The sequence below is a fragment of the Elgaria multicarinata genome, chromosome 3 (genome assembly GCF_023053635.1).
Source record: "Elgaria multicarinata webbii isolate HBS135686 ecotype San Diego chromosome 3, rElgMul1.1.pri, whole genome shotgun sequence".
NCBI classification, from domain to species: Eukaryota; Metazoa; Chordata; class Lepidosauria; order Squamata; family Anguidae; genus Elgaria; species Elgaria multicarinata.
Genome location: NC_086173.1, coordinates 1583999 through 1693918, shown reverse-complemented (window position 1 = coordinate 1693918; position 109920 = coordinate 1583999). Strand labels below are relative to the sequence as shown.

Here is a 109920-nt window from a genome sequence, read left to right as displayed (position 1 = left end):
TATTACAGTAGTGACGATTGCTTGGGGACGGGGCACACTCTGTGTACAGTTTTCAAACTGTTTTGAAAGTGCCATATCCTGCTTGGTGTAGATGTGGCCAAGGTCGTCTTCCACTCCTGGCCCTCCTCTGGTTCCCCACTGCTTCCTCCATTGAGCTTTTCGAGAGTACAGTGCTGTTCATCTCCCCTATCTACGTGGGTTTGGTCTCAGAATTGAGATCAGGTCTCTGCATGGAGCTTTTCCTTCATTCCATATTTTCCACTACAAAAACCTCTAGGTCAGCCTTCCTCAACCTTGGGCGCTCCAGATGCGTTGGACTACAACTCCCAGAATGCCCCAGCCAGCTGGCTGGGGCATTCTGGGAGATGCAGTCCAACACATCTGGAGCGCCCCAGGTTGAGGAAGGCTGCTCTAGGTGGAACTGTGGTACAGCAGAATAGCACATTTACGCTAGTAGAAACTTGGGCTTTTTTTCGGGGATTAAAAAAAGAACACCTGGATTTCCCCTGCTCCAACCCCCCCCCCCTGAAGGAGCTCTTAAAAACAGAAGAGAAACTGGAGGACTGTGACATCATCTTAAGCACCAGTAAACAATAGTGAGTGAGGAATGAAGAGGGCACAATAAAACCCTCATGTAGAAAAGCCCTTTCCCCTCCCCCCCCCTTACACCAGAAAATTGTTATGGAGAAAAAGTCAGATCAGTGGTACAATATCGCCTAACTGGTAGCAGCAGAAACTCTCCACCGGAAACACCCCCCTTCTAGTCACTAGGAGCTATCTTGAGATGTTCCTACCATCCCACGTTACTGTGGCATTGGCCCAAGAACTGCCTTTCCCCACTAGCTCCTAAGGTCATAGAATAGCAGAGTTGGAAGGGGCCTACAAGGCCAACCCCCTGCTCAGTGCAGGAATCCACCCTAAAGCATCCCTGACAGATGGTTGTCCAGCTGCCTCTTGAAGGCCTCTAGTGTGGGAGAGCCCACAACCTCCCTAGGTCACTGATTCCATCCAGCAGGACATCCTGGATTTGCTTGCAAGAGTGTCCAGTAGCTTCTAGGAAACCTTATGGGTCCCATCACACTCATAGCAAAACCTCTTCACTCTTTGCTTTGTTTATTTTAAGGATTTCCGTGCCACATTCCGGAACTAAAAAGTTCTCCAAAAGTGGCTTAAAAGCCACAAAAACTAATATAATGCCATAAAATGCCACAATAAAATGTCATAAGACAACCAAACAATACATCAGCCTAAACCAATCACCGGTGGGGTGGGGGGAATCTATCAATGAGCAATAACAACAGCACACACACACCCAAGCCCAACGTGTGCGGCCAGGCCACAGGGAAGTGAGACCTCCCATGCTGCTCTAGTATTGCATGAAGCCCCCACCCCTGAGTTTAACTGAAAATGTCCCTCATTGTGTGCATAATTTTCACCCCTTCCCCGGTCCTTGTTTTCCTTGTTTAGATGATGTCTGTCCAGAGGGCGAGAGGTAAGATGTCAGTGACGCAGTCAACAAACGGACAAGGGTTTTGCATCCATTTTTCTGTATACAATGGAAACCATTCTGTATGAACAGGGCTCTGGACGCTGCACAGAGTTGCTCTTATATTCCTTGGCAAGGCTGACATGATACAGTGGGATGGGACAGTAACCTGCCTCCTGCCTCGCTCCCCGCAGCCTTGGCTTCCGCCTTCTCCTGAGTAGCCTGAAAACTTTGGCAGGCAGCTGCCTGAGGTTCAATGAGCTGCATCAGCCTGCCCAGGCTCTGGCCAATGTTGGCAAGCTCCGAGCGGACCCGCCGCACAGCTGGGACAAGCTCCTGCAGCCACAGGGTTTGCTGCTCCTGCACGGCTTTCAGCCGAGCCTCCATGCTGGACAGCTGCTGCTCAATGTCTCCCTTCTTGTCCTCCAGAACCTGCCTTTCTCCCACACGGAGACCCCGAGGGCCGGAGACTGTCAACTGCTGGGGCCTGGAGGCAGTCTTTCCAAACTGGATAAGCAAGCTGGGCCTGGTGCAGCCAGCCTCTGGAGCGGCACGAACAGGGCTTCTTGGCCAAGATTGCTTGGGTGGTGGAAGGAAGTCCTGAGGAAAACGGGAGAGGAGGCAGCCCCCACTCGCGCTTTTCGAAGGAGGGAGCTGAGAGGAAGACTCTAAGGGTTGGGGCTTCTGGCCTGAATGTACTGTTTCCACGCTGCTGACTGTCTCCAAGCTAATGGCATCATCAGTGAGGATGAAGCTTGGCTTGGAGGTATCCATTTGTACAGGAGATGTACTCTCACTCTTGGGAGTCAGGAGGGTGGGTGTGTTGGAAGAAGGAGAGGAGAGGTCCTCTTCAGAGCAGGACATGGGCAGAACAGGGGTGTCATTGGCAAGGCTGTTGTCGGATGTTTGTGCTGAGGGGAGGGGAGTCTTGGGCTGTTCCCTTGAAGCTGGAACTCTAGCAGCTCGGCAGAGGTCTGGGGGTGGAGCTACCATTTTCTGTATCCACTGTGGTGGTGCAAGTTGAGTTTGGCCTGCATACCCGGGTGGCCTGCAGTGGACACCTTCATTCAGCCTTGAATGAAACTTGTGGCAGGACAGCAAGGAGGATCGGGTTTTATGCAAACACCCGTCAGTTGACACACCCTACTCCAGGGTCTCTGCAGTCTTAGCCCCACTATCCCTAGGACACAAGAAGAACTATATTAATCTCTGAATGGCAAACCAGGCCAAGAGACATCACAAATTCAAAGGATCTGGTGTAAGTGGAGGAGAGCAAGTTCTATAAACACATTATGTCCAGCAGAGCCCACCCCCACTCAATCAATACTATACACTGCAAAGTTTAAGTAAACATGTAGTTTTTGATTATGCAATATTGTTCTGGTAAGCAACAAACGATTGGTTGGTTTTATTTGTAATGTTGTTTTACCGATTATATGTTGTGTAACTGAATAACAATCAATTCCCATTACCCAGTGCCTTTTCTCCCCACTCTCCTTTCTTCAAATTGTCAATTGTAAGTGTCTTGGGGCAGGGACTTTATTTTTTGTTACTCTCTCTGTAAAGGGTCAGAATGATTCCATATAGAGACTAGTAGTACAATTTCAGCAGGACGAAATGATCTGTGAAAATCATCCCAGCTCCAAAATTTTACATTTTGGTTCTTGTACAAAATGATACCAACCGTTCCAGATGTGGTGAAATCAAGCCAAGGGGAACATAATGGGAACAGTAGATAATTAAATTGTCATAGGTTAAAACCATTAAATCATCAATGTCATTAAAATAGCAACATGTACATACATCCCACCATAGAATAAAATAAATCCCAGACCTGATGTATTTTGAATCACACATATGTTGGAGGATTCACAAGACCAGTTCAAACTGGGCTGATGTCACTAAAGGTGCAAATTATACTAGATTAGATGAGACAGCTCCATAGAAAATAAAAATTGCCAATAGCAGCAGGACAGGGACACACATACACCAGTGTGGCACACACTCTTCCAGGGGCAAGCGCTGGCTGGAGAAGTGGCAGAATGACTTTGCTTGCCACTTGCCACTGCCCAGGAGTTCAAGCACTCTGCCAGCTCCTCTTTCCTGGCTGGAGAAATTCTTTGAAGAGACGAAGAAGTTGTTTTGCCATAGGCCAAGAACCAAGAAAGAGAATGGATACAAGCTTCACCTTGCATTCTCTTCTGTCAGCGTAGGATTATGTAAAGCTTTGGCATTAAGCACGAAAGTTCAAGGCATTGCGCAAAGAGTGCTCCAATGGTTAGAAACAAGTGCCAGCGAATACTCTTATCTTGTTTGAGGCTGGAAAGTTGACTGGACAGACATGGAAAGAGTTCCCTACCTCTTGATTAAAGGTTCCACATGATGTCCATGTGGCTGCCCTCTCCCTTCGCACCAACAGGCAAAACAACTCCCAATCCTAGGTGTGCTCCTGGCCGCTCTCAACGGAATGGAGTGCGCCTCCACTCAAACATCCATGCACTTTACCTGGGCCAGATCTGCACCAAGCAGGATACGACACTTTGAAAACGGTTTGAAATCTGTCTAGGGAGTGTGCCCTGGGCCCCAACAGTTGTCACTACTGTTATAAACCGTTTTAAAGCAGTAGTGTAGATACTGCCTTGGGGTAGGAATGACATCCTAGCTAAGGCTATGCTAGCCTTCCCCAACCTGGTACCCTTCAGATGTTTTGGACCACAACTCCCAACATTCCTGACTATTGGCCACAGTGAAGGGGGCTGATGAGAGCAGAAGCTTAAAACATCTGGAGGGCACCAGTTTCAGGAAGGCTGGACTAATAAATCCTAGTACCTAGTGTTCGACCTGCAGATGCCTTTCGAAAGCAAGCTTGAACATCAGCGTCCACCTTTTAGGAACACTGGCTCTTCGGTTGGTTTTGGCCTTCAGCTATACTTATCGGGATGTCTCTGTACCATTGAGAAGGAGCCCCAGTGTAGACCAGCTTCAGGAACTGTATGGTGTTCACTCTGGACTTCCACGCACTTAACAGCCAATGAAAGACCACAAAATAGTCAGAGTCCTTGCCTTGTTCCTGTGCCATTACCTACTACCAGAGCTGTCCTCTCTGCCCTGCACCCTGACACCCAGATTGCCTCCTAAATCTGGATGCTCAGGTAACCCCACTTCATTTTCTCTTACCTGGGTGTTGCCATGACCAACAGCCATGAGACCTCTTAGTTGCAAGTAGCTAAATTTCAAGGCAAATGAGTGATTGGCAGATCGGCCAATAGGAGTAGGAGTTTGTGAGTGGAGAAACAATTGGACAAAAAGGTATAGCTACCAGCCCAACTGAGGCCACACCCCTCACTGTGAGGTCCTCAATGGTGCGCTCTCTCTCTCTCTCTCTCTCTCTCTCTCTCTCTCTCTCTCTCTCCCCCTGTGTGTGTGTGTTTGTGTGTGTGTGTGTGAATTATTCTGTACATGTCTAGGAGCTCTCTTATCACTTTATTTTCTTCATTTCCTAATATGTTCCAGAGTAAGCCCAGGCAATGAAAACCAATTCTGGGTTGATAAAGCCACAAAAGCCTTGAGCAGAGCACAAGGAGAGGTATATTCCTGGGCTCCTTCCTGCAACCTTCTGAGAACAGGGCTAGATCTACACTGCTGCTTCCTAGCGGTATTGAAGTGCGCTACTGTTGGGGCACGTTACCCGTTCGATATTCCACTTTCATGGTGTTATTTCCTCCCCGCCCCCCACATACACATTATGCAAAATAGTGCAACAAACGTTATTGTGTGTCCCACAATAGGGATATAGGGTCACTATGATGGGATCGTAACGATTTGGCATAAGGGCCGTTTCTACACCAGCCGTTTGTTCCAGGATCATATCGAAGTCGCCCCTACCGGGCCACATGACACACAGCTGATCCCACAGTGATCTCGGGTCCACCCCTCAGTTTTCCCGGAATATCGCTGACTTCTTTTGTCACGGCGCGAGTTCGCGGATTGGCAAACAGCCAACCCGCTGTCAGGGGCATGTCCAGCAGTTTCGGAGGGGTGAGGGTGGCATTTTCAGCAGTTTTGGTTGGTTATCAGCATGCTATTGCAGCGACTGTTATTATTATTATTATTTACACAAACACATCTCTGTACAGCATCGCATAATCCCGGGAGGGATGTGCGGGTTTGTGCACATCCCTCCCGATTAATTCCACCACCCCTGTCCCCACTCGCTTCTCCCGATCCACTTGCAGAAGCGCCATCAGGGGACACACGTCCTCCCACGACACTCCTGTCATTGTGGGAAACTTCTCTCGCGTGCCCCAGGAGCGACGATCGCAGAAGTGGAAAAACTCACAACCACCCCATCTCCCTTGCGAAAGGTCAGTAGGTGTAGATTAGGCCAAGGTATAGATCTGGCCTGATGCAGCCTTCTTGTTAAATCAAGTATAGCCTCTGATTCCAAAGTGAAGCAGCTGAAGCATTTTAAATAAAGATTTCTACTTGATACATTCAAAGGCCTTTTCAGTGCCAGCAAAAAAATCCATTTCTTTTTAATCCTGATATTAATTAATATTCCTGCAAAATGTATTTCCACGTTCTTTCAAGATGCCTGCAACAGAATAGTTACAAATATTTTATTATAGTCCTGATTAAACAACAATTTGGAATCTAATCTAGTTGTTGAATCAGGATTATTCAATCTTGTTATCTGTAGATGTATTGGATTCAATAAATGTGGGATTTCCCCTTTCCTACATATTAATTAAATGTTGCTTCGTTCCAAGTATTTGGAAACTGATGTCATGCAGATATTTATTAAATAGACTGATTCAGGGGAGCAAGCAAAGTATCTTTAACACTTATAATATTCAGGTGATTTTTATTTTTTTTTACTTTCAGAGTCTTTATCAAGTCCATCAGGCACCCACTTTGATGACTTCCTGAGAACAACTCAAAATGCTGCTCTTTTCTTTGAGTTTTAATTGGGTTTAATTCAATCGCTGACCTGAGTTTGATTTTTTATGTTTGGTTCTATTTTTTTCTGTGTTTTGTGATATTTTGCCACCTTAGGAATCTTTGAAACTGAGAGTTGGGATACAATTTACTTTTAAAATGAGTAAATAAAGGTTAACTCTTGCATAGTTAAATGACTTTCCTGTCTTTGGAACTGCTACTTTTTAAAAGATCCCATCACAAGTTTTATCTTGTGGCCATTCTGAACTACTGTCAGTTCTTCTAGAATTCCATGAATTGTGCAAAAAGCACTTCTGAAGTAGCTGCATGATCTTAATTTCCTTTTTATTTATACTTCCCTACTTTGAAATAAGAGAATATTTAATTTCCAGCTTTTTGAAACAAGCTTGAGAAGGTTGAGTCAGTAAAGGGGAAAGCCGTAAGTATTCAGCGGAGGAGGAGGAGGAGAAATATTCTTGCATTCAGTGCCTCTCCCCCTTTTTGGTTCACCTATAAATGTAATAGCAGCATGGCCAGAGCACAATGGAAATCCAACGTCTTTACTATTGATAAAAAAAAAAAATGGGAGAAGGCAGTCCACCTGCTCCCTCCCATTCAGCCACGCCAATTCTTGGGTTGTTTCACCCAGGAATATTTACTAAGTGCAAACCAGGTCAGTGGTGTGATCACTCCTGAAAAAAACCTCCCTGGACGTAGAGATGTATGGAAACTATCATCTGGTCACAAATATCCCTTTCTGGGCAAGATTCTTAAAGTGGCAACTGCAAGCGTTCTTGAATAAAACTGATTTTCTGGATCCATTTCAGTCTGGGTTCAGGCCTGGTCTGGGGACAAAACTGGCATCAAGGAATTTTGTTCTGGAATGCCCTAGGCATAAATAAAGTATAAATAAAAAGGAAATCAAGATTAATGGCACACCCACCCACCCACCCCGGAACACTCCCCCACACATGGTTTGAGAGGTGGAAGCTGCGGAGAACTTTTGAAGATGGATCTGTCAGTTCCCTGATTTGTTTTACTGTTTGTGTAATGTTTTTAGTGTATTATTTTTATTTTATACTGTTTTTACCTTGTTTTTTATATCGTATTTTTTGATATCTCTATCTATATATTGTAAACTGCTTAAAGATCTTAGGATATGAAGTGGTATACAAGTTTAAATAATAAATACTGCTTCATTAATCAAAGTCCCGTCCCCCCTCCCTTTGTAATTTATGATGATTCAGAGGCTGGGCTTCAACTTCAGCTGAAATCTCATTGCCCTGTTTCTTCCTTAGTTCTCAATGTTCGTTCATTAATTCATTCGTCATCTATATACACTTTGAAAGGGAATGCCCACTTATTGAATCTGTTAAGTGATCTCATGTTAAGAAGCATGAAAATGTAGTCTTTTTGCAAAGCTATTGGCAGCAGATCAACCAAGGACTGAACATTTAAGCCGTTGACCTTTAAATGTCAAGTTTTCCAAACAGCTCATATACCATATGTAACTTAGACAGAGACTAATTAATATGGGTTTTTCTACAGGAAGCTTTGAACCCACATCTTTACTGAGGCTTCTACTTCTGTTTTCTTTGCAGGATTAAGACCTGCTCCTTTACATGGCTTTTCTCTCCCAATTTGTTTTAGATGTTCCATTTTACAACCACAAGGCAGTGCTGTTGTATAGTGGAATTGGGCACTTACACGTGATTCCTATGGCATTATAGAGGCTGTTCAGAAAATAACACCACAGGAGAAGCTCTGGAGGATGCCAACATTGTATAAAGGAGCACAAACTACCATGAGTGAGCAATCATAAGTGCACAATAAAAGCCCCATGTAGGAAGGTGCTATATCTTTGCAAGCATTCAACGAATGAACATACATTGCTTCTATCAGTATACATATTTTAAAGTTTGATCCCACTATTAACAAAGAGAGCTATTCTAGGCAATATTTCAATTGTTGCTTTCTGTTTTTTCTTCGGGTGCTTCCAGATGGAGGGTTCCTATTGCTAATAACCAGAAGGTATTATGCAGCTATTCAGTCTCTTCTTCTTCTTTGTTAAGAAAAAATACAGAAGAAAACATAGGAGGGCCACAAATTAAAGATGATGGTGTCTGGACTCCCTGTAAAATTCCAGAAATGAGGCAGAATAATTGCACAATTAAAAGCCTCATCAGGAAGCACCTTTTGTCTGCTGAGGAGGAAAAGGCTCAGTTCAGAAAACACATTAGTCAATGCAGTGTAAAAAAACCAGTCAATGGTTGAGTGTTTAGGAGGTAGTCCCCACACAACATGTTCTAACTCAACTGTTGTGTGAGTGTGGGCTACTGTGGAGTTCAGTAAAATCCATTGCAATGTTTGATTAACAGTGCCTCCACCCTCTCTCCTTCCATTGCTGCAAAAATAAATAAATAAACAAACAAATAAATAAATAAATCCTGGTGGATCTCCTAGAGTGGCACTTGCTCCTTTCACCACTCTTGCCAGGGAACTCTGTAACCAGTGGGAAAAGTCAACTCAACGCAAGGGAAAACTCCACAGAGCCTATCACACAACACACAACACAACGGTTGTGGCAGGAACTCTCCTCTGCACAGCATGGATATTCAGTGTAGAGTGTTTTTCAAAAAACGACAACTCCACCATTGTGTAGAGTTTTCCCGCCAGACAACACATTTCTCAATGGTGGTGTAAAACCTCCACAGTCAACTTCTAAAACCACCATTGATAAATTGTCTGAACTGAGCCACAGGCAGGCAGGCAGGCAGGCAGGTGAAAGCCACCTCAGATTCTGCTCCACCAGGACATCTGGGACATTTACTGGGGGGAAAAATCCGGATTTCCCCCTCCCGGATTTGTCATTAAAAACCCGGGCAAATCCGGTAATATGGTCACCCTGCCTCTTGTAGGTTACAGGTAAGCTACATTGGGAAGAACTGAATGTTGGAAGGTGGCATATAAATAATGTTAATAAATAAATCTTAAGGTAGCTCTTTCTGTTTTTGTAATCTATAGAATACATTTCTACAGTGCTCTGTCTGAAGCAAATGAGAAAAGTGCCTAATTTTAGTCCCAGTAAATTGGTGGAAAACATGATTTCGGACTGAAGAGTGCTACATGTAGAAGAGCAAGTCTTGCTGAGGAAGAATTACCACTGGCAAAAGAAGGTTGCATAACTGAGCTTTTTAGAATTCATTGAAGATATCAGCAGTTACAGTGACCCAGCAGACAGTGTACATTTGGTCTTTCAGAAAGTTTGGAAAACCTTCCTCACCACCCTGGGATAAGAGGCGATGTCCTCTTACGGACTGAAAAGTGGTTAGAAAACCAGAAAGCCATTTAGGAATAAATGAGCAGTTTTCATAAGATGTCCTAATTGTTATTTTAATATTGTTTTGGTTTTTTATGCACTTTTATTTAATTTTATGTATTTGATTTATATTGTATTGTACTAATGTTGTTCCCCGCCTCGATCCAAAGGGAGAGGCAGGTAAGAAATTATTATTATTATTATTATTATTATTATTATTATTATTATTATTATTATTGAGAGAAGTGTGGTAAAGAGTGGAGACTTCCGAGGATCTGTACTGGGAACATTACTGTTTGGCTTGTTCGTTAGGTGTTTGTTAACTTCAACTTAGTAGAACCCCTTGCATCTGCATAAGATCCTGCTGGGGTTATCTAACTGCAGCCCCTTAAGGAAGGGCTGGCCACTCTTTCACTGTTGAGACATTTGTGCTTGTAACAGCTGTGCAGATGAGGGCAACCTGGCTTTTCAAACCCTTCCCCACCACAACACTTTAGGACATTTATCACGTATGACCCAGTGATGGTCAAACTAGGCACTGCATGTTTCTCTGGCTTTAGTTTGAACCAATGTTCCCCGACCTGGTGCCCTCCAGAGGTTTTGGACTCCAACTACCATCAGCCCCAGCCAGCATGGCCAACTATCAGGAGTGCTGGGTGTTGTAGTTCAAAACATCCGGAGGACAACAGATTGGGGAATGCTGTTTTAGACAATCTCAATGTTCCTAGCATTCAATCTTTCACCTTCACAATCCCTCTTTACAACATTACTTTGTACGAGATTGTCTTCATTGACTTCCGGCCCCTCCACCCAGGCATTCTGGGGTTTTCCGCTCTTACCACACAACTAAGCCCGCTTATCCTGCTCCTGTCTTATTTCCTCATGGTGACCTACATTAAAAAAGGACTCGTAGATTTCTGAATGTGAAAGACAATACCAGAAACCCCAGCTAAAATACAGAAAAGGATGTGATCCATGCATTCTTCAGGCAGCGTTCTCCCTTATTATTACTGCTATTCAACCCTTTATTCAGCACTAAAAAAAAATGTGCTAGGAGCAGTATCAAACCCAGAAGCCGTGCAATACCTGCTCAGAGAACTTTGCAGTCAACAGTAAATATCACAGGTAGGTGGACTGATCAACATGATGAGTTGGAACAGCTTAAAATGATTTCATACTTCCAGATCCAGATAGGAACAAGCTTTACCTGTAATTAATACTTTTGTAATTCAGGAAGCAATATAATATATCTCCTCAGGTAACAAGTCTTCAATCTGTCAGGGATCCTCTACCTTATGTAAATATGGGCATAGCTACAGATAACTAATTATAGAGTCCAATAATTACTAATAATTTTTTACTAAATTACAGCATCTGACCGCCCGTATTACCATATCACAATGGGTGTTGTCACTAGATATTAAATCAACATTGATTGGGAGTGCAATCTGTGAATCTCTGGTGGCTGATACATATGTGCAATTCATCGGTTGGTGCTTACAACCCTTACACACACACACGTATATGTCATACTTTTAACTGCCAGTGTTGGTTCAACCCTATAATAGAGGATTAGCTCTGTATAGCCTTATCTTTTGCTGTCTGTACTATAACAGTCCTGCTGAGAAGACTCTGGGACAGGAGAGGTGCTGGGTCTTTATGCCTCTCACCTGGAGTGGGGTTGGGGGCGGCGGGAAGGAAGGAAACTTTTGTTCCTTCTGTTTCTGGGCCTAGTCATTCTGCTTTTTAAGGTTTCATGCGGTCTAGACTGGTGCATGAGTGAAAAGTTCACATACACAGGAGTCGTGTGTCTCCTTTTCCAGAGGACCATCCTTTATTTGAAGGTATCCTCTGTTTCAATGACTGCCCTGTCCAATTCGCGTTGGAAGACAAAGAGCCACAGAACTGTTGCCCATCAGCTGTTAGCAACTAAAAAGCAGACCGAACAGCCTGGCATATTGGCCTCCAGGTCACAGTCACACGCAGTATTGTGTTTCTATTTAAATTACCGCTCTGATCGTGTCACTCCACTTCTGAAATCTCTTCATTGGCTTCCAATTCACCTCAGAATCCAATATAAACTTCTCCTGTTAACCTACAAAGCTTTTCACTGTCTAGCTCCTTCCTATCTTTCCTCTCTCATCTCACACTATTGCCCCGCTCATGCTCTTCACTCCTCTGATGCCATGTTTCTCACCTGCCCATTTTCTTCCGCTGCCCCTTACGCCTGGAACGCTCTTCCAGAACATTTGCGAACTACAAGTTCAATCGCAGTTTTTGAAGCTCAGCTAAAAACTTTTTTTTCCTAAAGCTTTTAAAACTTGATTTTGTTCTGACTTTTATACTGTTAGTTTTACCCTACCCTGTGCCTGTTTGGTGCCTTCTCTTCCCCTCCTTATTGTTTTATTATGATTCTATTAGAATGTAAGCCTATGCGGCAGGGTCTTGCTATTTTATTGTTTTACTCTGTACAGCACCATGTACACGGATGGTGCTATATAAATAAATAAATAAATAATTTCTAACACTGCATAGCTACATCTAAATTAGCTAATGAACGTTTTATGCAGATGTTTGCCATCTTTCGTGGTCACGTGTTTCCTCTTTTTTGGTGATTCATAAGTGGCCATCCTAGCCTGAAGCCTAGTTGTTTGCTACGGCATGAAACAATTTTGGTGTTAGCTGTGAGAGAACTGCTAAATCTGAAAAGGAGAAGTAAAAACCCTAAGCCCATAGTCTACCTGCTGTAGCCTAAAATAAACCTTTTAACGTGGAACTCATTTAACGCCTTGGCGGAGGATGGTAACTAATTCTTAATAAAAGCCACGTTTTGGACGTAGTAAGGGCTGAAGAGCCACTTGCTCGCTTACACATGTCAGGCAAGGGGCTCCTTGACCCCTTTCCTTCCAGGGTGATGAGCAACAGAGACTTCAGTTTCCGCCTTTTTAGGCATCTCTGCTCAGCTACTCCCTCCCAGAGGGAATCTACATGGCGTACTGAAGGCGCTTGCATGGGCCCCCAGTATGCCCCCAAAATGATGGTGTAGATTCTTGCCTACCTGCAGCCCAGAAGAGACGGAGGAAGAGGAGGCTGGGGAATCCGGCCGCGTCCTTGCCGCCGCCTCCCTGCCGGCCTCCTGCTGCCGGGGTAAGAGCGACCCGGGTTGGAGAGCTCGGCTCTCCGACCCGGGTCGCTCTTACCCCGGCAGCAGGAGGCCGGCGGGGAGGCGGCGGCAAGGACGCGGCTGGATTCCGCAGCCTCCTCCTCCGTCTCTTCTGGGCAGGTAGGCAGGAATCTACACCATCGTTTGGGGGGTGTACTGGGGGCGCATGCAAGCGCCTTCAGTACGCCGTGTAGATTCCCTCCCAAGTGGCCCTTGTGTCTTGCATATAAGGGGTGAAGCAAGTGTGGTGTGCAAGGGGAGAATTCTAAAAACAAGAACAAAATCACCCCTGTTTTGCTGTTCACACAGGGCAAGCAAGGAAGGGGTAAAAGCCAACATTTGCACTTTGGAGATGCCTAACGAGGAGATATCATCGGGATCGCTCCAGGCAGCCCTTCCCTAACCTGTTACTCTCTGTATGTTTGGGACTTCACTCCAATCAGTATTGTCAATGGTCAGGAATGTGTGAGTTGTAGTCCAAACCATCTGGAAGCAGGAAGGGTGCTCTAGGGGCAGGACTGAGTCCACTGGGACATCGAGTTGCCCTTGCTAGAATGTGACCCAGAGAGTCTTTGGACTGGATTAACCATCACACGGGGCCGATGGCAGTGAACTCTCTTGAATACCTGCTCTGTGGTAGGCAAATATTTACTTCTTGTAACCTAGAAATAAAACAAGGTTTCTTTCCCAGCTTGGACTTCCGGGAGTCAATAGAGTAATGGGAACGTCAGTATGACGTGCAAAAAAAATATAATCTATATTTCTGTGGTAGTGAAAACATAGCAGGCAGCTAGGAATGCAGGAGGAAATGCCAACACACACGTGCGTGCGCGCACACACACACACACTATCTGCACAGAAATATTGGTGGACAGTTTCATCAACAACCACAGCATAAGAACACAACTCTCCTCTCCTCTGGCTTAACCAACCTAGAATCATTTATGCTGCTTTGGAGATGGATAGAGAATGATGGCCCGCCTGCCTCCACCACACACCCACACCCACACCTGCAGGCCTGACTTCCCCATCCTAAGGTACCAGAGGAGCACACACCTTCATGTGTTGGTCTTTTATTTTTAGTTCCTGGCTTCAGTCATGTGTCTCACAGAAGAAGAGTGACAAACCCTCAGGCACCTGGGGGATCTCCCTCAAAAGGTTGTCAAGGTCAAAGAGGAGTGCTGGGAATTCCTCAGTGGCAGCGGCTGGGCTGCTCACCTGCTCAAGGAGCCTGACAAGTTTAGTAGCGATACAGAAACAACGAGAACCGCATCTGTCACAAGAATGTGGAAATACCGTAGTTTATGTAACACTGGGCAATTCCAAGGAATTATAAAAGGTCCCTGGAAAGCCAAGCAGCTGGCACTACTGCTAGCACATCTGTTTCCTGCAGGAGGGAGGTAAGTTCTCATTTTCCTGTTTGAGCATAATGGTGGGGGGGGGGGGGCCTCTGCCACGACACAGGCTCTGAACCCCAGACCTCCCGTCTGCCACCACTTCTTATGGGGCAACACAGGCTCTGAACACCAGACCCGGCCGAGGCTACTCCCTGCTCAAGCCAAGCACCACCGCTTGATACGCCTGAGGCAAGGGATAAAGCCCACCTTCCTCCAAACTATGTGGAGAAAGGGGTTTAAAATGGAGAAGGATTTTAATATATATAATAATGCGCTGTGAGTTATATCTGCTTAGGTGGATGATTGTCAGAGTGGGTGCTGAATGTGTAAACTTCAGATGATAAACGCCAAACAGACACGTGGGATTTTTGTGGTAGTTTTAAAACAAACAATCAAAATTTATTTTTAAAAGTTCATAAGCTTTGTTTCAACTAACAACATTAAAAAACCTTTTTGAAACCTTTCATACAATCCTGTCACTCACTCACATACGCGCTTTCCTTTTTTCCACACAATCACTCTTGAACTTTCTTTATTATCAGTATTGATGAATATACTTCCACTACGTGCACACCACACTCTAAAGACACCACTCACTACACTGACTCTCAAATTTCCCAGAACTTAAGTACCATAAACACAGAGAGCGCTACAGACTCTAAGAGTACCTAACAAGTCTCCCTGAAAAGCTTTCCTGAAAAGATCTCTCAATCCTCCGCCCACTCAGGCCAACTTTCTAAAAACCACAGACTTACAAACTGCAGACATACATTTGGAATTGACTTGTGGGGTGTAACACCACAGGCTCCTATGAGCTTGGAAGATGGGCATGCACAGAGAGCACCCACCAATGGAAGTGCTACCACAACCTCTCCCCTCCCCTCAAACTGCTAGTGATTTTTTGACCCAGCTGGCCAATGCACTCACCTGGGCTGTGGCATTTCAGTACAAAATGGTTCTGCAATTGTAACCTTCCCAGTTCTGATTCCAGTCTCCCTTTACATCTTGCTGCTACAGGAGCAGCGATGCCAAATCTCCAGGGGGTTTATTCCCCACGAGTAATATCCTGAAGAGAAGCAATGCAGGAGCATCCCCTGGTAGTGTGCATAGCTTTTCTCTGTTGCCTGATGTTTCCCATTTAGAAAATTGGAATGCAGAGTTACAAGATCCTTAGCTACAGATGCCTCCAGTGACAGTGCGACTGATCCCTTTAAGAGGAGTGCAACCTCCCTCCAGAACTGGTTGAACACCACTCTACCAGATAGACAAACCTCACAATAGCTGTACCTCTGCATTGTCTCAGTGAATGGTTAGATCCCTCTTGCTCAGGAAGAAGGTGAAAGAGGTTAAAGAGGGTTAAGAGATGTGTGATGTCCAGATCCAAATTGAGGTGTATTTTAGAGAAGACAGTCCACTGGGCAGAAAGCCAGTGGGTGTGGAACTGGACCTTGTTCGGCAAATGGGTCCATGGTAGCCACTGGAAACCTGCTTTCAAATTGTCTGTGGGGTGTGTTCATTCTATACCTATGACCATCTAATTTCATGCAGCTGTTGCTGAAGTTTTTCACACTACAACAAATGAGTATGAAGAAATTATGTTTCTCATAAAGATGGCGATGATAGCTTTGCTGTGCACAAAGGGGACAGGTGTGTGCACTGCAGTATTTTCTTTCAAGTGGCTACCACATGCCCAATAATTGTTTGAATCAGCCCTCAGTATGAATCGTTCTGCCTCCACCACAGAAAATTCAAACATGCCAAACAAATGAACAACGCAACATTTAGGAGGGGGAAAGTCCGCAAAGGCTGATAACCAAGTTACAAAATACCCATCCAACTGGACTGTGTGTATTTGTGATCACACTACAGAGGAGGCGGCTCTAGCTTGCAGACAGTTTTTCGAAAGGCTGTGCTTCTACTCCTTATGAGATATACTTGGAAATGTATGGGCAGTGTCCAGTGAAACGGGAGTGGGTGACCAGCTGTCACTACCAGGGAAGTGGGGAAATAGGTTTAAATTGGCTGCCAATTCATGTTTTTGGCTAGGGGTGCTTTCTGAAGGGAGGAAGAGATTACTCAAGGCAGGTAAGGAATCTCTTTCTTTGGCAGGGCACATCGAGTCGTTTAGGTCTACGCAAAGCCTCAACATTGGACTAGATGCCTTTCCAAATACCGTCTAACTCTTGCCTAGCTGTGTCCCCAATCTCCAGTTTGGCTTTAATTCTTAGAAGCAGGAGTGTGAACTAGTCTAACTCTAGCAGCAGGAAGGGCATGGTACAAAACGTCTTCTGTGTATTTGCATCAAGTTTGTTTCAGTGTGCTGTACAATGCTAACAAATTCCAATTGCTCCTCCCTAGACAGAAGGTTGCAGCTGGGTTGAAAGTCAAAACAACCCCCTACTTGGTTAGGCATGCCAGCGTAAGGCCTGTCATATGCAACTATTTCCCCCTCTGCAGGAGGAGGGGAGGGAGGGGAGGGAGGGGAGGGCATGGCACTAGTTCTGTTCCTGCTTTAATACAATGGGAACCACACCTTGTAATGAAGCAGGGGAGATCTCAGGGCTCTGTCTTGTTTGGTCAGGAAAGGCCGCTTGCCCCTCTAACATCAAATTAATATCTGGAAATATTCCCTCTAGTGCTGGGGGCTGTCTTGACAACAATGCATTGGAGATCCAAGCCCCCCAAACTCTGAACTTCTGCTCCTGCAGGGTTTGTCCCCTCACCAAGGAGCGAATATGGGGTTGGCATCCATCAATTGGGGAGGAGGAGCCACGTGTTGCTCCCCGGTTTGTTTGCACCCTACCTTGTGGAACAGAGGAAAAAAAGGGAGGAGGACAAACACAAGGAGAGGACCTAAGAATTGCAGCATGTCAACGTATAAATGCGATCCAAAAATGAAAACAACAACAACATATAGTAGGTTGAACTAGATTTAAGCTGTATAACAATAGGTGAAATAGACTATTGTGAATGGACAAAATAATATGTACATATGTCTGTATAACAATCAGTCTGTGTAACAGTCAAAACGTTAAGCAATAAGCAGTAAAGATTAGCATAGACAATTATAGAAACAGTCAAAACTGCCAACAATGACCAATATGGATTAGAATAACCCAACTGTAATACATAGTATGCCAACACTGTAATTAACAGTCACTCTATATTGCTCAAATTGAGCTTCAATAACAAGCAGATACTCCTTAAAAGGATAGACTGAACAACGCATAAAATAAAACTAATTTAACACAGATGGCAACTCTGGAACGTGCTGTCCATTTCAAATGCTTCATCAGTGAGCAGCCCAATGCGATAAAGATGATGATGATGATGATGATGATGATGATGATGATGGAGATAGAGGACACTCTTCACTCTGACAACCATGGGGGAGTAAGCACTAAAGTGCGAAGTAGAAGGCAAATAAGTGTTCCTGCAAAGTTACTAAAAATCTGAAAAGTCAAAAATTGTTGTAATAAAAACATTACCTTCCTAAATAGGATTTTTATGCAGCTTAAGACAGGCAATTATGCCACAACGAATAATCAAGAGGTTATATGTTCTCACCTGATCTAACATATAATCCGTGAGAGTAAATGAACAGTCCATTGTTTAACAAAATTTTCTAATAGAGGAAAATAATAGCAGATTTTGCATGTGGAGCCTCCTAAAACTAGTGCCTCCGCTGCGACTCCAGAGGGCAGAGGCATCATTGTCACCTCAGTCCAGAGAAAAAAGTTGGGGTAAGTCCCCGACGTTTTAATTTCAGAGCATTGTGGGGGGCGGGGAGCCCTGGGGTGGCTCCACAGTGGCTTCTGCGTCATATAAACAACACAGCGCCACTGTGGAGCGCCCCCGCCCCACCCCCGGGCCTTTCCCCATGTCTAGACACCCCCCTGGAGAGGAAGAACTGATACCAAGTTTTCTTCAACCTGGTGTCCTCCAGATGTTTTGGATCACAACTCTTAGACTCCCTAACCAATGGCCATGCTGGCTGGGGCAGATGGGAGTTGAAGTCCAAAATATCTAGAGAGCACCAGGTTGGGGAAGACTGGCCTTTGCTGTCAAAAGGGGTTAGGCTTGCAATTCTTATTTTAAAGGGCTAACATGAACACTTACTTATTTAGTCCAACTCTGTCCCATGTTTTCACCAAAGAAGAATACAGAAATGTAAAACAGAAACCAAATAGACAAGACAACAAAAACAGAAAGGTGAAAACAATGAATGCCAAAGAGCAAAACAGAACAACTATAATGTTATATGAATAGTTAAACAAATCACTAGAACTCAGGCTATTTGGAAATACTCTGTGAAATAAAATGGTCTTGACCAGCCACAAAAATGTGTAGCGAACATCTAATGGTAATCTCCGTAGGCAGAAAACCCTGCACTCTCTGTTCCACCGCTGAGATAATGAGAAAAGGGCATATTTACCACCTGTAGCTCTGCACCTCTGCACCATTGAGTGATTGAAAGGGGAGGGGAGAGAAGAGCATTTGTGGATGATTTATGTGTACGGGTAGAGGTTCACTGAGGAGCAAAATCCTTCAGGTTCCTCCCAGACCTTTAGGGCTGTAAAGATTTTAAAAACACACTCTTTTGTGACAGTGGAAAGTAACTGGGATCACGTGAAGTTTCAGAATTGGAGTTATATGTTGTATTTGACTTTACCCCACTCCAGTTTTAACTTTTTTTTAAAAATGTAGTCAAATATAGGGGTAACAGAAAAGGAAAACACGTCTTGATAACACAAGATAAACCTTAAGTGATAAAAGGGCACTCCTGGCCATAGCTGCCAAGGTGCCCCACTAAGTTCAGTAGTTGTGATCCCATGTGGATAAGTACTCGTCATTTCACTAACACAAACGAGGTTTGAAACAAGGTTTAAAAACAGTGCCAAAATACTCTGGGCACCTGGGTATACCTAGGCACCTTTCTAGGTATTCACACATGTATTGCACCAGAACAGGTGCTATGTCTGGGGGAGGGGTATTTTCAGCTTCTCCAGAGTGCACCTTCAAGTGCTATGAAAACCTGGCTTGACCAAAGACTGTGGGCAGCACGCAATAAAACCGAATGATTCTTCTACAACACCAATTCCAAGTCTCTGGAAAGCCATTGACTGTACACAGCTGCTGTCAGGTAAAGTAGAGGTGAAAGATTTCCATCCCACTTGATTGCCAGCAAGTCCTCAAAGCAGGCAAGCCCCATTCAGCATGATGGGTGATGTTGTCACACAGAGGAGGGCCAGGATCTCGTCTCGATCCTCCCAGAGTGCAGGACACGGAATAACGGGCTCAAGTTAAAGGAAGCCAGATTCCGGCTGGACATCAGGAAAAACTTCCTGACCGTTAGAGCAGTACGACAATGGAACCAGTTACCTGGGGAGGTTGTGGGCTCTCCCACCCTAGAGGCAGCTGGACAACCACCTGTCAGGGATGCTTTAAGGTGGATTCCTGCATTGAGCAGGGGGTGGGACTCGATGGCCTTATAGGCCCCTTCCAACTGTACTATTCTATGATTCTACGTGGGGCACAGTGTGGGGATGTTGCGAACAGGCTGCACTTCCCCATTGGCCTCCAGGCTACATGTGGCAGCATAGCCCCCCCCCCCCCATTATTGGTCTGTGTTTCTCCTCCTCCTTCTTCTTCCTTCTCTCTCTCTTTCTCATAGCATCGCAGGTGCCTGCTGGCTTCCCAATCAAAGGCTGTTCTTTACCTTGTTGACAAGATGTTCCTGAAGTGGCTGGGACTTGTGCCTGTGCTTTTTTGTGCCTCTGTGGACAGTGCAGGTGAGATCTGATCAACAAGCCCATTTATATTCAGTGACTGAGACCATCAAAATAGGGCTACAGACACATTTCACCAAGCAACGGAGCTTGAGTGAGAAGGCACAAGATGTGGGATGGGGAGAGGGTTTTTTGCGTGTGATAAACAGGTTTCCACACTACTGATTTATAGCATTATTGAAATGCACGGATAACTGTTGGAGGACCCAGTACACATTCCATATACTATTTTCATAGTGTTATTTCCTGCTTTTATTCCACACTTACTTATTTATGTTATTGCATTTTTATACTACCCAATAGCCGAAGTTCTGTTTATTTTGCAACAAATGTCATTGTGCATCCTATGAAGTATAACAGCTTCTTCAGATTGGCGTTTTATCACACACTCACTACTGGCCACTCACAGATCTTCACGGGTCATTTTGATGACACAGTGATCTTCCTGTGCATCTCACCCTCCATTTCCCGGTTTTAGCAATTTAAAAAAGGCTCAGAAAGGCCGACTCTTCTGATATACGTCACTATTTCCTGCTGTGTGCAGGAGTTGTTCTGCTATAAAACGCCCACGAGAGGCTGTTGTCCCATTAAGCAGCACTGAAGCTGTATTAGCCCCGTGGTCGCTTCTCTTCCTGCTCTCTCTCCGCATAATTGGAGCTTGTTACAGAAGTGCAGCTTCAGAGCCAACGGCAAGGGAATGCAATCCCTGCCCCCCCCCATCTGAAGGAGCTGTAAATGTGTGGGAGGAACATAGCATTACCATGATGAAATTGTAATGATTTGGCACAAGGTTTAGATGTGGGTCTCTTATTCTGATAAGGCCAGGGAATCTGGTTCCAGGACCGGAACCAGGGCATAACGGCTTTCTTTCTGCACCGTAGGCCACCATTTTCAGCCTCAGCTTCCAGTGACAGCATAAGAGTAGAGCTGAACACCTTCCAAATTAGGCCTCTGCATTACTTGTCAGGGAGGAGCCCAGCCATTTGCACAGACACAATTTCATGTCCCCTTATGCTGGGGTCACCTGTGCACCCTGGATGAATGTCATCCAGCTCTAACAGTGACCCTTCCATCTTGCTCTTCGCAGATAAGCTGTCATTCCACATGGACTCTATGATTGGGATTCTGGAAGACCTGGAATTCCATCTGAGAGGGACCCCGGAGCTGATCGTGACAACACTGCTCCAGGGGTCGGAGTTCTGCACAAGCGAAGTCTGCCAGTTCTTCCTCGGCCCAGTGCCTTCATTGCCTTTGGATTTGCCTTACCTGAGTGAGGTGCAGAGGGCTTTCCTCAAATCCCTGGTGAATCACAAGGTGGACAACAGCTCTTTGGTAGAACGCGGTGTGCTCTTAACTGCCGACGGGACAACAGTTGCGCTTACGCCTCTTCTTGCTGGAATAACCGCTGGATCCCAGCAGAGGCATGAGCTGGCTCAGCCTGCCACAGCTGTCAGCACGGGCCCCTCAAACAGCTCTGATGCAGAGCCGCTTCTTCCTCCGGACCCCCTCTTTGCCACAACAATTGCCACGGAGCTCGGCATTGCCTCTCTCCTCTTCCACAATAATCAGAGCCAGGTGGCCCTGGGGCCAAATGGCTGCTGGGATAATATCTCCACACCTCATCAGTTCGCCTTGATGGGTCCTCCTTCACAAATCCCCGATGCTTTTATCAACGGGGCAATGGATGGTCTCATCCTTGGTATGCACGTGGCGTGGAATGCTGACCCACCGCCCAGCCTCAGTGCCCTGCTGAGAGCTTACTATGGTGGGGAGGGCCTGGAGGGGCAAAAGGAGTTCCGAAGCAACTTCCGGAGGAAGAACTTTGCTGTTCTGGTGAGTGAGGAGAAGCTGAGGAAGGAGGTGGAGAGTTCTCTGCGCCTGCTCTGGAGCCTGAATGACACCAGCTCCCTCTTTGACGGCATCACCAGTGAGGCGCTAATACTTCTTGTGAACCAGACTGTCGAAGAGTTCATGGCACTGTATGTAGGTATGTCACATGTTGGTCAGAAAGCCAAGGTTTCTGGTGGGACCCTTTGATTTAGTGATGCCTTCTAAAAGCTTAGCTGGCCTAGTGGGCTAGATGGAACAACTATTAGGTGGATTCACAGTTGGTTACAGAATCAGACTCAAAGGGTGCTCATCAATGGTAACTTCTCAAACTGGGGGGAGGCAACGAGTGGGGTACCGCAGGGCTCAGTCCTGGGCCCAGTGCTCTTCAACATTTTTATAAATGATTTGGACGAGGAGGTGCAGGGAACGCTTATCAAATTTGCAGATGACTCAAAATTGGGTGAGATAGCTAATACCCTGGAAGACAGGAACAAATTTCAAAGTGATCTTGATAGGCTGGAGTGCTGGGCTGAAAACAACAGGATGAAATTGAATAGGGATAAATGCCAAGTTCTACATTTAGGAAATAGAAACCAAAGGCACTGTTACAAGATGGAGGATACTTGGCTCAGCAATACTACAAACAAGAAGGATCTTGGAATTGTTGTAGAGCGCAAGCTGAATATGAGCCAACAGTGCGATATGGCTTCAAGAAAGGCCAATGCTATTTTGGGCTGCATTAATAGAGGTATAGCTTCTAAATCACGTGAAGTACTGGTTCCTCTCTGTTCGGCCCTGGTTAGGCCTCATCTAGAGTATTGCGTCCAGTTCTGGGCTCCACAATTCAAGAAGGACGCAGACAAGCTGGAGAGTGTTCAGAGGAGAGCAACCAGGATGATTAGGGGTGTGGAAACAAAGCCCTATGAAGAGAAAGTCTGAAACAACTGGGCATGGAGAAGCCACGCAGGACTCCAAAGCGGAACCCTCTGGCCACAGGAGTCCTTGCTCAATATTTCTTTTGGTTTCTGGGTCTTCATTAGATATTGCCAAACTATAAGGACTAGGAACTTGCTTTCGTTTAAATTTCCCCTCATACGCCTGTTTCTCAGGTACATAATTTGACTTCCTGAGGACTGCTTACAATTTGGCTTCTTTTACAACTAGTATTTCTAATGGCTATAAACACATCACCGGATAGGTTAAGATACTTCCTAGAAAAACATGTACATTTATTTATTTGATTTTATATTCCAATTGTCCCATGAGGTCAGAGTTCATTAAGATTTTAAACGTTTCTCCTTGTTTGCCCTCCATTCACCTCCCACCTGAAGTATCAGTCATTCCATTGATGATAGCCAGGTCTACTACTCTTCAAAAACCATTGCCCATGTTGTTATTTCTCATATTTGGGCTCTTTTTATGCTTACGTAAAACGGGGTGGGTAGGTAGGGACGGGGAGAACAATGTAGATTTCATTGAAGACCTGAGGGGAAAAGATTGGCATAGTAGTGCCCAAGAATATCCCTGGATGGCGGACGACTGTTTGACACTGACTGCTGTTCTGCTGCAATTCTTGTCTTTATTTTTCCTCTCCATCCTCCAACAGAGTGTCCTGCAATGATCCCACGGTGCATGTGGGGGGCCCGGCCCTACAGAGGAACACCAACTCAGCTTCAGCTGCCTTTGGGCTTTGTATACATCCACCATACTAGCACCCCTTCAAAGCCATGCCGGAACTTCTCAGCATGTGCAGCTAACATGCGTAGCATGCAGCGCTTCCACCAGGATGTCCGTGGCTGGGATGACATCGGTTACAGGTGAGCAGGGTCCTGCTGTAATTTGCAACCAGGGGTGGAGAAACATATCTAATTTGGGTCCGTGTCATATTATATGCTTTTACCCATAGTTCAATTCTGTTTCTGCATTTTTATCTGTTTGTTTTTAGAGACTCCTTTGAAAATATTTTTAAAATAGTATTTAAATGTGCATTTTCTCTCAAAATGCATTTGATATATTTAAACTGCTGAAAACTATATCACAATATTTGAAGAAGTGCAAAATCCAGTGCATAATTCCAATACACATTAGTCAGAATGGTGTGGATCAGGTCATTTCCTTTTGCAATTAGCATATTTTTCAAGCATTTCCACGTACAACGTGCAGTAGCCTAGGAAAACATTTTGCAAAGTAGGATACTGTAAAAGATGGAATGAATGGGAAGAAATTGCAGCTGGATGTTCTTCCTGTCACATCACAGCAATCTGGCTAAATGTAAACAAACTAGTTTTTGCTGAGCTCTGGGTGACCCTATGAAAAGGAGGACAGGGCTCCTGGATCTTTAACAATTGTATTGAAAAGGGAAACTTATCAGATGTCGCTTGTACACATGCAGCACCTGGTGAAATTCTCTCTTCATCACAACAGTTAAACCTGCAGGAGCTATAGTAGAGTGACCAGATACAAAAGAGGGCAGGGCTCCTGCAGCTTCAACTGTTGTCATGAATAGGGAATTTCACCAGGTGCTGCATGTAAACCAATGACACCTGCTGAAATACCCTTTTCTATACAACTGTTAAAGATACAGGAACCCTGTCCTCCTTTTCATATGGTCACCCTATATTTATTCCCAGAGAAAATGTCATGTAGTACTTAAAGTTTCCCTGACAACCATTCAGTCCTCTTTGGAAGCACCTAAGGAAGTAGGTTTTGCAGCCTCCTTGGGCTGCTTCTTCCAGTGCTGATCTGACTTTATGGTAAGGAAGTTATCCTTAATGGATACACTAAACGTGGTTCCATGTTTTTTAAACTTTAGTGAATGAAGGATCAATTTCCAGTTCTGTGGCATTGTCTAGCATCTTCCCAATTATACCAGTCCATTTGTTGTTTGATAAGGTCTTCCCATCTAGTGTCGTGATCAAGTGTCGCAGGGGCAGCTCATTCGTATGAAGAGCACAGACTAACCAGATGAGCTTGCGGCAAAGTTTAACCTCAACCAAGTGCATGATACCACCAGTCCAACCAGTGCTTACATTTGTGGAATCACCCCCAATGGCCTGCAGAGTTTTATCAATGCTCTTCTTCTTCTTCTTCTTCTTCTTCTTCTTCTTCTTCTTCTTCTTCTTCTTCTTCTTCTTCTTCTTCTTCTTCTTCTTGAAATCCACTAAATTATCAGCAATAACTTCAGCAGGTTTTTTATGTTTGAATCTTTCTCTGGAGTGAAGTAGTACAGATCCCTTCCACCTGGCTCGCTGCATACAGAATAATGCTCTTCTTTCATGATGCTGGGGAAACACCGATCGGAATTATCAGCCTTCAGCATAACTTTAGTTGTGTCTTGACGTCCATCAAAGAAGATGCAGTCAATTGTACTCTTCTTACATAGTTCATCAAATTCTTGATCTAGCGATTTCCTAAGTTTTCCTTGGGCCCTCTTGACTTTATTGTGATCCACTACAAATGTCTTGTCTTGTTCAGTAACTAAGCCAGCATCAATAAAAGCTGCAGAGGTAATGGCAGCTGTGGCACGCAGGCCGACACCATACCTGATGCTCTGCATAGTAACGTTGCGTATTTCCATTGTGTTGTGCTGTTTATTTTTATTTGAAGTAGAAGATGTACTTGGCAATTCTAATGAAATTCCATAACTTTCATCCTTTCCATCTTCAGGATCAGTCATTTCTTCTTCATCATCAGTGGAGAAAATTACTTCATTTGATGATATTGAAACATCCGGCTTAGTCCTCTGCTTATATTCAGAAAAAGTCTTCTCCTCTCATCTTCTTGCCGTTTCTGCCTTTTGACTTGTCTGTAACAGACAAGTCAAAAGGCAGAAACGACAAGAAGTTCAGGCAAATCTGGCAGACCAATTTGTTGTGGTCCAATAGAACCAGTCTTGTCTCTCTGACCCTTAATGAAAACAAGTTCATTCACAGGGATCTTAAACTCTGTACGATATATACATTGAATATGAGCTACCTTTTTCCAGTCTGCAGCACAGCCTGCTTCACAACAAAGCACAATTTTACACTTGCAGTTAAAGATGTCAAAAAGCTTGTCAAGTTTTAATGTGAAAGCCTCTTTGGTTTCTAGCTTTCCCCTACCAAGCGATATATTCTTAGCCTGCTTCCAGCTGTCTTGAATCTTACGTAAGATTCTAATTTTTGAATTTATAACAGGGACTACAAAAGCACTGTTAGCAAGTTCCCACTTCTCAAGTCACTTTGGGATAAATGTCCTTTGCAAGACTGGTTGGTGGATAGTTTCTAGCATCATCAGCACTTTGTTCTCGTAGCAATAATCCATATCTCAGGACATCTCACAGAGTTGGTAGTTCAGAAGGCAAGAGGTCTTGACCAGTTCCAATAAAATTGCTCATATGAGTGAATGTTCCTTGTCTAGTTTTTCTTTTTGAAACCATTTTATCACTCCAAACAGAGATTTCAATACAGTCACACTAATAAAATTTTCACCTGCAAGGAAGAAAAACATTTTTTTAGATAAATTAACATTGATATTTTCATAAAAAGCATATCATTTCACAAAATAAAAAAGCATACAGATTAATCGGAAATTGCATAAAAATGCAAAACCCAATTATATCAATTTAACAAAATCGTTTTTTAAATTCTCCAGTCAAGCTGCAACTTTTTAGCACCCCTAAATTTTTAAATTTTTAAATTCAGAAAATTTGGCACACCCCTGGTTTTCCCTCAAATTATCTCACTTCGTCTCCATAGCATATGAAAGCTGTTGTTGCAAGCTCCATAACACCAGCCTTAGTCCACCTCTGCACCTCTGCCCTGCCCTGCCCTGCTCCGCGGCGCATGCTTGGGGGCTGCCGGGGGAGGCGGCTGGGCGGCTCATCTTCCTGCTCCGGTGCACACCCCAGGAGGGCTAGGTCTGCTCCAGGCTGAGAAAAAAATGGCTCCACGATGCGCGTTTGGGGGCGACTCTACTCCGCGTCATCCTTCCGCGCCCCCAGTGGCCGCTCCGAGAACAAGAAGATACGCACTTTATGTGTGCCAAAATATGTCACCAAGAGGGGGGGAAACCTGTAATCCCAGCAGGACATGGCCGCTGTCATGCGAGTACTTTGAATGCTATTCGCCAGATAAGGTCAGCGTCATCTGAGTCCTTTGCATACCATTCGTCGTGAGAGCACACTATAATGCTGGTGGGATGGAGCTTAGAAAGGAAGAAATCGCCTTTGCCATATAATCCACCACAATCCCCGCTCTCCCAATAACATTTCTCTTCTATTCCTGCACAGCTTTGTTTTCGGAAGTGACGGGTACCTCTACCATGGCCGGGGCTGGCATTTGCAAGGTGCTCACACCAAGGGTTACAACAGCAAAGGCTTTGGCATCAGTTTCATTGGGGACTACATGAAGGTCCTCCCAGAGGCCTTTGACCTGGAGCTTATGAAGAACAACTTCTTGAAGTGTGCCATAAGGGGCTCCAGGCTGCAGGCCAATTATACCATCTATGGGCACCGTCAGATGAAGCCCACTCTATGCCCAGGAGACAGACTCTTCCAAGAGATAGAAACTTGGAAAGGTTTCAAGGTCAGGTGCTTTATGGACAAGGGTGTTCACCACTGCATCTAACCTACAGCCCCTGATACCAGGGAGAGGAGCCTTCATTATCCTGCAAAATGCCAGCAGTGCCCTGGTTATACACCAGGGGGCAGCAGCTCCACATCTGCAATAAACCAAGAGCCAAATTCAAATTCCTCAACTGAAATAAATGTTGAAAGATGTAGTTATAAGCTTTGATTTGAACATTTTGGGGATGCAAAGATGAAGTATGTGGGAGAATGGTGGGGGCACTGGGACTGAAAGCAATGGAGAAATACAACCAGAGGTGTAAACTGTACACAGCTGGAATAGCTGGGCAAGAATTGGGCAGCTGGCCCTCTGTGAGGAGTAGGGCTTCCCACATTTTGTTAAAGATACCCAAATATACATATAACATTTCAGTTAGAAATAGAAAATTGGAAAAATCCGGATTTCCCCTCCCCCTCCCAGATTTGTCACCAAAAAACCAAGCAAATCCGGGCAAATCCGGTCATATGGTCACCCTACCTAAAACAGAGTTCGATGGAGGGTGTGTGCATGTAAAGTTCATTGACCTCTAACCTGAGGCACAGCAAGGCAAGGTTTTTCTTTTACTCCCTCTGTTCCCAACACTGCCTAGGACAATTTCTACAGACCATAATGCTTACCACAGGGAGGGTTTAGGGCCGGCTGCAGAACCAGCCCCCAACCTCAGCCGGGCAGTGGGGGTCGGTGGGTTGTTTTTAAGCCCCAACCTCCCCCACACACTGTATGCGACTGGTTCTACATTAGAGTTCTGATGAGGCCTTAATTCCCCCTAATTATCTGGAAGTGGAATTCAAAGGGAGAGTCTACACAACACCTAATATACCACTATATTATCTAGTGATGCCTTTCCCCATTGCTAAGATTCCTCTGTAATGTTTACTCACAAATAAGTCTCATTCAGCAAAAATCTTTTCCATTGTTAATTAAAAGTGTCCTGTTTGCAGGCTAGTATCCATGCTATTTCTTTCTGTTGATTGCACCTGACAAATTAGTGATGAATAGCCTCTTAATTATCTACTGAATAACCCCTATTAATTATCCTAGTCAGTTTCTGTTCCCATTGAGGGGAGGGGGAAGCTTTAATTACTATCCTTGCTTCCTTTTTTCTTTACATTTTATGGCAGTATTTTGCTATTTTAAAAAGCAAAAGGCAAAAATGAGAGAAAATCTGTAATTAAAGCCTTCCTACACCAAGAAAAACTGCATCTAGCAATTAAATTGCATGGGACAATTAAGAAGGCTATTCAATGGTCAAGTAAGAGGTTATCACAAATATTCCAGATGATGTATTGAAATAGGCAGGATTAGTAGATAGGAAACTTTTAATTAAAGACACAACAGCTATGAAAAAACCCCAAAACATACTTCCAATTATGTAGTCTTGCAATAAATAAATACACAATTTCTAATAATCATAATCATAATCATAATCAGCATAAATCAAGTTTGAGAAAACACAGGGTGATATTACACAAATCACTGACTTATAATTGTCTGGAATGTCCATGAAAAGTGAGTTAGAAAGAAGATGGAACCCCAGAGAAAAGGTTAGTTTGGAAGCAACCGGTGAGATAAATGTTTCTTCTTTGTTGAATTGCAAGGGGGGTGGGGTGGAGGAAAGGAAACTGACCCTTCAAGAACAATATAAATCCCATATAAATTTTCATTGTTGCCAGAATTTTTAATGGCATGGGAGGGTTTTGCACATGCATAGCTCTTGTTGGGGGTGTCTGTCTCTTACTCTGTTTTAATAAAGTAATTATGTTTCTACATACCTGGACAATCTCCCAATCTCCGGTTGGACTCGATGGCCTTGTAGGCCCCTTCCGACTCTACTATTCTATGATTCTATGATTTGTCAGGAACAAATCCTGTCAGACTAATTTGATCTCATTTTTTGATCGGGTAACCTCCCTTGTGGACTGTGGGAATGCTGTGGACATCATAGAATCATAGAATCATAGAATAGCAGAGTTGGAAGGGGCCTCCAAGGCCATCGAGTCCAACCCTCTGCTCAATGCAGGAATCCACCTTAAAGCATCCCTGACAGGTGGTTGTCCAGCTGCCTCTTGAAGGCATCCAGCATTGTCTCTGGAGGCATCAAGGGCCTCTGCAGCTCTGAACACCTTTGATCAGCATAGGCTGTAGAGTTAAGCACTGTTAGAGGAAACAGCACAGCTATTTTGAGAAACCACAATTTAAGTAAATCATGCAGTGTTTTCAGTGGGGGGTGGGGAAAACACATACAATTCTTTGGCCTTGAACTGAACACATACGGATTGATTCTGAGGCGGAGAGCAACTTGCAGTACTGTGTTAGACAGCTGCGTCTTCCATTACAGGCCTGTTGTCATTGAATCCTTGCTTTGTTGGGTTGGACAAGATGTACAGGGGTGGCCGAGGGAAGGATTCCGTCATCTACATTCGATGGTTTCTGGTAAAAGTGAAAGACCCTGCAGGCTCTTTGTGGTCGCTGGCAGTGTTCGCCATAAGCCCTGGAAGCCCCGGAGCGGCTCCAAATCTGTGCTGCGTCAGTTATATGATACAGCCGCTGATTTGGAGCCACCCCGGGGCAAAGAGCCAAAGATCCGCTGCAGAAAAGTCAGGGATTACCCCGGCTTTTCCTGCCTGAGTAAAGTCAGTGCGGCTCTTCTGCAATCTGTCCTGGCTCCAGAGCTGCTCCCTGGGCATTCCTGGGCAGAAGGGCAAGATTGGTTGGGCCAAAAGCCATGGGAGGGGTAGAGTGAGCAGGCCGAGTGAGCCCTAATGTCCGCCAGAAGGCCCCCACTGCCTCCCCCACCTGGGGATTATTTGCCTCCACCAGCGATGCCTCAGGGTTTGGCGGTGGAACAGCACCAACTCAACGCCGTGATGACGGCCCCCAAGAAACAGGTCACCTCTCCTTACTGATAGAGCAACTGCATGCAGTGAAAGCTACTTGGCTGGGCTTAATCCGAACCAGGTCTCCTCAGACTCACTGCCAAGGGCATGTGGAGTAATACCCAGCAGCAGAGTGTGCACTTGATCACGTACAAAGTCTTTATCTCATCAAGGAATCATTTCACACTTCCAGATCAGAGGATGTGGTTTACAGGCAGCTTGAGTTCCACGCTTTGACAAATAAAACCTTCTCTTTGGGTGTGCAGGAAGCCTTGAATGGCAGCTGCCACGGCTGCTACACAATACTTTAAAAAAGTAAATACATTATTTTCCATTAAGCAGATGAACACAACTTTTAGCAATATCTTAAGAGTACATTATACTGTATAAACATCCACATTCAGTTTTGTAGTGCCAAAGTTACACTAGATACAAAAAGTTGCACAAGGTATATATTCAAATCTACATTATTATTATTATTATTATTATTATTATTATTATTATTATTATTATTATATAGCACCATCAATGTACATGGTGCTGTACAGAGTAAAACAGTAAATAGCAAGACCCTGCCGCATAGGCTTACAATCTAATAAAATCATAGTAAAACAATAAGGAGGGGAAGAGAATGCAAACAGGTACAGGGTAGGGTAAGGAGGCACAGGGTAGGGTAAAACTAACAGTAGAAAGTAACAGTAGAAGTCTGCACAACATCAAGTGTTAAAAGCTTTAGGAAAAATAAAAGTTTTTAGTTGAGCTTTAAAAGCTGTGGTTGAACTTGTAGTTCTCAAATGTTCTGGAAGAGCGTTCCAGGCGTAAGGGGCAGCAGACGAAAATGGACGAAGCTAAAGCTGACTGCCCAGCCGGCTGCCCCCAAATTGAGGACATGACACACTTTCTAGTTGAGTGTCCAGTGTATGTCGAGCTGAGGAAGCAACACCTTGAGCCCCTGATTCCCGGGTTCAACCACATGTCACCTAAAAATGTAACTCAGATATTATTGTTAGGCTCTGATCATTATATATCATTCAGGACTGCCAAATTTGTATAGAGGGTGCTGGAGCTACGGAAGCTTTTGTCTGCCATATAGGATCAAATTTTACTAATCTGAGATTACATGACTGCCAGTACTGGTACTGCAATTGACCCTACTATCAGTTTTATATTATTATCTTGTATTATTCTTCTGATTATGGTGAGATGGTGTATGGACATGCTATTATGTTATTATGTTAATATGTTATTCTGCTACTATTTTATTTGTTTACGATTGGCCTATTCAGCTAACAAGCAATAAAGATTGATTGATTGAATATTCAAATCTTAAGACATTACATCTCTCTAAAAAACACACAATACATTCTGAGTGGGATAGATTTTCAGAGGTTTGTGTAATCTGCACACTGATTTGAAGCTTTCATCATTAGCAGTTGCCATCGAGAGGGAAGATCCCCTGAGATGTGGTTATCATGTGCAGGTGGGCAGTTAACAAGACTTCTAATTCCACTTTTAAAGGCAGTTCACATATCACTTTGATTGCATGGCTTGCAGATTCTCCAAAGTTAGCAACAAGGGAGAGGGCCTTCTCAGTGGTGGGCCCCCGACTGTGGAATGATCTTCCTGATGAGGCTCGCCTGGTGCCAACGTTGTTATCTTTTCGGCGCCAGGTCAAGACTTTTCTCTTCTCCCAGGTATTTTAACAGCATTTAACAACGTTAAGTTTGTTTTTAATTGACCCCAGAATTGTTGTTTTTAAATGGATACTGTTTTTATGTTGTTGTTGTTTTTAAAAATTGTATACTTTTAATGTTTACTATTTTTAATATTGTAAACCGCCCAGAGAGCTTCGGCTGTGGGGCGGTATATAAATGTAATAAAATAAATAAATAAACATTTCAAGTTGAGTTCACAGATCTCATATTGAGCTCCATGCACTGTAGGTGGCATTTGATGTCAAGAGTCCCACCAAAGGGAATTCCTAAGGTCAAACCTCACTTTAATTGCAGGGCATCAGTAGTGAAGGACACGTGCTCCTGCAAATTGCGTACAGGAAATGATAAGACTCACTTTCACACATGCGTTAAATTGCCTTTGAGCCTGTCTTTCAAGACCCAGCTGGGATCATGGGTGTCTATAAAGCAGAACCGTCACATTTTGCTGCCTGAGGTGGAGCACCAAATGGTGCCCCACTCCCCAAGTAATGTGTGTAGTACTCAAGGCACCTGTGGAAGTTTATTTTGGCACCTGAGGCAAAAAATCTCACAAGCCCCCACCCTGGCAGTAGATATATCACCACTGCCATCATCATCATCATCATCATCATCATCATCATCATCATCACAACAACAATCATTTGGTGGCACCCAAATTCATGCGCCTGTGATGGTCACCTCACTCTGCTTGATAATAGGACCGGCTTTGCACCTAGGCCTGAAAAGTGTGGAGGAGGAGGAGGAGAATACAGAAGCTAGCCATCCAGCCGAGAAAGGTGCTGCTCCATTGTCCGGACAACGGACTCCTGCTGTTTATATTAGACTACACTTTGGCAATCCAGAGGCTTCATACCACCTGCCAATCACAGAAGCTGATGGTGCAGACCCTTGTCAATAAGCCTGAGCCCGCAAAAGTTGATATTTTAGCTTTCTAGTTATTCTAGCTGGAATAGCAGACTCCATTTGGGGCTATCCTTCCATACTGTCCCATCCTTTAAAAGAGCACCTTTTATCAGCTTAGGCTGATATACCAACTGCGCCCTTATCTGGACAGAGATAGCCTAGCTACAGTGATCCATGCTCTGATAACCTCTCGTTTGGATTACAGCAATGCGTTATACCTGGGGCTGCCTTTGAAAACGGTCCGGAAACTTCAGCTGGTACAAAACAGGGCAGTCCGCCTACTAACAGAGACTGGCCGACGAGACCACATCACACCAGTCCTTTTCCAGCTTCATTGGCTGCCAGTCCAAGTCCGGGCCCGATTCAAAGTGCTGGTATTAACATTCAAAGCCCTAAACGGCTTGGGGCCAGGCTATCTGAAGGAACACCTCCTCCCATATGTACCTGCCTGGACCCTAAGGTCATCCTCAGGGGTCCATCTCCGCGAGCCCCTGCCAAAGGAAGTGAGGCAGGTGGCTACCAGGAGGAGGGCCTTCTCTGCTGTGGCACCCCGGCTGTGGAATGAGCTCCCTAAGGAGGTTCGCTTGGCACCTACATTATATGCTTTTAGACGCCAGGTGAAGACCTTTTTATTCTCCCAGCATTTTAACAGTTTATAAATAAATTTTAACTTGGTGTTTTAAATTTGTAATTTTGCATTGCTGCTGTTTTTATCTGGTTGAGCTTTTATATTGTATTTTATATTATTGTTTTATACTTTGAATGTTTTTAATTTTTGTGAACCGCCCAGAAAGCTCCAGCTATTGGGCGGTATAGAAATGTAATAAATAAATAAATAAATTAATAAATAATAAAAAAATCCTACAGCCCCTTAGATACACAAAGCTGTTTAGCATGAAAGGGATTAGCTCCCTCTTTGCCAGTTCTCAGTTCCCTATGGTAAACTCCGCCGATTGCGCTTTTCCTTGACTCATCCTATAGTGTATAGTGAACTTGTAGCCATTGGCTGGTGGGATAACTGCTGCCGATCAAGACCACCCCAAGGAAACAGCATAAACCACGCCCATTTGAGGTTGTCCCTTTCCCCCCAACATGAAACGCAAGAGCTTTGATGTAAGCCTAGGATTACACAGCATAGATTGAAGTCACACCAGTACTTACTTAAGTTTTGTTTTCTCCATTTTCATAGTGCATACTCACTGCTTTCCTACTTTATCCTGTTTGTATCTGTAATAAACTTCTCTTAACTGGAAAATTGGGCTGGTTTGGGATTCCTGTTTACACCTTCAAGACCGCTTACCCACCTCCCACACCACATTGCCTATGTTGCAAAAATAGCTCGTTCCCTGGTGTACCAAGTCCAATACAGCACACGAGGAGGAGAGGAGATGAAGTATGGGTCAAACAGCGTTTATTCGGCAGAATGAAGAGACACAAGGAGCTAATTGCTGCAAAGCATGTGCCTACCTCGCGAGGGGGGCAGTTAGGTTTTACACACTATCTTCTCTGGTGTCACATACGTAGGCACCATCTAACAGGATATTTCTAGCTGATAAGTCCAATACATGGCATGTTCTTTTGGCAAGCATCAATACAAAGAGATAGGTACTGAATGTTCCTTAAGGGAACATTTACTTGATTTTGGCTTCTCATAGACATTTTGCAACATTTCGTTAGCAACTACCGCAGCAACTCTTCCTCAGAGAGGGCCACCTGGACTGTTTGGATTATGCTGGGTGCTTCCAGACAAGGCTTTTATGCTGCCACTGCCATGCCGCATTCATGGAATTTTATAGAGGGTCCAACTAATCTCAGCGGGATTCCAAGTCTGAGTTGGGCTGCTACATGGCTCCTCATAGGAGAGAGGATGGGTGTGAAGTGTGTAACCTGCTCTCTAGTGACAGAGTAGTTCAACCGGCTGGCAGCAGGCTTGGCTGAGGTTAGTACAAGCAGCCCGAGTCCGTGTTTCAAGAACAACTGTGCACCTTCCAGACCAGTCAGACCGATAGAGGTTGGCTTCAACCAACCACACGACAAGAGGCAGCCTTGGCATTACTCAGGCAGGGTGAGGTGAGATTATCATCTTGTTGCAGATCCCATGGGGACTCGCAGAGCACACGGTAAGAGGAGAGGAAATCACTGAGACGGAGTGGTGGTGAAGGCAAGATAGAGTGAGAAGCACCGCAGGAAGCCAAGGTAACTGGCTGGCTGGCCCTGTGTCATCATTGGGGGGGGGGCACAGAACTTGATGATGAGTTGCTGGGGGGGGGTCCTTGTGGGTTGAAGTTGAGAGATAAGAGGGGAGAGTTGGAGCAGAACCTCCAAGGCATTTTGCTTCTGTTGGTTGGGCAGAAGTAATGGTGGGGGCGGGAGGGCGCGGAATAGACCAGAGTTCTAAGAGATCTGTGTGGGAAGAAAAGAGCACAGGTGGAAGGTGGGCCTAAGTGTGAATCCAGGATTGCAGCCACTACTCTCACTGTCACTCTTCGTTTTATTCAGTCCGAAACCAGGTGATCATCTCACCCAGGGCTGGCACTACCAGTAGGCAGGTCAGGCAGCTGCCTAGGGTGCCGCCCCTTAGGGGCACGCGCAGGCAGAGTTCCGGCTGGCTGAACTGGTGCGAAGAGCAGCAGCCAGGAAGCAGCGGCCCAGGCAGGCCTTCAGGAGGGCTGCGCGGGACCCTCGACAGGCAGATGGTGAGTCTTTCTCGGTGGGGCTGGCCGCACCTGCGTGGCGGCGCCCACTTGGGCCCCAGCGATCTCTCCTGCGCCCTGCACAGGAGCCCTGGCTCGGCCGGGGCGGAGCGGGGCGAGGGGCGCTTTCTGGCGGTGGCGGCGGCAGCGGGCGCCTCCCCTGAGCGCTCGGCCTCGCCCCATCGAAGGATAGGTGCTGCCGGCTTTGCGTGAGGCATCTGGCTCACCCAGCGGGGAAGTCCGGTTGCCCTCTGTCCCACCGACGAAGCATCGCCTCCTCTGGCGGGCCTTGGGGTGGCCAAGGGGGGTCGAGACCAGGTGATCATCTTTGCTCGCTTTCCCTCGGCCGGTCGGGACCCTGGAATGCTGTCGGGCTGAGCCTGTGTTGAGTTTTCCCGTGGGCTGGGCAAAGGGTGGCACGGGCGGTGGGTCGGCTGGCTGGCGCTCAGCCCAGTGCGGATCAAAGGGGACGCCTTTCCCGTGAGCCGAGTCTTGCTCCTGGGTGCTGTCCAAGCCCTTCCCGGCTGTTGCTCTCCACACCGCCCTTGCCGAGAGACGGGGAAGCCAGGCCCGCCAGCCTACGAGCGCTGGAGACACTTAGCTTTTTTGGCTCAGTCTGTTCTGCTATCCCTTGAGGGGACAGCGGGCAGGAGGCGCTTTCAAGACTTCCTTTCCTTCAAGGCAGCAAATATGCCCCCCACGCCTTTTATCCTCACAACAACCCTGTGAGGGAGGATAGGCTTGAGGGCTGGTTCAGCCGAAGGCCATCCAGGGAGCTTCCTGGCTGAGCCTGGAGTTGGTGCTTTAACCACCGGCTCCTCCTCCCATCACCGAATAAAAGGAAACTATAATAGTTCAGAAATTCTTCTTGAACAGCTGAATTGAAGTTGGCTTTTTTTTTGGGGGGTGCAAGTAGTTCACCTTGCCTAGGGTACAAAATAGTCTGGCCCCAGCCCTGATCCCACCTGCAGACTCTTTCTTTGGGCTGCAAGCACATGCTCCTGAGATGAACTGCAGACCCAATGTGCGGCCTTGCTAGGCTCCCCATGGAAGAAGATGCCAAAGGTTTGCAAGGTGGAGCACCATCTGCAATGGCGGACTTTCCCATCTCCGCTGTCCCTGGAGGACTGAGGGCACTCAGTCCAATTCAGAGCAAACTGTGTGTTTTGGTCTCATGCTTTAGCGCAGAACTCATTTGAAGGATGAAAGACCGGCCATGTGGCGGCCGCTGCCACCGCTGCTGCTGCGGCATGAGGTTTTGCACTCCTCCCCACCCAGCAAACATCCACGGATTGCCCTGGTTTGCCATGTAATGTAGTCAGGCCAGAAAACAGAACTGATCCAAAACCTGCACAAAGAGAGCCCCAAACATACCTGGGTAGGTATTAAAATGTAATAAATAAATAAATAAAATAAATAGGTATTACCCGGTCCGACTTCTGTTTTTATGTTTTAAAGAACATGCACCAGCCAAGCCCCCTTCCCCACCCCATGGTCTTGTGGGCCCCACATTCTAGCCCTAACTAATGCCGGACTCCTCTGCAGCAGAAAGCCCCTTGTAAGCCCCGAGGGGATGCCTGGCAGGACACAGCCCCCGCCTTGCTGAAGAGCAGAAGGCAAAGAAACGCCGCTGCGCATCAGCTCCTTCTCCGCAGCGCGCCCCACGGCACTTGGCAGTCCCTTTCCCAGAGCTGGCGTTGTGCACGGGGGTTGGGCAGCATGGCTTCCCAATGCACAAGGGATGTGGTAAGACAGGTTCTGTGGGCCAGGGCAGAGCTGGTTGTTCAAGAGGCAAGCCCCACCAGGCCCCACCCATGGCTCTTTGGAGCTGGGGTGCAGTCTGCAAGGTTTCAGAGAGCACCATCGACCTTCTCCGGAGGATTTCTGAAGAGGCAGATGGGCTCCAGTGACACCCCACTCCCAGGCTCTGCAAGCTTAGCGGAGTTTTGCCTGCAAGTAACAATCTGCTACTCTGCGGTGCAAGTTCTTTCATCACAGGAAGCACCCGGGTACACGAATGACTGTGGGATGCGCTTAGGCTGGCCAGCTAGTTTTCTGTTTCTGCTGTTACAGGCAAAAACTGAGCCTTGTTAGGAAACAGCCTTATTAGAAAAGGTTCGTCCTGAGCCTTGTTGGGGTGGTGGTGGTGGTGAAGCTAGCAACTGAGATGCAGCTGGCCCAGTGCAGCATCTTCCAGGGAGAGAGTTCCCAGCGCCATGCTCCTTGAACAGAAAGCAGCAGAGGGTGGCTACACCATTCCTGCAGCACCCACCCACCTCTAAGAAAGGGACGTTCTCTGGCAGAAAAGGACACCTTCTGGGTCTCAGGGAGGAGAGACGGCATCTTTCCATTGCTCCAAGAAGGCAGGTATCTTTGTTTCCTTGCTGCTCAGGGCGGGGATTCCAGACCAGGTGCCCTTAATCAAGTTGCCAAGACAGGAGGCTCGTTAGACAGTTTGGCCAAAGCCTGATCAGGGGTCACTTCTCACTTGATGGTGGATATGAGGCTCTGCTGTGGCTGCTTTTCTGGACCCCTCCTACTTTTTATTCTTTTGCTTGGCAGATGGAGGCTCCCCAGAAACCCAGGCCCGGAGCAGAGGCCCCCTCCTTGCTGAGGTCCTACAGGTGGCAGACAGTTCCACGACATGGCGAGAGGGAGCCAGAGCTGGGTTCTAACCATCACAGCTCAGAGAGCAGCAAGTGCCGGGGCAAGCTGCAGAAATGGAAGCGAGTCCAAAGCCAGACAGAAAGTGAACTTCCTCTGCCTAGCCGTGAACAGCCGCCACCAGTGGCCCACCAAGACAACCGAGCTGCTACCAAGAGGTCTGTGTTCCAGAGGGCTTTCTCTACCCCTGCCAAGATGACGAAGGGCCGGGACGGAAGCAGTAAGCTGAGTCTAAGGAAGTACCTACGCTCCATGTCCAGCCGGAGGAACCAGGAGGGTACCCCCCGGTCAGAAAGGGAGACCAAGGAAGCAAGCAAAGGTAGGAGAACTCTGCACCAGGGCAGCTTTCAGCTGGGCAGTTGGGTTGTTTTGGACTGGATCGGAAGACGCCACGAGGGAATCTTAGCTGCATAGAGCTGGTGCAAAGCCAATTTTGTTCAAAAATATACCCTGCCCCATTTAGTGTCGTCACCCCTTAACAAACCGATTACAAATATTGTTTTATGCCTACTTTTATGAAACAGCTGGGTGTATTCCATGGGTTGGATCCAGAATTAGTCATGCTTAGAGTAGACCCATTTAAATCAACAGGACTTCAGTTCGTCATGTTTATTTGATATGTGGGTGATTCAGACTTCAACACCTACAGACCCCTCCCTTTTTTCTTTTTAAAGGAAGGTTCTAACCGTCATAGCTGAGATATGTTTTGAAAGCATAGAGGCAGCGCCTGGTGAAGCCCCGGCAAGGACCGCGGGAGAAGTGGGCTTCAGTGCGCTGCAATGCTCCTTGCCTAATACTCACCGCTAGTATATTATATGTAAATAGGCTTAACTTGCATACTTTATGAGGCAGAGTTTGGATTGTTTTAGCTTACCTGGCACAGCCCAGAACTGTTCTAAATTGTGCTAGCTGTAATGTAAAACTATGCTAGGGTAGGGTGACCATATTTGGGAAACCAAAAAAGAGGACACCTAGTGTGTGTGTGTGTGGGGGGGAAGCAGCTTTCTGAGTCCTGCAGAAAGTACGTTATTCCCCCGCCACCTTAAAGAACCCGATTGGAGTGGAGGAGGGGAAAGGATTTCATTCTGCACCACCACCATCCACTCCAATTGGGGCCTTTTCTATAATGTCCACGAATGACCCACTTTCCCCTTTAAGACCTCAGTTGGAGCTCAGGGTGGGGGAATGATGTGCCTCAAGAACGCATGTCATTCCCTCCTGCCATGCTAATGGCAGCCTTAAAGAGGAAGGTGTGTCATTCCAGGACATTATTGAAAATTATAGAAAATCCCCCCTGACACCATGGAAAGAACAAAAACCAGGACAAATCCGGGGAAATCCTGACAGTTGGTCACCCTGTGCTAGGGTGACCCTATGGAAAGGAGAACAGGGCTCCTGTATCTTTAACAGTTGCATAGAAAAGGAAATTTCAGCAGGTGTCAATTGTATATGGTGAAATTCCCTCTACATCACAACAGTTAAAGCTGTAGGAGCTATACTAGAGTGACCAGATTTAAAAGAGGGCAGCTTAAACTGTTGTATATAACTCCATATATACAAATAACACCTGCTGAAATTTCCTTTTCTATGCAACTGTTAAAGTTACAGGAGGGTCACCCTAAACTGTACAAAAGGAGGTTGACATTCTGGATTTTTTGTCTACAGCTGCTAGGTTTACTTAAAGAGTAAACCCTCCTTCTCTCCAGGAACCTCTCTCTTCCTGCCCATTTCTGGGAATAACAATGGCTGGTTTTTTGCCACAGTTTAGAAGCAGTAGACTTTCAGGCTGTAGCAAAAAAGGGAGTGCTCCGGTGATTAGCTAGTTAGGCAGCTAAGCTCTGGGACAGACCAAGTTAGTAGTTCTCACACTACCGTTGTACCACTTTTAAGTGCAAGACTGAGTGGTAGGAAGGTCTTGTTACCTATGGAGAGAGGGCAGGAGTGCAGCCTAAACCAAAGCCAAGGGGTGCTTTCAGATGGAGGGGTCCTAGCGCTAACAATCTGAAGGCATTGTGCAGCTACTCCATCTTTTTTCCTTAATGGATTTTCCATGGTAAAAAAAAAAAAAAAGGATGGAAGAAATAGTGGGAAACCACAGTGACAAGTGGAAAACAATGTCGTCTGTAAAATTCTGTGAATGAGGCGGGGAGATGTAGGGCCAAGCAAAGACATTGCCTGAGGCAGAGGACCGGGCGGCGCTCACTTCCATTCCAAGGGCAGAAGGCGGAGGGACTGGCACAATAAGAGCTGGGGGCTGTTCCTATTGCCCCCAGCCGTTGCCTTGCTCGGCTTAAGGATTGGGGTGATGGCACAGTAAAAGCATCATCCGGAGGCACCCAAGGTAAGGGGATCTACACGTCGTACTGAAGGCGCCTGTGTGCGCCTCCAGTCCGCCCTCAAAACGATGGTGTAGACGGAGAAAGAAGAGATGGAGGAAGAGGAGGAGGAGGAGGCGGCTGGGGAACCGGCCGCGTCCTTGCCGCCGCCTCCTGCTGCCGGGGTAAGAGCCACCCAGGTCAAAGAGCTCGGCGGAAGCGGAAGCCGAGCTCTCCAACCCGGGTGGCTCTTACCCCGGCAGCAGGAGGCCGGCGGGGAGGTGGCAGTGGCAAAGACGCGGCCGGTTCCCTAGCCTCCTCCTCCTCCGCCTCTTCCTCCGCCTCTTCTTTCTCCGTCTACGCCATCGTTTTGAGGGCGGACTGGAGGCGCACGCAGGCGCCTTCAGTACGACGTGTAGATTCCCCTGGTATCGAAATAGATTTACTGGTGGCCTAGTTAAGCTGAACAAATTGAATGTAAACCAGCTGAGTCCTTTTGGCACCTTATGAAACTAATGGGGCTCTTGATGCCTAAAATCCTTTGAGTCTGTGGAAAGCGGTTTTTGGATTGATCAAACTCCTGAACTGCAAATTAAAATGTATGCCCATTTTTACCATTGCAAATGAAAATCTAGTCGTCCCAATTTCTGCTAATGACATTTGGGTACGCTGTTCGCAAACTGCTACCCTGATCTGGGAATCACTGATAAGGAGGCGGCACCCTCTCTCTGTTCCCCAACAGTCGCTTATGTCTCAGGTAGGTGCAACATGCCCCAATTTTGTTTTCTCAATTGGCTGCCCCACAGCAAAAGATGCAGATTTTTTGCTCTCTTGTGCTGAAAGGGCAGGGCGGAACAGACGCTTTCCTCATGACAGGCCTTTTCCACATGATTAGCCTTATGCTCTGTAAATCTGCATATATATATATATTTCTGTTTGCTGTGCACAGCCTACACATCTTATCTCAAAGTAGCGCTTTTGTGGAATGTGGTTGCATTAGAACTGGGTGTGAATGTGTGCCATATGCAGTTTATATTGTTTATGATGAGTGATGCAAACTCTCCCTTTGCTTATACTACTTTGTCATTTGTTTTGGTTTATGTTTTATTCTTCAGTTGTTGTTTTAAACAAAATTGGGGGTGCTTTTCGCTCCCCTGTTGTATAACTCCTGTGTTGAGGAATATTTTTAGCTAGGTGTTCTGTTTTTTAAAGAGGGAATAAAGTAGTTTCTTTTCTTAAATAAATAAATAAATAAATCCTTCCATAAACATCTCCTCCCCGTTGCTTAGATATTTCACCACGGCTCCTTCCTGACGTGTGAATCAGGGCTGCTGTTCTATTTCCTCTCTTAGCTCTCTCCACCACCATCTTCGCAACCCATTTGACAGACGAACCGCCCAGTCAACTGAATGTTGATGCCGTGGTGGATCTTGCCCAGTTCCTATCCGTCCACTCTTGGGGGTTGGACCGGCCCAGCTTTTTAAATTATTGTCTTTAAAGTAAAGCACGAACATTCATTCACACTTCAACATACGTTTGGCTCTTTTTTTTTTTAAGCCATAATAATCAACTTTTTAAAAGTAGAAAAATACTTCAGGAAGTGAGTGGGGAGGAAATTGCTTTAGGGCATCACGTGATCCTACTGATCAATGCTCCACTCTGCATGGCGGGCTTCTGCTATGAACAGGAAGACCCAGTCCTGAAGGACGGAGCACCAACTGCTTCAAGTGGTGTTTACAGCCTCTTAGGAATCAGGCAGGAGTCATGTAAAATACAGCCAGCGTGCTGCCGACTTCTGCCTCTCTGTGTCCCTCCTGCCTTGTCTCTGTACTGAGACGCTTCCTGGTAACTGGTCCCTCCTTCCTGTGTCTCTGAGTTATTCAGCCTGTCTGCTACCCCAACTCCTCCTACCTAGTTCTATACACATTGATACATCTATCCTTTAAAAACTTTAAGAAATGAAACTTTGTAAAACAACAACAACAACATATATACGCCCTTGAGCTTAAACATACTCTTGCATGTGATGGGGTCTCCATTTCAGTCGATAGGGCCAATTTTAATTTGTTTTGCTACAGCAGAAGTCATTCTTTCCTGGTGGTAATTGGTATCTGTGGTATCCAAAGGGGATTGAGATCAGTGTGAGCTGGTCAGTGTCTCATTCACTCCGGTAGTTTGAGAGATAAATACAGGAGTGGCATCTTCTGCCTCCTGGAATGGCTGGTTCTGAGTCTGCTAACCTTAACTTTCCTAGCTAGTTCCACATACATTGATCACCAACTGCCCTGTGGGTTGTCCAGTCCGCACTGCTTCTCTCTCTAACTTATTTATGGTCGCTGTCACCACTCTTCTCTTCGACCCTAGAATAGGGGTGACAGGGACCCTGCAATCCGAAGGTGTTACCCCAGGGAAGGGGCAACTATGAGCTAAAACTCCCCACTTATTGCTGAGCGAGTCGGCCTATTTGCCGTTGTCTCCCACTTGATCAAAGTGTACAGCGTGAAAGAGTGATCAGATCTGGCATATATGCGGACAGATCTGTGGACTATCTAAATATGTAGTAAAACCCCACATTCCAGTTCTGAAACTTTATTCAGGTTAATGATAAGGAAGGAAAGATAAAGCAGTACATAGCATAAAGGGTAAAAATGGCTTTGCTTTCCTAAAGAGAGAATCCCAGCGCAGCTGCAGAGATCTCTTACGCAACACCTTTTCTTATAGTGGAGTTTGTCTTTCAAAAGCAGCATGCTGCTTATAGGGTGAGGGCATTGGAAATTGCCATTTTCTGGTCTGTTTTCATGGAATACTGGACTTGTGAATGCTCAAACATACGTCACAATCAAACTTCAACATATCCTTGGGAAGGAACCATAAGCTTAGCACAGGTTACAGCATTAAAAGAGCACATTCCTTTATCACAAACACAATTCTTGAAAAAAATATCATTCCTGAGCACCAAGAGATTTTGTTATGTATCTGGGAGGGGCGATTACTTTCCCTACTAGTGGACCCATAGGTGTGCGCAGCACATTTCATTAGGCTGTGCACCCAGGTGTTTTTTTTTTTTAAAGACTAACATTTATTGAATACTCAGTCATAAAGGACATTATTTTTAGACACTGATGCCCTTGTCCGCATTTGGCTTGCCTGATTGTTGAGGGGGGGGGCATCGCAGGTGGTGGGGAACAAAATATTCCTCCTGCCCCAGCACTGGTGGTGCTTTGCGTTGACACTGGCCTTGTCATTCCCCTGCTGCCGGGAGCAATGATGCTTCTCTCGGAGGCAGTGTTTCTTCTAGGGATGTGCTCTGCTTCTCCTCGGACCGGAGAAGCAGGAGCGGATCGGGGGGCTTCGCCTCCCCTTAAGGCGGAGGCGAAGAGGACCGGGGAAGCTGCGGAGCGTTGAGGAGCGGATCGAGGTGAAGGAGGATCCTTCGCCTTGATCCGAAGCTCCGCAAAAAAGGTAAGGGGGGTTTACTTGGCCCTGCTGTTGTCGCTGCCGCCCATGCGGCGACGGCGGCAGAGCCAGGTAAGGGGGAGGGGGGTCTTACCTGCATCCGTCCGCGGTCCCGCGGCTGCTTCAACTGAGCCCGAGGACTCAAACAGGAAGACTAGGCCGCAACTGTGGCGACTGCATCTGATGATGGAGTGGCGAATTGTGCTGCCCCTGCCCGCAGGGACCACCTCCAGCAGGTGATCTGGACAACCCTACCATCCGCTCTTCTTCCATGGGATTTGTCGCAGTGAGAGCACAGCCAGCGGGCTCTCTGGAGTAGCCCCCCCCCTTTCCCTGCCTTGCTGTGTGGCTGGAAATGGCCATCCAGGTGAGCCATGCGAGGTCTTCCAGGAGTTGTACAAACTCCCACAGAGCCATGTGAAGTCTTGCAAGAGTCCTGTGAACTCCTGTGATAGCCAACCCCCCTTTTCCTGCTGTGTAGCTCTCAACATATCTGGCAGCGACAGCAACGAGATGTGATGCAGTGGCGGCGGCACCTCAGGCGGTGCGAGACTTCGCGTGAACCTGTTTGAGTAATTTCCTACCACAAGACTTTACTAATCCTGAAACCATGGCTGGTGGCAGGAGATATGGAATCTCCATATTCAGCAGCTGCCTGTCTGTTCCTGGCCACTTGTCCTACATTCTCCCTCAAGGTTTGAGCCAAGGTTTTGGTTTGAAATAGTCATATAGAACTCATATCACACTTCTGCTCCTGTCTTATTCAGTCAGATAGTTCCCTCACCCACCACAGCAGCTAAAGGCAAACTCCACTGTGAAGGAGCACCAGGAGACAGAGGCTGGCAGGCCAGAGAGAGAAGGTGTGTTGGAAGGGAGCCTCCCATCATATTGTCCAGGCTTTAATTTCATCTAAAATATGCTTAGCCACGCCTGCCCAGCCTAAATATGCCATGAAAACCTTCTAAAGAACATCCTGCAGGCTTCTGAAGCAGCATTTTATTTTTTATTTTTTATGGATGAGCTTCTTTCCTAAAGTTTAAATCAGATAAATTTTCTGTAATTTAAACCTATTTCTTTTCTTTCATTTCTCAGTGGTAGGGTAAAGAATAGTTCTTCTTCCTTCTGAGTTCCATCAGCGTTTTTAGAACCAGTTAACATCGTGGTCATTTTGTCTTGGAGGCTAAACATGGCCCTTTCTTTTTGCTTTTAATCATGCTTCTGGATTCTTTGCCACCTACCGGGTTCCCCTTTGAATTCTCTTCAGTTAGGTAAAATCCGTTATGAACTTTGGTGCCCAAAATGCTAGATGAGTGGTGCTGAATAGAGAAACCATCTACCGTCTGGCTCCTAGAAAAGGTGCCTAAAGCTATATGTCTGTCTGCAGTACTTCTACATAAGCAAAGAAAAAACAGACAAATGTAGTAATGGGCACAGAATCCAGTGTTTTTGTGACCCACAATTTCATGTCTTTTTAATGCCCAGAACACCCAGCACTGCTGGAATTCATGTACAGTGAATGGCGCTGGTATTTTGGGATGTGATTTAATTCATGTAGACTCTTCTGCAAAACCATGGTGGATTGGTTCTGAAAAGAGCTCAAGCCTCCCCAGAAGTCTATCCTAATCAGGGGCAGCCTAGGATAAATAGCCTTCCCTCACAACCACCAGCAACTTGCAGTTATCCTTTAAAAATATATATTAATATTTTTATAGTATTTGTAATTATTACAATCCATGGTAATGTCATTGCAAGGTGAATCAAGTTCTGCTTATTTCTATCAAGAATTAATTACATCAAACTAGAAATTGAAAAAGAGAGACACTTTAAAGCTAATTAACGGAAGTTCATTTTGGTAGTTAGTATCGAAACTGTAGACCCTTGCTGGGGGCAAATGTCAAAGACACGTCTTGGCTCACCAGAAACAGAACCCTGATTCAACCAGCACAGAGGCACCAAACTTGCCTCCGATCCCCTTCCAGCTCAGTGCTCAGCGCCAGAGATAGCTTGCCTGTCCCTTCGGCCAGCCTGTGACCCTAATCACAGGTGTGTGAAGGCGGACTATGGAGACCCCGCTGCTGAGAGAAAATGCTTTGTACATATTGAGAGGCATTGCCTTCTTTATCGTTCTTATTACACAAGGATGAGTTGTGGCCTTCAAAATCAATTTCAGGGCTGAAAATAAGCCAATAGGATGCAGCTATCCAGAGAAGAATGGGGGGTGGGTGGGTCCGAAGAGGACCAAACTTGTATAGTGGTTAGTGTGTCAGACTAGGGTCCCAAGAACCCAGGTTCAAGTAAGAGCGGAGTGCATAGCAGCATGTATTTCTAGCCATCTCTTCACTAGCTTCCAATTCACTTCAGAATCCAATATAAACTTCTCCTGTTGACCTTCAAAGCTTTTCACGGTCTAGCTCCTTCCTATCTCTCCTCTCTCATCTCACACTATTGCCCCGCTCTTGCTCTTCGCTCCTCTGATGCCATGTTTCTCGCCTGCCCAAGGGCCTCTACTTCCCTTGCTCGGCTTCGTCCATTTTCTTCTGCTGCCCCTTACGCCTGGAACGCTCTTCCAGAACATTTGAGATCTACAAGTTCAATCGCAGCTTTTAAAGCTCAGCTAAAAACTTTTCTCTTTCCTAAAGCTTTTAAAACTTGATGTTGTTTGGACTTTATACTGTTGGTTTTACCCTACCCTGTGCCTGTTTGCATTTTCTTCCCCTCCTTATTGTTTTACCATGATTTAATTAGAATGTAAGCCTAAGCGGCAGGGTCTTGCTATTTACTGTTTTACTGTTTTACTCTGTACAGCACCATGTACATTGATGGTGCCATATAAATAAATAATAATAATAATCACACTTGTGGAGACGTGTTGTACCGCGTGAGGCCCAGGTCTGTGTCTGTGGCCCAGGATGTGCAGAGTGCCAAGAGGCAGGGGCTTCTGGGTGTTGCCTAGCATTTCTTCTTCTTTCATGGTCTCACGGGGCTCTTCCACACATCGTACTGAAATGTGGAAGAAGGCTCGGAGAGCTCGGCGGAAGAAGGCTGCCGAGCTCTCCGTCCCGGCGGGCGAGGAGGGAGGTGGGTGGCGGCGCCAGCAAGGACGCCTCTTCCTCGTCTCTTTTACAGGCAAGCTACACAATCGCTTTGAGGCCGCACTGGGGGCGCATGGAAGCGCTTTCAGTACGATGTGTGGAAGAGCCCATGGTCACATGTGACACCCCTCTTGTCACTCATTACCCCATCTCTCTTCCTGTCCCCACATTGTTTCTTGCCAGAAAGAAATGCCTCAGTTCTGGTGAAACTCAAAATACCTGTTAGAGAAGAAAGCATATCAGGGCACATGGTGGGGTTATGCAAAATAAGCCAGTCTGCAAAATATGTTATATTCCATTGCTATTTTGAGCTCTGTGTACCTGTTCCTTGGCGTAGGGTTTTGGTTTCCTTTCCCCAGGCCTTCCCATTCGTGCCCAATCGCTCTAAACCAGGATTATGCTACATGCAAATTTTGTTAGTGATAATTAAATTGGCAACTAATTGCCAAGTCACTCAGGAGCCACTCAGGAGAGGGTGGAGTGAGTTGGGCTGAGTGCTGGTGTGCATGTGTGTGGGATGTCGTTCAAAGATTCTTCCATGATGCTTCGTGTGTCACAATGCAGGCAGAAATATAGGGCACAAGCTCCACGCTCACCCTGGCCCAGTTGCAGCTCTGGATGGAGACAGGGAGCCGGGGGCAGGGGTCTTTAGGTGGTAGTGGAGATTATAGCCTTCTGCTCTTGTGCTGACTCTGCCCTTGCCAACCCAGCTGAGTTGCTGATCTCTATCTGCACACCGCCACACAAGTGCAGCTAGGATTCACCTCAGGCGCAGGAAGAGTGTGGCGGCCACCCCCTCCTTTCTCTCTGACCTCTCTCCATGCTTATCATAGAATCATAGAATAGCAGAGTTGGAAGGGGCCTACAAGGCCATCGAGTCCAACCCCCTGCTCAATGCAGGAATCCACCCTAAAGCATCCCTGACAGTTGGTTTTCCAGCTGCCTCTTGAAGGCCTCAGGTGTGGGAGAGCCCACAACCTCACCAGGCAACTGGTTCCATTGTCGTACTGCTCTAGAATCATAGAATAGCAGAGTTGGAAGGGGCCTACAAGGCCATCGAGTCCAACCCCCTGCTCAATGCAGGAATCCACCCTAAAGCATTCCTGACAGATGGTTGTCCAGCTGCCTCTTGAAGGCCTCTAGTGTGGGAATGCCCACAACCTCCCTAGGGAACTGGCTCCATTATCATACTGCTCTAACAGTCAGGAAGTTTTCCCTGATGTCCAGCTGGAATCTGGCTTCCTTTAACTTGAGCCCGTTATTCCGTGTCGTGCACTCTGGGAGGATCGAGAAGAGTAGCCGTGGCTAGTAGCCTGAATATAGGGAACCCTGGCCACCAGGAGAGGGGCTGCGACAGCAGACAACGAGGCCAACGTTGCACTTAACATTTCAGTGCCCAAAGCCCAGCAGCTGAATCTTGGTATCTGTGGGCCTATGAAGCCCAAGTCACAGGCTGCCTTACTCTTGCCGTTGCTCAGGGCAAATCTAGCTCGATGACACAGGCCTCCATCATATTGTCGAAAGCCAGGAGATCAGAGGGCTACCAGTCTAGCTCCCTCAGTCATGCACGGCTCAGCTGACCCAGCCCAGCCCCTTCCTGGGGCGTCACAACCAAGGATGACAAATACGAGACAAAGCTGTCCATGGAGCCATCTCTGATCACGATGTTGTAGCTGCAGCTCCATTTCACACGAGAACCCGTCTCTCTATGGCCTCGGCCACAGTGGCAAAGGCTCTTGTCTTGTTTTGACTGAATGGGCAGGTTGTCAACAAATGTACCACACCTCACTCCCACTGTTGCTTGCTATGTAGCAATCCCAGTTTCCAGCCCTCCACCCTATGGATCCTGCCAACAGAGATGGATGAGTACATCTCAGGGAGGGAGAGCAGAATGTGTCTGTACCCTGGAAAGCCCGTATGTGTGAACAGAGGCAGTAGAAGGGAGAGGAGAAGTGAGTGGGGAGGAAACGGTACACTGCACATGCTCAGAAGCCCTCCCTTCTTTATGAGGACATCTCATCTTCTGAGTCTGAGCCTTTATGAGCTCTGAGAGTTTCTCCAACTGCCCCCCACCCCCACCGTGATGTCTCCATGTTCTTTCTGCACTGCAGGTGACGATTCTGCTGTCCAGTTGTCTCGATTGGCTCCTGGTGTGTCTCCTGATGCTCCCCTCTGGGACGTGGCCAATGTGTCTCTGCTGGATCGACAATTAGTGACCCTTGGCAGGGATGAGGAGGTGGGGCCATCTCTGACATTCAGTATTGTGGGGAGGCGGACAAGGATGGGGGATCCCAAAAAGCTCACCAGGCTGGTTGGGCTGAACACCCACTGAAGTCAGCCCTTTCCCCCCAGTTTGTGACTTGGGAAATAGTGGCCTTTGACCCTTGAGACCTGAATCCCACAGGAATGGTTATAGCTGGCATTAGTTTGCCAGCAGCTGCTAAAGATTTCATGTCAGGATTTCCAGGAAGACCCTCACCTGCCTTTGCTCCCTCTCTCTCCTGCCTCTGATAAGGGCATCCATTTGAGCACTCGGCTATGACAATCTGTAGTTTAGAGAAAGGGGCAAGAGGGCAGGTATAATGAACAAGAACAAGGCCAATGCTATCCATGATGTTCTGTTTTGCTTTTTAGGATCTGCTCCAGAACCGGAAACGGACCAGCAGTTCTGTTTCAGGTACCAGTCCACTATTTTACTCGTCACCAGGGCACCAAAGGGACCGTGGTGAGTGCTGGGAGACTTCCACGCACTCGCACACATCCATCGGCAAAGACCTGCACATACGTTTGCTCTATGCAGTTCTAAGTACAGTATTGCAGGGCAGCTTTTGCTGGTGCTTCTAAATATGAACGGGCAGAATTTGCCGGAAAGACGTGTACAGGCCACGAGGGCAAGGCCAGGGGGCATGTCAGGAGGACCCGGTTCTTGCCAGGCTCAGAGATCAGAGTGTGGCCAACCAGTTTTTCTGGTGGATGGAAAATGGGGAGGGGCATGAAGGAACTCTCTCTCCCCCCGCCCGGCCTTTGGGACCACAGGGATGCATAACAGATTATGTGTAGACTAGTGTTGCTCAAAGAGCAGAGTGCAGTATCCAGCAGAGCAGAGTTTAAAATAAAGGTGCCGTCTATCCTGGAATCCCTGATCATTAATCCTACATATGCGGGGATAAGCTGCAGTTGTTTGATAATGCAGAAAAGGAAGTTTATACTCTGCATTTTTGTGATGCTAGGCTCTATTTTAAATTATTACTGTGCAAATTCCAGGATTTAGCCTTGGCACTGAAAACAAATGTGCACCTAAAGTGTCAAGGCAAGATTTTTGTGTCCAGCGAAGTAACCACAGGAGAACCAGAAGCTAGAAGATCAGACCAGTGATATCATACTAATGCCCGCGAAATGGGGGTGGGGAGCGTGGGGGTGTGGGGGAGCGGAGGAGGAGGAGGAGGAGGAGGAGGAGGAGGAGGAAAAGTTTCAATGGGATCTATGTTGATAAACGTATAGGCCAAACAGGACAAGAGGAAAAGCATAGGCAAGCCCAAAGTACTGAAATTATTGGTGGTTCTGGGATATATTTACACAGACAGGGCTGGTCCTCCCATGAGGCAGAGTGCATCCCCTGCCTTGATGGGCGGACTGGGAGGAGCAGCGAGTCGCTCACTTCCCAACACCACTGACAGGGCTCCCTGTGGGGGCTGCTGGGTGGATGGGTACGCAGGTGCCACAGGGCTGCTCCCCCACTGTGACATTTGCCAATGGGGCTCTGCAGAGCTCCTGCCCAGTAGCACTACGGCGGGTATTCAGAGGGAGAGTCAGCGGGTGAGTGGGTTCACTCTTGGAAGAGCTGCATCGATCCAAAAAGGCAGCGATTTCCAGAGACACCAGGGGCCTTTCCACACGTCGTACCGAGCCCGCTTCTAAGCGACCCCAGTGCGACCCCAAACCGATCGTCTAGCTTACCTTTGGAAGAGACGAAGAAGAGGCGTCCTTGCCGCGGCGGTTTGGGGTCGCTTAGAAGCGGTCTCGGTACGACGTGTGGATTCCCTCCTCCTTTCGTAATACCTGGCTCTGAAGAAGGGCTGGTTCTTAGATTCAGGCATTTGGGCTTGGCCTGCCCTCTTCGGATCTACGCCGGTCATTTTTTTACAGCTGACATGGTTTTTCAGAGGGCAGCAGTGGTGCAGCAGCCACGGCAGCCATAGCAAGGGGGGTGAAGGCGTGGGAGAAAAGGCAGGAGCTGGAAGACATGGCCGGGGGGGGGGGGGCTGGGAGATGCAGGGTGGTGGTAGAGAGACACGGCGGTGTGGCAGTGGGATGGGGTGGGGGAAGTGGAGGCCACGTGCATGCTCTCCTGCCTCAGGCAACGGGAGCGCTTGTGCCGGCCCTGTCACTGACCAGTGTTACCGCCTTGGACTGAAAAGGATCCAATCGTTGTACTGCTGACGTGGCACGTGTGCACTGTTGTTCATACACTCTGCCACTCTGCCCTTGAAGCAGGCCTTGGACAAGTCCCCACTTTGCTCATCCCCACTCATAAAAAAGGGTTTGCATAACTGCAATGACATTTGCAGCAAGGATGAATCGGGCCAGCCTGCTGTATACTTGAAACAACACTTCATGCGTCCCACCATAAATATGTTAATCCATTTGGCCAGGTATTGTCCCTTTCCACCACTAGATGGCAGCAGTTGGGGGTTTCTTGAAGGCTGTGTTTTACTACCGGATTTCTTCGATTCTAAGATGCACTTTTTCGCAGAGCGGTAAAGCAGCAGTTTCTGCTGCTGAAACTCTCTCCACGGCCTGAGTTCGATCCCAGCAGAAGCTGGTTTCAGGCAGCCGGCTCGGGTCGACTCAGCCTTCCATCCTCCCGAGGTCGGTAAAATGAGGACCCAGCTAGCTGGGGGGAAAGGTAATAACGGCCAGGGAAGGCAACGGCAAACCACCCCACTATAAGGCCTGCCAAGGAAACGTCAGCGAAAGCTGGTGTTCCTCCAAGAGTCAGTAATGACTCAGTGCTTGCACGAGAGGTTCCTTTCCCTAAACATCTCTAAAAATGGGGTGCGACTTAGAATCACAGGTGCGTTTATTATTTCTTAGAATCAAAGCTTTTTTTCTGTTGGTGGTACTGAAATTAGTGCGCGTCTGACAATCGATGGCGTCTTAGAATCAAAGAAATACGGTAAATAAGCAAAACAAAACAGGGGCTATACTGAGACCAAAATAATAATAATGAGCAGGTGTCCCTGTCCAGAGGGTTTGCAGTTTGTGCTAGAATTCAGCCTTCCTCAACCTGGGGCGCTCCAGATGTGTTGGACTGCATGCAGTCCAACACATCTGGAGCGCCCCAGGTTGAGGAAGGCTGTGCTAGATGGACAAGACAGTTCTACAGCCAGGGAAAGCTCAGGGATGTCTAGGGAAAGTAGTTCAGGGGACTTAGAAAGGCCTGAATCAGGTCACTTCTCACACCTGCACATGGGGCCGTTGGCACTAGCATGAGAAACGACTCAAGGGGACACATGCCAAACAGTCATACGTGCGTTCGGGGATCTAACCAGTGTCCAACTCTGAAAAGCCAGTCTAGGGCAGCCCCACAAAGACTTTCCCGTTCCCATCATATCCAGGCTCTTCCTGTCCGGCCTCTGCCCCACGGCCAGGCAGAGAGACAGCTCCTGTCTCCCTCTGGTCAGACCCCATGTCCAGGGAGCCCATATTTCTGAAATCAAAACATGGCCGTTTTAATCATGTGTGCCATTCATCTGAGCACTGGCTTGACAGTGAATCCTGCCCGTCACTGGGAAGCCGGCTTTTTGGTAGCCACCAGACTGAACCAGTAAGCTGTAGATTGGGCCAGTGTGACCCTCTAATGATATGATGGAGGAGACGGACTCTGAACAGTTTTGCCTGGCACAGGATAAGGAGAGGTGTTGTAGTATTTCTGCAAGAGCTCGAATGCAGAGAACATTCGTGACTATCTGTTTCGGTTCCAGTCAGGGAAGGCTGGGCTGGCAAAGGGCTACACTTCAGGGTACAGAGGCAGCAAGGAATGGCAGGAGCTAGTGTGTGCTGTTGTGCCATTTGCCCCCCCCCCCACCTTCCAGGAATTGCCCCCTGCAGCTCACAGGGCATTTAGCACACAACTGGTCCACTTTGCACCCAACAGAGATGTCCAGCGAGGGACGAAGTTTTCTGGACTCACAAGCCCCTGAAAAAAGGCCTGTCCAGGAGGCTTCTAACGGGACACAGCTCAGCAACGTGAAGGTAAAAAAGACCCGTTAGATGTTGCAGGCTCAGGGAATGCAGGCCGGTACTTAACGGGGAGGGTGGAAGGAAGGGCCATTAAGAGGGAAGGCCTGCCAGCGTCTCTCCAGATTGTGTGGCCTAGAGGTCACCCAGCTCAGGGGTTTTCCATCTCCCGGGCCCCTGCCGTTTTCTTTGGGGAAGAGCCATAGTAGAGCACAAGCTTTGCATGCCAAAGCCCCCCCCCCCCGGGCAGCATCTGCCTGAGGCCTGGAAGAGCCATTGCCCCACATTGCAGGCACCGATGATGGATTTAACAGCTGGTCTTGGTATAAGGTAGCTTCATACGCTCACCTTCCATTATCTGGCTGGTTAGCAATAGGGAGGGAGGTGTTGCCTTCTGCCGTGGCACATGGCTTGGCTCACTTGCTTGAGTCATTTGGCCCTACGCAGGCACTTTCGGAGGCATCTTTGCCCCAGGCATCTCTCTGCCTGGGGCAAAGGAAGGCCTTACATGGCTTAGGTTGATCTGCAAAGGGCTGGGGTGCGGGTGCCTTGGGGGAGGCCCCCCATTGGAAGAGGGCTTGGCTGGGTGGCTTTAGCCCCTGCCAGCTGTGCTTCCTTGCCCTGCTGGGTGTCCAAGGGGGCTGCCCCACAGCAGCATGCAAGAGACCCACGTTGCTGTCTACTCTGCCCCCATCCCTTCTCCAGGGTCTGCTGTGGAGACGCATCAGGGACCGGAAAGGGCGGAACCACGCCAAGACTGACTCCTCCGCCAGGCCGGCTGTGAATGGCAACAGGTCTGGCCCTGAGCCTGCCTTCTTTAACCCATTCTGCCTCTTTCTTGACCTCCCTTCTGTAACCCCACTTTCCCTGCCAGCAACCCTGTGTGGTGTTGGGGATCATGGCCCCAGGGATGCTGCTCCCCCAGAAATATTGTGTGGTGGCTCCAGCCAAACTTCAACCCTTGTTCTTTGAAAGGCAGCAGGGAGAAAACCAGTGAGCAACTTACTGGGATATTTTTTTAAAAGAGCTGGAAGTCTTTCTCTCTCTCTCTCTCTGCTATTTAAACCCGGGGGTGGGTGGGCAGGAAGCAAAAGGGACTTTCAAATGAAATAAATACTTCAATGTAAGACTTTAAACAATAACACAGAGGATGCAGCCCAAATAGAGAAATACAGTCCAAAAACTGTATGACCTCCAAGTGCGAAGATAGCTTCTAGCACCTGTCTCTGGCTGAGCACATGACGCCAAACTAAACATTTGTCTCATCATGTATACACTATCTGAATGCACTAAGTATGATAGCTTTACTTACTCTTGAGTAAGCACATACAGGCCCAATTCAGATCAGGAAAGGTTAAACTAGGGTGACCATATTTTGGAAACCAAAAAGGAGGACAACATGTTCAGCCCCCAAAGGGGCATGCCCACCAACATGTCCAGCCCCCGAAGGGGCGTGCCCACCCAAACATGGCCTTGGTCATATGTCTGATTTCACAGCACACAATTAAGACAAACCTGTTCTACATTAACATCTTAATATTAAAATCACTGCAATAAAGAACAAGTGAGACATTCAATGTATCTGAAATAAACTTCACTCATTCCTACTTTTGTAGCTTTTGCTGTACTTTGAAGCTTTTGCTATACGCTGTGTGATACAGTCTCCCCTTCCCTCAAATATCTTTTCTGACTGCAAGTCCATTACTGGATAACCATAGTCTCACCTTTCCCAACATTTAACACTCTTTCCCCATCACCTTTCTCATATCCATACTCACACATTCAGCATTCTGCTATCACTGAACAAATGAAGCAGTTGACAAGTACAGAAAAATCTAGTACGACAAACCAGCAACCAAGCATTCAGAAAGAGTATAAACTACTATTCCCCTGCAAGCATTACCATGGAACAAACTGGATTAAAGGCTAGCACCTCTTAGCTTGTTTCAACATCAACCAGACATAACGGTTAAAAACAACCATGAAAAACACACCTACCTCATTAGCAATACCTAATGACAAAAATGTTGCAGAAAAGGAAGAGGACAAGAGAGAAAAATATCACCACTGGCTATGGAAGTTAAAGAACTATGGCAATAAGGAAAAGTTACAATCATTCTACATAAGTCACGAGCATCACGTCATTTTTTTCAACAGAAATCCTTCAGAAATTAGGCCTACCAAAATACATGCACGCCAACATCAAGAAAGCAGTCATACTTAAAACATGTTCAAAGTCAAGAAATTTCTGAATCAGTAAAAGACAGCATGACTTGGCAATAATAATAATAATAATAATAATAATAATAATAATAATAATAATAATATTTCTTGCCCGCCTCTCCATTTTGATCGAGGTGGGGAACAATAGTAAACGATAAAATACATAATACTCAATTAAAACATAATATACATTGTTAAAAACATCCTAAAAACATTTTAAAAACATCTTAAAATTCCACTGGATAGGCCTGCTGGAAGAGATCAGTCTTCATAGCTTTCTTGAATGCTGGTAGACTGTCACACTGATGAGTCTCCTCCGGCAGACCATTCCACAGTCTGGGAGCGGCAGAAGAGAAGGTCCTCTGGGTAACAGTTGTCAATCTAGTTTTTGCTAGCTGAAGTAGATTCTTCCCAGAGGACCTGAGTGTGCGGGGCGGATTGTACGGGAGAAGGCGATCCCGCAGGTAGCCTGGACCCAAACCATGTAGGGCTTTAAAGGTGATAACCAACACTTTATTCTTTGCACTTTATACCAACTTTATACCAAGCCCATCATGTTCATAGAGAAAAAACACCACAAGCAAGAAAAGAGAGATTGATGATGATGATGATGATGATGATGATGATGATGATAATGGCAACCCTGTTAATTTTTTAAAAGGTTTTTAAGAAGGATGAACAATTATTAGCCATTGTTACAAAATATACATCATGCCAATTATATAAAAAAAATGGAAAGGAAGGTCTATGGGTCTAAAATGCATTATTTAATAGGAATATCACCTCCGAATCATCCCCACAAAAATCATCAACTCACAAAAAGCTACACACACACACACACACTGCAAACATGCACATGCATTCGTTCATAGTCAAACACCCCATGCACCCCATTCAGACATCAATACACTCTCACACACATGCACACACACATAGATTCAGAATCACCCCATGCACCCATACTCACTCTCTCTCTCTGTCTGTCTATCTCTCTCTCTCACACACACACACCTCAGTATTACCTTCTTGTTGCTGCTGCTGCTGCTGCTGCTCCTCCTCCTCCTCCTCCTCGCTTCTTTCTTCTTCTCCTCCTCCTCCTTGGCTGCCATTGAGGCCCCACCGAGGCAGGGAGGGGCGGGGATGTGCTCCCGGAAGTCCAGGAACACATCCCTCTAGCCCCCTTCCCCTGTCCCGATGGGGCAGACCATGTAGAAGGCCCCACCGAGGCAGGGGTGGGTGGGGACGCACTACCGGAAGTCCAGGAATGCGTCCCTCTAGCCCCCTCCCTCTGCATCGATGGGGCCTTCTACTCAGCCTGCGCAATTGCACAAGCCAAGTAGAAGGCCCTATCTAGGCAGGGATGTAAGCTTGGGCGGGCCTTAAACCGCTTGTCTCAAAAACACGTGGTTTAAGGCCCGCCCAAGCTTACATCCGGGCCTCTTCTTGGTCACTGCAGTGACCTCATGGCGGCAACCAAGGAGAGGCCTGGATAGAAGTCTGAAGGTGGGCCTTAAACCTCATGGTTTTTTTTGGGGGGGGGCATCAGTCTTTGCCTGGACAAAATGGGGGAAACTGGGATTTCCCCCAGACACGTTTTGCACCCCCCATGTCCGGATATGTCCGGCCAAAACCGGAGATATGGTCACCTTAGGTTAAACCTAGAAAGGTTTTTTTAAAACTTCCTCGCTGCCCATTTTGGTCTCAAAATTCCATTTCCCACCTTCTCATGAGTATTGCTCAGGAATTGGAAACACCTTGCTGTCAAACAGATACAGCGGGCATTTCTGCATTAAGAAGAAAACCTGCATCCTTACCAGGTCTTGGATCTTTCTGCGTTCACAATGGCAGCAACCAACAGTGACCACGTGATTTTGAATTGAAAAGGGAACGCTAAGCCTATTCCACCCCCCCATGAAACAGTGCCATCTAGTGGCGGAATAAATCCATCATAAATTAGATACTGAATTATCTGTGTTTTTAAAACCTGGAACTACTGGGGGAGATGTCCTGGCTGTTGATGACATCATCTAATTGACCCGCAAACTTCCATGAGTGGCCAGTCAGGAGCATACTAGTTCCTCCTGTTTGGGGCTTTTGTTCAGACAAAAGGCTGTGCTCCTGAGGTGATTTTGGCAGACCTGCAGCAGGGGGTTGTGACTTTGCACCTAGTCAAGCTCCTCCCCTTCCTCTGAGGCCTCATCCTGCTAGGATGGTAGTGGGACATGAGACAGAGAGCTCATCTACACCAAGTAGGATATTCTACTATGAAAGTGGTATGAAAGCGGTATATGAAAGGCAGGAGCCACACTGCTGCTTTATAGCAGTATTGAAGTGCACTGACAACTGTTGGGGCCCATTGATACATCCCACGTACTGCTTTCATACCACTTTCATAGTGTTATATCTGGCTTGGTGTAGATGTGTCAATGGTCCCCAAGAGTTGTCAGTGCACTTCAGCACCACTATAAAGCAGTAGTGTGGCTCCTGCCTTTTATGTACTGCTTTCATAGTGGAATATCCTGCTTGGTGTAGATGAGCCCAAAGTTAGAGGTTAGAGGAGAGAGAAACCTGTGATAACATCTTCTGTCAGATGCTGCTAAGCTGCATGATTTGCATAGAGTTTTTTTAAGACCCCTAAAACAGCACGACTTGATGCAAGTCGACAGGATAGGATGATCTCGCTGCTGGAGGTGGGCCAGATGGACTGTGGCACCTGTGCACACTGTCTACTTCTTTGTAAGGCTGCCTTGAGGCCCAGCATTGGGCAAAAGGCGGGATACAAATAAAAATAACAATAATACTCTGTTGCTTCCTCCAGGGAGGCCCTGTCTGGTCCGTCTGTTCTCCTCAACTTGGCCAATGAGAAGGATGCCTTAATCCGCCCCCTTCATGGCAGTCTTCTGGGAGAACGGTTCTGCTTTGAGGTAAGGGCAGCTGGACGGCCCTCGGTCAGGGATGCTTTAGGGTGGATTCCTGCATTGAGCAGGGGGTTGGACTCGATGGCCTTGTAGGCCCCTTCCAACTCTACCGTTCTATGAGTCCATGTCACTTGAGTTGCAGAGCCACCTTTTTGCAGGGCATCATTTGGAAAGACAGCAGGGCTGGAGCTCAGGTGTGCTTGGGAGGCCCATCTCCTAACCACAGATGGGTGGGTCGGCCACCCAGTGATGAAAGAATGGCTTCTGCACACACTCAGGGGCTGTTTCCTCCAGCTGGTTCAAAACAAGGGCTTGGGCTTGTAGGAGAAGGAAGTGTCCTTGCTCTAATGGCACAGCATCATCTGATGACAGAGTATCGAAGGGCAGGAGAAGTGACATCCTTGCTAGGACACCTTTTTCTAGCTTAAGGTTGAGCCCTAGCCTTGCAGGTGGGATCCAGCGGTGAGCCCTGGCTTGGATGAAGCCCTGCCTCCTCTTGCCCCATTGACCAAAGATGTGGCCGTAGGCAGGGCTTCTGCTGCCACAGAAGGAGAGCGCAGGACAGGAAAGCCCTCAACGCAGTTCTCCCCTCCCTCAGGTGCTGAGCGCTGAGGGGCGGTGCTGCTTCCGCTGCTCATCTGCCTCTGAGAGGACCCGCTGGATGGACGACTTGCGCCGACTTGTCCAGCCCAGTATGGTAAAAGCAGCCGTGCCGTGCCGTGCCTTGCCTCGCCTTGCCTTGCGCTGCTTCCTCTGCAGCCAACGCCCCACCTGCCCCACTTTCCCTGTGACCCCCAGCCATGAAACCCACTCGCGTCTGTCCCTGTCTCTTTCCCCTGCGTAAACCCACTTTCCCTGCCCTTTGCTCCACACTCTGCCCTTGTCCAGACTTACACATCTGGAGCAGAAATCCTAGCTTGACCATCCCAAGGCCTCAGAAGGGAGCGAACGCCGCCTTGGGTCGACGCTTGCTTGCCTCCTTGTCTGCCTTCGTCATGATCCAACTGGTTCTTATCTCTCATAACTATTCCAGTTTATTGTCTTCTGCTTTCATGTCTTACTACACCACCAGCCTGGTGCCTTCCGGATGTTTTGGGCTTCAACTCTTATCAGCCCCAGCCAGCAGGGTCAAGGGTCAGGAGCGATGGGAGTTGTAGTCCAAAACACCTGGAGGACATGAGGTTGGAGAAGACCGTGTTAGAAGGCTGCATTGTACTGGGCCTTGGACCACGTTCCACGTTCCACCTGTGTCATTTTCCCAGGACAACTGTGAACGGACTGAACGTGCGCTGAGCCTTTGGGTGTACGAAGCCCGGGACCTGCCTCCCAAGAAGCACTATCTCTGTGAGCTGCGACTGGATGGGGCCCTGTACGCCCGCAGCACACGCAAGCAAGCCAGCTCCACTGGCACTATCTTCTGGGGGGAGCACTTTGACCTGAAGACTCTGCCCCCAGCCGTGGAACTGCAGGTCTGCCTGGTGCAGGAGGAGGAGGGGCAGAGGCAAAAGGACGGCCCCGTTGCCAGCATGGCCGTTCCCCTGAAGGACCTGGCGGCTGTGCGCCAGCCCTTGGAGAGATGGCACCCCCTGGGCAGGGACAGGCCAAATGTGCCCACCCTCCGGCTGCGGGGGCGCTACTGCAACATCCGCGTGCTGCCCATCGTGCAATACAAAGAGTTTGCCGAGTACCTCACCTTCCACTATCGGGAGCTGTGTGCTGGGTTAGAGCACAGCCTCAGCACCAGGGACAAGGAGGAGCTGACCGGCGTCCTGGTGCGCGTGTTGCAAAGCACAGGCAAAGCCAAGGTATCTCTTCACCGCTGAGAAGGGAGGCCTGGGATACGGCTTGACGCTGACTTACATCGCTCCTGTAGCTGTTGGGCTGGTTCTCCCCGCACCTGCGCTATTCCTTCGAGGATCTCGGGTTGTAGGGTCAGCCTTTCAGCTGCTGCGGTGACGCTCCCAAACCAGGCCCACTGAGCCGAATAACTCAGTGTCATTTTCTCATGTCCTACCCTGGATGTTATCAAGTGGGGGGCCTGGTTCAGAATTAGGATCTGAATGGGGGTGAAGGAGTGGGGTGGGGGATCTCCTAGGCAGGGCAAGGCTCTCCCCGTTAACTAACCCGTTCCCCTCCTGTATCACAGGACTTTCTCATTGACTTGGGTGTGGCAGAACTGGACCGTTTTGATGAGCGGGAAGCATTGATTTTCCGTGAGAACACGCTTGCCACCAAGGCGATTGATGAATATATGAAACTCGTGGGAGGCCCATACCTCTTGGCCACGCTGAGTAAGTTGCGTGACCGGCTGGTTGGCAACAGATGGGCAGGGCGTGTGTGTACTTTCTGGAGGAGCTAGTTGGGTTCTTCTGCTCCTGCCTGGAGACTGCTTTATTGCTGCAGCTAAAAGCAGCAAAGTGCCCTTTCAGCAAGGGGCCGCTCTAGCTTTTTGTCACTTGCTCATAAACTAACCCATGGAACCCTCTACCACTGGAGAGAGCAATGGCCAAAAATGGTTCCCTAAGAGAAGTTTTGATATTTAATGGTAATAGTACTCACGGGCCCCTCACGAATCACCTGCCAATCCTCAGTTCTCTGCCAACCCTTTGCGCTCCAGGTGGGTTATGGTTTAAACCAGCCTTCCTCAAACTAGTGCCCTCCAGATGCCTTGGAATTCAACTCCCAACAGCATGGCCAATGGTCAGCAATATTGAGATCTGTAGTCTAAAACATCTGGAGGGCTCCAGCTTGGGAAAGGCTGTTTAAAACATCCACTGGCAATTCAGTAAATAAAAAGACTATACTAGCATTTCTTTGTGGTATTATTTCTAAAAGTGAAATAAAAGGTTTTTTCCTACAAGTGTGATTGTGATATTCCACTGTAGCACAGTGCCACCTAGAGGCTATGTAGCAGGAAAGCCCGGGACCTGCCTCCCAAGAAGCACTATCTTTGTGAGCTGCGACTGTATGCTTGCCAGCTCCACAGGCACTATCTTCTGGGGGGAGGAGGGCCGGGGGCGCTTTGACCTGTGTGCAGGGCTTGGATGTATTGCTTGGATCGTAATTCTGTGATGAAACTGAAAATAGATGCAGCCAATTAACTGCCTCATGCAGAAAAGCTCAGTTTTCAATGGAAGAGGCTTACGTGTCTCGACTCTGTGTTTTGGCATGAGCGTGTCTTTGTCAGAGCAAGAGATCGCAGCTGCTTCCTCATCAATGTCTTCCTGCTCAGTCTTGGCCTGGGGAGCACAGGCTTGCCCCCTAATTAGTCAGTTCCTGTTCCTTGCAAGTGCAGTCAAGGAAACTGTTGTTGATCAAATTGTTTTTTTTTATCTGTTTTTAATTATTCTCTTAACTGCTGTTTTCATTGTTGCTTTAATTTTATTTTTTCTTCCTGCAATTGTGCCTCAAATATCAGTTAAGGTTAGAGGCTGTTGGGCAAAGCTTAGTGTTGGTGCTGTGGGTGAAGGGTCTCCTGTTCAGCAGCCGGCATCACCCGGTCAAGGGACCTTGGAAGAGCTGCTACCAGGGACCTACTTAGGCTCGTCAATAAGGCAGGGGATCGGGGCGGGGGAGCCATAGGGTGCTGGATTTCCCCACCCCCTCCGCCAGACCCCGCCATGGGCTGGATGATGTCAGGGGGCAGGAGCCTGCAGGTGGCCCTGCCCCCCAACATCAGCGGGTCCACAGCCAAAGCGCCGGCTCCATTCCTCACTTTCCCCACTTCCTTCCTAAGCGCTGATAGGCCCACTGAAGAACATGGGAGTGGCCTGGAAGTACCACTGATCCGTAGCCCACGCGCATCTCAGGTGCACCTACAGTCGCCATCGTAGCCTGGATGCAGCTGAAGCATGTTCGTGTTTATGTGGGTCTTGCAGGTGATGTTGTGTCCCGTCCACACTCTTTGGATGAGAGCTGTGAAGTGGACCCCAGCAAATGTGCACCCTGTGACCTGGCTGACAACCGCAGCAACTTACAGCATATCTGTGAAGAGGTCTTCCAGAGGATTGCTGTGTCCAGCCAGTGAGTGCTTGAGTCACGAGCTGTGGTGGGGTGGCTGGCTCTCCCCACTAGAGTACATGGACCAGAAATTGGGGCAGCCGTTGGTGGGTTCCTTTGTCTGGTGAGACCCGTGCGCATTCACACACCGCTGGGCCAGAGAGGTTGCATTCAGGAGCCTTCATGGCTCTTCTAGCAGGCAGCTTGCCGTCCCAAATGAATTGCCAGCAGCAGTGCTCAGCTTGACTGTGGGTTCTCTGCTGCGTCAGGGCTCAAAGAAGGAATAAAAAAGCATTTGAGCATGTGCAGAGTGCTGTTCCCTTACCACAGTGTAAGCCACATATGGGCAACTTTAGGGGTCATGCCGCCTACCACCCAAATGCAGAAAAAGCCGTGCTTTTCCTTCAAAACGTCAAGGATTTTTTTTCTCATAAAGAGCAAGAAAATTTTGCCTTTATACATTTTATAAAATTGGCTGCAAAAGAGGCCTGGGTGTGTGCACGCATGTGGCCCACAGGCTATGTTTTGCCCATCCTTGGTGCAAATCAAGAAACTCATCCCATTCTTAGGTTAAGGGGAAAAGGGTGTCTAGCAGAGCAGATTGAGACAATTAGCTCTCACTGGGAGGTGTGACCGTGGCCTGTGCCGCGGAGTTCCTGAGGCTTCGTGGTAGCAGGGGTCATCGTGCCCCAGGAGCCACGCAAAGCAGCCCAGAGGACTTTCCTTGGGTCTGTTATTTTTCCAATTGCGTGGCTCAGCTCTGCGTTCCCCTCTGCCTTGACAAGGCGTGCAGGTCCGTGGGGGCGGGGGACAGGCTCCCTCAGAGATATTACATATATCACGTGGATGGGCAAGCCCTGAATGTTTAGCCTTCACTTTCAGCAAGTAAAATATAAAAGGACGAGGGAGCGGTATTCCACCCCATGGCAAACGTGCTCGAGGGGGGAATCCGCATGTCGTACCGAGACCGCTTCTAAGCGACCCCAGTACGGCGTGAAAGCGATCGTGTAAGTTGCCTTTGGAAGAGCCGATGAAGAGACGTCCTTCCCGCCGCCGCTGCCACCCGCAGACCTCCTCACCGGCTGGGACGGAGAGCTCGGGGGAAGAAGGCGGGGTGGAGAGCTTCTTCCGCTCTCCACCCCGCCTTCTTCCGCCGAGCTCTCCTCGCCGGAAATTTATATTAATACTTAATGAAATGTAGTAACTTTAAAATTGTTTTTATACATTTTATGAAATTTTTATTAACTTGTTTTATTACTATAATTTATTTTGTTACTATAATTCAAGGCTGTCTTCACTCAGGCGGGGGCTGTTCTGTATTGATTCCCCATTCCACCCGTGTACCATTCTGGTACGTTTTGTGTACCCTGAGGCACAAAACGGCCGCCTTTAGGCCTGCCCTCAGCCATCATCCCCCTCCCCCTTCTCTCTCTCTGCAGCTCTTTCCCAGCCGAGCTGAGCGAGGTCTTCACTGCCTGGCAGGAGGCGTGCCAGTTTCGGGGCAAGGCAGGCATTGGCCAGCGGCTCATCTCCGCATCGCTCTTCTTGCGCTTCCTCTGCCCAGCCATCATGTCCCCCAGCCTCTTTGGCCTCACTCAAGAATACCCGGACGACACCACCTCCCGCACCCTCACCCTGGTAGCCAAGGTCATCCAGAATCTGGCAAACTTTACCACGTAGGTAACTTGGTCCCTGGCAATGCCCAGAAAGGGTGGCACGATAAGTGGCGTGGAGAGGGCTTGGGAAACCAGCTCCAGCCTGGTCTCCAAGCAAATTAGCCAGAACTGTATTCTGGACATTGGCATCAGTGGGCCTGCATGGGTACCTGCACATATTTGACCAAGCGCCCCCTGATATTCTGATTAACAAACTAGCTAAAAATGGGCTAGATGGAACAACTGTTGAGTGGATTCACAGTTGGCTACAGAATTGGACTCAAAGAGTACTTAGCAATGGAACCTTCTCCAACTGGGGAGAGGCAACGAGTGGGGTGCCGCAGGGCTCAGTCCTGGGCCCGGTGCTCTTCAACATGTTTATTAATGATTTGGACGAGGAGGTGCAGGGAATGCTGATCAAATTTGCAGATGACACAAAATTGGGTGGGATAGCTAATACCCTGGAAGACAGAAACAAACTTCCAAGGGATCTTGATAGGCTGGAGTGCTGGGCTGAAAACAACAGGATGAAATTTAATACGGATAAATGCCAAGTTCTACATTTAGGGAATAGAAACCAAAGGCACAGTTCCAAGAAGGGGGATACTTGGCTCAGCAATACTACAAACGAAAAGGATCTTGGAATTGTTGTAGATCGCAAGCTGAATATGAGCCAATAGTGCGATATGGCTGCAAGAAAGGCAAATGCTATTTTGGGCTGTATTAATAGAAGTATAGCTTCCAAATCACATGAGGTACTGGTTCCTGTCTATTTGGCCCTGGTTAGGCCTCATCTAGAGTATTGTGTCCAGTTTTGGGCTCCACAATTCAAGAAGGACACAGACAAGCTGGAGCGTGTTCAGAGGAGGGCAACCAGGATGATCAGAGGTCTGGAAACAAAGCCCTATGAAGAGAGACTGAAAGAACTGGGCCTGTTTAGCCTGGAGAAGAGAAGATTGAGGGGAGACAGGATAGCACTCTTCAAATACTTAAAAGAAAGCCAGATTCCAGCTGGACATCAGGAAAAACCTCCTGACAGTACGACAATGGAATCAGTTCCCTAGGGAGGTTGTGGGCTCTCCCACACTAGAGGCCTTCAAGAGGCAGCTGGACCACCATCTGTCAGGGATGCTTTAGGGAGGATTCCTGCACTGAGCAGGGGGTGGGACTCGATGGCCTCGTAGGCCCCTTCCAACTCTGCTATTCTATGATCCTATGAATGTCTCAGCGGGAACGGTGTAATGGCCAGCAGTGGCACAGAGAGCCATCGCACAGGCTCAGCCACACCCGGCTTTCCATGCAGCATTCTTGTTTCCCACAGCTTTGGGGAGAAGGAGGCTTATATGAGCTTCATGAATGCATTCCTGGAGCGCAACTGGGGCACCATGAAGTCATTTCTCAGCAGCGTCTCGAGCCCTGGCGGCGCCCTCCACTTGGCTGCCTACGACGACTCCATCGACCTCGCTCTGGAATTGTCCGTCCTGCACTCCCTGCTCTGCAACATCTTCTCCTCCCTGGACGAGGTGAACGGCTAGCGGCGCCTGTCTGTCTGTCTGTCTGTGTTTGCCGCCTCCCCTCGATGGGCCTGCCTGCCCGCCCTCTTGTGGGCAAGAGGCCAAAGGCTGCTCTGTGTCCTGATCCGGCTGGACTTGTTCATGGCTGCAGGCGCTTCCACGGGCAGATCTACACGGCGTACTGAAGGCGCTTGTGTGCACCTCCAGTGCGCCCCCAAAACGATTGTGTAGATCCTGCAGAAGAGGCGGAGGAGGAGGCGGAGGAGAAGGCGGCTGGGGAATCCGGCCGTGTCCTTACCGCTGCCCACCTCCCCGCCGGCCTCCTGCTGCCAGCGAAAGAGCCACCCTTGTTAGACAAAGGTTCTTCGCCCAGGGATGAGATCTAATTAGCCCCAAAGCACGAGGGTCGGAGAGCTCGGCGGAGGAAGGCGGGGCGCCTTCTTCTGCCGAGCTCTCCGACCCGGGTGGCTCTTTCGCCGGTAGCAGGAGGCCGGCGGGGAGGTGGGTGGCGGCGGCGGCAGGGACGCGGTCGGATTCCCCAGCCGCCTCTTCCTCCGCCTCTTCTGCAGGATCTACACAATCGTTTTGGGGGCGCACTGGAGGCACACGCAAGCGCCTTCAGTACGCCGTGTAGATCCGCTCCACGTGAGCCTTTGAATGTGCATTCGCCCTGCCTCATTCACAGAATTTATGGGGGCCCAGAAGATGTGGTCATAACCTTCCCCTGTTTTCCCACTGCTTCTTCCATCTTGTGTTTCTTGCAATGGAAAACCTGTTAAGGGAGAAAAGACGGCACGGCTGTGCACGGCCTCCTGCGTTGCCTGTGCTAGGAACCCTCTGCTTGGAGCCCCCTGGGGTACAAAGCAGAGCCAGGAGGAGCCGTCGGGGAGATTGAAAGAGGCCAGGGGTCAGCTGCGTGCTCCTTCCCCGCCCAGCAGCTCGCCAATGAGATGCCCGCAGTTGGGCCCGTGCTGTCGTGGAGCTAAATCTGGAGAACGGGTCAGGAGCTCGCTGGCGGTGGGTTCAGGCAAAGGAAGCAACACGGGGCCCAGCAGTGAGTCGGAGCGCAAAGGAACGTGGAGGAGGGGCGCAGTGTGCAAAGGCACAAATCCCAGTGGTAGCAGAGCCACCCAACGGGGCCCATCAGGCTCTTGTGCCGTTGGCCTTTCCGTCAGCCTGGCCAAGCCAGCGGAAGCCCTTGCCCACTTGGGCCATCCCCCCTCCCCCCCCCCCGGGAATGGCTGGGCTCTTGACGACGTGATTTCCCTTTACTCTTTTCTGCTTCGTTGATCCTAAGGGGAGCCAGGCGAGACTGGAGCCGCTGCCCACGATCCTCCGTGCCATCCAAGAGGGGACGCCGGTGCCCGTCTCCGTGAGACTTGGGCCCAACACAGAGGAGAGGTAATGACTGACTCCCGGTGGTCTGGGGAGGGCTGAGGCGGGGAGCGTTGCAAGAAGAAGAAAACCTGCCGCCTGGAAAGCTCGCCAGCCAGATATGGATCTGGGCACGCCATTTAGGGCCAGGAAGGCATTGGGCTTCTTTAGAGTAAAGGGAAATCACGCTTAATAATCAGTGCTTTGCTTCCTGCTTCTTGCGCAACTGTAATGAGCTGAATTACATGGGAGTAGGAGAGTCACCACATGGCCTGTAGTTGAAAACTTCCCCCCTTCGTTGTATTGAATGGGACAGCGCCCTCTAGTGGGTGTTTTGTAGCGCAATTTTGGTTGCACATGGTAGGAAACCCTAAGATATTTCAGAAGAATCTGGATATTCAAGAGGTTTTTTTAAACGGAACAACTGGGGGACAGACCGAGAGACATGCAGGAGGTTCACGTCGGCGTCAAAATGACCCACCAACCTCTGTGAGCGTGCTAGAAGCCCATTGTCTCTAGGTCAGATTATTTCACAAACTAGGGATGGAGAGGGAGGCTCCATTCCCATTGATTCGGAGTGTGGTTGGGGGGGCGGGGGTTTGATCGATAGGTGGTCTAAGTAGATGAGCTTTGGTATTTTATCTGAGATCACAAAGATATAGGGGTGGTGGTGGTACAAATGTTTTAATAAATAAATAAATGTTTCAAACCGTCTGCTTTGAGGAAGCTGAGGCCCTCCCCTCTTCCTGGCACCGCGCACACCGCCCCTGAAAGGATTCCGCATCTTTAAAAGGCCAGCCCTATCAGATGAGCCTCAAAGCAATGGAGTGCCTTGCACAAAACAAATGATTGTGCACACATTTGGTTTTTATAAACTGAGTGCAGCTCCGATGAGAGTGATATCATGAGAATCGGCGTGAGTAGAGCCCTGCCTCTGCCATCCCTTCCAGCCCACCAAGACCTGGAGAGTCCCACCTCTTTCCCCACAGCCTGGCTGGCAGAGCTGTCCTGGCTGGGGTTGCTGCGGCATCAGGGAAGACTCTGTAGCTTCCCCACCACCACCACCAGCGATCCCAGTACTGCCAAGATCACTATTTCCCCAGCACTAATAGCTGCGGGGAGAACAGCCATCTTGGAGGGGAGCACTGCGAGAGGCATTGACATTGCCAGCCTCTGGTGATGCCAGCTCCGTGGGCAAGGAGGGCGATCTCAACCTCCCCTTCCCTGCACGTTGTCCGCATGTGCCCACCTGCTTATCTTCATGGGCGTATGCCTGGCCCCCAACCCACCTTCGGGCACCACATGAGGCCTTTGGGACCAAAGGCTTGCCTACCCGTGCTTTTTAGGAGTATGGCTCTCACTCGCTTCCCTCTACCCTGCTTCTGTGTTCCAGACAGTCAGAAAACCAGAAGCCAGGATTTGTGCCGCCGCGGGAGCTGGACAAACACAGCCCTCTGATCAAGAGCCAGTCCATGACCAGCATCCAGAAGGGCCGAGGCAAAGACGAGCCACTGGCCCCTTTGCAGTCTGCCAAAACCAGGAGCAAAGTGCATCGCACCCAGAGCGTCCCCACCCAGAGCAAGGCAGCCCGACGTCTCCACAAGCAGAGCAGCACGGAGCATGTGGCCGACAGCCAGGAGAGCAGTCCTCAGCCGTGCACTTCGTACCCCTACGGTGGCAGCGGCAGCGGCAGCAGCAAACCCCCCCAGGTGATCGGCTCTGGACTGGGCCTCCCAACCATCAGAGAGGGCCTTGGGGCCTTGCTAGACCACGGGTTAGCGCGGTGCAAGGCCCATGCTTGTCCCAGAAGACGCACAGGGGATCCCGGCCTCAGCCAGGCCTCGAGCTGCCCTGGCACCGCGCTAACGGGAACCGCTTGTAGCGCGGTTCTTCCCGCGGTCTGAGGCCAAGACCACGGGCGTGTAGCCAGGTCTGCTGCTTTTCCTGGCTACCGGATTTACTCCCGAGTAGCCGGGAAAAGCGGTGGACAGGCCACAGCGCTCCACAGGGGGAAGGAGAACGGGGGAAGGAGAATGGGGCCGGGGGGGCAGGGGGGATCGGACATCGTGGGCAGGGTGGGGCAGGGGGGAAGGAGAATTTTTTTAAAAACCAAACCCCCTACTTACCTTTCCTGCCTCCTGCTGCTTTAAAAATTAAAAAAAAAATGGCGGCCGCGATAGCTCTCCTCCAGAGCTCGTCACGTCTGAATATGGGCAAGATCTCGCATTATTCATAACGCGAGGTCTTCCCTCCTCTTCCCCGGATTCTCACCTAGGTCTATCAAGGCCCTTGGTCTCTGTTAAATGAACAAACAGGTTTAGATCCAGATAGACATATTGGGCTCATCTACACCAAGCAGGATATTCCACTATGAAAACGGTATGGAAGTGGTATATAAAAGGCAGGAGCCACACTACTGCTTTATGGCGGTATTGAAGTGCACTGACAACTGGTGGGGTCCAGGACACGTCTACTCCAAGCAGGATATTCCACTATGAAAGTGGTCTGTTCTCATGGGGCCCAACAGTTGTCAGTGCACTTCAGTACCACTATAAAGCAGTAGTGTAGATCCTGCAGTGCACTTCAATACTGCTATAAAGCACTCATGTGGCTCCTGCCTTTTATATACCACTTCCATACATCTTTCATAGTGGAATATCCTGCTTGGTGTAGATGAACCCTTGGAGAAGACTCAGTGAAATAAATAAGACTTTAGTGACCAACCTGTGCTATGCCTAAGTCTGCATCCACCCCCATAGATATATATATTTGGTTACCCTGCAAACATTGTTCTGATAGCAGAATGTGAACTTTTTAGTCACAGAATCTGGAGTTCGAAATGCAGATGTTTGGGGCAAAGAGGCAAAGAACCCAGGCAATTACTCTTCTGGAGGTAGAACCCATGGGGGAAAGGGCCCTCCTGAGGTGTAGCTTTGTGGGTGTATCTTGAGGACTGGCTGTGTATTTGTCCTGTCCTAGGTGATGGGCAAGCAAGAGCAGATGGGCACAGTGGTTATGGCAGGGGTTTCAACTGGTCTCAGCCCCAGGTGTCCCGTACCCCGCCCCCCCCATGCCGTGTCTTTCCCAGCAGGTGCGAGCAGGGCACCTTATCTCGTCTCCAAGGTCAGAGGGAGAAACACACACTGCTGAAACATGGTCCCCTCCCAGAACGCTGGACAGTGTCTTGTCTCCAACTCTGCAGAGAGGTGTCATTCATACCCAGGAGAATGACCTCTGTCTGAGGTTGGCCCTGCAGAATCACCTCCTGGGCACAGAAACAGATTCCTAGGAAGGCTTCCTAATCTCTTTTCTGGTTTTCCAGAAAAGGGATGCGCCAGCTGTATGAGGGGTGAGCAACTTTGGGAGCCCCCGGGGCCACTTTCCACCCCCACTCACCAGGGGCTGCACTCCTTGAAAGCAAGCCACATTTGAAACATTGAAACTTCTGTAGTAGTTTGCAGCCGAAATTCAGTAGCAAATTGCCTGTTTTTTTACTGCCGTCACACCACCGAATTTTGGCACCAGACAACGGAGGGCCACGTGCAGCTTGTGGGACGCGTATTGCCCACCCTGATCTATAGGATGTTCTGTCATTGCAAGGTGTCGGGCTAGACTTGGGTCTGTCATGCCTCTACCATCTCTGTGATCTGAGGGTCCTCTCAAAGCCCACTTAATAATGCTGCCTGTGTTCTAGGGGTATTCAAAGCTCCGCCCATCTGCATCACTGCCCCGGAAACCCACCGTGCCCTGGCTACGACACTCTGAGGAGGCTGCTGCAGCGCAAAGTGGCCTGTACGCCACGCAGCCACTGGAACAGGTAGTGAAAGATTCCCCGATGATCAGCGAACGCATCCAACTCAAGAACCCCCAACCCCGATTGCATGGGTGTGTTTATGATTAGGTCCCATCTACACCCTTGTGGACCGACCCACCCCGTGCTTCATGGGGTTGGAAAAAAGACTCATGATGGGATGACGTGGTAGCAGCATTCCTTTGCCCCACAACGTGCAGCAGCAGCAGCTAATGAAGCAGAGTGTGTAGACCTTCAGTCCTTTTTTTGTGGGTGGGGTCCTCTAATTGGTTCGTTGGCCACATCTGTGGGCAGTGTTGGACTTAATGGTGAGAGGCCTCCGTGTCCACTGTTAGCATCAGGGGGCAAACCCCCCAGCCCCGAGATGGTGCTGTGTTCTTCCAAAACACCGTGCTTTTTGCTGTTGTGCCAGATAGTCCCCACAAGCAAGTGTGGGGTTTGCGGTGGTCCTCTGCCACCTCCCCCAGACTAGGGCAACAGCTTGGGGGGGAAGAAAAATTATTTTAGGAGGTGGTGGTGGTGTCAGCTCGGGAAAAGAAAAACTCTTCTCCCCACAGCAAGGCAGGAGTAGTAGTAATAAACATTTATATAGACAAAAATTGGTGGTCACTATTCAGGCTCATTAGGAAAACCCCGGAAAAGTATCTTCTGGAAATAAATTGGCCCCATTCAGGAGACACCTTAAACCATGACTTTAACCATGGTGAATAAAGCAAAAGGCCTTATCTACTGTGGTTAAAGCCAAACTGATGGCCTCTTGCCACAACTGATCTTTATTGCTGAATGAAGTGGACACCGTTCTGAGGCCCGTGGTCTCCTTTAACGCGGGGATGGAGAATGCGTGGTCCTACAGATGTTGGACTATAATTCCTATATGAAGAAAAAAGGGAAGGCTGTGGTTTGGAAACGATAACAGCATAATAGGAGTGATAACACTCAAACCACAAAAACATCAAAACGACTATCATAGATGAATAATTCAAAAACTTTACAAATGTGCAAAGAACAGGCACATCAACAATATTTCTAGGATGTTCACACTAACATTCACAACAAAGCCTGCAATATAAACTCCTAATATACATATAATGAACTATTTACATAAAGTGTCATAATTTTTGAATTATCTTTCAGTGTCATACTGAGGAAGAATCTTCGAAACAGCTATTTGTACCGGACTACTGTATATATATATAGAGAGAGACGCTTTATGTGAATAGTTCATTATATGTATATTAGGAGTTTATATTGCAGGCTTTGTTGTGAACGTTGGTGTGAACATCCTAGAAATATTGTTGATGTGCCTGTTCGTTGTACTTTTGTAAAGTTTTTGAATTATTCATCTATGAAAGTCGTTTTGATGTTTTTGTGGTTTGAGTGTTATCACTCCTATTATACTGGACTATAATTCCTACCATCTCTTGCCGTGGGCTCTGCTGGCTAGGGCTGGTGGGAGTTGTATCTGTAAGGCCAGACATTCCCCACCTGCTTTAAGAGCTCCCCCCGCCTTGCAGCTCTTCCCCTTGGTGGCTCCCTCCGGGCTCCCAGTTTTGAGACTGAGGTGGGATTCCTGCCTCTGAGCCTCTTGCCCTGGCTGTGACCCCCTGCTTTCTGCCCCATCAGGCCTTGTGCAGGCCAGCCAGTAGGGAGGTCCTCTTGCTGCAAGGACCTGGCTCCCCTAACGGCTGCTGACATTGTTTGCCCCACAGTATGGGAAGCAGATGGAGGAGCTGCAGGCCGAGCTGACCAGAACCAGGGAGAAGCAGCAATTCCTGCAGGAACAGCTGGAGAGACAGAATACCCAGAATCAAACGCTCATGGAAGAGCAGACCAAGTTCCAGGAGCGAGAAAAGGCTCTCTGCCAGAAGCTGGAGGAGACGGAGAGCTGCCTTGTGCAGCTGAGCAGCAGGTAGAGAGGCTGCAGGGTGGCTCTCGCTGGTGCCGACTGCTCTGAGATGTTGCCCGGGGCTCCTTGGAGCTTTTCGGTCCATCTCTAACCTGGGTGCCAGATCACCAAGGCACTGCCTCTGCGCAGGTGTTCTGCCAGGAGCGAAGGCAGAGAACGTCTCCTGTCTGGGGGAACTGGCGCAAAAAATCTGCACACAAAAATTGTACGTTTCATGCAGACTTTAAAAACAACAAGCCTCAAACTGAGGCAGAAATGGGATGGAATGAACTTAAAAGGGGGGAAATGAGAGAAACTGAACGACTGATTCATCAGTTCCTACATATCAGGTCCAGAGCATCTCACCAAGTCTTCTGTTGGGTTGTTCCTTGCAAGTGTGAAGGGCAAAATCCCAGAAACAGAAATATTCAAGAGGGGCAGGCCGGCAGGCCGGCTCCGTTTGTTGTCACTAGGCCATTCTGCTCGCTATTCTACTAGGAAGTCAGAGCGACTGGGAGAGACAGCAGTGGCCAGTGGGGGAGAGAAGAGAGGGACACAGCTGGGGGATGGAAGGAGAAGACATGTCCACCGCGGCACCAAAACACCACCATGCCTAGGGTACCAAAATGCCAGGGACAGGCCTGGACATTCCGGCTCCTCTTCTATTGCAGGGTGTCAGGTGTAGAAGCCAGCTGGAAGAAGGATCATGAGAAGCTTCGAGCCAGTGAAGAGAAGACCAAAAATCTGGTAAGGGCCCTCTGGAGCTGTTCAGGTCTTTGAGACAGCCCAAGGGGAGAAGCAGCAGCAGAGCCTAGGGATGGTAGATGGGAATGAGCTCATTCCAAAGGGCAATTCTCTTGCACACACACCCCACACCCCGTTGTGATACAATGTGAGTCACTAGACAAGCTACGGAATGGTCACCCGGTTGTTTTGCTGGGTGAGCTGATATGCACAGTCAGAGTCTGTGGACGTGGTGAGGGCTAGACTACTGCTTCACAGAGGGTCAGTTGCCCCCACTTGCCCAATGCTTAATATTTACGTTTTGAGGTGCTGGGCTCAAGCCACTGACGCTCTGGCATGTCATCTTGCAGGAGTGCCGCCTGTTCAGAATGGAGAAGGACCACGACCAGCTTCTCCGTGCTGTCAGCCATATGCTGGGCTACCGAGGAAATCCTTCCAATTCACTGCAGCGACAGCTCTCGGGGCCCGTGTGGGTGAACAGGACTGAGAACAGGGATGAGGCCTAGCCCAGATTCCTCTGTATTCCCGAATGCAAAGCAGGCACATCCGTGACAGACCCTGCCTAAAACTCTCCCCTCGGACAGAAGAGCCACAAATGTCTTGCAGAGGCCTCAAGCGACACGAACATGTGTTTTTAAGGCCCTGCCTCTCCAAGGGGCTGCCCGTCGGTTGTCTTCGCCATAGGGTGGCTCTGAATCCGTGCTGCAATGGTTATATCAGCCTTCCTCAACCTGGGGCGCTCCAGATGTGTTGGACTGCATCTCCCAGAATGCCCCAGCCAGCTGGCTGGGGCATTCTGGGAGTTGTAGTCCAACACATCTGGAGCGCCCCAGGTTGAGGAAGGCTGGGTTATATGGTACAGCCGCTGATTCGGAGCCACTCTGGGGCAAAGAGCCGAAGACGCGGAGCAGAAAAGCCAGGGACTTACCCCGACTCTTCCTACTTGTGGAAGGTCTCTTCTGCCATCTCTCCTTGCTCTGGTGCTGTTCCGGACCTCCCACTGGTCACTGGAAGCCATGGAATGGGGAGGGGAGGGCCCGTGAGCCCAATGGCCGCTGGAAAACCCACACTGCCTCCCCCTGTCTGGATAACTGGCCGCCACCCTGCAGCAGTGAAACCGCGGTGTTTGGTGGCGAAGCGGTGCCAACTTGGTGCTGTGCAGACGGCCCGGTGGTGGTGGTGGTGGTGGGGAAACAACTCTTATTCACACAGATGGGTCCTTTGGCTGGCTGGCAGCGAGCCCCACCAGGTGCTTTGCCGTCTCCCCCTGCCCCTTCTACCTACTGGTTTCCAGTTCTGCCTAGCTACTGCCGCTGCTTCCACCCCATCACAGCCTGAGATTACCAGCTCTTTCTCCTTAGCAGTTTTGCGTGTGTTGTTGCTGTGATTTAAGGAGCCAAAGGGAGAAAGAACTGGAGGGAAATGCTGGTTTCTCCTGTGTCTGCCACTTGCCTCTTTGCCGTCCCCCTGCTCAAGACCTTTTTTTCTCAGCCGGGCGGCTTCTTGTATTGGAGTCCGGCCGGGGGTGGAGGAATCACCTTGGGGGACAGACTGGGAGGAAGCCAGCTGTAGGCAGAGGGGAACTCCACACTCCCCGTTCGTTCCTGAAGCCCTTTCCCTCTCTAACCAGAACCCTCCTCCAACTGCTGCTGACTACATAACTGGGACTGTTCAAGATGTAAATGCACAAATCTGCTGCCGTTGTGTGTAATCTGAGATGGGGAATTATTCCTACAGTGTTGGATTCTCCTATTCCTCCCTGCCAAGAAAAATTCCACCTGTAACTGAATGCCTGCTCGTTTCAAGCTGTGCAATGGCTCAAAATTTACTTACAGTGTAAACCTTTCTCTGGTCTCTTTGTTCTTAGATTGTTTTTTCCAGCTCTCGCCATTTTTCGGTAGGTACTCAGCTGGTGAGGGAAGGTTATAGGGAGCACTTGAGTTAAAGCTAATGGGTGAAATACCACATAAATCCTACTTAGAGTAGACCCATTGAAATGAATTGGATTTAAGTCAGTCGTGGCTAAGTTAAGTAGCATTCATTTCAATGGGTCTACTCTAAGTAGGGCATAGGTTGACTTTTACCCAAGGAGTGTTCAGAGGGCTACGGGCTCAGTGGCGTGCAGAGAGGCCTTGCCCCTTTCTCACTAGCAGGTTTTCAACTGTTTCTTTGTAGTCCTAGATTCCACACAGAGATCTAGATGGCAGGGAGCTGGACTTGGATCTGGAAGACTCAAGTTCAAAGCTCTGCGGTTGACTTGCTGTAAGCCTCTCACCATCACAGTTCTCCATCTGGAAATGATATCAACGTCCCTTGCTGAGCACCCCACACACAGCTTGCAAAATGCTTTAAAGTCTTTATGCACTACGTAAATTTATCCAGTCTGCCATGCTGCTTCTTTCAGCCTGATCTGGTGCACGTTTACACAGACATTAAGTCCCAGTGAGTTGGACGGAGCTTACTCTCAAATATTTCAACTGCGAATCATGCATAAGCTGTACTGGGTACTGAGCAGATTCAGGGATGGGAACAGAGGAATTCGTGGAACAACAAAATGTAGCAAGGAGCAAGAGCTCTTCTACATGAGGCTTTTATTGTGTGCTCGTGATTGCTTACACACAGTAGGTTTTGGGTCCTTTACACAATGTCGTCATCCTCCAGGCCCTCTCCCGTGCTTTGCAACAGCGATCACATTTTTTTCCTATAGAGGAAACTAAAAAAAAAATTCTGAATGGCCTCTCTAATTCCATAGAAATCTCATGTAATTACATAAATCCCCTATACCACAGTACCACTTACTAGTTGGATAATGGAACATAAAGAAAGGCTGAGAAAGATGAAGCCCTGGGGTGGGGGAATGTGCAAAGGAGCCAGTCCAGGAGCCAATTTATTTATTTTTTGCAGGCAAAGGAGCCTGCAAAAAATAAATAAATCTGGAAGCAGAAGCTTCAGTAAAGGTGTGGGTTAAAAGCTTCATGCAGAAAAGCTCAAAACCACAGTGGAAAGAACACGAGACATTTCCACTCTAGGGGCCCTTTAGCACTTCTCTTCTGTGATCAAATAGAATTGGAACTGAAATTTTAAATGCTAGATTATCACACCACTTAAAATAGCACTATATTCTAGGGTTGTGCACCGCCTCGGATCGTAATCCTGAATCCGAAGCGGATCAGGGTGATTTGGACCTCTGAATCAGTGATCTGAGGTGGTTTGGGGTGTATCTAGATCAATCTGAAGTGGTTCGGGTGGATCTGAGTCGATTCGGATCGATTTGGAGATTCGGACGCCATTTTAGGTCAAACCGCGTTTCCCCCCATAGGGTTTCATTGTGATTTATAAATGCATATAACTTTTTATTTTTAAAGATAAAAACATGAAACTTGGGGAACTTAGAGATTGCTTCATGTATGTCACGTGTGTACATTTTCAGACATATATGTTCAGCGGTTTTGTCATAATTAATGTTTAAAAAACTCTTAAAAGGGAGGGGGGAGAAGGAGTTTGCAGGGAGTGATTGACAGCTTCATCTCCCAATCGTGCTGGCTAGTGATCACACCACCACTGTATCCCCCCAATCCTGCTCAAGTTTCCAGCAGCCACCAATCGCAATGGTGGAGGAGGGCTTAAGGAGGGAGAGAGCAGAAGAGATCTTTCTCAGTCTCTCACTGCGGGGTTGGTGAGACCGAGTGTGGGTTTGGAGCTCTGTGGGTGGGGGGTAGATTTTGGTGGACTTTTGCTTTGGTCTTCCTTTCCCAGTTCTCTCTCTCTCTCTTGCATTTCTTCTCTTCTCTTTAGATTACATTAAGTTAAACTTTAGTTTGTTCCTGTTATTGTGTGCGTGCGTGCGTGCGTGTGTGTGTGTTCCCCCACCACCACCGCTTTTTCCAGCCAAGTGTCCTTTCCTTCCTTTGTAAAACTCTTTTTCTTTGTCAGTGTGTTGATTCTTTCTTTCTGTTCATCTTTCCAAAAAACTTATATATATCCTTCTCTCTCTCTCTCTCTCTCTGTATGTGTGTGTGTGTGTGGGGGGGGCTGCTTGTGATACTGAAGCAGGCTGTGTACAGAAACACACTATTGTGATGGCAAAGCAGCATTATAAAGATAAGACTGCATTATAAAGTCTTTTCTAACTGCCAGTATTAGATTATAATATGATGATGATAATAGAAAGGGCCTGCAGGAAGTGCCTTCCAGTGAGGCGGGGATTGTCTATCTTGGCTCGTGGCAGCGGAGTCTCCCAGCGCATCTTCAGCCAAGATGGCAGATGCAACCCTTGGGTCGGTACCCAGGGCCGGGTTCTATGTCTAGGGGATGTTTGCTTTTCCCTTAAGGTTAGCTCAGGCTCAAGCCCCCACCCAGGAAACCTGGGACACCAATTTAGAGATGTCTGAGTAGCAACCTCACCCACACACCTGAGGTATAAGTACTGGTGTTTATTCAGTTTGACAATAAGCAACAAAAACAGAACATAGAAAACAACCTTTTGATCAACACATCTCCCTCCCAAGGTCTAGGTAGGCCGATGGCAGCCCATGTCCTTCAGCCTTACTCACAATCCCAGGAGACAGAGAATGAATAGGGATCCTCCAGGCATGCAATAAGGTGGATGGTAGGTGGCAGCAAACAGGAACTGGAGTGCGCTGCAAAGAGAGCTGATTCAGCAGCAACAGGAACTGGGGTGCGCTGCAAAGAGAGCTGATTCAGCAGCAACAGGAACTGGGGTGCGCTGCAAAGAGCTGATTCAGCAGCAACAGGAACTGGGGTGCGCTGCAAAGAGAGCTGATTCAGCAGCAACAGGAACTGGGGTGCGCTGCAAAGAGCTGATTCAGCAGCAACAGGAACTGGGGTGCGCTGCAAAGAGAGCTGATTCAGCAGCAACAGGAACTGGGGTGCGCTGCAAAGAGAGCTGATTCAGCAGCAACAGGAACTGGAGTGCGCTGCAAAGAGAGCTGATTCAGCAGCAACAGGAACTGGGGTGCGCTGCAAAGAGAGCTGATTCAGCAGCATCAGGAACTGGGGTGCGCTGCAAAGAGAGCTGATTCAGCAGCATCAGGAACTGGGGTGCGCTGCAAAGAGAGCTGATTCAGCAGCAACAGGAACTGGGGTGCGCTGCAAAGAGAGCTGATTCAGCAGCAACAGGAACTGGGGTGCGCTGCAAAGAGAGCTGATTCAGCAGCAACAGGAACTGGGGTGCGCTGCAAAGAGAGCTGATTCAGCAGCAACAGGAACTGGGGTGCGCTGCAAAGAGAGCTGATTCAGCAGCATCAGGAACTGGGGTGCGCTGCAAAGAGAGCTGATTCAGCAGCAACAGGAACTGGGGTGCGCTGCAAAGAGAGCTGATTCAGCAGCAATAGGAACTGGGGTGCGCTGCAAAGAGAGCTGATTCAGCAGCAACAGGAACTGGGGTGCGCTGCAAAGAGAGCTGATTCAGCAGCATCAGGAACTGGGGTGCGCTGCAAAGAGAGCTGATTCAGCAGCAACAGGAACTGGGGTGCGCTGCAAAGAGAGCTGATTCAGCAGCAACAGGAACTGGGGTGCGCTGCAAAGAGAGCTGATTCAGCAGCAACAGGAACTGGGGTGCGCTGCAAAGAGAGCTGATTCAGCAGCAACAGGAACTGGGGTGCGCTGCAAAGAGCTGATTCAGCAGCAACAGGAACTGGGGTGCGCTGCAAAGAGAGCTGATTCAGCAGCATCAGGAACTGGGGTGCGCTGCAAAGAGAGCTGATTCAGCAGCAACAGGAACTGGGGTGCGCTGCAAAGAGAGCTGATTCAGCAGCAATAGGAACTGGGGTGCGCTGCAAAGAGAGCTGATTCAGCAGCAACAGGAACTGGGGTGCGCTGCAAAGAGAGCTGATTCAGCAGCATCAGGAACTGGGGTGCGCTGCAAAGAGAGCTGATTCAGCAGCAACAGGAACTGGGGTGCGCTGCAAAGAGAGCTGATTCAGCAGCAACAGGAACTGGGGTGCGCTGCAAAGAGAGCTGATTCAGCAGCAACAGGAACTGGGGTGCGCTGCAAAGAGAGCTGATTCAGCAGCAACAGGAACTGGGGTGCGCTGCAAAGAGCTGATTCAGCAGCAACAGGAACTGGGGTGCGCTGCAAAGAGAGCTGATTCAGCAGCAACAGGAACTGGGGTGCGCTGCAAAGAGAGCTGATTCAGCAGCAACAGGAACTGGAGTGCGCTGCAAAGAGAGCTGATTCAGCAGCAACAGGAACTGGGGTGCGCTGCAAAGAGCTGATTCAGCAGCAACAGGAACTGGGGTGCGCTGCAAAGAGAGCTGATTCAGCAGCAACAGGAACTGGGGTGCGCTGCAAAGAGAGCTGATTCAGCAGCAACAGGAACTGGGGTGCGCTGCAAAGAGCTGATTCAGCAGCAACAGGAACTGGGGTGCGCTGCAAAGAGAGCTGATTCAGCAGCAACAGGAACTGGGGTGCGCTGCAAAGAGAGCTGATTCAGCAGCAACAGGAACTGGAGTGCGCTGCAAAGAGAGCTGATTCAGCAGCAACAGGAACTGGGGTGCGCTGCAAAGAGCTGATTCAGCAGCAACAGGAACTGGGGTGCGCTGCAAAGAGAGCTGATTCAGCAGCAACAGGAACTGGGGTGCGCTGCAAAGAGAGCTGATTCAGCAGCAACAGGAACTGGGGTGCGCTGCAAAGAGAGCTGATTCAGCAGCATCAGGAACTGGGGTGCGCTGCAAAGAGAGCTGATTCAGCAGCAACAGGAACTGGGGTGCGCTGCAAAGAGAGCTGATTCAGCAGCAATAGGAACTGGGGTGCGCTGCAAAGAGAGCTGATTCAGCAGCAATAGGAACTGGGGTGCGCTGCAAAGGGAGCTGATTCAGCAGCAACAGGAACTGGGGTGCGCTGCAAAGGGAGCTGATTCAGCAGCAATAGGAACTGGGGTGCGCTGCAAAGAGAGCTGATTCAGCAGCAATAGGAACTGGGGTGCGCTGCAAAGAGAGCTGATTCAGCAGCAACAGGAACTGGGGTGCGCTGCAAAGGGAGCTGATTCAGCAGCAACAGGAACTGGGGTGCGCTGCAAAGAGAGCTGATTCAGCAGCAATAGGAACTGGGGTGCGCTGCAAAGAGAGCTGATTCAGCAGCAACAGGAACTGGGGTGCGCTGCAAAGGGAGCTGATTCAGCAGCAACAGGAACTGGGGTGCGCTGCAAAGGGAGCTGATTCAGCAGCAACAGGAACTGGGGTGCGCTGCAAAGGGAGCTGATTCAGCAGCAACAGGAACTGGGGTGCGCTGCAAAGGGAGCTGATTCAGCAGCAACAGGAACTGGGGTGCGCTGCAAAGAGAGCTGATTCAGCAGCAATAGGAACTGGGGTGCGCTGCAAAGGGAGCTGATTCAGCAGCAACAGGAACTGGGGTGCGCTGCAAAGAGAGCTGATTCAGCAGCAACAGGAACTGGGGTGCGCTGCAAAGAGAGCAATCACGCGAAAACACTGCTGTATTCGGAAGTGCCTACGTATTACACATGGAATGCGAGTAGAAAATCATTTGAACGACGCAAACGAGGAGAGCGAATCGACGGACAACCTGGCATATTCAAAGAAACTACGATAGGCAGACTGTACACCGTGCATCCCAATCAAGAGGAATGCTTCTTTCTTCGCATGCTGTTGGTAAATGTGCCTGGTCCAACGTCTTTCCGGCAATTGAGAATTGTCAACGGCGTTACACATCCCACTTTCTGCAGTGCATGTCAAGCTCTGAATTTATTGGAGAACGACCGACACTGGGATGTATGCATTAATGACGCATACAACACGTCACATCCAAATCAAATTCGTGCATTGTTTGCAATCATATTGACCGCCTGCTCTCCTTCATCTCCAACAGAGTTATGGGAGAAATATAAATCGGACATGGCTGAAGATATTTTCCATCGAATACGCAACGAAAATTCAAATATGAACATGGATTTCACACAGCAGAAATCTACAACGAAGCGTTGATAATGATTGAAGATTTGTGCTTAGAAATCGCGAACAAAGTTCTCAATCAATTGGGAATGCCATCACTGAATCGATCTGCTCCTGCTTTGTTCGATATAGAATTGCATCGTGAACAAAATTACAACACGGGTGACCTTTTGTCGTGTGTGCAATCAAATATTCCTAAGCTAACGCTTGAGCAAAATGGCATTTACGATCAAATAATGCAAACTGTCAATAACGGGGTTGGAGAAATCTCCTTCTTAGATGCGCCAGGAGGAACTGGTAAAACGTTCCTAATTAGATTGCTTCTGGCAGCAATTCGATCCCAAAATGACATAGCCTTAGCTCTTGCGTCGTCCGGAATAGCTACCAGGTGGAAGAACTGCTCATTCCACTTTGAAATTGCTATTGAACATGCAATTCATTGAAACTCCCACGTGCAACATTTCCAAAGCATCCGGCATGGGAAAAGTATTGCACAAATGCAAACTTATTGTTTGGGATGAATGCACAATGGCGCACAAAAAAATCGCTCGAGGCTCTTGATCGATCATTGCAAGATTTGCGTGGAAACATCAGACCATTTCGGAACGCATTAATATTGCTTGCAGGAGATTTCAGGCAAACATTACCTGTAATTCCTCGATCGACACCAGCGGACGAAATAAATGCTTCCCTGAAATACTCTACTTTGTGGCGACACGTAAAGACGTTAAAATTCACTACAAATATGCGTGTCCAGCTGCAAAACGATCGATCAGCTGAGATATTCTCACGTCAATTGTTGGAAATTGGGAACGGAAAGGTGCCGGTTGATCTGACCTCAGGACGAATTTCATTGCCTCATAACTTCTGCAATTTAGTGACGTCAAAAGAAGAATTGCTTGAAAAAGTATTTCCCAATATTCAAACCAATTATAAGAATCACGATTGGCTGAGTGAACGAGCTCTTCTTGCGGCCAAGAACAAAGACGTCTACGAACTTAACAATATTATTCAGTCTAACATTCAAAGCGAGGCAGTCACATACAAGTCCGTCGACACTGTTGTGGAAGCAGATGAAGCGGTTAATTATCCAACAGAATTTTTGAATTCACTCGATCTGCCAGGGATGTCACCGCACGTACTGCAATTGAAAATCGGCGTGCCAATTATCATGTTATTTATTTATTTATTACATTTTTATACCGCCCTATAGCCGAAGCTCTCTGGGCGGTTCACAAAAATTAAAACCATCATAAAACAACCAACAGGTTAAAAACACAAATACAAAATACAGTATAAAAAGCACAACCAGGATAAAACCACGCAGCAAAATTGATATAACGTTAAAATACAGAGTTAAAACAGTATAATTTAAATTTAAGTTAAAATTATGGGTTAAAATACTGAGTGAATAAAAAGGTCTTCAGCTGGCGACGAAAGGAGTACAGTGTAGGCGCCAGGTGGACCTCTCTGGGGAGCTCATTCCACAACCGGGTTGCCACAGCGGAGAAAGCCCTACTCCTAGTAGCCACCTGCCTCACTTCCTTTGGCAGGGGCTCACGGAGAAGGGCTCCTGTAGATGATCTTAAGGTCCAGGTAGGTACATATGGGAGGAGGCAAAATATCAACCAGCCAAAGCTTTGCAACGGCACGCGGTTTGCAGTAAAAACATTACTGAGCAACGTCGTAGAAGCAACAATCTTGACAGGACCTTTCAAAGGTGAAGATGTCCTCATTCCTCGCATTCCTATGATTCCAACGGATATGCCATTTCAATTTAAGAGATTGCAATTCCCAATTAGATTGGCGTTTGCAATCACCATCAACAAAGCTCAGGGCCAATCTTTAGAATTGTGCGGTTTAGATCTAGACACGGATTGGTTCTCACATGGACAATTATATGTTGTGTGTTCTAGAGTCGGCAAACCAGACAATCTCTATATCTACACAGACAATGAAACAACTAAAAATATTGTATATCCACAAGCATTGTGAAATTAAACATATTAGAAACGTGCACTTTCTTTTTTCTTTCTTTTCCATTTAACCAGACTGAGCCACAGCAATGCGTGGCCGGGTACAGCTAGTCATTAATAAAAATGTTGACGAGCACTGGGCCCAGGACTGAGCCCTGCGGCACCCCACTCGTTGCCTCTCCCCAGTTTGAGAAGGTTCCATTGATAAGTACTCTTTGAGTCCGATTCTGTAGCCAACTGTGAATCCACCTAATAGTTGTTCCATCTAGCCCACTTTTAGCTAGTTTGTTAATCAGAATGTCATGTGGTACTTTGTCAAAAGCTTTGCTGAAGTCAAGATATATGACGTCCACAGCATTCCCACAGTCCACAAGGGAGGTTACCTTATCAAAAAATGAGGTCACATTAGTCTGACAGGATTTGTTCCTGACAAATCCATGTTGGCTTCTAGTGATCACTGCATTGATTTAAAGGTGTTTACAGGTTGACTTCTTTATAATCTGCTCCAGAATTTTCCCAGGGATGGATGTCAGACTGACTGGTCTGTAGTTTCCAGGTTCCTCCTTTTTGCCCTTTTTGAAGATAGGGACAACGTTAGCCCTCCTCCAGTCGTCCGGCACCTCACCCGTCTTCCATGATTTTGCAAAGATAATAGACAAAGGTTCTGAGAGTTCTTCCACTAGCACCTTCATTACTCTAGGATGCAGTTCATCGGGCCCTGGAGATTTGAACTCATTCAAGGAAATTAGCTGTTCTGTTTATCAATCTCAAACTGTAATCCTGCCCCCTCAACTTCTAATAGTAATCGTTTACTATTTCTGGCAACCCTTGCCACCTAATGCAGCCAAATCATGTTTAACTTCTCCAGGGTTCCTTACAGATAGAAACATGGGAGAATTATAAATGGAAGCTGATAACTAGGCCCCCCTCCCACCTCCATAAAATTCCATGAATGAGGCAGTGCAATAGCACAATGAGCTTTTCTACATGATGCTGTTAATCTGCTGTATCTATTTTCAGTTTCAATGCAGAACTGAAATCCAAGCACTACACAAAGAGCATTTCCTTTTCTGCTTGTACTCTCGATAACCCCTATGTGTTACTGTGGTATAACAGAATAGTGTAAATACACAAGTGGAAATGGCATTTTCTTCCACTTTCTTTAAATAATACTTTTTTTCTCCTGCTCTTAAAAAAAATAAATCTCACTGAAAATGCTGTTCAAAAATAGAAGCAAAGCTGGAGGGTCATGACGTCGTCTAAAGAAGCTGTGAACAACCTTGAGTAGGGAATGAGGAGTACATGATAAATGTCATGTGTAGAAAAGCTCAATAAAAGTCTTGTCTGAAAACACCCCAGGTGGCTCCTTTGCATTTAGAGAAGAAAAAAATTCAAAACAGGTAAATCTGTTGAGCTCTGAAAACAGTCAGCTGTTTCGGGAAGGTGGCAACTTCCATTGGAGTAGGAAGATGCAGGCTTTCACTGGGCAGATGAGAAGTTCGGGGTTAATCAAAAGTTTGCTAAAGGATCTTCTTGTTGGAAGGTGAGAGGTATAGAGCAGGTACAATGCAACCAGTCATTAATTGGATAACTGTGGTAATTCTTGAGCTAATACATATGCTGATCTTTGGTGATGGGTGCATTTGTCAACAGTGGAATTGTTGACAACTTCAAAGCAGTTGTGTTGTAAACCCTGTCATCAATAAAACGTTGCGAGAAGAAACTCATCCCTGAAACCAGCTACAGACTGAGAGTAAAGTCAAACATTTCTTCAGACTCTTCTGAATCAGAGTTGCCGCACTGGAAGTGCCAACTGCCACACCCGTGGTGGGATCAATGGGGCAGACAGGTGCGTGTTCTTGCGCCAGGGGTTGGCCTCTGTAAATGGGCCCCTGTGCTCCTGGGCCCCTAGCCCCTTCCCCACAAGGCTTGGAGGAATCCCATTTCGGCTCTCACTAAGCATCTGCAGCTCTCCCTGTCTGCCATGCCTCATGCTGCCAAAGCAGCATTTGCAATGGTCTTTGTTTTTAACGTTTTAAGGTAGGGAGTTGTGGACAAAAATTTCATCATGCAGAGGGCTATTTCTATAAAAGATTCAGGGCAGCCCATCATTCCCAACCGCTCTGATTCAAAGGCCAAAGTTTGGCCTTAGCTAGACCTAAGGTTTATCCCAGGCAAATGGAGGGGTCCTCCCTGCCTGCTCCCGGGATCCCGTGTGTCATTTAGATGCACAGGGATGACCCTGGGATGATCCCAGGATATAGCCGTGGTCTAGATCTAATGGGCCAGCCAAGTATATTGTATTTATGCGCCTCACCAATTCACACATAAAACAAAGGGTGGAATATCTTTTATTTTCTATTAAAAATAAACACACAAAAATAATAACCCTTACAAAGAAAATAATGGCGGAAGTGCTTTGGGTCGATTGGGACGGCATTCTGTTTTGGGGCAGAAGACGCCTTTATCTCCCAAATGTACCCAAGCGCTTCTTATGCATCTGACCCTTAACACTCCGTTGACCTCCAAAAATAAGCAAAATGACCGCGGGAACTGAGCATACGCAGGAAAGTCTCTGCCAGATCCGCACATCAGGGCGGGGTACCTGCGCACCCACCCCGCGCCCCTGCAATGCACGTAGGGCTTCCTGATATGTGCGCGTGTGAACTGCGCCCAAGAGCCAAGCGCCCCCGAAAGACGAACGCGTTTCTCGTAGGCGCGCGCTTGCTGCAGACGAACAGCCAGAACTCAGAGGATCCCGGACGCGAGAAAGGCAAGACACTGCCGGCACGCAAGAAGCAGCGCGTTCCGCTGCCCAGGGCCGCTCCCGCTTGCGCTAAGCGCAACCGCGCTCCGCCCGTTCCTCCGGCTCGGCTGCCTGAGCGGATGCCCTGCTTCAAGCCTCTCCCAGCCCCAGCCCCGCATCCCGCGAAGGGAACGCCCTCTCGGCCGCTCCTGCGGGCGGGGGCATTCCACGCGTCGTCCGCGTGTTTCCCCTTCTCTCCGCCCCACCACGCAGCCACCCGGCCAATGGATCGGAGGGACGGGCGGAGTCCCAAAGTGGGGCGATGGAGATTGCGGCGCGTCATCGCCCATCACCCGGGGCCGGGGGAGGGGGCGGGCAGCTTCGGCCAAGCAGCTGGAGGCGCCCTGGGGCGGGGGCAGCCGCGGTGCGCAGCTCTGCTTCGGATCGTAGAATCGCAGAGTTGGAAGGGGCCCACAAGGCCATCGACTCCCACCCCCTGCTCAATGCAGGAATCCACCCTGAAGCATCCCTGACGGATGGTTGTCCTGCTGCCTCTTGAAGGCCTCTAGTGTGGGAGAGCCCACAACCTCCCTAGGCAACTGGTTCCATTGTCGTACTGCTCTAACAGTCAGGAAGTCATAGAATCATAGAATCGCAGAGTTGGAAGGGGCCCACAAGGCCATCGACTCCCACCCCCTGCTCAATGCAAGAATCCACCCTAAAGCATCCCTGACAGATGGTGGTCCAGCTGCCTCTTGAAGGCCTCTAGTGTGGGAGAGCCCACCACCTCCCTAGGGAACTGATTCCATTGTCGTGATTGGTCACTCACGGAAGTTCACATCTCCTTTTCATGATGTCAACCTCTGATGCCCCTCCCGCTGTTTTCAAAAGTGGGAATCTGTCATTTTATAAAACCCTGAAAATGCAGTCATAAATGGAAAACGCGCTATAAAACAGTTCCATCTGCTGGCAGTAGAACTGAAACATGAGAAGGAATTGGCAAAAACATGGGGTGGGGGGGAGTTTGTATTTTGCCGATCGTTAAACTGTGAAGTGTCCAGAAGACAAAGTCCTGGTAAGGCTGTGGGATTTTTGCTGAATGTGGAGAAGCCCACTATCTCTTTACTGGTCACAGTTCTGGAAAGCTGCTGTAAATCATTCTGAAGTTACATCAGCCTCTGTGCAAATCTAGAGGGCTGCTCAAGCCACTTCCAGCCTTCCTCTGCCATTGAGTCCTAGCACTGCAAAGCCTAATGACTGTGTGTCCTTTGAGGTGTGAAAGCTACAAGGAAGGATAAAAGATCGGGTTGCAAAGGTTTCACGTGACTCATTCCATTTATGCTTAATTTCCAAGAGAGAGAGAGAGAAGAAGAAGAAGAAGAATGAAGATATTGTAAATATTACTCCTTCTTCCACTGAAAGTATTTGTCAGGGAGCCAAGATCTGCAAAGAGACATTGTCTAGAGAGGAAATTATTAAAATATGTACCAAAGCTATCTCCATCTTCATTAGGTAGGAAAGACCCTTCTGGTAATCAGTGCTTTCAACTGAGAAACAGGAACAAGAACTCCAGGGCATCCTCTCAAATGTGCATTTTTTTTAATTGATTGTACTGATTTTATTAAAGTGGGGGGGGGAACCAACAGTATTTTTCAATCTAGAAACCCATCTCCTTCTAACCTAGCCCATAGCTGTCTTTTAGTTTATCTAGGAATAAAACTGGATTTATCTAGGCATTTGAAATGATAGATGAGAGAGAGAGAGAAGCGGTGGATAGAAGGGACTTCTGTTTAACAAGCCCACTTCCACTCCATAACCCTTTCAGTAGCATACTGTCCACAACATACCTATATTATGGCTCCCAGCAGAGGTGGTGGTGACAGCTCTGTGTTGAGATACGTGTGCACATCTGTGTGATGTCTGAACTATCCATGTGGATGGTAGCAGTTACATGAGGGTGTCCAAACCAATCCTGCACATTCCTCGGGTGCTTCCAGAGGATGGCTTGTAGTGCTACATAAGGGCATAAGAATAGCCATGCTGGATCAGACCAAAGGCCTATCTATCTAGTCCTCCAGATGTTTTAGATTCCTGCTGGCTGGGGCTGATGGGAGTTGAAGTCTAAAACATTCAAATAATACCCGGTTGGAGGATACTGCTCTAATTCCAGCACCGGTGATATATGTGAAGGTATGAAGGATCATTTGTGTTTGAAGAACACCTTTTCCCACCAGGCTCTCTTGGGATATTTCCATTTCTACATAACATCAGGAAACATGATACTTCTATGGGGAAAACAGCATTGTGAACTTTTGTTCTTAAAAGTGCGGCTTGTGCAGCAAAAGGCAGAGATGAAGGCAAAGATTGCTTTGGTATCTGTTCTTCTGGGATAATCCTGTAGGAATGCAGCCAGAAGCCTTCATCCTTTTAATTGTGGTTCTCCCTCAAATTATCCGACTTCGTTTATATAGCGCTTCTATATTGTATGAAAACTTGCAAACTTACACCTCTCCTGTAGCACATTGCTGTTACCCCACTGAGGTTCACTCTCAGACCTTGTTGTTTTCACTGTGGCTTCACCCATTGATCTCCTTTGTACCTCCCCCTAGAGTTTATTGGCTGTTGTAAGTTGGACAACTCCCCCTCCATTCATGCTGTCTGAAAACCTCCCTCCCCCCTTCCATGATCTGCATGTGTCTGGGCATTGTTCTATATGTGTTCACTCAGAAGTAAGATTCTCTCTGTTCAATGGGCTTTCCTCAAAGGTAAGCCAGCATGTGACGTTAGCAGTTGAAATCAATGGGATTTACTTTTGAGTAAGGGAACCAGCACATCTGTAGTTCATGAACTTGAAGATGCAAGCAAGCACACGGTTCTCTTTCTTTCCCGCTTCTCCAAGAGAAGGAGCCATGACCGGTGGCTGCTCGTCCTCCCCTCTCCTCGGCTGGGAGTTGGGCCTGACACCCCCCTAGATCTGAGATAAAAGGGGGCAGGAAAGAGAAACAGAGGGAGAGGGGGCTGGAAAGATTCCCCCTCTTTCTGCACCCTTTTCCTAAGGAGGAGCCACAGAGGGAGGGAGGGAGGGAGCCTCCAGGCGGGGTTAGTGGATTTACTTCACTCAAAAGTAAATCCCATTCATTTCAACTGCTGCCCCTTGGTCTGTGCTTAGGAAAAGGGCGCAGAAAGAGGAGAAATTCTTTTTCCTCCAAGCACAGGCCAAGGGGCCGCAGGTCACGTTAGCAGTTGAAATCAATGGGATTTACTTTTGAGTAAAGTAAATCCCCTCACCCTGCCTGGAGGCTTCCACCCTCCCTCCATGGCTCCTGCTTAGGAAAAGCTCCCAGGTGTGGAAAGAGGGGAAATCTTTCTACCACCACCCTTCACCATTTCTCTCCCCTCCAAGCACAGACCAAGGGGCAGCAGGTCATGTAACAGTTGAAATCAATGGGATTTACTTTTGAGTAAAGTAAATACCATTGAAGATGCACAGTTTTGGATGTTCAAAGGCATGGAAATGCAGTCCTATATTCCTCCGCACTAACAGACTATAAGCTCCAATGGATTTGAGGAAGTAAATGTAAAAAATCATTAAAAAATCAACAGATGACCCAATCTGGTTCAAATTTGGCATGCTGAAAGCTCTCCTTAATACCTACTACTGTGCCAATTTGGATCTCTTTATCTTTAAAAATGAGGGTGCTGCTGGCAAGGAGGCTGCATTTCCCACATTACTTTTAAAGTGAAAATGGACGAGTTAAGATGGAGGAAGCAGGAGGAGGAAGGATTTGAATTGGCAATTAAAAACACTTGCTGGAGACAAGACACACCCCTTTCTTTCATCAGCAATTCTGCCCCTTGAAAACATTCCCCCCCCACCCCGAACACCGGATTCAAAACAAAGGATGAAAGTACGTGTTGCAGTTTGAGCGATGCGCTTTCGCATGACCGGAAGAACTGTACTTTCTGCGCACCAAAATATTTCACTTCTTTTGGCTAAGAAGCGCAATTAAAGCAGGATGCCTGGGAGTACTTCACCATAAAAGCAGATTATAACCTGGAAAACTTCGGAGTCCTTTGCACGCAATTCACAGTGATTGCACAGTATAGCGCTGGTGTGATGAAGCTCTGGATGTGAACGCAGCCTTGGGCATGGGCTAGTTTGCTGAAGGTTACTGGGAACGCAAGAGATCTCCCTGTGATGCTCATCAAGGGCACGAGAAGGGAAGGGAAGGGATGTTTTCTAGTTTGGACGACCCCAAGGACTGCAAAGAAAACGGAGCTGACTTCATTTCTGTCAACTCTTCTTTCGAGCAAGGTCAGTCACGCACCTTCCCCTTCGCCCAGCATTTCTCAGTTTAATTGATCTGAGCCTCTCCTTGGAAAAAGAGAGAACCTGATGGCACGGAGTATGGTTTTCCACAGAACAAAACATCCCTTCCAGATATGTGGTGTCTTCTTTGAACTGAAAAAGTGACAAAGCCATGTGGCTCCTTAAACACTAACACGGGTCATTTTCTTCTATTAACTTTTAAAGTTAAACTAAAAAGAAAATGCACAGAAGATCTATTTTCATTTATTTCAAGCCCAACCCTGTGCATTTGTAAGCAGCTTCACAGTTAGGTAATCTACCGTATGGAACCATCCCTAAATCAGGTTACGTGTTCACATCAAATGCATAGCCAATTTACCTATAAATCAAAGACCTGTGTAAAGTCCTCAGACTGAGGTTAGCAGGTGTGATGCTCCCTTGATCACACAAATGCTTTTTTTGCCAAGAGAGCAGAGAGCGCCTTTAAGATCCTTTTGCTGTGTGGATCTCCTGTAACGGCTAAAGATAAAAACATACTTACTGTTATGCCAGCTAGGGCAAGGAGAAGACGTTGGAAACATTTCGTCCTTTTAATATCCTTTACTGCCTATTCTATATTTGGTTAATAAACCTGACTTCTTGGTTAATTGAGCCTCAGCCCTGTAACATGGTGCAGCTCTCTTGGCCTGTAACTTCCATCCTTGCCAAGGGTCAGGCTGGCAGGGAACGCCGGGGTTGTGTGTCCCACCACACTGGAGGCCACCAGGCGGGAGGGGGGGGCTGCCGTGGGAGAAGGGAATGGCTCTTGAATGTGCCCTGTCTCCGGAGAGTGACTCTTCTGGGGGGCTTCTCTGGGGTTGATGTAGACATGTAGCAATGGACACTGCGAAACAGGATCTCCCAACTGAGATTTGATGTTGTGTTAATAAATAAATGCACGCTGGACTCTGAATGCAAACAGAAACTCGTGGCAGGTTCATAGGAGCACAAAGAGGGAAGGGTAAGTGAAACTATTGCAAGTTCAATACAGGTGAGGTGGAAGTAGTGAAATTCTACACCCCCACCACAATCTCTGCACCATTTTGAAATGGAGGGGATCCTGGTGAGAGTGTCACCCTACAGCTGTCACATTGCTGAAGGAGACCCCAGAAGGAAGGAGGATTACAATCACCCTTTGGCGGATTCATGGGGTGCAAATGGATTGGCAGCAGCAACGCTTAGAAATGGGTCATGCTGGTAGCAGCAGCCATCCTATATAGGCCTGGGGTACAGAACCTCAGGCCCAGGGCCCAAATTCAGGTTGCCTGGCATCCTAGTCTGGTCCTCTGCGGTTCAACAGATTGCCATAGGGCCCCTTGAATCATAGAATCATAGAATAGCAGAGTTGGAAGGGTCCTACAAGGCCATCTAGTCCAACCCCCTGCTCAATGCAGGAATCCACCTTGCTCCAGCCCCTTCCCACCAACGAGTGGTTCGGTGGTTTCCCGGCTTTTGTGCTGTGTTTCCCCATTCTAAAATGTCTCTCCTAAGGCTTAGATACTGGCACTAAGAGCTTTAAGCGAAAATATGCTGGGGAATGTCTATATGGCTTCTTTACCCCGACCTAAATGCGCAGATTTGAAGTTCAGGATACATGACGCAGCTGTGCCGGGTTTTAAACGCAATAATGTGCATATTCGTAGTTGCGATTTACCGCGACTTTCAGATCAACGTCCGAGTTTGCACCGCGTTATAGTTATGTGTCATTGGGGGAGTTAAATCGCATTTTGACTTGTGGGCATAGCTTTGAGGGCAGGACAAAGTAATTGGCCAATTTCCCGCCTTCCCACCTATTGCCTATCCCGCTGGCTCCGTCGTTCTTTCCCACCGTTTTCATTTTGAATCATATGATTCTGCTGAGCTCCGCAGAGAGAGCTTACAATATTAAAAGAAAGAGGGGGGAATGGGCAGCCAGAGAGAGGAGACGTGTTCAGTCCCCCTCTCGCTCATTGGAGAAAAGCCTCCATTTTCTCTCTCTCTCTCTCTCTCTCCTGCGTAAGACTCCTGAGCAGAGGCTGCTCTCTCTTGAACTGACCGCCTCTCCACCCGTGCCCTGCGCTTCTCCTGCCTTTAGGAAGTCTTTTCTTTTTGGAGAACACGCCTTTGCAACACACTGCTTTCCCCCCTTTCGCATCCTCCTCTGCTGCCTCGTTCCTTTCCACCACCCCTGGAGCTTCGCAGATAAAATTTATAGCTTCACTCATCTATACTCCGTAGCATCGTATGTGCACATTAATAACCTCACTACAAAAAAAATAAAAAATAAAAACCAGGAGATAAATAGCTGTTTCTGCTGCAGTGTGACACTTTGCCTAGATTCAAATCTATGAAAATTCATGTTTATATTCAATGAGGAGCAATCCCGTTGTCGTATAGACGGGGGCCTGGTGTTTTGGGTAGTTTGGTTCTTCCCATTCTGCGTTGAGGCCCACTCCTCACTGGAAAGTGGCCCATGAGGCAGCAGTGGCCCAAGATGTCCCACCGCCTGAGGTGGGAGGATGTGTGCTGCCACTCGCCCCACGGCTGCCACGGCCTACCCCTTGCCGCTCCCATGCCGTCGTGCAAGGGGCTCTGAAGAGCTGCTCAGGCCCAACTGCCATCCTTTGAAGGCTCCTTCCGCCAAGCAAGGCAAAGTGGCCTTGGGAACTGCCTGTACAGTGCGGCCGCCCCAATCTCTCACTCTCAGAAAGTACTCCGAGTGCGAGATGGGGCGGGAGCGGCTCCCCGCTGTGTCATTTGCTGCAGCAGCTGAGCGGGGCTGGGGCTGAGACCGCAGCAGTGCCTGTGGGGAACCCTAACCCCACCCCAGTGCAGGAGTGTGTGTGTGTGCTGCACTGCTCCTCCTGACGTGCCACCTGAGCAGGGGATTCACCTTGGCTCATGGGAGGGCTGGTCCTTCCCCAAAATGTAATTTGGCCCTTGGGCTGAAAGAGGTTCAACACCCATGCTATATACTAATAGTGAAGCCATTCTCCAAGCGTTGGTTCACTCCCTGTGTTGTCAAAACAGGCACCATCTGTGCACAAGAGGAAAGTATCAGCAAGCTTGGAAGAAGCCCAAGGTTTGCAGAAATAGTCAAAATCTTTAGTAAAGAATCCCTAAGTGTGGGTGGCTGGAGGAAACAGCCAAATGGGTACTGAGCATATTTGAGGAGAGGGAAATGGGAAACCAGAGTAGTCAGAATGGAGTATCCTGGAAAACAGCATGGCTGACAGGAACCTTGACCAGGAGCACTCCGCACGGCAACATTTTGTTGCAGGTGCCACTTGTTGATACAAGCTTTCTTGAGCCTCTTCCAGCCATCTGAAATGCCGTCGCTAGATGGGCTAAAAAGCCCATTTAGCAAAAGCCCCACAATCAGAGGATGGGAGGTAAAGACGGCCTTTGTTGCTCTTCCCACACTGCTGGCTTCAGCATGGAAGGGCATTGGATACACGGAAGCCTCTGACTTCTCACTCCGCACGGCAACATTTTGTTGCAGGTGCCACTTGTTGATTCGACCAGGCTGGCAGACGAATCCAAAGTCAAAGATCAGGCCCTGGCCAGGCTGGCTCTACAGCATCTGAACTGCCAGGAAGGGACTGAGCTAAGTCAACAGCTGTGGCTTTCCTCACTGTAGAGGGCCAGTGGGGGCAGAGGGAGAAGAGGCGCTGGAAAGAAGCAACGCAAGATGGGATCCTTCAAATCCCATCCTAGATCTGATGAGTTCCTGTGGGAAAACCAGACATTTCTTTTGCTTCTTGCAGGGAAGGGAACAAGGAACTGGAAGATGGCCTCTGTTCTCCCCTCCGCGGCAGCAGGGGCCCTCTCAAATGATATGGTAAGGCTACTACAGCCCACCATCTGGGGTCCTTGCAGACAAGGTGCAATTGTCCTGCCACACCCTGGAATTTTACAGGGGTTCCAGGCGTCTTTGTGTTCCATTTGTAACCCTCCTGGGGTTTCCTCCCACTTCTTCCATCTTTTTTTATTTTCACAAACAAATCCATTAAGGAGGAAAAGCTGCATAATACCTTTTGGTTGGTAGCACTGCTTCTTTAGACACAGGGCAGACCTGTCTGACATTTGGCTGCCCTTCCAGTCCCTGTCCGTGGAAAATGGTTAATAAATCCCAGATGCTGCTATCTCTTTAGCAGGCTCAAACAACCTTCACAGAGGAACTGACCTGTTGATGGCAAACAGCACCCAATATTTGGCACCCAGGTTCAGGAACTGCATCCCTTCTCTATGCAAAAGGGGAACAAACAGAATCTGGGGGTTCCTGCAGAATTTCTGAACATGGAATTTCTGAACATGCTCTCTCTCCGCATGGAATTTTTTAGAGGCAGATACTGCTACAAAAGATTACCGTTGCTCACCCCACCCACCCCAGTCAGGGGCAAACGTTTATGTATTATCTTTTTATAATGTAACCTTTTGCTTCTGGTACAAATACACCCTGAATATGCCTTTAACTGCACAATCCTATTCTTACCCTACACCCAGTTGAGAGAAATGTGGTTGCTTAGCCAATTGACCGGCCACAGTATCCTATACATGCTCAACTCATATCAATAACACATGAGAGGAAAATATAAAAACATTGGTAAAAATGGCCACCTGCAGTGCTCCTTGAAAAACTGTCATAACCCACCAATCAGGGACTCTGCTGCCAGATGCCACACAGACACAGCCAATGAACTTGCTGTGCTGGGGACACATCTACAGCACAACCTCCAACATCACAGCACAGCACCCACAGTGACGCCAGAGTCCGGTCCCCCCGCTCCAACAGTTGGGAAGCGGGTTGAACCATGAGGGAATCTACACGTTGTACTGAAGGCGCTTGCATGCGCCCCCAGTACACCCCCAAAACGATGGTGTAGATTCCTGCCTACCTGCAGCCCAGAAGAGACTGAGGAGGTGGCGGCTGGGGAATCTGGCCGCGTCCTTGCCGCCGCCGCTGACTCCCCGCCGGCCTCCTGCTGGGGGCGCATGCAAGCGCCTTCAGTACAACGTGTAGATTCCCTCCAGATTTGCTGCCACGGAAGGGCTTATGAGGAAACATCCCAGCCGATCAAACACCAAGCTTAAAGGGAGCTGTGTTTGTTGTTATATGTGTCCAGAAAACTGGGGGAAGTCAGTATCCCTTCAGAAAGTATCCTTTTTATAAGGTATTTATTGCCCTGCAATAAAATGTAGAGGTGGGGATTAGAGGATTAGTATTTGAGGTGAAAAATGAACTGCACCAGCTGGGATGTCTTTGGAGATATCTCTGAAAATAAAAACAGAGCCAATGCAGACACACCCTAAGAAACTTTGGAAACTTTCCAGGTGTGCCCATTTGTCAAAAAGCAGATCTTGAAATGATAGCATACTTGTGCAAGTAGGTGGCAATAGAGACAGAACAGGCTTTCAGACAAGACTTTTAAGGTATGCAATCACAACCCCTCATCTACGCAACTCTACAGAAGTTCCAGATGGTGACGTCTTCCAGGTGTGAATTGTCTGTGTTTGCAGGCATGGATAGAGAAATGCATGATTGATGCAGTGTGGGAGGAGTTATCTTGAGGGAAGGTGGGTGACATGTTGTGTAGAGTAACCCTATGGAAAGGAGGACAGGGCTCCTGTATCTTTAACAGTTGCATAGAAAAGGGAATTTCAGCAGGTGTCATTTGTATATATGGAGAACATGGTGAAATCCCCTCTTCATCACAACAGTTAAAGGTGCAGGAACTATACTAGAGTGACCAGATTTAAAAGAGGGCAGGGCACCTGCAGCTTTAACTGCTGTGATTAAGAGGAAATTTCACCAGGTTCTTCATGTATACAAATGACACCTGCTGAAATTCCCTCTTTGATACAACTGTTAAAGATACAGGAGCCCTGTCCTCCTTTTCATAGGGTCACCCTAATGTTGAGGATTCTTCTCCTTTATCTAGTGATTGGCATTCATTTCTGGGTTCAAAGCCAACTAACATGCAGGGAAAATAAAACCTGCAGAGTTGTGGAACTGACTTGATAGTCTGATTAGATCCTATTGCAAAATTGACTAGAGATGAAGTATTCTCAGGTGAAATGGTAGGGATTTACAGATGGATATATAGCCATGTTTAATTGGAAGTAAGCTTAGCTGCAATCTTCTAGACATTGTGCCGCAGCCACTCTTTAAAAGAATTTTAAATATTTTTTTGGTGCAGTTTAATGTTTTCACTTAACACTGCTTCAAAAACTGTAAACACACAAACACATGCACGCACATACACACACGAATGCTGAGAGATGTGTGATTGGAGAAAGGGGACAAGAAAACACCACCCATACAGCTCTGTTATGCCTACCGTACGGCTGGAATACGTACAAACCAAACGAGCCCTAGAGCCCTGAAGCCTGGGCAGTCAATTGCAATTCCACTTGTATCTTACAGTTGAAGAGCCGGGGCTGGTGGTCGGAGGAGCAGCGGCCAGATTGATTTCGGGAACCAGAAGGTTTGACCATATAACACCTGCTCTGGTCCGCTTGCACTGGCCGCCTGTATGTTTCCGAGCCCAATTCAAGGTGCTGGTTTTGACCTATAAAGCCTTACACGGCTTGGGACCCCAATACCTGACGGAACGCCTCTCCCGACGTGAATATACCCGGTCACTACGTTCAACATCTAAGGTCGTCCTCTGGGTGCCTACTCCGAGAGAGGCTCAGAGTGTGGCAATGAGGGACAGGGCCTTTTCAGTGGTGGCCCCCAGACTGTGGAATGATCTCCCTGATGAGGCTCGCCTGGCACCAACGCTGCTATCTTTCCGGCGCCAGGTTAAGACTTTCCTCTTTGCCCAGGCATATGGCGGCACATCCTAATTACCCACATGTTTAGTTTTTAATCGGTTTTTAATGCTTTATGTGTGTCTGTTCTGTGTTTTAGAGTTTTAAATTTTGTATACTTGTTTTTACCTCAATTTTAGAATTTCTGTAAACCGCCCAGAGAGCCCTGGCTATGGGAGCAGTATATAAGTTTAATAAATAAATAAAATAAATAAATTTCTATGGAAGCAGCTGGAGTTTCATCTCTTCCATTTCTGGAAAAGGTGAATCACTAGATTCAGCTGTTCTGCTTTGGCAACATGGTGAGGGACATCAAGGAAAGTCATGGTGCGAAACATCCCCCTCTCCACACAGCCATGGAGTGAATCCATCCAGGGCAGGGACACTCAGAAGGTGCTTGCTGTGACGCCATGGCTACCCTAGTCAATATGCCAAATGCAAGCCATCCATTTGCCAGCCATCTCCAATTGCCTGGGGCTATGCTCTGGGCTGGGTTCTTAGCCACATAGCGCAGCAAAGGGAATATGAGATAACATTGAATAAAAGAGCAGACCAATCTGGGACATTTAACTTGCAATCCTATACAGCAAGGGCAGACTACTTGTGGCCCTCCAGATGTGTTGGCCTACAACTCCCATCCTCCACACCATTTGCTATGCTGGCTAGGGCTGATGGAAGTTGTAGGCCAAAACATCTGAAGGGCCAAAAATTGCTCACCAGTGCTATACACAAATTGCTATACCTTAACTCAGTGCATAAACGTGTATAGGAGAGGGATTTTAGATAGACAGGCTGCACTGTTAGAATGGAACACACTAAAATCCTGTTGGCGCTAGTATCAGGGGTGTAGTGGTAGATTTTGAAATGCAGGCACTCATCATGACAGTCCACAGAGTCATGCTCCCAAGGAGAGTCCCAAACTGCAGGCAGTAGCGTACCAGTGCTTCCACCCTGTGATGTCTGGTTCCACTGCCCACTATAGATTCACAATGCCAGCCTACCATTGACGGTTAGTGGCCCATTACAAGGGTGCAGTGGGTTTTAGGAGTGATCCTATCCCATTGGGTGTGTCATGATCCTATTTTGCCTTTAGGTGAGATTTTGGAGGTGTCTTTTAAAACATTTAAAAGAATGTAAGAAGGGCCAAACTGGATAGGCCATCGATTCGTCTAGCCCAGCACTCTGTTCTGTGAGCAACCAGCTGTTGACCAGGAACTCACAAGCAGGACATGGGTGCGAGAGCACCCTCCTACCCATATTCCTCAGCAGCTGCCTCTGATACTGGAGGTAGCAAATACCCATAAGGACTAGTAGCCCTTGATAGCCTTCTCCTTCAAGAATTTATCCACCCCCCTTTTAAAGCCATCCAAATTGATGGCCATCACTACACCTAGTGGTAGTGAATTCCATAGTTTAACTGGCCATGGATAGAGTGACCATATGGAAAGGAGGACAGGGGGCTCCTGTATCTTTAACAGTAGCATAGAAAAGGGAATTTCAGCAGGTGTCATTTGTATGCATGTAGCACCTGGTGAAATTCCCTCTTCATCACAACGATTAAAGCTGCAGGAGCCCTGCCCTCTTTTGTATCTGGTATTAATGTTCTTATCGGGTTATCTCCGATCTTTTTAAAAGCAGGATAAAGGTGAAAAGGGTGGGGGGGTGCCCATAGTTCTTGCACTATGATTGATTTCGGATTTTTGTTGTTGTTGTTGTTGTTGTTCTTATGGCCAGGATTGCTAGCTGTGTCATGTAAATGACCTGCAAACATCCATGAGTGACCAATCATGAGCATGCAATAAAAGTCTCCTGCAGAAATGCTCTTAGACCGTATGCCACACCTGCTCTGGCCTTCTCAGCAACGGCATGACTAATTCAGAAGTCCCTCTTCAGGAAAGCTTGTCAGCCCCCACCTTGCATTGTTGTGCACCTGAAGGTCAAAATGACTTAGATATTGTTTGAGGCCATAGGATAGTGGGGAATCCCCACATCGGTGGTTGGAGACAGTGCTCCGACCTCAGAAGGGGGAGTCGGAGATCCACCCGCCTCTCCCTCCCTACTGGCACAGAAAGAACCAAGCTGGCTGGCCTCTGAGACTGGAAAATTGACTTTGGAGAAGGGGGGAAAGGGGGTGTTCCATTGGGCAGGGTGGGGAGGAGACTGGAGAGGCCGGGATACAAGCTTTCTTGAGCCTCTTCCAGCCATCTGAAATGCCGTCGCTAGATGGGCTAAAAAGCCCATTTAGCAAAAGCCCCACAATCAGAGGATGGGAGGTAAAGACGCCCTTTGTTGCTCTTCCCACACTGCTGGCTTCAGCATGGCAGGGCATTGGATACACGGAAGCCTCTGACTTCTCACAAGGGTGCAACGTATAGGATTGTGCCCTTATGATAGCAGAGGTTTGGATGTATGACTTTTCATTCTTGCCCAGATGTTGTTTGAATCATAGAATCGCAGAGTTGGAAGGGGCCTACAAGGCCATCGAGTCCAGCCCCCTGCTCAATGCAGGAATCCACCCTAAAGCATCCCTGACAGATGGTTGTCCAGCTGCCTCTTGAAGGCCTCTAGTGTGGGAGAGCCCACCACCTCCCTAGGGAACTGGTTCCATTGTCATACTGCTCTAACCATCAGGAAGTTTTTCCTGATGTTTGAAGCTGGCTGATTTTGGCTGCTCTTCTGCTTCAAGTATAACCTTCATTTTTATTGTTGGTATATTTTACATTTTACTTTTATATTTGTTAATGCTGTAAGCCAGCATATGGTGGGATAGAAAAAATTAAAAATAAGTGAAAGTATGTTTGGAGTGTGTCAAGTGTGTCTTGGAAAGTAAATGGTACATTTTTGAAGCATAATTTGGTTGAGATATTTGTAAACCTTTTACACTTTGGGTCCAGTTAGTGGAACCTTAATTGGATGGGCTATTGTAGCTGGATTCATCCAACATTTTGACTTCCTTACGTTACTCATAACACATTGCCTTTGACTGCCCGGGCCTTGGACCCTGCTTATTCAGAAAACATGGCAAGGACCATCCAGGACCAAGGGCAGGTAAACAATCACTTCCTCACCAAGGCTTTCTCTGATGCCATCATCAGTCAGTGGCCTTGACCAGCCTTCCCATCTTGCATACCTCTCACTGAAAGGCTCAGTGATCTTGTGATGAAAATGCAGGCTGCAATTCCCTCTGCTCTTGGCTCTTTTTTGGAAAGACTGTACTGTAATCCAGTGGTTCTCTGCCAGAATTAGCCATCTGCCTGGGTGCTGCTCCACTCTCCACCTGCCTGTCAGCTGCATGCCCCAAAAAGAGGAGCCCCAGCATCCTATTGGTGCCACATTGCAGGTCAAGTCCTAAGATTAGGAAGATCCCCCAAATCCGTATTAGTGCAGGACCTTTGTTAGAAAACCCCAAAGTCACTGAAATGTGCAAGCTTCCAAGATCTCAAAACTTTGCACATTTCTGGTAATTTCGGAGTTGGCCCAATCAAATTCTTGCGTTAATACTGATTTTGGATTGTTAGTTTTCTTATAGCCAGGATGGCCAGCTGTGCTCTTTGTAGATTAGGAAGATTTGTCTCCTTAAAATACTCTACACACGGGGATCAGCTGGGAAGGCCCTGCTTCATATGCCACGAAGGGACACCTGGCAGGTCTTTGCAGCAGAGTGAGATGCTACTTCTCACCCTGCAGGTGTGCTACTCACAATGGCAGCCAGGCTGTCTTCTCACAGTGCTCTGGGGGGATGCTGGGAGGAAAGCCTGAATGGAGTGGGATGTGTGCAGGGAGGGGAGCCACCAGGAAAGCAGCCTCAGAGGAGTGCTGGCAGGCAGGAGGTGCTGCTGCACTCAGGCCCTGCCTTAACTTGGGGCCGGGGGCCGGGCTGGACCTTCCAAGACCCATGTGCAAAGGGACAGCGCTGACATCATGGGTGGAGCAATTCAACCTCTGTGCAGTTTGGCCAGTGAAGATGGCCAAGGTTGAAGCCATGTTGCTTTTACTTATCCATCGCCTTAACCCTTTAATGCTTACCATCACGGGGCAGAATCATATCACAGAATCATAGAATAGCAGAGTTGGAAGGGGCCTACAAGGCCATCGAGTCCAACCCCCTGCTCAAGGCAGGAATCCACCCTAAAGCATCCCTGACAGATGCTTGTCCAGCTGCCTCTTGAAGGCCTCTAGTGTGGGAGAGCCCACAACCTCCTTAGGTAACTGATTCCATTGTCGTACTGCTCTAACAGTCAGGACGTTTTTCCTGATGTCCAACTAGAATCTGGCTTCCTTTAACTTGAGCCCGTTATTCCTTGTCCTGCACTCTGGGAGGATTGAGAAGAGATCCTGGCCCTCCTCTGTGTGACAACCTTTGAAGTATTTGGAGAGTGCTATCATGTCTCCCCTCAATCTTCTCTTCTCAAGGCTAAACATGCCCAGGTCTTTCAGTCTCTCTTCATAGGGCCTTGTTTCCAGACTCCTGACCATCCTGGTTGCCCTTCTCTGAACATGCTCCAGCTTGTCTGCGTCCTTCTTGAATTGTGGAGCCCAGACCTGGATGCAATACTCTAGATGAGGCCTAACCAGGGCCAAATAGAGAGGAACCAGTACCTCATGTGATTTGGAAGCTATACTTCTATTAATGCAGCCCAAATTAGCATTGGCCTTTCTTGCAGCCATATCGCACTGTTGGCTCATATTCAGCTTGCGATCTATAACAATTCCAAGATCCTTCTTGTTTGTAGTATTGCTGAGCCAAGTATCCCCCATCTTGTAACTGTGCCTTTGGTTTCTATTTCCTACATGTAGAACTTGGCATTTATCCCTATTAAATTTCATCCTGTTGTTTTCAGCCCAGCACTCCAGCCTATCAAGATCACTTTGAAGTTTGTTACTGTGTTCCAGGGTATTAATTATCCCACCCAGTTTTGTGTCATCTGCAAATTTGATCAGCGTTCCATACACCTCCTCATCCAAATCATTAATAAAAATGTTGAAGAGCACTGGGCCCAGGACTAAGCCCTGCGGTACCCCACTCGTTGCCTCTCCCCAGTTTGAGAAGGTTCCATTGATAAGTACTCTTTGAGTCCGATTCTGTAGCCAACTGTGAATCCACCTAATAGTTGTTCCATCTAGCCCACTTTTAGCTAGTTTGTTAATCAGAATGTCATGTGGTACTTTGTCAAAAGCTTTGCTGAAGTCAAGATATATGACGTCCACAGCATTCCCACAGTCCACAAGGGAGGTTATCCTATCAAAAAATGAGATCAAATTAGTTTAACAGGACTTGTTCTTGATAAATCCATGTTGACTTCTAGTGATCACCGTATTGATTTCAAGGTGTTTACAGATTGACCTCTTTATAATCTGCTCCAGAATTTTCCCAGGGATGGATGTCAGACTGACTGGTCTGTAGTTCCCAGGTTCCTCCTTTTTGCCCTTTTTGAAGATAGGGAAAACGTTAGCCCTCCTCCAGTCGTCCGGCACCTCACCCGTCTTCCATGATTTTGCAAAGATAATAGACAAAGGTTCTGAGAGTTCTTCCACTACCTCCTTCATTACTCTAGGATGCAGTTCATCGGGCCCTGGAGATTTGAACTCATTCAAGGAAATTAAGTGTTCTTTGACCATTTGTTTATCAATCTCAAACTGCAATTCTGCCCCCTCAACTTCTGCTTCATTTTTTCCAGGGGGGGTCATAGACCCTCTTTTAGGAGAAGACTGAGGCAAAGTAGGAATTGAGCACTTCAGCCTTTTCTTTGTCATCTGTTATCAATTTGCCATCCTCATTAAGCAGTTGAACCACCATTTCTTTCCTGTCTTTTACTACTCACGTATATGAAGAAAGCCTTTTTATTGCTTTTAGCATCCCTCGCTAATCTCGGCTCATTCACAGCTTTAGCCTTCCTGACGCCATTTCGGCACTTCTGCGCCACTTGTCTGTACTCTTCTTTTGTAGCCTGGCCTTCCTTCCACTTTCTATATGTATCCTTTTTTGTTTTCAGGTAATCTCTAAGCTTTTTGTGGAGCCACATTGGTTTCCTCTGTTGTCTTCTATCTTTTCTCCTTGTTGGAATTGTTTGTATCTGTGGCTTTAAAATTTCCTTTTTTAAATGCTCCCACACAAGGTGTTTCCACACAAGGCTTTTAGCACACCAGGCACCCTGCCCCATTCACAGAATTTCATGGAGGGTTCCAGATAGCATCACCTTCCATTTGTAACCCTCCTATGCTTTCCACTTCTTCCATCTTTTTTCTTTCCAGAGCAATATCCATAAAGGAGGAAAAGGCAGAGTAGCTGCACACTGGTGGCACCAGGAGCCCTTCTGTCACAAAGCATGCCGAATATTAACTAAAGAGGGTGGGTTTTTTTGTTTTTCAAAATGAAAAGGGTGTTCTTGATCTTGAAAAACCTACCCCTGAGGCGGGCAGGTTTTGTTCTACTCTGTTCTTACTCTGTTCTACTTTGTTCTTACTCTGTACAGCACCATGTACATTGATGGTGCTATATAAATAAATAAATAAATAAATAATAATAATAATAATAATAATAATAATAATAATACCATGTTGTAGGGGTACACGCTGTCACTTCTTTTAACCAGCAAATAACCAGTATTAAAACAAATATCCCATTCCCTAAATGAAAGCTATCATGGGAGAATTTTATTTGAAGAATGCATGTGTTTTGTTTATGGGATAGTCCAGGTGGGATATTTATGGGATAGTCCAGGTGGTCTGGATAACAACTCTCTCATTAACCCCAACCACGGGGCCATGCTGGATAGAGCTGATGGGAGTTGTAATCCAAAATGTTTGGACGGCGCCAGGTTCAGGAAGGGTGACCTACGGCCAAAAGGGGAGAGGGAGATGAGAGAGATGGTTGCCTCTGAGGTGTTTGGCCCTTTCCCTACCCACTTCTAACTCGTTGAAGTGAAGGTTGCTGCTGGGTGTTTGTGAAGTCCTTCTGAGGCCAGGTACCCGTAGGGGCTTAAGAAGAGAAGTATTAGCAATGTGCTCGTTCTCATGGGTGCTCAGGAGGCAAACATTTTGCAAAGTTTCTTGTTTTCTCAGTCCTTGTTGCCCCCCCCAAAGTGCCTTTCCTCACCAGTGTCCCCCCTAGTGTGCAACAGATCAGAGAGATGTTGCCACATCTTCCCACAGAAACCCCATTAAAGAGGAAAAAACAGAGTAGTGCCTTTTTTATTAATGGTGCAAAAAACAGAATCAAAAACACCCTCTCTGGAAGCACCCATCGTCTGACTTGTGTTCTGCCTGTGTGGGGCTTGTTCAGGGGTGGAGGTGTGCTGTGTTTACATGTCCTGCCACTGTGGTGGGCATGTCATCAAAATAATGAGGCCTAGGCTGTGGAATAACTCCACCCTGCCTACATCGCACCCATGACATGACCCATTTTAGCTTGCTCCACCTGCATAACTTGGCTGGCTGAGCGTCTGTGCCAGTGTGGCATTCCTGCTGGCATTTGGGGCAGTTTCTCTGGCGTCGATTTAATTCTGCTAGCGTAGCTACCATCTCCTCCAGGGAAAGAGTCAGAGAAAGAGAGGGACGGGGGGAAGGTATACATTGGTGTCCCTATTTTCATATGTGAAATGTTGGAGGATATGCCACCCACGTCATCAGGAATGGCTGTGGCTTCATCAGAAGTTATAAAGTTTTCGTAGTTATGCCCTATCTCAGCCTTCCCCAACCTGGCACCCTCCAGCTGAGCTGCACCACAACTCCCATTATCCCCAGCCAGCTAGGGACCATAGGAGTGAAAGCCAACCCAGCTGGGGATGCCTGCCTTGCCTTATACCTTAGAAGAAGCCAGCCAGAGGGCAGCACTGGTACAATCTGAATTGCCACAGGGCTTGATTGCAACCCTGGGGGGCGGGGGCAGGGGGGGAAACCAGCCAACGTCATGCCATGCTGTGTCATGTTCAAGAAGTGAACTGCAAAGGATTTGCAATCTGCTGTGGTTTACCGCAGAAGCGCTCTTTGGGACATCCAGATCTCTCTCGATCTCTCTCTCTCTCCATGATACACAATGAGACTCTCAAATTTCAATTACAACTTGAACTTGCCTATTTAAAATTTTGGAAAACAGCACCAAATTCTTTGTGTTTAAATGGTAGGTGGTTTAGAGGGCTGCTACAAATGGTGCGGTCTCAGAGATCCGGAAGCTCTCTTGCCACAGTTTTGCTGTTTTCTAATACATTTAGCTATTTCGGGTTCATCACATGGTGAAATCCTGCACCCTTACTGGGGCTTTCTGCTTCTGGATCCTTTGTGGGATTAAGATCAGTGCCTTTGCATGGGCAGACATATTGTCTGAATTAAGGAAAGTCCTTTCTTCGCAAGTTCTAGAAGTTTCTACATATTTTGTATTATAGACACTAGGTGGTATTGTGATTATAGCGCAACGCCACCATTCCACATAGCCGATAGATCAAAGTCCTTTATCGCATTATCTCTGTTTTTTAAAAAAATTGGGCTCTGGAGGCTGATGCCATCATTTAAAGGGCCCACAAACTTTCAGGAGCAGTCAATCGTGATCATATAACGATCCCATATCAATACTTTGGTAACTTCCAAATGAGATTACTGCAATGCCCTCTACATGGGGCAGCCTTTGAAGACGGTCCGGAAGCTGCAGCTTGTGCAAAATGCGGCGGCCAGATTGATAGCTGGAACAGGGAGGTTAGAGCATATAAGACCGATTCTGGCCCGCTTGCATTGGCTGCCTATATGTTTCCGAGCCCAATTCAAGGTGCTGGTCTTCACCTATAAAGCCCTACATGGCTTGGGACCACAATACCTGACGGAACGCCTCTCCCGACATGAACCTCCCCGTACACTGCGCTCAACATCTAAGGTCCTCCTCCGAGTGCCTACTCCGAGGGAAGCTCGGAGGATGGCAGCAAGGGAGAGGGCCTTTTCGGTGGTTGCCCCCCGACTGTGGAATGATCTCCCCGATGAGGCTCGCCTGGCTCCAACACTGTTATCTTTCAGGCGCCAGGTCAAGACTTTTCTCGTCTCCCAGGCATTTTAGCAGCATTTAACAATGTTAAGTTTGTTTTTAATGGAACCCAGAATTGTTGTTTTTAAATGGATACTGTTGTTTTTATACTGTTTTTATGTTTTTAAAATTTTTGTATACTTTTAATGTTTACTATTTTTAATTGTTGTAAACCGCCCAGAGAGCTTCGGCTGTGGGGTGGTATATAAATGTAAATAAATAAATAAATAAATAAATAAATATAAGGCCTGTGTAGAGAAGCTGTTCATTGCACTTCTGAAAGGGTTAGGCTACATGTTACGTGCAGATAACTGCAGCATGGCACCCCTTTGGAAACAGAGAATGCTGCTTCTAGAGGGAAAATTAAGCCTGGCTGGGGCATTCTGGGAGTTGTAGTCCAACACATCTGGAGCGCCCCAGGTTGAGGAAGGCTGATATAGAACATTGCCAAGAAAGGAAGTTTTCAAATTTATTTATTTATTTATTTATTTATTTAAAACATTTCTTGGCAGCCTTTCAGGGCAGAGGGCGGCTTACAACACTAAATACATCAAATATTAAAGACAATAAAATATTAAAAGCCATAAAAACATGTTCACAATAAAATAACAATTAAGACAATAAAACCAGCAGGAACAACAATATCAGCAGTGACAGTATACATCATGGGAAGGCCATGGTAAAATAAAATGTTTGTAAGGCCTTCTTGAAAGCCTTCAAATGTCTAAGGGAGCCTATCATAAACCCGGAAAGACTCCAGAAGGAGAAAGTCCAGGAAGTATGTGTGGATTTTTGCTTAATGTAGAGAAGATCTAAGTCATAGACAGCAATCTAAAGCTGTGTGGTCTCCAGTCTGTCCAAAGAAGCTGAGATATCTGAAAGACATGCCGAGATACGATCGTGAACATCAGGAGAAAGATCTGGAGATGAAAGATATAATTGTGTATCATCGGCATACAGATGATATTGGAGGCCATGAGATTGAATAAGATTACCCAAGGGCAACATGTATAAAGAAAACAACAGCGGACCAAGCACCGAGCCTTGCGGAACCCCTACTGAAAGGGGAAAAGAAGAAGACGAGCTGCTATTAGCCAACACGCTGAAAGAGCGACCCGCTAGATAGGAGGCAAACCAGTTATAGACAGAGCCACAAAATCCAAGGTCATGAAGGGAATCTAAAAGAAGATCATGATCAACCGTGTCAAAGGCTGCAGTTAGATCAAGGAGAATAAGAACGAATAAAGAACGGAATTGATGGTGCTATATAAATAAATAATAATAATAATAATAGGATAGGCAGGAAGGTGCGCGGGAGGTAGACGACGTCATGGGAGGGACCTGAGCAAACTGTGAGGGCCCAGTGACAAGCGTGCAATAAAATGCTCATCGGATGGAGCGCACAATGAGGTACGCTGCAATCCTATACCTAGGAATAAATCCCACTGAAGTCATTGGGGCTTAATTCTGAATAGTCACATACAGGATTGCGCCCTAATGGAAATTAGCAGGGCTGGCCTTATTGGTGGGAGGCTGGGTGGCTGCCCAGGTGCTGAGCTGGAAGAGGGTGCCAAGCTGAGCTCAGTGGCTGTTTCTCTCAAGGTATTGTTTGCAGTGAGTGAAGGTAGTAAAAAAAGGAGTGTCTGTAACCGTTTTCCCAACGTTCTACAAGTTGTTTGAATACCAACTACAAAAAGGATCTTCCTTCAATTAGCTTTAAAGTATGCTTTTTCAATTTCCACTTTGATGTCATTCTCCCGTACAATTCGCCCTGCACACTCAGGTCCTCTGGGAAGAATCCACTTCAGCTAGCAAAAACTAGATTAACAACTGTTACCCAGAGGACCTTCTCTTCTGCTGCTCCCAGACTGTGGAATGGCCTGCCGGAGGAGATTCATCAACTTGACAGTCTTTTAGAATTTGAAAAAGCAATAAAGACTGATCTATTCCGGCAGGCCTATCCAGTGAAATTTTAGGATGTTTTCAGGATGTTTTAATGATGTATGGTATGTTTTAATTCGTTTTAATGTGTATTTTATCTCATGTTTTTATACTGTTTGTTTTACACTTTGAATTGTTTTAGTTTTTGTGAACCGCCCAGGGAGCTTCGGCTATTGGGCTGTATAAAAATGCAATAAATAATAATAATAATTTGGGCTTGGTAAAAATCAGTGGTGGAACATAGCTTTACTTTGAAGCAATGTTAATACTGAGCAGTTCGCACTTCAAATACTGTACACACTATAAGCGCAATAATAATAATAATAATAATAATAATAATAATAATAATAAGAAGAAGAAGAAGAAGAAGAAGAAGAAGAAGCTATGAGGCAGGCTTATGATTGGCCTAAGCCAAGTAGCTCCAGTTAAAGAGTTTGTTGAAAGGAGAGAAGGAACAGGGAAGGATACCAGGAGGGGTTCCGCGGCAGACCAGGCTGCCTGTTCTTGTCACAGAAAGAACTCCAGGCCCACCGAAGAAAGAGTTCAAGGGGTGGGTGGGTGTGATTTCCAGGCAAGTTGCCATTGGAGAGCAGTTTTCTGTGGCAATTACCCCCCGGAAAGGCATAGGAGTGGTGTGGTGCCAGGCCTTAAGGGAGGAATGCTTCCTGAGTGAGTAGTAGGGAAGGCCAACAGCAGGCCATAACCAAGGCCTGGGAGACTGAGACCCAGGAAGCAGAAAGAAGCGCTGCCAGATGGGCTTTTGGAATTTGGAGAAAGTACCCAAAAGCACAACCTGATCTATATGCCCTTATCCCCTTGTAAGAAAAAAGTGAAGGACATCTATCATTCTGCTTGATCCCAGGACGAGGAGCAGCAGCAGGTGAGAATTCTCAGAGTTAGTCTTTGCATGCAATAATTCTTGCATGTGGCCCCAGCTCTAGGCATGGGTCCTTGTAGGGGGCAGCAGCAGGGCCCCAACATCACAGCTGCAGCGGGCCCCATAAAGCCTCTGGATGGTCCTGCAAAGCTGACCATGGGCATGGGGAGCCCTCCTGCAAAGTCCTCCTGCCTGTATGACTTCGGTAATGCTGCGCCCGGTGGTGCCAAGCCCACCCACCCGAGCACCCACGAGGCAGGGTCTGGGAGCGCCTGGGATCATCCGTGCCCCTCTTCTCTGGTTAGTGGCATTTTTAAAGAGAAAGGGCTGACGTTTTGTTTACCTGTAAATGCAAAGGATCGCATTTACAGTTAACTGGGGGCAAGGGGGGGGAACGGGGTGATAACTCCCTGGCAGGATTTCCACCCACCCCCCTTTAAATTGTATTTATTTTTTCTAAACAAGGCTCTGCAGAGGCTGGAATCTAAAAACACCCAGCGTAAGTCCCCTGACTTCCTTACTGCGGAGCTTTGGGGCTTCGCCCCTGGATTGCTTCGGAGTGGCGGCGGCTGCGTCGTGTACATCCCCTGCCGCCACTCTGAAGCAATCTAGGGGCGAAGCGCCCTAGGGCCGGTCCTGGGAACGATGTAAAAGTTTTCTAAAAGGCGTGTGGAGGGCTGCTGGGAGAGGAAGATC

At 47.8% G+C, this 109920-nt stretch overlaps 2 protein-coding genes across 5 annotated transcripts; both read left to right on the top strand.

Moving 5' to 3' along the window:
- The first annotated feature begins 13757 nt into the window (after window positions 1–13757).
- On the top strand, window positions 13758–27680 carry PGLYRP2 (peptidoglycan recognition protein 2). Of its 4 annotated transcripts, none has more exons than XM_063119016.1 (5): window positions 13758–14306; window positions 19978–20095; window positions 21180–22079; window positions 23529–23739; window positions 27192–27680. In XM_063119016.1, exons 2-5 carry the CDS (start codon window positions 20035–20037, stop codon window positions 27526–27528), a joined length of 1509 nt encoding a protein of 502 aa, XP_062975086.1. In that variant the 5' UTR covers window positions 13758–14306; window positions 19978–20034; the 3' UTR covers window positions 27529–27680. The 4 variants fall into 4 exon arrangements, with proteins under 4 accessions (XP_062975086.1, XP_062975088.1, XP_062975089.1 ...); XM_063119018.1 differs by lacking the exon at window positions 13758–14306 and adding an exon at window positions 15027–16388; XM_063119019.1 differs by lacking the exon at window positions 13758–14306 and adding an exon at window positions 17145–17219.
- Window positions 27681–37703: 10023 nt separating this feature from the next.
- Window positions 37704–74233, top strand: RASAL3 (RAS protein activator like 3). The gene is made up of 19 exons (XM_063119008.1): window positions 37704–37724; window positions 38278–38698; window positions 49354–49478; window positions 49877–49919; window positions 53400–53497; window positions 54188–54276; window positions 58524–58629; window positions 59222–59320; window positions 59886–60428; window positions 60770–60914; window positions 62502–62646; window positions 64062–64298; window positions 65599–65800; window positions 67089–67192; window positions 68559–68874; window positions 70860–70982; window positions 72686–72885; window positions 73533–73608; window positions 73956–74233. The coding sequence occupies exons 2-19, from the start codon at window positions 38278–38280 to the stop codon at window positions 74109–74111; spliced, it is 3228 nt and encodes a 1075-aa protein (XP_062975078.1). The 5' UTR covers window positions 37704–37724; the 3' UTR covers window positions 74112–74233.
- The last annotated feature ends 35687 nt before the right edge of the window (window positions 74234–109920 follow it).

Bases quoted from the DNA above. Each gene is read 5' to 3' on its own strand.
- PGLYRP2 (XM_063119016.1), top strand. From the start codon at position 20,035: ATGTTCCTGAAGTGGCTGGGACTTGTGCCTGTGCTTTTTTGTGCCTCT. The intron at 20,096-21,179 runs GTGAGATCTGAT...TGCTCTTCGCAG, and splicing joins TGCCTCTGTGGACAGTGCAG to ATAAGCTGTCATTCCACATG. The intron at 23,740-27,191 runs GTGAGCAGGGTC...ATTCCTGCACAG, and splicing joins TGGGATGACATCGGTTACAG to CTTTGTTTTCGGAAGTGACG.
- RASAL3 (XM_063119008.1), top strand. From the start codon at position 38,278: ATGGAGGCTCCCCAGAAACCCAGGCCCGGAGCAGAGGCCCCCTCCTTG. The intron at 65,801-67,088 runs GTGAACGGCTAG...GTTGATCCTAAG, and splicing joins TCTTCTCCTCCCTGGACGAG to GGGAGCCAGGCGAGACTGGA. The intron at 67,193-68,558 runs GTAATGACTGAC...TCTGTGTTCCAG, and splicing joins GGGCCCAACACAGAGGAGAG to ACAGTCAGAAAACCAGAAGC.